A 132,215-nucleotide genomic window follows, 5' to 3' on the forward strand; every position below is an offset into this window, starting at 1 on the left:
TTTTCTATGAGAAAGAGTCCGAGGCACCTCAGGATAATTGCTGCTATCAATTCTCTGCATGCGCATTACTAGATCACGCGCAATCTTTCCAAAACTCATCCAATTCTGTATATGTAAAGGAAACAGGAAAAATACTTCTATGTTGATAAGAGAAATCAATATGTGATAGATTCTATAATGCAACAGCATAAAGCAATTACCAGCCCATGTACATCCAGAATAGTTGTTGTTGAATCAATATGTCGCTTGGCAGCAATAGAACATGCTGCAAACTTTTGCGCAAAAGCTTTCTCAAAACCTTGGACGTGATATTTTAAGAACCTATCGACAGTGGTGATGTTCATTAGTTTACTAGGTTCAACCTTCCCAAGTCTTTCAATGTACACAGGTCGGCCTCCTTTATCAACACCATGGTAACCATGAGGATAATATAGCTTAACTTCGTCAAACTCCTCATATATGAAATCCTGAATATAGAACATAATCATAAAAGCAACATAGATGTTAAGACTTTGATATCAGTAACATGCTGAAAGGAAAATACCATGAAGTTGTCAACGGAAGAGAATATGTAGCTGTTTCTGAAACACATACCAGAGTCTCTCTAACAGAAACAGAAATCTACAGAATATTTATACTTATGAAGATTGTGCTAAAACATGGCATATCAGAATACTTTCAAAGAGTTATCTAGATATAACATGCCAGATTTGGTGGTTTTGAGAGGATTAAAAAAGAACAAAGATATGTGGCCGATAAAATTGAAGTTGTTATAGGAAGTGAAGCACACAAAGAAGCTAAGTCACACAGAACATATAACTTAACTTAAGCAAAACTATAACTGTGGTATCCTCAATAAAGCAAATAAGTTTTGCCTATTGAAATGATGATCTTCAAGATGGTGACGAGTCAAGTCACTATTATCTGTCAATCTAGTCTGAGTTCTCATCTTAGAAAATTATGCTAGTTTTATCAAAACCAGGAAATAAAAGGAGGAATCAAAACAGTTCGACCACATGATGGAAAATCTACCTGAATTATAGTGTCTACAGCATTTTCTTTTCTCCAATTCAACATTTCTTCCCACATCTGTACTGTTTTATCAAGGTCAAACTTTCTTGCTTTTAAGAATCTGCAATACTATGCATTTCGTTATTGATTGCAAAAAGTTATTCAAAGAGGTTCATTAAAACAAAATAAATTCTTCATGAAGTTAGCATATACTCCTTTCGTAAAGTATAATGTTTGGAGTTCAAAATACTGAAAGAAAAAAGGCGGTACAAGACATATATCAACAGTCGCAGACCACACTCTTATAATGATGGAGAACAGAGTTAAATCAATTTCACAAATGCCAGAGAGGAAGAATAATATTAGTCAGATAACCACCTCAACATAGTATGGTAATCATCATAATGAGCCAGAAGCATGTCCCTTTCAACCAAAGCTTGACGAAATTCATTAACCACTCTCTCTTCCTCCTCTAGAAACTCTTCGTTACAGACAGCGGCAAACAGGCAATGCACCTTCCTCTGTTCACGTTTCTTCAACTCCCGCGTGGTCCTTGTTGCAGGGTTCATTGCCTTTTTCCTCAAAGATCTCATCCGCCGCCTCCTTCTCTCATCCTCAGACATGATCTCGTGACCAAATCTATCTCCCCTTCCATCTTCATGAACCAAAATTATTTCTAATGATCAGAAGATCAATAACCGGCAGCAATTCATATTAATTAAACATAATAAACGAATCAATGTATCTCATCCTCAGGCATGACCCCCCCCCCCCCCCCCCCCCCAAAAAAAAAAAAAAAAAAAAACTTCAACGAACCAAAACCATTTCTAAAGATTAAAGGATTAATATTTTAACATGAAATCTATGAAATCAAATGTATAATAAACCAGCATTTTTCCTTAACACAATCATATTTAAAGTTGCAAAAAAGAAAGTCGAATTTACCTGGCATTTCTTCTCCTAGTATTTCAGGATTTCAATCCTCAAACACTCTGCATCAATCGTCAGCTAGATTAAGTCGATTGCAGTAATAAGAGGTGAAAAAAAGGAAATTATCATTCCAATGCAGATCTCATTAATCCACGTGCTTAATAAATTCCGAAGCACGTATTCGATTGTTCCGCATGTGAAATCCTCGCAATTCAGATTCAAAATGTAGGGGATAAAAAAAGCAGTAGAAGAAGATTCTAATAAAATCTCAACAAAATCACTACAATTACTCAGCAAAACAAAACTCCGTAAATTAGGGGTAGTTAAAAAGGGGAAAAATCGTAGTCTAGTATACAAAACACGCAAATCACATTTTCAAATACATTGCATCAATTACCTTCCAAATCCAGCAGCATTCAAATCGCGACGATGATCGGCAATCGACGAAGCCTCCTCTCCGCCACGCCGACTTAAATAGACGCAGAAGCAGCTCACGTAGAGAGCGGGGAATCAGTTAAGGTTGCTTTCAGGTCAATCTCACTCCCTCTCTCTCTATAAAATGCGATTCCCGTGAAAGCCTCGAAATCAGTATACTATTTTGTGTGTGTGTGTATATATATATATATATGCGTGTGTGTAGATACAGTGTCCAAGTACATGTAAAGATTCTGGATTCTGTGTGTGTGAGAGAGAGAGAGAAAGAGAGAGAGAGAGAGAGAGAGAGAGTCGCTATCAATGAGTAGTTATAGTTTAACGAAGAAAGGCGGGTAGGGGAAAGCTCCGTCACGGCGCGTCTTAGACGCCGGCGCTTATTCGGAACGATGCGAAGAGTAAAACGACAAGACGGAGAATATAAAATTAACGTCGCCGTCAACTAGTTCGTACGTTAAGTTACAATCAATGGAATATGAGATTACAATTTTTTATTTCGATTTAGGAGCCACAAAAATATCTACACTCCAAATAATACAATAAATTATTCAACTCCAGATAGTGATCGAAATTCGAATTTTGTTCATTTCTACGAAAACCAAATCTATAAATATATATATGGGGAGTTTTGGGAATAATTACAAGAATGCTATTATTAATATAAAATAATTAACTATCCACTAATGACATTCATTGCCACGTACCTACTAACCTATTAATTTTGGGATTTATACTACAGAAACTATATTGAAACTTGAAAGTATAGTAGTACGATTTTTGATAAATCAATCACGGTCGGATTAATTAGAGAAACTAGAGCTTTGCACAACACACATGGAGCTCCAACACTCCGACTATAGCTTTGCCTTCTTCCACAGCCTATGTCTCAACTCCTCAGCCACGACATCAATGAACTCTTCATTGTTCACATACTGATCTCTAGACACGCTGCAACAACATGCCCGTGTCAAAGGCGACAAAACTCTTAATGGTTGATCATCAATCGTTGCTTTATGTGATTTTTTTTCTTTTTCTTCATGTATTATTGTGAAATGTCGAAAGTATAATTTTTTTCATGTAGTGCTCTATATGAATATTAGGTTGGTGACAGCTCTTATTCATTTGTCTTTCCTGGACGTGGTATGGTTGGTAGCAGGTACACGGGAAGTAGGCGATGCGGGATATACTATTAGGGTATGCAACCAGTTTTTTTTTTTTCCGGCTAAATGCATGCATATTGATATCGGTTGTATATTCCATGCTATTTTGCTGTATTTTTGTTGATGATTTTGATCGATTTGGCTAACTTCTAATATATATTTATACATTATTTATATTGACATGTGTTTGTGATTGATCTTTTATAGTATAGATCTAAAAGTAATTTAAATGATATGTGATTTGTGTGCAATTTTTAATTTATAAACTTATTTGATCATATGAATTTTTATTGGTACAATAAATTGCTATTGTATAAATTTGTGATTTTAGAACTTGAAATAATAATATTGTTTTTCATTCGGTATATGTGAATTCACAGCTTTTGAATTAATGCAAATCAAAAATCAATTGAACCTTGTATTGCACGGGGTGTGATACTAGTTATACTTAATACTATAAAGTAGTAATTATGTAAATATTATACACATGTATTAAAAAAAATAGACAAAATTGTAAATGGAATATGTTTTAATGCGCTATTTAGTAAAACAAGAGAGATAAAAAAAATATGGTGGAAATGTTTTAATGTCCAATTGATAAATAAAAGAGATGAAAAGAAAATGGGGTGGAAATGATGTTAGTAGATTGTGAAGTCCACATTTAAAATGATGTGTATGATATAATATTTGTTTTAAAACTTTTTATATTTAAAATTATTCTATTTTGGTGGACGCTTCAAAATAGTAAAATTAGATTATATATGTGGGCGGAGAGTATTTACAAGTATTTTATTTAAATATTTCTAATTTATTATATATAATTATTAGGAGTAATAAATTATTTCGTTTTTTATAAAGTTTTGGGCTTCTTCTAAAGCATCTTTTCATATTGAGCCATTTTTAAAAATTTAGGGCTTATATCCCTTTACCAATCAACATATTACTTTGGGGTAAGAGAATTACAAATTCACAACAATAATGGAAAGAATCAGCCTCTTCAATTAATGTATAGTAGTATAATAATGTTGATAAATTTGACTTATTTCTGAAATCTCACACAAACCCAAATTTTATTTGACCTTACAATAAACTTTGCTTCTGAAAATAGTTCTCAGTCACCACACATACATAGCAAGACTGGTGTATATTTTTTTCTAATAAGACGACATATTTCTAACATGGTTTCAACTTTCAAGCAATAATAATAATAATTCAATAGTAGTAGCATTAACAATAATAATCCTAATACCTAAGGGAGTTTTAAAGCATAAAGGTGAAGTTAAAGCTTTGAACCCTCAAAGTCCCTTTCCACATCTCCACTTTACTCCATCAATTTCATAAAAAAGAAAAATTCTACTTTTTCCAATTAAAAATAGCATTTTGGACACCAACATTGACTATTCATTAAAATATCATATTCTATTCAAATAGTTGAAACTTTAATATCAAATTTTCCAACAGTTAGAAATTTGCATTGCTGGATTCAGTTAATAGATTAACTATGATTTAGAATTTTAGGTGATTTCTTAATTATCAAAATAGTTCACACGAATTTTTCAACCAACTACGCTAAATTTATTCTCGCCTAAACCACATAAATTGTATCGCTTCAAGAATCAATGGCAATAATAAAGTCACATTAAGTAGTCTAATTTAATTATACCTTTTTACTACTACCATGAGGCGACAATATTGATTAGCCCAAATACTTGGAATACCCAAATTTAATTCCGTTATTCCAGGTAGTTCGAAAAAAATTCAATTTTCAACAATATAAAATTACAGACTATAGTAATTTAATATCGACGTAATATATTATCAAATCAAAGTAGTACTAGTACTACTATATTAACAAACACAATGAATCATTGAATCTCCGAATTGGTTGTTGCGAGGCTGATTTTCACAAGCAAAAAATCCCAATCTCACCAACTCCGCCGCTGAATCTACAGCTGCATTCCCTCACTAAATCCTCTTCGATCTATATATTACAAGCCGATTCGATTCCATTTTTTCTGATTAATTCCGATGTCTAAGGTTTTCACTTTAGCTGAGCTTTCTGAGCACACCACCAACAAGGACTGCTGGCTCCTGATTGGGGGAAAGGTGATTCATTCATTTTGTTTTACATCCAAAAGTTTGATTTTTTGTGTTCCGGATCTCGATTGGATTTTGGATTTTGGATTTTGCTTTTTTTATTGGTTTTGTCGATTTAAGGTATGAGATTGTTGAAGAAAATGAATCCAAGGATTTGTTAATGTTTGATTAGATCTTGATTTAATATTATTATTATTTCATAGAGTTTGATTTGATTCATTGATTTTGATTCCCTCTCTTTCTGTTTCATGCTGATTATTGCCTTAGAAATGATCTTTAGTGGTGTAATGTCAAATTGTTCAACTGTTTCAATGAATGTGATTGAAGGAGCTAAGTAGATCATCTTGATGGATATGTAGTTTTCTCAGGGGTAAAGAACTTTTCATAGAAGTAGAGATGCATTAGTACTCTTTTGATCTAAAATTTATCAGAATTTATGTTTGTCCCTATTGTCTATGTAGTATAACTGTAGACTAATTCTTTGATTTTTGAGTCAAGTATAGATATAGGCACATGTACCTTTTCTCTTTTATCATGTCAAAAAACAAAGTGGTTATGTTTTTGATTAAAGACTAGTACTTTATTTTGGCCTTCTCTTTTAACTCTTCTTGATTTTTTCAATGGGTATAACTAATAATATAGCCATATAGGCATAAGTAGCCTAAGTTAGTTATATGTTTTACACCAATCAAATATAAAACTCAAAAGATAAGTTTTAATCTTTGACGTAAGGTTTAAATAAGTTGGTATTAATTCCTCATGGTTGCATACTAAGAATGTGGTTTATCATATTCTTTAGACTTGTTATGTGAGGTAACATTTTTAGGCTGCGTTTGCGTATTTTAACTAAACAAATCTGTCAATCGAACTCAGACTGTGGATATGTTGTAAAATTAAAGCATGTTTGTGAACAGGTTTATGATGTGACGAAATTCTTGGATGATCATCCAGGAGGCGATGAAGTTTTGTTGCAGTCGACAGGTAACACAATCTTCCAACAATATCCAGCCAATATAACATTGTTGGCTCGACTACTTGTTGTAAAACAGTTCGTCCCTTGCAGGGAAGGATGCAACTGATGATTTTGAGGATGTTGGGCACAGCTCGACTGCAAGGGCCATGTTGGACGAGTACTATGTGGGCGACATTGATTCATCGACCATTCCCAGCAAGGCCTCTACCACATACGCGCCTCCCAAGCAGGCACGGTTGAATCAGGACAAATCGTCAGGTTTTCTCATCAAGCTCCTCCAGATCTTGGTTCCCCTCCTTATATTGGGCGTGGCTGTCGGTGTTCGTTTCTATACCAAATCGTCGACCTAAATTTAGGGTTTTTGGAAACCCAGTGATCGATTCTCAAGTTTATTCTATAGTTATGAGGACTTGTTTTTCATCTTTTGTGGTGTTTGAGGACTTGTTTTGTGTTTCATTTTCTTGTTCTAAGCTAAAGAACTTCACATTGTTCTCTTTCTTGCGTATCTTTCTATTACATTATTAGTTATTCATGAATTATTGCCCTTTGTCTTGAATTTGTCAAATTGAATTATCCAAGAATAGAACCCAAAGATACCACGCCATAGTTTGTCACAATTTGATCAAGTTTTTCTCTATAAGAAGAGCACTAAGGGGGCTTAAACACTCAAGAAGCAAGAATAACAATATTCTCAAACTGAGAGTGTCTGCTGAAGATCTTGCGGCTGGACGACCTGGTTGAGCTATTCTGGGACCTGATCCTGGCCGGGGAGATCATGAGAAGGCACTCAGGCACTGCCATTGCCCCAGCCCAATTTCTTCCTCATGCTACACCACACGTTTGACAAAGTCACGAAGGACAATATGCACCGGTTTCAACAATCACTAGATTGTCCGCTCCACCCTCGTGCAGAGCCATCTCCACGCATGAGAGGAGGGTGTTGGTTCGAGCAGGGCAGCGCAACGATCAGGAGAGATCTACCACGTACCGTCATTATCATCATCATAATCATCGAAGTAACCAGCACGAAGAAATATGCAGTAGGAAACCGACTGCTTATGATCACAATCACAACAGCAACAACAATACTTGTGACAAGGGAAGCTCATACAGGGAGATGTTCTACGAGTCATGGGAAGAGATAAGGAGACGACTAGAGCATGAGAGGGAGGGTTCGCCACTGGAGATCCAGAGGCCAATCCGCGAACTGGCGGTGGTGAGGAGAGCCTTGCCTTGCCTGAGAAAGGCAGGGAGTGACTGGAGAAAGCTTGACTTGAAGGTGAGTTTCTCGTCTCCGGTTATCATCCCTGGTAGCCAGAGAGGAACTCCAGTTCATGATAGAGAATATTTGAGCATTGTATAGCAGCATTTCTGTATGAATCTATGTTTTGTTTCAACAATTCATCATTGAGAAAAGAAGATACTCCATGTCAGGGATAATACTTGATGTGTGTGTGTGTGAGAGAGAGAGAGAGGGAGGTAGTATTCCTTCAGCTCTGTAGCCATGTATTTTGAAGGATATGATGAAATCAAACACAATAACAAGAAACTTTTAATCAACAATGACACAAGAAAACAAGAAAAAAAAAACATATATTGACAGAAATCCACATCAAAAGGCATGTTCATGTTGAAGCTAAGCATGGTGTGCTAGAAATGAGAGCATATCAAGGCCATACACAAAGTGACTCTATTCATACTCTATTTCAACCTTTTTTCCTACTGCAATCAAATCTTTCTGTTGGTTAAGCAAATCCCAACAGGCTATTTACATAGTGACCAAGAACGCGATAAAGAGGTGACGAAATGTTACAAAAACGAGAATATAGATTATGTATCCATTGTTCCTCATCAGCAGCAGTAAAGGATTCAGAAAATACTGGCTATGGTCTCTCTGTAAACTTAGACTCAGATATTTGAGAGTGCTTCGATGGGGAGCTCGGTCCCCGTGAAGGGGTACGGGCAAAGATATTCAGTTTAAAGATCTTCTTTGAAAAGGAACTCATGAGTTTTCTTGAACTGGACCTGTCGAGATTCCTCTTCATGTATACGTGATCTTTCTCCAAATCATTTAACCTCATACGCATCCTTGCCAGCTCAAGCTTCAAGTCCCTGTTCTCTCGTCTCAAAGAAGCATAGTTGTCCCGGGGAGACATTGCAGCACTTCGCGCTCCACTGTTGATCCGCCACGACTGGTGGATAGGCTTCGGATCCTCATCCGGATAGGAACAGAACAAGGAGTTCCGAAGTCTTAACTGCTCGTAGTAGAGCACTTGGACTATTGATTGGACTGGAAGGCGTTCGTTTTGTGCAGCGTGCACTCCAGCTTCCTGTGACAGTTTCTGAAAATCTATCAGTTTGCACAGCTTTCTCTTATCGGGTTCGGATAAAGCTTGATGAGCCTGCAAACATGAACTCCAAAGTTAGTTAAACCTCTCTCTCTGTATACACTCTTCTTTCCAACTAAAAGCTGAAGTTCACTGTGTTACTTACTTTGAGATAAATATCAATAGCTCGGTATAACCCATCGTGGACAGTTCGTGCGTGTGCTGGCAAAGTTTCTGCGATAGCTACAAACACATTGAGCTTGAGATTTGCATCGGGTGCTATCTCAGCCAGATAATTATCGACAAGTTTAGAGACCTTAAACAGCGCGGTCTGAGAGGGCGAAGATGGACTATCTGATTCAAAGACGGATTCCTCATCCATATCTTCATCGCTATCTTCCATCTGAGAAAAGTTAACCAGTATTCTGTGAACAGTTTCGACATCAAACAGCGTATCACCAGCATGTCGGAAAGAAGGGATCAAGAGATCGTCTAGAGTTGCTATGTCCAGCTGGGATCCTATCCTCCTCTCGAGATCAAGCCTACAAGAAACCGAGCAATCAAGCATCACAGCGCTCCGCAGCATACCAAACAGAAAAGTGATAGGAACAGAAAATTTCTCGACTGGGAGGAGGCTAACTATCGTCTCCACAACAAGTCTTTCGTGACTGCTTGCACCCGACACCGGATCAACTGCAGCCTGGTTGGGCTGATTCCATAAGCTGGACTTCTTGATTAACTCTTTCTCTGCATAGTTTACGAGTGAGGCCCCAATGCTTTCTGGCCTCACCCCGCGGCATTTTATGGCGGTTATGACTCTTTGATACAAGTCGACACGAAGCACTGAAATATCTTCAATCCACCAATCTCCTTCACACTTAGGCTGCTTGCTCATGTGAAGCCTCCCTGAGCTGCTGTACTCCAATCGTGAGAAACTCGAAGCAATCTGCTCGACACAAGCTTTGGAAGCTATTGCATCAATGCATCGGACGACAATTTGTAGCTCGTCCGCCAGTGGAAGCAAGTTTTCACACTGCTGAAGGACTACGACACACATTTCGAGGTTTTTGCACACAACACTATCAAGATATTCTGCAGCTCTCGAACCAAGGTTGTTCTTCGAGTACTCTTCGGTCATTTCTAGGTAATCAGAAACGCAGCACAGCTGAGCAACATTTGCGGCTGTGATCTCAAAGTTGATACCATAGCAAAATTTGGCTGCCAACTCAAATGACTCGGCACCTCCTGGTAGTCCATGAAGCTCGATTTTGGAGACATCTGCTTCCCGGTGCTCTGCAACCAACTTCCGCATTCGCCCACTTCGTGAAACGAGAGGGAACTGCAAAAGTATGACATTCATAGAACTCTTGTTACGCTGAATAGACTGTGTGTTTATGCCCGCCAATTTGGTAAAACAAGGTTTATCTTATGGCTATGCGTACAAATGTATGAGAATGCTCACAAATTTCACTATAGATATGCTAGAACAGATAGCAGAAGCATAATACTTCTTCATACATTTGGACTTAATAAAGTCGTTAACACGCCATAAACAAACATGAAGGTCCCTAGCTAAATACTCCCTCCGTTCCTTCATAGTTGAGTCATTTTTCCATTTCGGAAAGTTCCCTCATAGTTGAGTCATTTCCATATATAATAACTTTTTCCTCTTTCTTACTTTACTCTCCCTTACTTTATTCTCTCTACTTTATTCACTTTTTACTTTATTCTCTCTACCTTTTTCTCTTTCTTACTTTTTCTATCTATTTATTTAACACACTCAACATTCATTTTTTAAACTCCGTGTCAAAAAGTTCCGCCTCAACTATGAGGGAACGGAGGGAGTATATCATAGTATATCAAGAAGCATTAAGGAATTCTTGAAATCTCCTAGGCAATGAAGACTTTCATATCGAGATACAGATATATAGAAAAACCATATTACCCCCACAACTGCAGAAGGTTTACAGGAAGAGCCTGACCTTATGCAATGAAAATGCACCCCCATCTACTTCAATGATTATGTCACTTGGAACATCACGAAATACCCTACAAAACATGTAAGAATAGAAATTATAGAATTGTAAACCAAAAAAAAAAAGAAAAAGAGTAGTAAAACAAGCTCAAAACACAAATTCTCCAAACCCATATTGTAGAATATCGACAACTAATAGAGAAACAAGAAAACAAAGTATCAAACCAGTTACAGCATAACAAAATTAGTAAAACAAGCTCAAGACACAATTCTTCACACTGTACTAAAACCAATTCTCCAAGCCTAGTTTTTTCACAATGTAACAAAACTAGGCTTTCTTCTTATTAGTCAAATAACACACTTTTCAAATCCACGAATTGCAGCAAGAAAAGTACCAAACAAAAGCTGAAATTCACAATCATCCAAAAAAAACAACGTATAATGTCGAGTAATTACCTCAGAAATCAAACCATTTACAGCATGAAGAAATTTAATAAAATAAGCTTAAAACACAATTCTTCACATAGTAACAAAACCAATTCTCCAAGCATGGTTTTTTTCACATTGTAACTTCCAAAAACAAACAGTATAATAATATCAAGCACCTCCACATGAAGAAGAAATCAATTTTGAATTACAGCATAAACACACACACAGGGAATGAAGAAGCAACCATTCATTACAACGCTGACTGGCGCTCTTGGACATAGGCAGCTGGTGGTGGTGATGCTTGGCCATGGACAGAGGAACTGGAAGCTTGAGAGCAAGAGAGAGAGGTGTTCCTGCTGAAAGAGTTGGGTGAGGAATTTCATCAAACATTTTGTCTTCAAATCATAAGCTGTCCCTGAGGTGGTGGGGCATGTCCGTGAAAAAGACAGCTTTATCACGCCATACATTTTCTTAATCCCCGAAAACATGATTTACAAAGATTGTTGCCTAAATAAAGGAAATGCCACTGTGAGATTTTCTTGAAATTCAAGGAATAAAGCAATGGGAAAATAGAGACAAAAAAGAAAAAGCGGGAAAAAGGGTCGTTGTTTCTGTTGATACTTTCTTACCTTTTGTCCCCTTTTTATATTATAAGGATAATGATAATTGCATTTGTAACATATAGATTGATTTTAACATATTAGGAACACATAAGTTTCCTATATACTAGTAACTATTAGTAACACAAGCAAATCTTGGAAAGTGATACAAATATTTCGGCCACTTTGGTAGGAATGTTAATTGGGTCGATATACTCAAATTCGAGCTTATTTTTATTGGATGGTTGGACTGTTTGGTTCAGAGTCATTCATGTTATAATTTTTTCGAGTCATAAATTCTCAATCGTGACCCTATCTTTCGAGTTTTGTGCGAACATATCTCGTCAATTAGGCTTGACAAAATTTAGGAATTTTAACACTACATCTGTAACAAACAATTACAATTATAATTTAGTGATAATTCAATTCGATAACTCTTATGGAGATAAGACTACAGTGCTATACGTTTTCCAAATAATTATCATTTTCAAATTTTTAGATCTAAATATATTATTTTGACCGGTAGAGTGAAATACTAAAAAGTTAAATGACAATCATAACTCTCAAATATTGAATCATACTAATACATTTTCTTATGGATTTGTAACCAAAAAGAAAAAGAAAAGGAGCAAGCTCAAGTCGACAAGCGTGGAAGTTTGAATTTAGGAATAGTATAAAATCATTATTAATTAAGCCAACATCTACTTTATATAGCAAAGTCACGTTTTCAAAAAAGCAAGATTGAAATGTGCCAACATCCAATTATTACCAAAGTAAATAATGATAACATTTGACATGATACAATGATTTTCTTTTCCACCACCACCTCCACTTCCACTTGCACCAAATTATAAAACAAATTGTCGTTTTAGGTCAATTAATTGGTAGAAATCGTACATTGTCGTAGATATACATGATACAACCACTCAAACTAAAATTAAGATTTCAACATCGGTTGTTTATCGAATTATGATTTTTTTTAAGAAAAAAATTGATTATGTGAGATTTTCTCTACACCAAGTGTGTGAGTTAGATATATGAAGATGGATAGTAATGATTAGTTATAATTTAGAGTAATATGTTGATGATCAAGAAGGAGAAAAAATAGTAGTGATATGCTTGATTACTCAACCATGATGGCTCTAGCCTGGCTAATCTAGGGCATAGCATTCTCATTAGAAAAGATAAAAAAATAACAAAAGGCTAGGTGATGGACATGGCATCCAAAGGCAATGTGGGCATTTGAGAAATACTATGTACTTATCCTATTCAAATATATGGTTTCTTTAAAAAAGTTTGGTCTTAGAATTTCATATTTTGATCACGGATACATTATACTCTATTTTTTCTTGTTAATATTCTCGTATTAATTTAGTATCAAGTTAACATGTTGCCGTTGTTTAATGGGAAAATTTTCATGTGATTTCATTTTTTTATATTCTACCTCCGTCCCACTTAAGATGTTCATAATCTTTAGTGGCACGTAGTTTTAGGAACAATTATTTAGTGTAATATAGACCTATAGTAGAAAGAGGAAATGTAGTTGGATGTTATAATGAGAGAGAAAAGACATAAATTTGTTTCCAAATATGAAAAGTGAACATCCTAAGTGGGACAAACTAAAAAGAAAAGTTAGAACATATATTTTCCAATCACCTTATTCAAGTTATGAATTCTTTCAAATTATTAAGTATAATTCATATATTGAACATCTTTTTTTGGAGGGTGTATTCGATCGTAATTATTAATAATTGCTCATTTTTGTTTTTATGTTTTGTATCAACCCAAAATACCATTGAAAATATTTATATTAATTACCCAGGCCTCCAAAGCCCAGTCCATGGTTGATCTGACTGGGCTGGGCCGCCACATTTCGGCCATATTGTATTATATTCCTAATAAAAGATTTCACCAAACTTAGTATTTGAGCTAAGAACATGGAAATTATTGAATTTGCACACAGTTAGCCTAGAAGAAATGAAATTTATTGGAAAATATACAAAAAATATTGAAATCGAAAAAAAAACACTTAATTTTTATAGTTATTAAATAGGTTTATAAAATACAGCAACATGAGGCCTAATTAAACTTGTACATAGCTAATTATATAGGAACAAATGTAACTATGTAAGAGTTGGCGGCATGTTTATTGGCAGCAATTTTTTGCGTATTAGTTGGGGCATTTTTGGCTGTTTTTGAATTATTTTTTTAAAGATTAGGACATTAGGTAGTTTGACTTTGGAATAATATGTTTATTTGTTTAATTAATTTATTTGTTAAGGTATGAAAAAGGCACAATTGATATAATTAAATTTATAGTTGACTTGTTTTTATTGGATAATAACTAGGTGGTGCTGGTCTAGCCAATGAACCTCATTAATTGCCAACCTTATGTCTCACTATAGAACTCTTCTATAACTACTATGGAGTAATTATTTATCATAAATTCAAATATTGTTGTGAAAAATATGAAATTATCTAGATGGAGTAAAGGGATTTTTTGATTGCATGCAACGAATGTGAGACAATCTTGATTTTGAAGAATTACTATATGTAAAAGGAAAACAAGGAGTACTAATACTATTAACTTGTAATTAATATGTGAAAGTTTCTTGTCTTTTTCATATTATTGGAAATTTCTTAAGGGTCTATTTAATTTATAAATATCCCCTAAGCATTTGTTTATATTTTAAAATTTGCAATTGGATATATCTTTAACACAATTACTATTATATTTTCATGATTGTGATCAATTGAGATTTTTTATGCTAATTGAGAAATGAGATATATCTTTAACACAATTATTATTATATTTTCATGATTGTGATCAATTGAGATTTTTTATGCTAATTGAGAAATGAGATGCAATATCAGCCACTTATTTTTATTAAATGAGTGGTCCAGATTTTTCCACATGGAAAATATCTTTAGATTAATTAATTATGAAAGGGCGGAATGGTAATATCATAGTAAATTTTATTCAATAAATATATTTTTTAATTTTTAATTTTAATTTTTTTTTAAAATTTTTAAATTATTTTTATTTATTTTTTATTTATTTTTAATTTTTTAATTTTTATTTTTCAACTGCATATACAATTCATATCAACTACACACATATAATGTCAACTATCTGTACAATTCATGTCAACTACACAATATAATGTCAACTACATTTACAATTCATGTCAAATGGAGTAGTATTTATTGAATAAAGTTGTTGACATTTGATGTGTAGTTTACGTGAATTGTATATGTAGTTGAAAAAAAAATTTAAAAAATAAAAAATAATAAAAAAACGAATTTAAAAAGTTAAAAAATTTAAAAAAAATTAAATAAAAAATTTTAAAAAAATTTAAAAAATAAATAAAAAAATTAATAAAATTACAATTATGCCCCTCTGTTGACCTAAACTACATGCAATTGATATTTCACAAATATTTTGGATGAGTGGCTGAGATTGCATCTCAATTCTCAATTAGGTTATAAATCTCAACCTAACGAGACCCTATATTTTCAAATGACTAATTTTATAATAGTAGCAGTTGGCTAATTTTATTACGTTAGACTTTTGAATATACTACTAATTATTTTTCTATAATTATTTAGTAAATGAATTTTTGGAAAACTTTGACAACAAAAATCGGGTAACAGATTCCAACTGTAAATGGAGCCAGAAACGGCTGACGCCAAATCGCCGCTTCTGGAAGCGTGGCGGCGCGGCCGTCTAAGTCGCCGGAACTCTGTGAACTCGCTCCGCAACGATTTCATTTCCAGATTACCCGATAATGTCCTATCAGCAGTTGACCCTGAGTCTCCCTCCTCTTATTTTGATGTCTCCCGAGCTCAGGGTTTGAGCCAAGGTACATCTTCCATTCTAGTGGGTGCGCGAATGTTGAATGTTATCTCCTTATTTTTACCTTCAATTTTTTGTTTCTTATGCAATTTTGGTTTGATTTTGAAATTTTATTTTCGGGCTGGAATTTCAATAGAAAATTGGTGTTTTCTGATGATCAATTCATGATTAGGAGGTTTTATTTGTTTGTAAATTGATTCGATCATTCTGAATATTACTACTCCATATGTGAAGAAGGTTTTCGGCCTTTTTAGCTCATGTTTTGCTGAATATACATATTTGTGATTTGAATGTTAAAAAGGTTTGCTGAAAATAGATTCAAGTTTTTAGCAATTTGAATACAAATTTTAGCTTTCCTTTGCAAATTTTGCTCCTCTTTCGAGCTTATGACAAATTCATACTACAAAATATAGGACAGAAGGATTACTATGAAAGACAGTTTGCTACATTGAAATCATTCGAGGATGTCGATTCCGTGGTGTTATCAGAAGAAATAGATGAAGAAGATATACAAGAACAAGCACAACATGAGAGAGCTATGATGATCTCCAATTATGCTAATATTTTGCTGCTGGCCTTCAAGGTGAGAAAAGGCATTTTGAATGTTGCCTTTGATCCTACCTTTTTTCCATTTGAGAAGATATTATCGTTACTAATCACTTTGAGAAGACTTGATAAGAGTGATTGTTGGTTTCTGGTCTGAAAATGATCACCATTGTTGTAAAAGCTGTATGTTGTTTGGTTCACTGTCTTCCATTAATACCGTCTCATTTCATCCATCATGCTTGTATCAGATCTTCGCCACTATAAAGAGTGGATCGCTAGCCATTGCTGCTTCGACCTTGGATTCCTTACTAGATCTCATGGCTGGGGGCATACTTTGGTTTTCCCACCTTGCAATGAAAAATGTCAACATTTACAAGTACCCAATTGGAAAGCTGAGGGTCCAACCGGTCGGGATTATCATCTTCGCTGCTGTGATGGCTACTCTTGGTATGCGCTAGATTTTAAACTCATTTACGCCATCATGTCACAACGGCTTTACCTTGACTTTGTGTAGAAATAAGTTGTTTTTAATATGATCCTACTTGGTTCAAGGTCTTGGCTTCTTCGAAAATCACACTTTTTCGTTTAGGCTTTCAGGTTTTTGTTCAGGCTGTGGAACAGCTTGTCGAAGCAAATCCTTCTGAGAAAATGACCACAGATCAGTTGGTCTGGTTGTACTCAATTATGTTATCTGCTACTGCAGTAAAACTCGCTCTCTGGTTTTACTGCAGAAGCTCGGGCAACAAAATTGTGCGCGCTTATGCAGAGGTACATTACTCTACATTCATCATAAAACATCTTTCTTCATTACTTAGTGTTTGGCATTCTTGTTCTTGACAGGACCATTATTTCGACGTGGTAACAAATGTAGTAGGATTGGTATCGGCTGTCCTCGGTGATAAGTTCGTGTGGTGGATTGATCCAGCCGGTGCACTTGCACTGGCAATCTACACAATCACTAACTGGTCTGGAACTGTACTTGAGAATGCAGGTATGAATCCTGGCAGATTTTTTCAAGTGTTCAGAAGCTCGAACCTAAGCTGACTCGTCTTCTGATTCAGTGTCGCTGGTAGGCCAATCAGCACCACCCGATGTTCTGCAGAAGCTGACTTATCTTGTGATAAGGCACCCTCAGGTTAAGCGTGTTGACACGGTCCGTGCTTACACTTTTGGAGTTCTGTATTTTGTTGAGGTTAGTACTGACTAATAGTAGTAATAGATATTTGACGGTTTTGCCATTTTTGAAATAGTGAAAAAGCTTATGTTTGGGGTGTTACTGTTAGGTCGATATCGAGCTCCCTGGAGATCTGCCCCTCAAAGAAGCTCACGCCATCGGAGAAACTCTGCAGATGAAGCTCGAGAAACTTGTTGAAGTCGAAAGGGCATTCGTTCATCTTGATTATGAATGTGAGCACAAGCCAGAGCACTCTGTTCTCAGCCGGCTGCCCAACAGCGATCCCTAAGGTCTCTTAGAGAAAAAAAGGGCACACACATCATTCATTGCTGTAAAAAAAAATTGCAGGGTGTTTGTGGTCTCTAGCTTTGAAAGAGTTGGTTTTGTGAATTTGTTGATCATTTTGTAATACAATAAAATATCATATTGTATACACTGTGTGCCTGTAAATCGATTAAGTCTAGAGAACAATAAACGGAATATATTTGAAGTTTGAAGTATTTTAAATAACTGATATCTCGAATTTGGAGATTTTTCTATTATAATTTCAAGTTTCGAGTACTTTAAACTTACAAGACCAAAAATGGAAAAACAATCTCAAGAACCATAAATGGTGTCAAACTTACAAGACCAAAAACCAAAAATTAAAAAATAAATCACTTTTGTAACAATCAAAACAATAATCAATCACGAAAATGCATAGTCCATCACATGGATCATTAAATCAACGTCTAGCAAACAAAGGAAACCATTTTTCTTGCAAGGAAGAGTGGTGATAGATCATGATCATAAGCAACACTAGCACAAGGGACACTCCGAGGGGCGAACCCCCGACCCGATGGAGCGAGTCCCGCTCGGGCAAGTCAATCGAGAAGGGGAAATGGTCACGATCCTCGCCTAGCCAGTGGACGAGGAGGAGGAGAAGGACGGGGAAGACCATGAAACTTATCTTGATTTGGTCCATCAAGTCTAGGAAGATGTACTCATAGTTTATGTACCAATTGAAGATCATGAAAAAGAGGATTACGGTTAGGAAGAATACAAAGTGGAGAGGCAATGTGAAGTGTTGGATGTATTCTTGGAAGGGTGAGCTATAGTATCTAGCCATGTTGAAGGGAGTTAGGATGAGAGAGTTTGGCCACTTTCATGTGCTATTTATAGGGCCTTTGAGTCGAGACTACATTGGATCGTTTAAAAAGACTAGTCTCTATCTATTTATGGTAAGTTACTCTCTATGATGAGATGAGTCTTAGTTTTCGTTAATAATTTTTCAACTATAGTTATCTTTCTTATTTTATCAATTTTGTATTAAAACATGTGTACATTGCTAAGACTATTATTCATAGATGGAGTTTGTGCATAGTGAGTAAAGAGTTTGTGTTGAAGACATGGGTTAAATGGAATGGTTGGTTTCATTTTCTTGTGGAATTATTAAAATACAATACTTATTCAAAATATGATTACATTTCACAATAATATGTATGTTTCACTTAATGTATCATGAGCTAAGTACTAAGTTCTCTTTTGGGAGTTTTTGGGGAAAAAAATTCCTCAATTTTCTATAATAATAAAATGACAAAGAAAATATAGGTTTTAGAGGCAAATACCGAAATTAAAAAAAAAAAAAAAAAAAAAAAAAAAAAAAAAGATGCCAAAGTGGGAATTGGGAACAATATTATTCATAAAGGCTCTTTTGAATATGCTAAAGGCAGTATGGAATATTATCCAGAAAAAAAAAGAGAGAATATTAAAGAATTTATGTCATTTTCACCTTTGCCTAACCTTTATCAGTTTATCCCACTTAAATGTATTTTTTAAATCTATTTTTCTCTTTTAACGCGACTTATGGAATATACTTATTTATATGAAGATACATAATTTGATGATATGTGGGGACAATTTTACTAAAATAACTCTAATGTAAATGAAATTTTATTTTATAAAAATTTACCGGCGAGGATAGGGTTACATATTATAATAATATTATTATCATTATTATTATTATTATTATTATTATTATTATTATTATTATTATTATTATTATTATAACAATATAACACCAACAACAACAATAATTTGTCCTCAAAAAATTGAAGAAAAAAAATAAACTAACAACATTGTTAGAGAAAATTTAAAAGGTAATATTATGAATATGGATGTAGTTTATAGTATTTTTTGGGCTTTATATTTCTGTTATTGAAACGTTATTATGGACTTGTTACATATACTTAATAGTAGTAATATAATCTTGATATACTCACAAGTAGGGGTGGGTAAACGGTTCTCGGTTAATCGGTTAACTGAGAATCGAATCGGAATCGGTCGGTTATCGGTTAACCGATAACCGACATTTACGGTTATCGGTTCGGTACCTGTTATACATTTTTGCTCTAAGTCGGTTATCGGTTATAACTGGTAACCGTTGGTTATAACCGATAACCGAATTAAATTCAATTTTAATTTCAATTATAGTTTATTTAATACCAGAAGAAATTATAATTTACTTTCAAACTTTGTCACGATGGAAGAAATTGTAATTTATATTTAAATTTTGTTAAAGTCTCGTATTGCAATGTAAAAAAAGTTCATTTTAATTTGTGTCACTATCAATTATAGTATTATACTTATAAATTTATTTCTCAAAGTCAATAAAGTGCTTAAGCATTACTATGTTAAATATAGAATAACCCTTCACTTATTATTGGAGAAAAGTTTTTAAATTATAGATCATGTAAAGTTTAAGTCTTTTAAAGTGTCTAAACAATTTATGTATTACTCGTAAATAGGAGTATAATAATAATTAATAAAAGTAGATGAAAAGTTAAAAGTCAAAACCAAAAATAATTTTAATTTATATGTAGTATCTCATGTTACTGCCCTTTTCTCTTTACAGCGGGGGGTTTTGACTTATTATTGGGTAGTATGTTGCCAAATTTCATTAGCTTCTAAGTAGGATTTACTAATTTTTTTTTATTAGTTCATACTAAAATATACATTACTCATAATTACAATTTAATGCGGAAGGTTGCACCGAATGTACCTAAATGTAGCCCTTTTGGCAATACACATGCACATGTATAAATCAATTCGGTTAGTTCGGTTATAATCGACAACCGATCGGTTCTAATTGAGTCGGTTAATTAAGTAACTGAACCGAAGATCGGGTCGGTTCCGGTTAGTTTTTTGATGGAATTTTGGGGTCGGTTAACCGACTGAATACCCACCCCTGCTCAGAAGCTATTATGGGCTTTGCAATGTTATGTCAATATAGAACTAAAATTTATGGACTCGTGGCCAATATATTAAAGAAAATATATTATTGGGCCTGAATATTGGATATATAGAACAAAAAGGTTGGTCTTTTAAGGGGTTAGGGTGTAACGTAGTACTCCCTATTGGAGTAGCATAGTAGTATTATGTAATATATGGAATGTAATTTAATTATCAATTAGCTTAAGCACACAAAATTGACCAATAATGTTATTTAATAGTTTTCCCTATTTAAACAAACAAACTAAAAGCAATAGTTTATTTTTCAAACTAATTTAGAAATACTCAGCATGATTTCCCAAATTTATTGAGATAATGTTACATGCCCCTTCAAATAAATGTCTTCATAAAAACTTGATTATCTATTTTAATTTTGTAATAAGTATTATTTAAATTATAAAAATGTGTTAATTTCGGATCAGTCCTACAAGGTTGCAAATTTGAATGTAAAATCATGATATTTCAATTTTTTTCGTAGTTATCCTGTGAGTTCTAATTCTGTGATATTGATATTCACGTGATAGCTGAAATATTCTATATAGACAAAACTTCGGATGATTCGAAATGAACTATTGACCTAAATTTGCTAGCATAGGTGGCTGTAAAGTTATTTTTAAACACATAAATGACGTTAAAAAGCTGTATAAGCATTAAAGAATGTGATAGTGATTAATCTTTAATGCATTATGTGCAGTTGGGAGTTAGACCATACTACTATATGATTGGTTAATGTTGTAACATGTTATCATATGATTGTTTATGTCCAACTTTTAGGTCGAATTGATGGGTTGCTGATAAGGTTAAATACTAGTAATATATTATAGTGTTTGAGTTTGAGTGATTAACATTATAACATGTCTTGATTATAAGATAATGAAGCACAATTAAATTAATAGTATAGCAATTCATTATAATGAGAATGTCAAGAATTCTATACATTTAGAAGATGTGTTAGTTTGAGTTATTTTATTAGTAGGCTGATTTGAAATTGAACATGTGAAAGATACTAGGTCACGATTCCATCAATAAAAAATGTAGTGATACTAATATAATTTGAAGACATAATCTTTGAATAAGTTCCTAATTACTTTGAATTACATACATTTACATTGTTTTGTAATGGCTCGATCTTTCGATTTGCATGTATTTGTCTCTCCTAAGTTTTACATGGTCTTAGATATATTTGTATTTAATTAAGCATTATCTCCCCATTTCATATTACATTTTGGGGTGTGGAATATTTATGATGATAGGTGATAGGTCACAACAGGTCACGTTTGGTCCATTTATTTTCAATTTTGATGAATTTATTTCTAGGTGAAAATATTTAATGTTCTATACACACTACATATGTTTATCTATTACTAGTACAGTAGTACTCCACTACGTATTTTATGAGAATATATATTAAAATCTCATAAATTATGTAGCTTTACAAACCACAATATAATTTGTTTTTGCATTAGAAGTTGTGGTTGTGAGGTTAATCATTTGATTCATAACAAGTTTAACTAATTAATTACTCAAATTCTCAATCTGTAAGTTAAAAATATAGTAGATGTTAATTAAATTGTGCTTAGACAACTACTTTTGCAACCTTTCATTTAAAACTCCCTTTAATTTCTTCGTCTTTTTTTCGGGAGAACCATCTCGTGATTCTTGATCTAAGTCGCCACATGTGACACATAAATGAATTTCACAATTATTGATAGTTTGCTCTCTAATAATTGGCTGTATAGTATTTATAACTTCATGATGATGTATAGTTACATTATCATACAAAACGAACTCAAGTATTTTTGTAAATAATTACTACTATTAAATATACCATCGGTTTTTCATATATTGTTCACACACATATACACGATTATGTGTTTTGATGAGATAAATTTTTTAATAAAAAAAAAACGAATTGAATAAAAGAAGACCCTACACAACTCTAAACCAAGAAAATTAAATTTCCCAACTTCCCCCAACCCCACCTTTCATTCCCTATAGAAGCTGCAACAGGAAACTAGAAAAATCCTATATAAATAAACCTATCTATCTCTCTCAAAATCGTAGCAAAATGGATTCCAAAGATCTGTTTTTTGGATATCTCTCTATTTTCATAATTCTATTCAATTTTGCAGTGTGTGACGTAGCAAGTGATAGACAAAAATGTGAAAACCAACTAATAGGGCTAGCAACGTGCCTGCCCTACGTGGGTGGGGAGGCCAATGCCCCCGCCAGCGATTGTTGCACCGGCTTCAAGCAAGTCTTGAGAGATAGTCGCGAGTGCATCTGCTTGTTGATCAAGGATCGGGACGATCCAAGTCTTGGGCTCAAGATCAATGCCACTCGTGCCCTCTCCCTCCCCGACAAATGCAAGACTCCTGTCAACGAGTCCATCACGGACTGCCCGAGTAAGTTGCCCCCCTTTCTAGAAAAGTACAATCATGTGTGAATAGTAATTACTTTATAAGCATTCTTAAAACGGTAGGACTATGTTGTGTGGGCACTAGAGGTAAGTTTTGCACCCGATATATGCAGTATAGTAGTGTAGCATCTATGTATAGAAAGTGGTTAAATTCTATAAACGTATCAAAACGGCTAAATGAGACTGGTCACCACGTCATCCAAACTGCTTCACGACGTGGGACACCCTTAACTAACACGTAGTTCGTTCGATTGAGTGCAGCTATTCTTCATCTACCACCAAACTCACCGGATGCTAAGGTGTTTGATGATTTTGCAAAGAGTGCCAGCAAAAGCAACACCACCACAACTACTACCCCTACTTCTTCTGGTATGAAATTATTGCCAAAGATCATTAACTAATCTTTAAATTAAAATTAAATCAATACATATGTAACAACTCATGCACGTCGCATTTATTATTTGTCTCAAATCCCAAATAACTATTTAAGTTTTCGTTTTCTTACATGTTTTACTAATTTATTTCATTATTTTTCGAGATATAGCAAGCTCGTCGAGTGGGTCGTCTGCATCAACAACAACCGGTCCAAATAGCGATGGAGGAGAGGAGAAGATATGGTTTGCTGGACTACTCATAGCTATGGCTACAGTTCATGTTTTCGTTAATCAATAATGTTGAAACTGTATTCTTCTAATTTATCATTTGCAGACTTTTCTAGTATTTATTAATTTTGAGCATAATAATGTGACTCAATGTTGAGGTTAGTGTAGAGATGATCTAGGTTGTTTTTCTATTTGAGATTTAAATAATGGAAATAATTTTCAAATTACCATTCATAGTGTGCCTTTGTCAATCCCGCACTCGCACACACAATTGACAATACACACATGAATCAGAGTATCAAAACTCCACGACAATTAACAACTAACAAGAATGAAGAAAAATAGGTGAAAACTCCATTATAGCATAAAATATAGTGACCAATTTAGAGAGGGAGAATAATAACTCAATTTCCCTCTCTCACACACGCAAGACACAACACACGTGAATCAGTATCAAAACTCCATGACAAGAAAGAAGAAAACAAGGAGAAAACTGGGCAGGATAAAGAGAGTCAAGAACTCAATCCTTCTCTCTCACACACATAACACACATGAATAAGTGTCAAAACACCATGGGAAGAAAAGAAGAAAACAAGGTGAAAGGCAGTCAAAGGCATATTTACAATAAGCCAAGTCTACAAAGTGATATAGTAAATAAAGATGAGTTGGTAGGTTGCTCAAGAAACCTAGATACTAATCCTAGAATAATACAGCAGCATCAAAGGTCTTAGGACTGAAAGGTATCTGCAGAAATGTATATACAACCTAGAGAGCCTGAAAAAGAATGCCGGAAACCATCAATCCGACTTCAAAATACCCCGTCTAGCTACTGTACGATCCGTTGGTACGAGTATTAGAAGGGTAAACGAAAGTACCAGCAGTAGAGAATAATCCCAGATTGTATATGGCCACACCACAGCCAATGATGGAGAGGAAGGGTTCCTGTAGAAAACAATAAGTTTCAGAATACGAGTAAAGTGATATGATTCGCAGGTATAGTCACGAGTGCGTTTGTTGGAATTACCAGGTTTGAGAGCGTCGAATGTTGTTTAGTCCCAGGCGCTAGTCACAGCAGAGCCAAAGCCTCCACCATATCCGCCAGAATGGTTGTAACCATTGTTCATGTTGCTGCCGCCACCATACATGTCCATCCCACCTCTATTGTAGGAGGAATCTTTGCGGAAATCACGCCCGCCAAATCTTCCTCCGCCACCTTGCCCTCGGCGGTTCCTACCACCTCCAAAGCTAGACCGAGCAGCAAAGCGTGCCAGCCAAGCAGGAACCTCTTGATTTGCTTCTTGCATCAAATCAGCCAATGGTTTTGCCAATGAGGCATTGCCATCGTTGAAAAAAGCAGTGGCCAGTCCTGTTTTACCAGCACGCCCGGTGCGTCCAATACGGTGGACATAGTCGTCAATGTCATTAGGAAGATCGAAGTTGACGACATGTGCAACATGAGGGATGTCAAGGCCACGTGCTGCCACATCAGTTGCAACCAGAATTGGAGTTTTGCCACTTTTGAATGATCTTAAAGCATATTCTCGCTCCTGCGGCCAGAGACAAAATGCTTGCATTAATATCATAAAACTAGCATCAGAGGGCACATAATCGCTATTTTTAAGGATATTATGTACAAACTCAAATCAGCATATTCATTGGCACATGAAACACGTTAAAATTGGAAGAAAAATGAAGAACAGAGAAATAAATTGAAAATTAAACAAAATGAAACAGAAATACAAGAATATCTACAAATTCTTGGAAACCGGGGAGAAATCAAACTTTTAATAGACACGTGCTGTTTCTGATTTTGTCATAAGATGATGGATAAGTTGAGCCCTAGAAAAAAATAGACAAATTATAAGACCTGTTGTGTTCGGTCACCGTGAATGGAAGTGGCAGGAAAGCCATTAATGCAAAGCCAGTGTTCAAGCGAATCAGCTCCCTTCTTTGTCTCAACGAAAACCAATGTCAGTGCTTGCTACACACCACAAAGCAAATATCTGGATTAGCAAACTGTAAGGAATACAAATAGGCAAATAGCATGGAAGTTGGTCCAGGTTAGGAAATATGGACAATACACAAATTTGCAGACGGTACTAAAAGAATATCTCTTGTTCTGATACAAAAACAGCCACATTTTTGGCTTTTAAAATATAAATATATAGGAGTATTTATTATTTAATGATGCTTCACACAATGTGAACCATGCCAAAAACTCAGAGATCTTCAACACAACGAGTTTTTCATATTCGTCCTCTTTTACTGCTAAATTCACCAGCACTATTTATACATACATCACCATCCCACCCTCCACCCCCCAAAAAAAAGGTACAATGCACAAGTGAATTATAACCAGGTGTGGGAGCTTGGTAAGTGTGTGGGGAGGGGAAGTGAATTAAAGCACAACACAGGCAAAAATTATTACCTTGGCCTGAACGCCATTTGCTCTTTGTGCATGGAGAAGGTCCATCAGGTGACTTCTTTTGTCAGTCTCAAGCACATATTCAATTCTTTGGAGGATCAATTCAGTGCTAGAACCAACTCTTCCAACAGCCAGAAATATGTAATTTGAAAGAAAATCTGCAGCTAGTCTCTGCATGTTAAGAGATATTTCCATTATATCACATATATATAATAGGTGACAGCTTGTAACTTCAACAAAGTCGAAAAATATATTATTATGTCCATGTCAATTGTTAGAAAAGATATCTTCAATACTTCAACCTTTGAGGGACAAAAAACTCAACTAAAGTCCACCTTTTGGAGTATGGTGACAGTGCCATGGGTAAAGAAAACAGACCTGGATCTCCTTAGGAAATGTGGCGCTAAATAGCAATGTCTGTCTTACACCAGGTGGAGGCATGTCCATTTGTTGCACAATTCTCCTTATTTGAGGTTCAAAACCCATGTCCAACATTCTATCTGCTTCGTCAAGGGCTAAGTACCTAATGTTTTGTAACGAGACTCTAGCCCTTTCCAACAAATCAACTAAACGTCCAGGTGTTGCAACAAGTATGTCCACACCTCTTTCAAGTTCTCGAAGCTGTCATCAACAAGGCTTCATGATCAGACTAATCTATAGAAGCGGCGATGCAACCAATGACAAGGGCATGGCAAAAAAATATGGTACCTGTTGATTGATAGGTGCACCACCATAAGCAACAACAGCCTTGACGCCAGTTTGATATGAAAATTTCTTAGCTTCTTCATGAATCTGCACAGGAAAATCCACTATCAGATCTGTTTCAATGAAAGATACAAAGAATATCCAAATTCTATAAAACAAAACCTGCATAGAAAGCTCCCTTGTTGGAGAAAGAATGAGAGCAAGCGGAAATGCCATACGCGGCATACGTGGCTGTCTTTGAGCAGATTGGCCACTTTTCATGATTCCACTAATTATTGGGAAACAGAATGCTGCAGTCTTTCCTGAACCAGTTTGAGCGCAAGCCATCAAATCCCGCCCAGTGAGTGATATTGGTATGGCGTGCCGCTGCACAGGTGTAGGTTTCACATACTTGCACCTCTTAATATTCATATTTAAAGCATCACCCAAATCAATCTCGGCAAATGTATTCACAGGAGGTGGGACATCTTTCCCACTAGTCTCCACCGGAATATCCTCATAAGCATCAAAATTGATCCCTGAATTTTCCTGTACTGCATATTCTGGTTCTGGAACTCCATCATCTTGAAAAGGATTAGCCTCTCTTTCCCTGCCACGATCCCAACCACCATTTCTATTGTTCCAAGCACTACCACCTCCACCCCCACCACCGCGACTGAGACCACCACCTCCACCTCTATCATTTCTAGGACCATACGACTGAAATCCACCTACAGCTGCACCACCCTGTCCCTGGGATTCATTTCCCGCCAAAGTCCCAGCATAGGAAACTGCAGCTGAGGGGGCAGGATCAGTTGAGGCTGAAGGAGGCCTATTTCTAAGATGCGGAGGAACATAAGTACTTCTAGAAGCATGAGAAGTAACCCCTACACCACCACCGGTGGGAGCCTTCTCAACAGATTCAGACCATGTAGCAGGCATACTCAAAAGCACGCAAAATCACACAATTCCTCTCCCCTGTCAAAAAATACCTCCAACGCCACAACAGTTTTCCAGGCAGAGATATTTTTCAACGCTGCACTTGCAACAAAACAAAATCCAAAAAAGGAAAATCATCATCCTCAAACCCTGATATAATACCCCTAACAACAACAATATCTATCACAATTTCAAAACAAAATCCTTCCCCCCGCTCAAAGTATACCAGATCCATACAGTAAAATAAGCAAACAGCCCCAATTCTGAATCAAAATATATCCGTAAGCACAAGTATGGACCAAAATCCACAAAAACAATGAAAGCAAGCAAAATTATTAGCAGAAATGCAGAAACAGCTACACATGAACATAATTCCAAAACAACATTATTTCCTAAAAAAAATCACTAGCAAACTTCCCCCAATTCTCAAGCAAACTTCATCCTTAAGCACACGCATGGACCAAAATCCACAAACACCGACGAAATCGAGCAAAAATATCAGCAGAAATGTAGAAGCAGCTACGCATATACATAATTCCAAAACAGCATTATTTCCTAAAATTTCAACAGCAACGCGGTTATGGTGCATACGGAGAGTTAGATAAACGTAGAGGTGGGTGACATACGATATAATTAAAGGTAGATGATAAAGAAACCCTAATTTGGGGCAGAGGATGTGCGATCGGAGGCGCTGCTGGTGCGTAAAATATCTTGTGCGATGCTTGTTGAATTTCCGCTTTTTCTCTCTAAAAAAGGTCTATAGATATTCTCTCTATATTTCTGCAAACGTATTTATAGTCTTCGAGGTTTGCGTTGCTGCTGAATACGCGATAGGCGATACCACCATTATTTTTAGGGGCTCTATACGATTTCCCTTCACTTTCATTTCTTTTTCTTTTTCTTTTATTAACATCTTACTTCGATAGGCTTCAATATCATTTAGTAATAAATTGTTACTGGAATTATATTTTACAAACTAAGTAGTACTACTACATAAAAACAAAATATTCATTTGCTAATATGGAGTATTTATTTAAACTTACGACAAAAATATGAATTTGCACACTCTCACGGTACACGTATCTCCACACGCCCTCCTCCCCTTCTCCTCGTGTCCATGCTCACATTGTCTCCTCTCTTTCATCTACTGTTTTCGTCTTTTCTATCGTTGCCTCCTCTCCCTCTTTCACTGACAGTGCATTTCATTCATTTCTCAACCCTTTTAGTAAATCGTAAAAGTTCAGCGTGTAAGCATACATGAAAGACATTCTCTTCAAATTATAGACAAAATCAACAAATTGAGTCTGATTTTGATTCGTAGAATACATCAATAACAATCTTGTAATTATCATGAGTACTTAAAACATAAGTGTAAACTAAACATATATTATTAACATATATAAGCACTTAAATATCTTATTTTGTTATTTTATAATGATCAATATTACTACATGACTCATTTTACTTCAAACATACTCATATTCTACTAATACATTATACTCACAATTAATAATTATATATAAAAACATACTTATATTAATACTGCTTTTTCCCCGAGGGAAAAAGAAAAAAGAAAAAAGGTTCTTCTTAGATATTGATAAAGTTAATGCATTTTCAAGTAAATATATGAAATTATTTATATCATGTGGTGCAAAATTAAATGACTATAGTGCACAAATTTGAATGAGAATTAACAAAATGATTATCTATAATTGGATTGCATTAAATCCGTTGAAATTAATTAGATGAATTCAGTTAGAAAAAAAAATAGTACCCTTAAATAAGGCTAAAATAGTAAAATTAAGCAAAGTCGAATAAAATGGCTGACACTGAACTGATTTCAGCTAGTTGAGCTAACATCCTAATTTGGGGATGAACAACAGCGGCATGATGATGATGCCGGCGGGAGGCGGCGGCGGAGGCGGTAGAGGAGGCGGAGGCCGGTCGTGGCCATCGACGACGTCGGTGTCGTCTTCCGGTAAGAGAATTCAGAAGGAGATGTCGGAATTGAGCTCCGATCCTCCGCCTGACTGCTCCGCCGGCCCCAAGGGAGACAATCTCTACCATTGGGTCGCCACTCTCTTTGGTCCTCCCGGTATTGTGCACGCCGCATTGATAATTGTACCTTTACTTTCTTTACGAATGCACTTCTTTTTGGTAATTAGGTTTCTATTTCGCGCGCTTCAGATTCTGATTTTGTTGAATATGGAGTTATTTTATTAGCATAGGGCTATGATTCATCATGTGTTTCAGTTCAATTCTGAATCTGTTTAGTGGTGAAATTGATTTGATCCTAACATCATCAAGGAGCTTCATTTCCATGTGAATTTTGTGTGATTTTTTATTTTTATTTTGCAGGGACACCTTACGAAGGGGGAATATATTTCCTTGATATAACTTTCCCTAGTGATTACCCATTTAAGCCTCCCAAGGTAATATTGTGAAGTCAATGCTTCTCCAGCCTTCGATAGATGACAACTCCATTGTGTTCGCTGTTTAACTAGTTATAAGACTAATGGTTGAATTCTAAGTACACCTTTCCTGCATAATCGAATTTGAGGATCTTAAGAAGGAGAGATATCTTGAGTTTTTATTTAATTGTGATGCTTGTGGTGAGTGGACCTATGTATGATGTAGAGAGGCCGAGGAGGGTAGTAGTTTGTCTTGAAAGTTGAACATGCTGTCGTTGGTTGTTTCACCATCATGATATTTTCTCATAGTTGAATGCCATATAGCTCGAAGCCTCTGCATTTGTTAATTATATGTGGATTTGGGCTTGTAACATGTATTGCAGTATTAACTAGTTGTCGAACTCCCGTGCGTAGTCAAACTTGAGGATCTTAGAAGGGTATTTCTTGAGTTTTTTTTTATAACAGTGATGCTTGTTGTGAGATGGCCTTTAATATAGAGCAGACTGAGGAGAGTAGTAGTTTGTCTTGAAAGTTGAACATGCTGCAATCGGTTCTTTTGTTATCACAACCTCTTCTTATCTTTAAATGCCATATATCTGGAAGTCTCCAATCTGTTGATTATATGTGGATTTAGGCTTGTAACATGTTTTGCAGTATTAACTAGTTTCTGCATTGTCGAACTCTAAGTCATCCCTCGCTGCGTAGTTGAACTTGGGAATCTCGTGGACATATCTTGAGTTTTTTTACTGTGTTTCTTGTCTTGAGCAGACCTATGATTTATAGCAGACTGAGAGGAGTTAGTAGTTGTCTTGAAAGTCGACCATGCTGCAGTTGGTTGTTTTGTTATCACGATCTCTTCTTATGTTCAAATGCCATATAGCTCGAAGTCTCTTCCTCTACTGATTATCCCACGTTTTGCGTTGTTAACTAGTTTCTTTGGATTCTCACATAAAGATTGGCATAGTCCAACTATATGAAGGATAAGCTTGTATTATGAGCCTTTAGGTTGTTGACATTGGATTATATGAATATCATCTAAATGCTTCTACACTAGAAGCTTGGGTTGTGCTGCAGTGATTCTTTTCGAGTTGTTGTATTCCTGACTTCTGACTTCAGGCTTGCAGGTTGTTTTCAAAACCAGAATCTACCACTGCAATGTCGGTTCTACTGGGGATGTTAGTTTGGACATCTTGAAAGACGGGTGGAGCCCTGCTCTAACGATCTCAAAAGTGCTGGTTGCGCTCAGATCAATATTCACAAACCCCGATCCATGTGCGTTAGCTTTCTGCATTTCTCTTCTCTGTTGGAACTCAGTGGTTTCTCACTGGGGCAACTACGCTCGCGATTATGCATAGTTTGTAGATATGTCATGTAGCCGTATGAATCTTCATAAGCAAAAACGGTAGTGAGTGGTCATCCAGCTGCAAATTATTCATGACTCGATGATCTTACTGCTGCTATGCTATGTTGTTGCAGATAAACCACTTGTTCCTGGTGTCGCACGTCTATACTTAGCTGATAGGGTGAAGCATGACGAAGTGGCTGCAGAGTGGACTCTGCGGTTTGCAAGATAACGCGTTGTAACTCGAGAGAAACGAATCTAATGGAGCAGGTGCTCTCTGTGAAGGAAAAAAGGAGCCAAGTTGTTGGAAAGACTAGTTTGTGCAGCATGTTTAATTGATGGTCTCTCTATATTTGTGGTAATTATTGGATAAAACATTAGTGCTAAGAATATTCTTCTTGTGAATGTCTTTTAACTTCTGTTCCAGAGTAGGAGAGGCAGCTAGACAGAGACGAAGATGGAGCAACGAATTAATAACCTGGTTATTCGGTCGGTTTACCTAAACCAAACTGTCGGATTAATTGATAAAAATTTCAGTCCATTTATTAAACCGAAACCGAACTGATTTCAAAGTCGGTTATCAAAATAACAGACCTCGGTTATTTGATTATCCAAAATAAACTGAATTAAAATTTTTGAATTTAATTTCTATGTGCATGCCAATCTATCATATATCTATGATTATATAAAGTGAGAGTTGTCTTAAAAATAACAAGATTGTCACTAAGGGCTGTTTCGGCGGCGGGAACTGTTATAAAATACATGAAAACTTTGATTTTACTTTTACTAGTTTAGCCCCCGCACGATGCGCGAAACACGACTCTTACAACAATCAAATGAAATACAAAATTATGTGTCCTTTTCGTCTATGAAAAATTAACTCGGTTTGATTTAGTACAAGTTTTAAAAAAAAATTAATGAAAAGTTAATAAAAAAAATTGTAAGATGAGCCATACTTCTATATATTAGCCCCCGTGCAATGACTTTTACAATAATCAGATGAGTATATAATTATGTGCTCCCTTCGTCTACGAATAATAAACTCAATTTGAATTAACACAAGTTTTAAAAAACATTTTTATGGAAAATGAATAAAAAAAGATAATGAAAGATTAAGTCATACTTATATATTTAGTTTTATAATAAATTGTGAACGATATAAAATTAATGGAATATATGGTTCATTATCAAAAATAATAAAAAAAAGTAAAAGCAAATGAAACATCTATTAGTGGACATATAAAAATGACAAAATGAGACAATTATTGATGGACGAATGAAGTATTGTTAATAACTACTCCCTCTGTATAATTAAAAATGAAATGTTTTCTGGGTTGTCCCATTAAAAATGGAACGTTTCTTAAAACTGAAACATCTACTTTTTCATCTCTATTACTTTATTCTCTGCTTATCAACTCACAAGATAACATTACAGAAAATCCCATACAATAAAGCAAATATTTCATTTCTAATGAAACAGATGGAATATGAGTTTAATTATGGTAACAAGTATTGAATTAGTTTATATTACTTCAAATTCGCTACATAGGATATATATATTAAATTTAACTTTATTAATTAATATATAAAAGATATATAATTTTTTCTTAAATATTTGTCGATCATTGAAATTATGTCATTTGGTACATTGATTTGTTTATTGACCATTGATTTATGGAGTAGCATCTTATTACTCACAACAATCACACTCCTACACGTTTTTTAATTTAATGTGTATTATCTAATGTTATAATATTTTTTTTACTCAATAATAACCTATCATATCATGCATCTTCCATTAAAATTTTATTATACATGCTAAAAGATTTATACAATATACTCTATAAATTTTCATGAAAGTGGGCTGGAAAATAAAAATTCCCACTTCTTGGATGTAAAGATTAGAGAAAATGTCATTCCCATCATCTATGGTAAATAAATTTTAAAAAGAACAAAGAGAAATTATAATATAGTAGAAGAAAGATTAAATATAAAGAAAAGTAGTTTTTTTTTTTAATAGAACTATAGCAAATGTGATCTCAATTTGTAGAGGATGAAAAAATATGGATTTTGGTATAATTTTTACATATATTTAATTTAATATATAAAAGATATTTATATAATAAATGAAATATTTATTGACCAATGAGATTGTAACAAATGACATAATCTCATTGGTCAATAAATGAAATAGAGAGAGAGACTACTTGATGAAAATCATAGAGCTGCCACCGAACCTGAACTTGGTGACCATTCAAATGATGGAGCAGAGGAACAAGATGGCTCTGTCCAGGTTTGGTCTTCTTTGGCTAAAAACACACTGATTCAACTTTAATAGTTGTTGATGAATGAAAATCTACTTTTATTTAGAATGCTGAACAGCTAGGCGAAGACTCCACTTCTGATGGAACAAGGTCTTGACAATGGAAATCAGGTACGGAGTACTTTTTAGTGAATATGCTGTCAATACGAGTTTTGGTGGTTTACCTTTAGCCCTGTACTACTCGATAGCTTATATGTCATGTGCTGGTTCTCAGATTTCAAATACCCTAATGAATGAGTCATTACTCTACATGTTTGTAAGCAACATGGTAACCCTTGTTTTTCCAAGAGGAAAATGCAGCTGATGATACGGAGTCGCTATCAACGAAAGAGCTAGGCCGTCTAGTTGCATCCTGGTGGACAGGGGGAAAGACCAAGAAACATAATGAGGATATTGATACCTCTCAAAGTAAGGATCACCAATATCCTAATGAGACACCAAGTGAAGCCAATTACAAGGAAGATGTTGGTTACACCTCAGAGGAAGATGAACATAAGTATGATGCTGATGATGTTGATACTGAAGACCAAGTTGATGACTTTGATGGATCAGATCATTATGATTCCATTACTTCACAGATACCTGAGTCCGATGATGAATTTGACTTTTCAGGTAAATCAGTTTTCTTAAGATTCATCTTCACAACCTGCTGAAAATCTTACCAGTATATGATCCGAAATTCTTAGATATAACTGGCACAAGTGGCTCATCATGGCTAGACAAGATACAACAAAGAGTGAAGAGCATCTTTCAGGCTGTCAATATTTTCTAGTAAAAGACAACTTTTCCCTAGTTTCTGCACCATTGGATTCAAACAGAAGATATTCATCTGATTCCTGATTGACTTTTCAAAGGCTGCACAAGTGCGTAAAGAATATGATGAATCAAGTTCCAAATTATCAAAAATACAGTCAAGGATATCGAATCTGAAGCAGAAACTAAAACAAAATTTTGGTATACCTTTGAGTCTTTGACATGGAGAAAACCTTTCTCTATTGTCAACTTTATTGACTTTGGAGGTGCACTTGTTTAGAGTTTTAATATCTTCGCAATATAATTGCAGGTTCGGATAAGGAATTTCATTCATTCAATGGTCAATGTTTCAAGAGCAAGTAGAATAAGTAAGAACCTTTCTAGTTTCTTTCTCATGTTCTTGATTGAGTCATCGATGTCTACTTGAATAAAATGTTTTTGTGGAATGGATATACTCTTTCAGGTATGTTTACAAAGTTTGCCCATTTAGAAAAGCCATCCAGGAGGAGTGGCACAGTACAACTCGTTTAGGGTAAGCATTTTTCATGACGAAAGCACTTCATCTTCATATATGTTGGTTGAGATTTGTACTTGTCTGTTGTTCGTTGCTTCAATCTATAGTTGGTAGGAGTATTATTTTTCTTTGTAACAATGCTTAATAGTACTATTATTAATGTAATCATGTAGGAGCTGGGAGAAATTCAAGAAATTTTACTCAGTAATACAGTTTATGAATGGAGATAAAGTGTTGGAATGGCTCTGATATAAGCTTCGTATATCATAAATCTTAAGTATGAACATGTTGCATTGTTGTCAGCATGCATTCCACAACGACTTGATGAAATTTCGTAGTCAAACTGTCTCTTTAAAAGAAAGCCTTGGAACCTGCATATATATGTTTTCACTTTTTATTATCTTATAGCCAATTATTTCACATCAATGGAACTTTCATTTGTTTTTGGAGAGGGACAGTCAGCTTTTAAGAAGACCAATCTTTTCTACTGAAGAGAAGAAGACCAAGAAGATCACAAATGGAGATCTCAAGCCACTTGATGCAGCATCCGATTTACGTAATGAAGTAGCCTGTTCTGTCTAATAGGGAGAGCAAAACTAGCCCCGTTTCAAGATCTGGAGATCTTCATGCTCGATAATTTACTAATCTGGATAGGCTGCCTCTTCAGTCAGTGTAGCCAGGAGAATGTGGAAAACTATGGCAGGAAATGAAATGATGCCCATTTTTCCTAAATAATTGGGTGTTGTTTGATTCTAAATTATTTATTTCTTAATATTTGTATGAATATATAATTGGTTGTATGAATGAAAAGATTGTCAGAGCACAATATAATTGGATGTATTGTCAAATTTTAGTTTTAAAAATTTAATGGCATATTTTTCAAGATAAATGAAATATGAAAAATGTGACATGTTTTCTAGGATGCAGGGGCTATAAAATGGAAAAAAAGTGGCAAGAGCATGATTAACTTGATCAACTCGGAAAAGGAGCGAAAAATGGCCAAATATGAGGACAAATTGATCAGTTGGAGACAATCTGATCAAGAGAGCCTAGATAGGCAACCATGCTAAGTTGATCAAGTTGGATCAAGCAGATGGTGCAAGCTGATCAAGTGGGCGAAGAGAATTGACAATACCAGACGACCAACAAGTTGATCAAGTGAAGACACAAGCTGATCAAGCCAACACATGAGGACATATCTGCTGGGTCAGCCTAACTCACTACAAAGATAGAATGGTCAAAGCAGACGAGAAGTTACCTTAGGGTTGAAGATTGAAGCCGCTATATAAATAGAAGATTTCTACAATAGGAAAGCCGAGAACACCACCGTAGCTTAGGTAGAAAATTCTCTTAGCTTAGTTTAGCTTAGCTCTGTAGTCCCGACGGAGGAATTAACGACTCCGACGTCGGAATTACATTTCATTCCATGTTTTCAAGACTTTAGTGTAGATTTACATGGTGTTGGACGTTTCAACGGTGGAATTGATGCCTCCATCTTAAAAGCATCATTCACCTCCTCGCTTTGTAGTTAGATTTAATGGGTTCGGCGAAGGAATTGACGACTCCGGCGTTGGATCTCGCTTATTTCCAATTTAATGAAGTTTTGGTTATTTTATTTCCAGTTTACATTTAATTTCATGTCTTCAATGTTTTAATGTAAAATTACAGTGTGTTGGTCGTTGCGACGGTGGAATTGATGCCTCTATTTTAGCAGCTCCTTCACCACCTTGCTTTCTAGTTACATTTAAATGGTGCCGGTAGAGGAATTGACGACTCCGATGTTGGATCCTTGCTTTATTTATTGCTTTTGAGATACTGTAGTTAGATCTCGAGTTTCATCGGAGGAATTGACGACTCCGAAGTTGGATCTTGGTTTATTTCCAGTTTTCATGATGCTTTGGTTTAATTTTATGTTTTTAATGCTTTAGTGCATGTTTACAGTGTGTTGGTTGATTCGACGATGGAGTTGACGCCTCCATTTTAGAAGCTCCTTCATACCATGCTTTCTAGTTAGATTTAATGGCTCCGGCAGAGGAATTGACGACTCCGATGCTGGATCCTTGCTTTTTTTACCGCTTTGATTTACTTTTATGTTAATGATTTATTTACTCATGTTTCTTGGATGCTTTTGACAATTGGTAGTTTAGATGTTAAGATCCATTTAGCTTAGCTCTGTAGTCTCGGCGGAGGAATTGATAACTCCGACGCCGAGATTACATTTCATTTCATACTCCTTTAGTTTAGTTTAAGCTCCAATCTCTGTTCTCATGCTTTAAAGTTTAAGTTTCCCACTCTAGTGTTTCCATATTCCAATGCTCAAAGTGTGGTAGCTAACCAACCCCGTGTCGTAGAAACAATCTCGAGTAGGTCTATGGTCTTTGTGGTTCGACCCCTCTCTTGCCACTTATACTTAGTAATATTTGTTGCAAAAGTGAGAAACTATAAATCTTGTTGAAAGGAGGGACACGTGCACACGATACACGTGCAAAACCCCATCCCTTCAGTCCTTATGTGCACTTTTAATAAATTTAGGAAGCATATTTGTGTTAGATGTCCATGTATACCTGGTTGAATTTAAATTGTATATCTATATTTTCATCAATTTAAAATATTAATTATAATTTGAACGTAAGCAAAAAATTTATAACCAAAAAAATCATCCCTAATCAATCTCTATATAGTGTGCATTGAAAAAGTAATAAATCAGTATCCAAAGAAAATCGTAAGACTAAAAAAGAAAATACAATTAGAAAGTAATTAATAGCAAAACGTATACTAAGAGAGAGTATCAATCTACATAATTAACATAGACAAAATAAGAATATATACAAAGAGAACGTAGTCCATAGACTAAACAACATCATTTCTTGTTAGCAAAAGAGAACGTAATCCATAGACTAAACAACATCCTTTCTTGTTAGCAAAACATAGACTTAACAGAGAGTATAGCAAAACATCTAACAAGCAGCATCCTCTCTTGTTAGCAAAACATAGATTTAACAGAGAGTCTAGCAAAACATCTAACATAGCAGACTGAAAGTAGGTGTTTCTTCCTTAGTGCGTACAGAAGGAAATAACAGGTTCCCTAGGTCCAGCAAATCCACTAGATCACGCGGTCTAGGAACTCGTTGGTCGCAGAAAATCCCGGTCGTCGGACACACAGAGCACTTCTTTCAAAAACCCTCAACCACTTTACTAAACCTAGTATAGGGAAGTAGGGATCGATCCCACAGAGAAGGATGCGTAATACTCATGTTCAAGGATTTGGATTTGTTTTTGTTGTTGGCTGCTGCCACGCATTTTTTCTTGGGTTGAGGAAAACAAATTAAACTTGACTTGAGAATCTTAAAACTCCTAAGCTAATAGCTAGACCTAGGCGAAATAATAGGAGAACGTTGCGAGAAAATTAACTGCTCGATCACCAGATCTAAGAAAACTACTCCAATTACCTAGACCTAGGAAATAAACTGACTGTGGGGACCATGACTGAAAAAGCAGAGTACGGACGAAAAGCTGGCAGAATAACTAACTCTCGTACTAACTAACAGCGACATCATCTTCTACAACCAAATTGCGTAAAACTCATAAGAAAATCAACATGAACGAAATCAAAGCAGAGCAAACTAATTCTAAGTCAAATTTATGCATAATCAACGAAGAACTAAACAGATCTGCAGACGCTAGACGAAGTAAAACAGAAAACAAGAAGAAAACTCAAATCCATCTAACAACTTCCTTTTCTCACTTCGGATCCAACCTCAGACGCTAAATCCACTCCGAATCCAAGCGTCCAACACAAACTCCAACCAACAGAAACACTTCGTCACTTCAGATTCGAACAACAACCTCCAATCAGTCAATAAACCATAGATCTATCACCAAATTCCCATATCAAACGCCACAACATCAAAATAAAACAGAGATCGACATAATACTTGTAAAAATAAACTTCCAGCAGCGAGATCTACGTAAATCAACTCAAAATATCACAACTAAACACAAATCAACAAAGCGAAAAGATAACGAGTATCATCAACAGCCAAGTCGACTCCCAAAAGTGAAGTTCGACCGCAAAAGTGCAGAACAAACGAAATTAAAAGAGATTGTATCTTCGTCCACACGCGGACGGTGTTGCAACTGCGAAACTTCTAAAGAAAAGAACCCTTCGTACCCGACTACCCCAGATCTCCTATTCCCAAGTGTGTGTATGTGTGTGAGCTAAAAGAGTAAAAAAAAGTGATATCATGTGCGTTGCATGCTCTTCTATATATAGGCGTTGGAGTGGGGCCCAGCGAGGTATAGATAGACTTTGTTGCCCTCAGCTATTGACTCCCTCTGTCACGCCTTCTTTTCTTTTAAATCCTGCTCACTTCATTCATTTCTTTCGCTAGACCATCTCCTTCAGCATTTCCTCGATCTAGCGATTTTTCTTCATACACCTGGCTTAGGAAACGTGTTAGTCCCAGCAAATTATAACGCTTTTCACCATATAACCGATGCATGAAATTAGCCTTATCACAGACTAACCACCAGCTTCTTGTCCTTGTCCCCACCAGCTTTCTTGTCCTTGTCCCCACCATCCTTCTTGTACTTTTCCATTTCCATTCCAGTCAATAGCAGCTCAATCGTCAAATAGATTTTGAAAGTATTGAATGATTCCCCAATAATTTCACCATATGCCCTATTGAAGGAACGGAGCTCCACACGTGCCACAACCAATCTAGATCCTCTGTCAACAAGAGTGGAGATACATGCAAATGCAAACTTATGATTTACAAATTGAGATTTCAGGAGAGCAAACCGACGAGCTTCCGAGGGTTTAAAAAATCGGGCAATGGAGACCTTAAGGATTTCTTGGGCATTAGAAAAACTGATACAACCACACACATCAAAGACAACAGTAATGTATTGGAACAAGACATGAGATTCACCCATGTTTTTCAACGGTTTGCACCGCATTTTTTCAAGTTTTCTTCCATCATTGACTAAAAAGGAATAAGAAAGGACAAAGTCCACCAACATGGGCAGATTGAGTTTGACATGATGGTAAAACATTTGATAAAATAATGATTTCACAGTTTCTAATTAGAAACGAGGAAACCCTCCATAAGGGTAGTATAGACTGAAACATTGGGAAATAGTCCATTTGCACCCAAAGAATTGAATAAGGAAAATGTCTTATCCAATTCATTGTTGGCGACAAACCCACTCATTAGACCTACGTATGTGGTTGTGTTGAGTTTAATAGAATAAGAACCTAGCTTCATCCTATCCACAATCTGACAAGCATCAAACAAGTAGTCAACATCAACTAAGCTATGCATCATCGTGTTATAGAAAGCCAAGCCAATCGTACATGGTTTTTCAACAATCAACTTATGAAATAATGCAATGGCTTCGGCTATGGGACGATCAGAAACGACATTATCAAGGAGACAAGAATAAAAGACATGACCAACTATATTACCTTCGTATAAGGTCACTGAAAAAGACAAGGGGGACTGGAACAATGAGTTGATTTGGGGTAACGACGATTGAATGCTGCACCGATTGATCTTCTCCAAAAGATTTTCATTATGCCGAAATTCTATTATGAAATTTGCGTGGAGTTAGGTGAGGTCAGATATAAAACTATTAAGAAGACAAGAGTAATAGACATGATCAACTAAATAACCATATTACACTATCAAGAAGACAAGAGTAAGACATGATCAACTAAATAACCATACTTGATAGTTGTACCTAAATAGGCAAAAGCTAGTCTACTATCCTCCCTATTATCATAGGGACTAATTAATAAAATGAATTGGATAAAACACTTGGTTTATTCAATTTGTTTGGTGTAAATGAACTTTCACCGGATGTGTCAACTTTCACCGGATGTGTCAGCCTATACCCCGTTGATAGAGGGTCTACTTCGTTTTGATATGTTAAACACGGTCAAAATGTTGTTTAATCAAATGTCATCCTATCGTCTTAAACACAATCTAACCATGTTCAATGCTTTCATCCTTACTTTTACTTTTTCAATCAAAGGCAAGGATAAGAGAAACTTGACAAGGTGCTTTGTATATTGATAAAAAACTTAGATCCTTCGCATATCCTATTTGAATACATTTCAATTTCCACCAAATTGTATACTTGGGTGTATGAGTTTTCATGAGGCCAAGGATATTCTTAATTTGTCCACTGCCCGTTTTCTTAAACCTCCTTTAGGGGATCAGTTCTCTCTTCTCATCAAATCCGAATATGCAAAATTCAAATTGGCATACAAGTCTATCTCATGTCTTGCCGACAAAGATGCTCAATTGGCATATGCACGATTGCAGTCATTCCCTATCAACATGGTAGATGGTAAATTTGTTTGTGCACAATTGAATCCATTCTACGTCAAAATGGCAATCAAAATGTTGATGGCTGAAATGTACAAGGACAATTGAGGTGGGGTATTTACCCCTTCTCAAAATACACTAAACATCATCCTTGACTTTATCCTTGTTCATTTCGGCAATCAACATTTCAATTGTCTAACCTATCAAAACTAAGTAGACCCTCTATCAACGGGGTGTAGGCTGACACATACGATGAAAGTTTATTTAATCCCAACAAGTTGAATAAAGCAAGTGTTTTATCCAACTAGTGTTAACACATGTGCTATGCACAGGACATAAGATTTTTAAATAATGAAGATATATTAATTTAAAATAAATAATATAGAGTAAATAAGTATAAAAATATATTTACAGATAAGAACTAATTAAAAATAAGTATTTGCAATATTATAAACAACAACAAAAAATTATTTGTACAATTGTACTTCTCTCAACCCACTCTCAATGAAACATTTCATATTTTAGTAGATAATTATATATTTGATATGAGAAATAAAAGAAATAACAAAAGAGGAGATGTGTGGATGAAATAGAATAAGACATACAAATAAAGAAAAATGTAATACTACTATTTACAAAAGAATAAAAAAACCAAACCATTAAATAGTAGTATTCAAATAAAAAAATATATTATATAAAATTTAATAGTAAACAGTAGTAGTCAAATAAAAGTACACAACGACAATTAATGTTATGCAATATTTTTTCTTTGTTTGATAATGATATTAATTTAGTTTCACTTTGTATCATTATTTATTGGTGTTTCATAATTACTTGGTTTAGCCACATTTGAATTCAATATAAACATATTTCAAATTTTTGAGAAGTAAAAAGAATAGAAATATGTGTAAATCTAAAAAGAGAAATATGAGTAATCAAAGTTAACTCAATTCTAACTATATACCATGAATTTAATTACTTAGTAAAAAGACTTCAAAAATTTATTTTCCCATTAGAAGTAACACCAAGTGTATGATCTAACATCAAGAAACTAACACATAGTAAATCAAAGTCAACTCAATTCTAACTATATAGACTTAATTACTTATTGAAAAAAATAATTTAAAAAATATATATATTATACAAAGTCCAATAAATTAAATCTTCACTTTCTAGCCCATCTATTTAAAAGTGTTTTAAATCTTCTTCAAGAAGTTTGCATTTAATTGTATCGTATGGTGGTGGGAGGCCGCTGAGGTTTTCAGACGACGGTAGGTTGTTGTTCTTTGCTAGTGTGAATGATCAGCTAGGGGTGTTTGATCGCGACACCGGAGAGATGAAGCATCTTGGTGTCCCTTGTGCTTTCGATTCCAACAAGGAGATTGTGTTTCCGTTCTCTGTGGACTTTGCGTAATATATAGTATTAGCTTTGTTGAACTTAATGAATTTCAGATTGTGGAGTTTTAAAATTTGTTGTAATTCAGTAGTATTAGATTGTTGAACTCAACGAATTTCAGATTGTGGAGTTTTAAAGTTCGTTGCAATTTTATATTTTGCTTTTAGGTTTACTTCCATTTATTCTTGTTCTTTTTAGATATAATTACTACATGAAACTTGTTCGTTGAGATTCTTTAGATGATTTCATTTTTATTTGAGCATAAATATTGCACTGAATTTTATACTGCTAATAATAATAATCCTAACATGAAAGGATGAAAATAAAAAAGAAACTTAATACGTATGATGATTCTGCGAAAAATTGCACATTAATTATCGTGATTACATAACCCAAAGTTAAATAGTAAGGGATCATTCTCCCTCATGACTAGTTGGCAACGTCCATATATCCTACAAATTATATCTTGTCTACAAGATAATAATGAAATCTCAAATAAAATAAGCCTCAACTGTAAAATTAAACACCCTTCAACAGCCGATACAATAACGCAAATAATCTAATGTGGTATAGATTATCTAGTGATTTACAGTCTCATGACTCACCAATACATACCATATTTTTAGCAACAATAGTGTAATATTGCAAACAAAATACCAACTCAGTCAATCAATGGAGATATAGTTTTGTGTGGAAACTGTTTTTCTTTCTTATAACCATGTCTCAGATTAGGGAAGAGGACTAGAAGAAAAGAATCAATGAAATTGGTACACCAAATGATTGAAGCTTTCATTTCCCAGTGAGGTAAAGACAACCATGCATAAATCAAGCCCTTATCATCTACCGTATACCACACTGTATCGGTTTTATCCTGACATGCTTGTCACAAAGTGTTTTTACAAAACTTACAAGGCAGCCCATAGGTAAGTAGTGACCTTTCTTGCGAAAATGGTTCAGACGGGTACTCTCTTTCCACGGTAACGGTCAAAAAACTGCATTGGGAAAGAGTTGGCTCGTTAGACGTTATATGCTGTGAACAGGATGCGTACCAAAATAATCATTCCACACCAAGAGAGCAGAGCGCAGAGTATGTTGTAAAAAATGGTTGTTATCATGAGATGCCAACGAAAAGAAGAGGTTAACATTTCATCCACAAGCACAACTTCCTTATTTTCCGTATAGTATGGAAAAAACTTATCGAAAGCCATTAATATGATCTTTTCAAGAGTATGATTTTCCATTGAAGTCAAGCTCAGATTACTGAATCGGAAAAAACTTATCGAAAAAACTTCTTTATTTTACGTATAGTATGGTTATCGAAAAAACTTCCTTATTTTACGTATAGTATGGTTATCGAAAAAACTTCCTTATTTTGTACGTATAGTATGGAAAAAACTAAATCGTCCGTGCAGGACCCATCTCCTTTTGACACCAATTACTGAATGCAACTAATTGTGAAACATGAAAATTGTGATCCGATTGTTAAAGGTCAGTAAATGATGATAATTGCAAGTTATGTTTAGCCTTATAAACAGAGCAAAGTCTATAACAGGATATGAAGTAATAGAAGCACAGTAGCAGCAGTGGAATAATGGCTACCACTCTATAGTCAATTTTGGAATATGTCAAGGCTCTTTAAAGAAGGGATATGTGCAATATGATTTCGACAATCTAAAAACAGCCTTAAGTACTATGTAAATTTAAACAGATAATGAAATGAACTCCACTTATCTTACAAACTAACTTAACTATTAGAACCGCTGGACTATTGGAACTAAAGCAAAATACAGACAGGTATCTGTAAAGGCCACCAAAAATCTTAGAATATCTTTGCAATTAAAACAGAATTAACTCCTTAAATTAAACCTGGACATCATGAACCTGGACTTTATGCTATAACTCATTATGGAAGGATCAAAACTCGACAAAATATGGCACACTAACTCATACGAAAGCAAAGATGCCAAAAAAAACATTACCGATCTCACAAAAGGTTGTTGGAATAGCCATCCAATAATAGGCATCTTCTGCAGAAATACAGCTAGAGTCGGCCAGAAGCCACTGCAGCAAATAAAACTTAATAAACCTCTAGCACTAGGGTGGAAAATAAACAATACTAGTTTATAAGTAAAAGATTCATAAAGTATAAACAGCATTATACCTGAAGAGCACAACAAATCCATAAGCCTCGACTATCATGCCTATGATAGGCCATCCAATGATAACCAAGAAGAAGCCAACACCAAAAGAAATTGTTCCCTGCAATCAACATGAGAAGGTTAAAATGAAGATACAGCAAAGGGACTGCTAGTGCCTTCACCGTGGCCCCACCCTGCCGGGGATCATAACAAGAAAATATACCTTGAAATTAGAACGCTTCATAAAGAATTGGGCTGAAGACTTGAGCCCAATGGTTAATGTCACGCCTGCGAAGAAAAGGATCTGTTTCAGAAGAAAAAATGATATTAGGAAGATTATGGGTTAAAATACACAACTATAAGCTGGATGATAAACTGCCACTAGATCATACTTACATTTCCCATTGCAATCAGACCCTTATCAAAGAAGAAAATGATCCCGAGAAATGAAAAGAACACTCCAAAACCTGTCAAACCGAGTCCGATTTCTGTTTGATTGAACCAAAATAAGATCAGACATGCTCAACCGGTTAGAAATTTCTTTAACAAATGATGCTCTAAAAGCCAAACATCAATTCCTATAGCATAGTTGAATAATGAGGAACACCATAGAATCATTCTAGCTGATAATTGTCACGAGAGAATTCCAAAATGAGAAGGATCACACATTCATATATTCAGCCGAATTTATAAACACATACACATGCTAATTTGATTCCACCCACTCCACAATCAGAACCAAAAGAGTGTAAATTTGTGAGGAAAGAAGACGAGCGGCCAAACGTGGATTAAACTTACTTTTACGATCGTTCATCTCGAAGGACATCATCTTCGCCGATTCCGATTCAATCAAATATAAGCTGGATTTGTCAACAAAATCTCAACCGAAACCCTACACTGCTGCGAATTGGGGAAAATCAAACAATTACGACCTAATAATCACACCAAAACACATTACAAAATATAAATAAATCACATATCCGAGAACTTCTGCTCAAATTTGAGATTTATTCTTCAAACAAACTAATTCAAAAATAAATAAAAACAAAATTCAGTAACCGCCATAGATCCACTTAACCACCTCGATTCCGATCCCCTGATAAAATAGTAATATTAACACACGCAATAGAATCCTGCAGAGTTATATATATATACATGCGTAGTAGCAAAATGTGGATAAAATTAACCTGTAACGAGCTAAGTCGAAGAGAAGCAAACAAATGTGATTCGCGCGATGACGAAAATGGAATTGGAATGAAATGAAACTACTATGAACTCGGCGGGTTGACTCAGTGCATGATATTTATCGACTGATTGGGCTTTGGCCCAGCTTTATTTGGGCCTTTTCTTGTTGGTCTTTTCCTTGTTGGCCTTTTCATTGATTTTTACCCTTTGGGCTATTATATAGCTGAGAATAAAATAAAAATAGTTTAGTATATTTTTTTATCCACTAAATAAAGGATTATTGAACTGCCCAAAAATATATATTTGTGAGATTTCAAATTTTTAGTTAAACATTACTCCCCTATCTCTAAGTAGGAGTAATTTCAATTTTGTTGTTTGGGACGTCCACAATAATTAGTTTATGTTTATTTGTATATAATATTCATGACATGGAGTGTAAAATTATTTAAGCTTTTTCATTACACTACATTTATGAATTATCATACTAACACAGCTCATAAGGTCGGATTTTTGTGACATTTTTTCTTACAAGTACATTCAACCAATGTTGTGAAAATTCAACTACTATATCTGCCTTGTGACAACATTCTTGTTAAATCCCAAACTTAATTAACTTTTCTGACGTGTTATTGACTTTTTGGCACTGTCGGTCAATGGAAAACTCACCTAACTCTAAATGAAACTGTTAGTAATTCGTTTTGGATAAATTAAACCATATCTAAGAAAATGTTTTGAAAAGTCAAAAGCATGTTCTGAAGAAACACATTTCTAGCTGGAAAATATTTATGGGAACTTGTTTTTTAGCCCTGGGGAATGAGGGTGGTTATGGTATCATCTTATAATGATGTGAATTATTATATTATACTAATATCTAAAAAATCTGACGATTGAAAATTGGGAATAATTTGAGTCAAGATTAACGAAACCATTTAAAAAAAATATTAGTAAACCCACTAAGAAGTATACTACTAGTAATAGGGTGAATTATTATTATTATATGATGAGTTGATGACTAAAAGTGAGACAGGAATCTCCAATGGTCAAAGGAATGGGCGGCTTACTGGAGTTGTACCTCGGAGTACAGTCCGTCGGTGCATTAATGCGGCAGAAGTGGAAAATAGAAAGCGCGTTTGCGTTTTCTAAAGCGGGACGACACGTGGATAATTATTACTGGCCGGATAGATCTGTACGGCGCGTCGTACGCTTTAGAGAGTTGTGCGTGACAGTGTGTTCATACAAATCATTGTATTTATAATCTTTATTATGGGCATACTAGTAATGAAACCAAGGATTCAAGCTGCATGTGATTGTTGTGGATTTCAATTAATTACATGTGCTTTGTGGTTTCAAACATATATTTTGATTGTACCATGCAGTGATGTGATTGCTTTTGGAATTTGGATTCTTGATTTTAATTGGGAATACTTCGGAATTATATATGGTTGGTTATATATTATGGAGTATATTAATCACTCAATGAGCGTTAGTTTTTATATTTTTACATTTTTCAGCTACTTTTACATATAATTATAAAGTAGGAAAATTTAATTCATATAGGAAAAAAATTATGGGCAGTTCCTTATTCCATCATGTTTACTCTACTTCGTGATAATATTATCTCTTTCCTAACGCAATAGACTTAAATAAACTGACAATATATCAACGCAATCTCAGTTTAATTGTTTAAACTTATAAATTAAACAAGGGTTATATCTTTTAGAATAATAAATTAATTGTATGTATTCTTACTATCTGTTGGAGTGTCATCCATAGTTTAGCAAAATAAAATAAAATATAATATGGTAAAAATAATACTAATACTAGTTTAGGGTTTTATAAAGCTGGCAGCCACAAAAAAGTTGTTATATCATATTTTAATACACGAGTTTGCTTTTTTTAATTTTATCAGTATATACTGCCACCGCATAAAACCTTTTAAATTAATTGACAAATATATAAGAGCGACAATCTCTTTATGATGTCTCTGTGTTTTGCAATAAATTGTGGGTGATTTTAAAGTTTTAAAATGCAAAATATGCGACACTTAAATCGATTAAAAAGTATTAACCGACACCTTGGACTTGTATATAAATATTGAGTTTTTGTTTTTATTACCTCAGCAATCCACTTTATTCACCTTGACAAATGCATGGAAGTTTCACCTGGTCTCCGCATATATATACATTAATTTGTATATTCAATTCGTACTTAGATGTATTGAATCGAATTATATAAATAAATTTGTATATTCGTACTCAAATATATGTAATCTGCATATATTCAATATTATATTACATGCATTACTTGAGCATGCTATTTTTTGATATACTACATGTTACCATTATTTGTTTTCTCTACTCTATTTTGTTTGAGTCAAAATACCTTAAATTTAGTACTAACATGCATTACTGATCTATACGGTATAAAATCAAATTATCAATTTATTCTTATATTCACTCATTTGGTTACGAAGAAAATGAACATAAATCGCACATGATTCTCGTCGTTAACAATAAAACTGTTTATTTTTATTATTTTAAATGTCCCAAAGATTAATTTATTTTTACGCTATAACAATAATATACTTAGCAATTTATTCCATCACTCGCCAATTTCCTCATTTATATTTAATTATATTTTTTAATAAATAATAGTACTAGTACTATTTAGCTGTGACTCCTATTCCACTCACAATATTCTAATTATTTATTGTGAAGAGAGTATTTTGTATAATTATTTGTTTGAACAAGCAATGGTATATAATTGTTGAGCAACTGGTTAAGAACATCCACGCCAAATTTAATACTCCATGTCTCCATACAAATATGACAGTAATCACTATTATACTAAGTCAATGATATTGGTGCCCAAAATTCACTCAAAAAATATTAATTATACTTGTTTGAGATATTCTTGCAAGTTAAGCTACGATATTGTATTTTTTTTCAAGACTAGGGGAAAATGAAGAATATTCTACAGTCTACACAATCTTTTAATAGGAGTTGACTCAACCTCGAGCAAGAAGAAAACTCTGATTTCCATTTTACATAGAATTTATAAATGAAAATAATATGATAAGGGTAGAAAACTAGAATTACATGATAAAGGTAAATATATAGTAGTACTAATTTTTTTCTTAAAATGAAAAATTCTTACATGAATGAGTTTATGTACTCAATGACTCAAATTGAGTGGAGCAATTTTCAGAGCCACAAATTGTTTGTTGGTGGAAAAAATACAACGACTAGGTCAAAATAGAAAATAAATTATAAATACCATAAAAAAAATACTCTACCATACTCCATTACATTTACATTTACATTTCATATTAAAAATAAAATATGATAAAAATGAAATTAAGTCTTTCAAAGTCTATGCCACGTGCTCCTCCTCCCTACCCCACTCCACTCCACCCCACCCCACCACCCTCGTACAGCTCTGCTTCGTCTATATATAAACACACACACGAAGATCACAGCTACATCTAGCCTATAACAAATCAGATACAGGAGTATAAAAAAACCAGCTGAATTAGAGACCCTTTTGCTGTTTTTTTCATTCAAATTTCAAGAACTTGCTGTTTGGCATTGATTCAGGTATAAAGATTTCATCTTTTTCTTCTATGTAATTTTGTTCTTGCATTTACAGTTACCTAAGCTGAATCAGTGAGTTGAATTGTTGTTTAATTTTGGATTTTGTCTCTCTCATTTCTGCAAATGGGCTTTGTGGTAATCACCTGTCACTTGATTGTTGTGGTTGGATACATCTCTTTCAATTCAAATTTTGTGCGTGTGTGTGTGGTTAAATGTTGTGTATGATTTTGTGGGTGTTTAGATATAAGATTTTGGATTATGGTGGAGTCCCATTTTGTGTAAATCTTGGTTTGAATATGCAAATTTGCACCATATGATTTTCTTATATTCACCAACTCAACTAGTTATTGAAATGAAGGGATTGTTGGTTGTGTGTGTGTTATTCACAATTCTGTTTTTGTGCTTTGATGATTTTATTTTGATTTTGAACTCAAGAAAGGGTTATTTTTTTCTGAAATAATTGTTCATCAACAGGTCACAAAGAGCATTCTTCTTCAATCCATCATCCAAAATTGTATGGGGGTATCTTGTTCATGTCCACTTAGTTTCTTCTTTGATTTGGAGAATGGATTTGAATCAGTGCTTACAAATTCGTCCAAACTTGAGAGTGATGAGAGGAGCACACCGGTTCGATCTTCGAGCTTCAATGGGAAGCTCTCGAGAGAAGGATCTCTCAGGTTTCGAGCCAAGAAAACTCAAACCATGAGATTCATTGAGGCTCAAGTCGATGATCAAGAATCGGTTGCCTTGTTGTCTAGATCGGGGAACACCATGCCACAGCCAAATTCATTGATCCTGGATCCGAGCAGCCCCAAACACGAGGCTGCTATAAAGTTGCAGAAGGTCTACAAGAGCTTCCGGACAAGGCGAAAGCTTGCTGATTGTGCTGTTTTGATTGAGCAGAGCTGGTGGAAGGTGTTGGATTTTGCAGAGCTCAAGAGGAGCTCCATTTCGTTCTTTGACATTGAGAAGCACGAGACAGCAATCTCTCGTTGGTCAAGAGCAAGAACAAGGGCTGCCAAGGTAGATTTTGGTTGCTGCCATCACTTGCTTCTCTGTGAATCTGTTTTTCACCTAAAAAATGTGTTTGTCCTTGTTGGTTTCAGGTTGGAAAAGGTTTGTCACAGAATAGCAAAGCTCAGAAACTCGCGTTGCAGCACTGGCTCGAAGCTGTGAGTATGCTTGTTCGTTGTAATTACTATGGTTCGGTATGCAGTAGCAATGAGGAGAAGATACTTATTTCGATTTTTCTGTTTTCTAGATTGACCCACGACACCGTTATGGACACAATCTACATTTTTATTACTTGAATTGGCTGAATTCTCAAAGCAAAGAGCCCTTCTTCTACTGGTAATAATCTTAAATGTTTGATGACCTTATCGTATTGTGATGAAGCTAACGAAATAGCTGCAACCGTGCAGGCTGGATATAGGAGAGGGGAAGGAAGTTAACCTTTCGGAGAAGTGCCCTCGTTCTAAGCTTCAACACCAGTGCATCAAGTACCTTGGACCGGTGAGTTTAACATAACTTTAAGCTCGATTTTTATTAAAGAGTTCATAGAGGATTGCGTTTTGACTAGCCATTTGCTGTTGGTAGAGGGAGAGAGAGGCTTACGAAGTTGCAGTGGAAGACGGGAAGCTCTTGTACAAGAAAACAGGGGAGCTTCTTGACACCATAGATGAACCAAAGGGTTGCAAGTGGATATTTGTCCTTAGCACGTCCAGGACCTTATACGTATCACAAAAAAAGAAAGGCTCGTTTCAGCACTCTAGCTTCTTGGCCGGAGGAGCCACGCTGGCTGCTGGGAGGATCGTAGCTGACAAAGGCGTCCTAAAGGCATATCTTCATAATCCTCAATCTGCTAGAATTGCTTATTTCTTTCACATTGATTATTGAACACTTCCATTTTTGGATTTCAACAGGCGGTCTGGCCTCACAGTGGGCATTACCGGCCTACAGCCGAGAATTTTCAAGATTTCGTATCATTTCTCAAGGATAACTATGTGGATCTTGACAAAGTTGAGGTAGAAACAAAACAACCAGCCTTATTCTTTTATCAGTTTGAAGATTATTTATGTGATTTGAGAGGTTTTGTGCTTAACTTTTCTCTGCATTGTTTACAGTTCGATTCTGTTGATGACGAGGATAAAGAATCAGTCGGGAAGCACATGAGAAACATCTCCTCCGGAGACGACTTGACTGAAAGAGAGCAGCTGGATATGAAAGAACACATTGTCGAATACAAGGTTAACTCGTCCGAGCTACATGCGCCACGTAGCTCTAGCAACCTCACTCTCCAGATACCGAGTAGAGATTTCTTATTAGAAAGGCTAAACATTGAAGTGAAAACAGCTGAATCCCCAACCAGAAGCTTCATCCTAGCAGAAGAGCCTCCTGCTCCAAAATCAGGCAACGGTGTGGTACAGATCAACATCTCCGAGGAAAAAGAAGAAGACACGAAAGAGGAGACAATCATGGAGGAATCCATACTCCAACGAATTAACTCACACAAGGGAACAATGTCCTACCAATTGGGGAAGCAACTGTCTTGCAAGTGGAGCACGGGAGCTGGACCTCGGATTGGCTGCTTGAGAGACTATCCACAGGGGCTCCAGACTCACGCGTTGGAGCAAGTGAATCTATCTCCACGAAGCAGACGCCGCCTGAGAATCAACTTCCCTTCTCGTGCATCAACGCCATCCGGGAGCAACCTTTCTCGCGCGAGCAGCTGCAGCATTGGATGCAGTTCTATCCTATAAAGGCACTAGTTTTTTTTAGCAACTAGTGAAGCAGGTTCAATTCTTTCATTCAATTCATTCCTAGTACTATTCTACTTAGGAATATTTTCAGTTATTCATTGATGATGTTTCGAACAGGAACATATTTTTTTTCGTTCTTTCCATCCCAAAAAATGAGGTGGACACTGTAAAATCTTGTGGAGTTTTGTATAAATCACAATTCCCTTGAAATTCAATACGAAAATTTTACATTTATTTATCCCTTTTTCTTTGTTGTTCTTGTTAATGGTTGATGGTGTGTTGAAAAATATGACTTGGTTCATAGCTGTTAAAAGTGCAAATCAAGATTCAAACAAAATATTTTGTTTGATGATTGAGAGAATATTTTGTATAATTCATGCAATAATTCTATAAATGTTGAACAGCTTACAAACATCTACACCAAATTACTTAAGAGAGTAATCTCTTGAAGAAATAATTATACAGAGTAAAATCTTATGGTAGTAATAATGGTAAATGAAATTCTTATGTTTATGCTACGCGTTCCTCCATCCCACCCGTACAGCTGTGCTTCTCATATATACACACACACATGCAATTCGTAGGATTGGTGTTTTTGGTTTATAGTTCAAGAACTTTCTGTTTGGCATTGATTCAGGTATGAAGATTTCACCTTTTTTTTCTTTTTTCCTTGTAATTTCAGCTTCTCCGTTATTCTTACAAACTAAAAACTGCTCGTTTTCTTGAAACATACTCTTCTTTGTAATTTGGCTCTTGCATTTACAGTTACTTCAGCTGAATCAATGAGTTGAATTGGTGCTTAGTTTTGGATTTTGTTTGGTTAATACTATGATTCTATGGGTGTTTAGATATTGTTTATGGTGGACTATCAATTTGTGTTTTCTAGAGAGTGATAAGCCCGGTCCGGTCGGGTATCTGAGGTTTAGAGCCAAGAAAAGTGAAACCATGAGATTGATTGAGGCTCAAGGTGATGACCAAGAATCGGCTGCTATAAAGTTGCAGAAGGTCTACAAGAGCTTCCGGACCAGGCGAACGCTTGCTGATTGTGCTGTTCTGATTGAGCATTGAGCAGAGGTGGTGGAATTTGTTGGATTCTGCAGAGCTCAATAGGAGCTCCATTTCGTTCTTCGACATTGAGAAGCACGAGACATCAATCTCTCGTTGGTCAAGAGCAAGAACAAGGGCTGCCAAGGTAGATTCATTTTGGTTGCTTAATTGTCTGTTTTTCACCTAAAAAAGTTATGTGTTTCAGGTTGGAAAAGGCTTATCACAGAACAGCAAAGCTCAGATACTCGCCTTGCAGCACTGGCTCGAAGCTGTGAGTATGATTAGTAGCAATGAGGATTGGAGAAGATACTGATTTCGATTTTCTTAATTTGTTTGCTAGATCGATCCACGACACCGTTATGGACACAATCTACATTTCTATTACATGGAATGGCTGAATCTTCAAAGCAAAGAGCCCTTCTTCTACTGGTAATTCATCAATAGTGTCTGCAGCTAGAATCTGAAATATTTGATGACCTTTTTCGAAATGGTTGCAGGCTAGATATAGGAGAGGGGAAGGAAGTTAATCTTACGGAGAAGTGCCCTCGTTCTAAGCTTCAACAGCAGTGCATCAAGTACCTTGGACCGGTGCATTTAACGTACCTTAAAGCTCGATTTTTGTTAATAAGGATTCCATATTGACTAGTGATTTGTTGTTTGTAGAGGGAGATGGAGGCTTATGAAGTTGAAGTGGAGGATGGGAAGCTCTTGTACAAGAAAACTGGGGAGCTTCTTGACACCATAGACGAACCAAAGGGTTGCAAGTGGATATTTGTCCTTAGCACGTCCAGGACCTTATACGTCTCGCAGAAAAAGAAAGGCTCGTTTCAGCACTCTAGCTTCTTGGCCGGAGGAGCCACGCTGGCTGCTGGGAGGATCGTCGCTGATAAAGGCGTCTTAAAGGTATATCTTCACAATCCTCAGTGGTTATTTTCTTCCACATTGATCATCATTTTTGGATTTCAACAGGCGGTCTGGCCTCACAGTGGGCATTACCGGCCTACAGCCGAGCATTTTCAAGATTTCGTATTGTTTCTCAAGGATGGGAATGTGGATCTTGACAAAGTTGAGGTAGAAACAACCATCTGTGTTATTCCTTTTCAAGATTAGGTTGTGTTATTTCAAGAGTCTTATAATTGCATTGTCTATAGTTTGAATCTGTCGATGACGAGGACAAAGACTCGGTCGAGAAGCATATGAGAAACATCTCCTCCGTAGACGACTTGACTGAAGGAGATCAACTGAGGATGGAAGAACACAAGGTTAGCTCGGTTAAACATTGAAGTGAAAAGAGCAGCATTGGATGCAGTTCTAGCCTCTCAAGGCAAGGTAATCACTCACACTTTGTTGAGCACTAGTGAAGCAGCTTCTATTCTTTCATTTAATTCATTCTTTATTGTGAACAGAAACGACGATTCTACTTAGGTATCACATTCAGTTATTCATTCCTAATGTTTCAAACAAGAACACATTTTTGTCTTTTTTCCATTTTTGTGGGGTTAATATCCATTTTTTATCCTTTTTTTCATTTGTTGTTATTGTTAATGGTTGAATATGACTTGCTTCATAGCTGCTGAAAGTTGAAATACTAACATTCAAGATTCAAATATCTGACTTAATTGGTTGCGATGTTTGGACATTCACAGTAGGAGACGTTAAAACCGCCTATCGGTAGGCGGTTTTATCATCCCTATCACACTAAATTATTTGCCATAAATTTTTCGCCGATGAAAAAAGTAATAAAACTTGAATAAAGTTTGTAATATTATTTGCGAAGTTAAAAATTTGTGGGAAAAATCTAACTTTTCAAAAGTTCGATGATATTGGGAACCAGTTATGGGCCGAAAAATGGGTCTCACATGAAGGCCCGGCCCAAACAAAACACAGCCGACACAATAGTGATGAAACTGACTGGACTTCAGCTGGGACCCACAGTGTTCATGATCTTGAAGCTTAATTTTCTTTCATATTTGCCACAAATCTCACTCTAAATTCGTAACTAATTACATCTCTTGGATTGCTGTTTCTTCAAGTTTAAGACAAACACTCACTCACCTAAAAACTTGCGTTAGCAGCGAAGGGCTCTTTTCAATCCCATTTGTTTTCTCCAAATTCACACCTCCAGATCCAATCTTGCTTCCATTTCTGTTCATAGAAATCGAGGGTCCGTCTTAGATAATTGGTAATCACTCCTCCATCTGCAATTTTGTTCGAGTTCAAGATCCGAGCTTTTCTTGTTCGTGGTAGTTTCATTTTATGCTTCTAGTAAAGGCTCAAGATCCTATTTTTTGGCTTTAGATTATTATATAGATTTGTTTAGTCTGTATGAAGTGGATTTGAGTGGAATTTGGGGATTTGTTGCCTTGCTTAGATTATTAGATGAAAGAAGTGAATCAAACAGATCCCATTGGGCAGAACGTGATAAAGCTGATAAGCAATGTGTGTTTCTCAGTGTTTGTGTTCTCAGTGTTGATTTTCAGTGTGATTGCAATCACATACCAACCCCCTGACCCATGGGAGTCATCTAGGGCTCTCACTAAGGTCTTCACCGATGTCGAAAACGCCACATTTCAGACGGACTCATCGGTCCTCAGGACCGGTGAGGACGTTGCCTATGCACCCGCGGTGAGCCCTGTGGGGTCTATAACCGAGGCCACCATTGAGAAATCTGAGGAGGCACTCGGGAAGAACGTGACTCTGAAGCCCGGTTGTGAGGATGTTGATTCGTCTGTTGTGAATTGCTCGGACCCGAGGGTCTTGATCGCGATCCAGAGGTTTAACTTGAGGACTTTCAAGGGGATTGTGTTCTTGGAGTACCAAGCCCCGGTGAATGGGACGAGGCCGGATGAGTGTGACGTGTCGTGGAGGTTTAGGAACCGGAAGGAGAAGTCTTGGAGGCGGTATAGGGATTTTCGTAGGTATAGGATTGGTTTTAAGGATGATTGTAGTGTTAAGGTGGTGAGGGCCGGGCGATGGCACTCTGGAGTCAATGCTCGACGTTTTAGGAGTAGGGGGAATGGGACGAGGAGTGGTCAGAGGGCGAGGGGTGCTCCTCCGGCCGTTAGGGATGATGAGATCAATGACACGATCGCGACATTGGGGACGGATTCTGCTTTTAGGGGAGGGAAGTACTTGTATTACTCGAGGGGAGGAGATCACTGCAAGGGGATGAATCAGTATCTTTGGAGCTTTCTATGTGCACTAGGCGAAGCGCAGTTCTTGAACCGGACGTTGGTGATGGATTTGAGCATATGCTTGGCGTCTACTTACACGAGGAGTGGCAGGGACGAGGAAGGGAAGGATTTTAGGTTCTACTTCGACTTTGAGCATTTGAAAGAGTCGGCTTCCATTGTGGAGGAGCGCGAGTTTCGTAGGGATTGGAGGAGATGGGAGAGGGGGCATAAGGCGAATGTCCCGGTTAGGAAGGTTGAGAGCTATAAGGTGACACCGATGGAGCTGAGTAAGGATAAAAGCTCGATTATCTGGCGAGAGTTTGCTGGTGGTCCGGAGGAGAAGGGCAACTACTGGTATCGCGTGTGTGAGGGTGAGGCCGGGAAGTACATCAACAGGCCGTGGCAGGCGCTGTGGAAATCGAAGCGGCTGATGAACATCGTCTCCGCAATCAGTGGGAGCATGGACTGGGATTACGATGCTGTGCACGTTGTTCGGGGACAGAAGGCGCAGGACAAGAAGCGGTGGCCCCACTTGGACGCGGACACGTCGCCCGAGGCCATAGTGGCGAAGCTGCAAGGGGAGGTGGCGCCGTGGAGGAACTTGTACGTTGCGACGAACGAGGGGTTCTACAACTACTTCGACAAGCTGAGGTCGCACTACAAGGTGCACTTGCTGGATGACTACGGGTACCTGTGGGGGAACACGAGCGAGTGGTGGAACGAGACGACTCAGCTCAACGGGGGACGCCCCGTTGAGTTCGACGGGTATATGAGAGTGGAGGTGGACACTGAGGTGCTCTATAGAGCCAAGAAGAAGGTGGAGACCTTTTATGACTTGACTAAGGATTGCAAGGATGGGATCAATACATGCTAAACAGAAATACAACTATTCATTTGTGTTTCTTTTTCTTTGCTTGTTTTATGGCATCTTACTAGCTCTATAGTAGTAGTAGTACAATTCTTGTCAGGATCGAATGTTAATTGTGATTGAATTTATTGTGATATTATGTTGAATTTATGGATGACATTGTTTATTGTTGAATGTCGAACATTGCATATATTCGGATCTCATCAATATCTACTATGCTCGGTAGCACATATTAAATCGCAAATAGAAATGGTCAATATCTTGCCAGAACAAATGCACATAAGCCCATTTCGCTTTGTTTTATTTTGATATAATGCTCTGACCTTTCATTTATTAAAAATATCATTAATTTTACCTATGCAAAGAGATGAAGTAATATAACATACTACTAATAGCTCTTACATAAATCATATGAAAGGACAAGTCTTAGGCAAAAAGTATAAATTGCAATTATTGCAATATTAAGTAAAATTTATGTACAACTTCCATTATTTTTATTCTCAAACCATCTTTACAATCATATCCCACATTCAATAATCAATATCAATAGTAGTATAAAAATGATCCAAAATAGAAGCAATTATTCCCCATTCAATAATTAAAATAGCAACAAAATAATACTCCTACTATTTTTCTTATTAGTAGTATTATTTATTTGGATTCCACCTAATTAACAGCAAATCATAATTCAAAGCCCACTTTAGTCTTAAGAAACCCCAGCATCATCATTATCACACCCCTTATTTTCCCTCCAGTTCACTCGGCTTCGGAAACTTGTACTCCACGCTTCGCGTAGTTGTACATTCCCTCCCTCGTTCCGTCTGTGTAGATATATACAGATAGATTTATAGATTCACCTCCAGTGCGTGGTCTCTGTGTGTGAGATAGAGAGTGAAGCTCTAGAGAGAGACAGAGAAAGAGAGAGGTTATCTTGTCGACATAGCAGAGCGCCATCTTTGCGAGGGAGATATCGCGAGGGAATTGAAAGAGCGAAAGCAAACCCTAATTGCTGAATCGACGCGATGGATGCGGAGGCGACTCAGCTCCAGCAGGCGCAGCTGATGGCGGTTCTGGGGCCGGACCCGGCGCCATTTGAAACCCTAATCTCGCATTTGATGTCATCGGCCAACGAGCAGCGGTCGCAAGCTGAGTCGATCTTCAATTTGCTGAAGCAGAACGATCCTAACTCGCTCGCGCTCAAGCTCGCTCACCTGCTCTCGTCCTCCGTCCACCTCGAGTCGCGGGCCATGGCGGCAATCCTCCTCCGGAAGCAGTTGACTCGGGATGAATCATTCATCTGGCCGCACCTCACCGAGTCCACTCGCTCCGCGGTGAAGAACATCCTCCTTTCAGCTATCCAGAATGAGGAGTCGAAATCGATCATTAAGAAGCTGTGCGACACCGTTTCCGAGCTCGCTTCATCGCTTATCCCCGACAATCAGTGGCCAGAGATTTTGCCCTTTATGTTCCAATGTGTGACTGCTACGTCGCCCAAATTGCAGGAATCCGCGTTCCTGATGTTCTCTCAATTGGCTCAATTTATCGGGGAAACGCTGATTCCGTATATCACTGATTTGCACACGGTGTTTCTGAATGTGCTCAATAGTTCCCCCAATCCGGATGTGAAGATTGCTGCTTTGAGCGCGGTTATCAATTTTATCCAGTGCTTATCTAGCTCAAATGATCGGGATAGGTTCCAGGATTTACTTCCTGCGATGATGAGGACGTTGACTGAGGCTCTGAACTCGGGGCAGGAAGCCACCGCGCAGGAGGCTTTGGAGCTGCTGATTGAATTGGCTGGAACGGAGCCGCGGTTCCTGCGCAGGCAGATTGTCGATGTGGTTGGGTCGATGCTGCAGATAGCAGAGGCAGAGAGCTTGGAGGAAGGGACGCGACATTTGGCTATTGAATTTGTGATTACGCTTGCGGAAGCACGAGAGAGAGCACCTGGGATGATGCGGAAGCTGCCCCAGTTCATTAGCAGGACGTTTTCTATCTTGATGAAGATGCTTACGGATGTGGAGGATGATCCGGCGTGGCACAGTGCAGAGACTAAGGATGAGGACGCAGGCGAGACAAGTAATTACAGCGTTGGGCAGGAGTGTTTGGATAGGCTGGCAATCTCACTTGGTGGGAACACTATTGTTCCTGTGGCGTCTGAGCAGTTGCCGGCTTACCTATCTGCTCCCGAGTGGCAAAAGCATCATGCTGCTCTCATTGCCCTTGCACAGATTGCTGAGGGTTGTTCCAAGGTATAAATATGGTGAACATTTCATATATGTGGGCACTTTTGTGTCACTCGAACTCACTGATGTCTGTTTTATGTTAATATCCTTGCAACACTTCTTACTTAGGACTTAGGACTAGGAGTGTAGGTAGTAATTATTGTTAGCTCGGAGAGTTGCTTTTTTCTTGCTTTTGAACCATTTAAGTGTTCTCTGGGACCTGGGTTGTTCGGTCTTTGGCTATTGACTGTTATGCTCAAAAATGTATTGGGTGCTATATAACTAATGTAGTATTTGACTTATAGCAGTTTAGGGTATTTTTTATGCTTCCATCACGGATTATGGCAGGAAAGCAATGCATGCTCATATTTTAGTTTTTGCATTTTTAGTGGGACTTGATCTGGTTGACTGTCTTGTTCATTGATGGTGCATGGTGATAGTTGCTCATCTTTGCCTTTTTATCTGTTGATTAACATTTTAATTGGTACAATTTGGAAAAATGTTTGCTGTATTTGTTAATTACTGGCTTGACTAGGGCTTTAATTTTGCTGGCCTAGTTTTGTAACTTCTTTGGTTGACAGATTTCCCTGTGTTATCTATTTCTATAGGTAATGATTAAGAATCTTGAGCAAGTGGTGAACATGGTCCTGAATTCTTTCCAACATCCCCATCCTCGTGTGAGATGGGCCGCCATAAATGCAATTGGCCAGTTGTCAACTGATTTGGGTCCAGACTTGCAAGTTCAGTACCATCAGCGAGTGTTGCCAGCATTAGCTGCATCTATGGACGATATCCAAAGTCCCCGAGTACAGGCACATGCAGCCTCAGCTGTTCTCAACTTCAGTGAAAACTGCACTCCAGAAATTTTGACACCTTACTTGGATGGGATAGTGCACAAGCTTCTTGTGTTGCTACAGGTGCAAATAGCTGAGGAAAAGATATGCTAAACAAATTACATAATTTATTGCTGTCCAAGTGCATATGTGATAATCTAAACCAGTTATGTTCTATAAATTGCAGAATTCAAAACAAATGGTGCAGGAGGGTGCCTTAACTGCATTGGCTTCAGTTGCAGATTCATCACAGGTATGGCAGTCTTGTATTGATTTCAGTAAGTTAGTAATGGTTTATGGTTTCTCTACTTGAATGCTTAATCACTTGATGTTCTGGCAGGAACTTTTCAAGAAATACTATGAAGCAGTTATGCCTTACCTGAAAACTATATTGGTCAATGCAACGGACAAGTCTAACCGCATGCTTCGTGCCAAAGCCATGGAGTGCATCAGCTTGGTTGGGATGGCTGTTGGAAAGGACATATTCAAGGAGGATGCTAAGCAGGTGAAGAACCAGTGACATAGTTCTGGCATTTTTATTTTTGGATGGTTCCTTACTTCTGTTCTTTCTTCCTAATTCCTATGCACTATAATCTATGTTATAATGACTTGGAAACTCAATTGCCACTTTCATATCAATAACCCTCAGTTTTCTATTTCAAGGTAATGGATGTTCTTATGTCATTGCAAGGCTCACAATTGGAGACAGATGATCCCACTACTAGTTACATGTTACAAGTATGCCACGTTCCCCCGAATGCGAATGACCTTGAATGTTTTTGTATGCTTCTTTATATTTTCTGTAACTATTACCTTCTTTTCTGCTGTAGGCATGGGCCAGACTTTGCAAGTGCTTGGGACAGGATTTCTTACCTTACATGAGCGTAGTCATGCCTCCTTTGCTTCAATCTGCCCAGCTAAAGCCTGATGTGACCATCACATCTGCTGATTCCGACAATGAAATTGATGAATCTGATGATGAAAGGTTTCCTTCGTTCATACATTCCTTGTTTCTGCAATGGCCATTCTTTTCTTTTTTTTGTCCTTTAATTTTGTACTGATATGGATGTTTAGTGACACTTTAAGTTTAAAAGTGAACACCCAATCCAGCCACTTTGATGTATTTGATCATACTCTGTTCTATTTCTTGCTGATACTCTATACTAATGGGTCAACATTCTAAACTCACCCTGCATAGATTTGTCATTTTTGCTTAGCACCAATTTCTTAATCAACCCTTTTACTATATTCCAGCATGGAGACCATCACCCTCGGCGACAAAAGAATAGGAATTAAAACAAGTGTCCTCGAAGAGAAGGCCACTGCTTGTAACATGCTGTGTTGCTACGCTGATGAGTTAAAGGAAGGTTTCTACCCATGGATTGATCAGGTTGGTGAATGTACATTGGATTTGGCTTTGTATATGATAGTTGGAACTGTTTCAGATTGTCACACTTCATCATATTTGGTTTAGGTTGCGCCAATTTTGGTTCCCCTTTTGAAATTTTATTTCCACGAAGAAGTCAGGAAAGCTGCTGTTTCAGGTAATATAGGCTTGCTTAATTTTGTGATTCTTGCTGTATACAAATGCTCTGCATGTTCAAGAATGTTTGATATTCATTTCTAGCAATGCCGGAGTTATTGCGATCTGCAAAATTGGCTGTGGAGAAGGGTATCGCTCAGGGCCGTAACGAGCAATATGTTAAGCAGTTGTCTGACTACATTATTCCTGCCTTAGTAGAAGCTCTACATAAGGTGCCGACTTGCCTCCTTGTGTGAAGAAACTAATTTTGGTTGCAATGCTTGATAGATGTGATGTTACATAAGGCTATTTTATATCATGCAGGAACCTGATACAGAGATATGTGCAAATATGCTGGACGCGCTGAATGAATGTGTCCAGGTGGGTACTTATAACCAATTAAATATACTGTTGAAATTGCTGGAACATAAATAATTATTGGGCCAACATAACTAGTTGGCTCATATTTGATGTTTAACTGTTTCTGTCCCTTATTGTATGCTTGCTAAAAGCTCTAATATAGATGCATGACAAAAATAATCCATCTTCTATGTTTGTTACACAATTACAAAGGAGACTGTGAGTGAGCAAGTTTATTGTATCTAGGTTTCACATCTTCAGTGGGTTTCTGTCTATGCTGTGAACTTCTGGTTTTTTTCTTTGGGCTGAGGCCTGAACTCCTCAAAGTGATTAGTTGCCAGAGAGTAGTTAGTATCTTTTCCTTCTGTTTATTTACTTTAATGTGTATATCTTTCATCAGCTGTAGCAGTATATTTTCCGCTTAAGCATTTTCATGTCATGTTTAAATTGGCTACTAGATTTTCTGCTTCGGCACACATATTTAGAAGCCTCACTGCAGTTTGGGGCTCTGATTTAGACGAGATATTTGGAAACCTGTTCACTCGTTATTGACTGTAGCTGATTTATCTTACCTTATTGATTTCATTTGGTATAAGCTTTACGCTTGAATGGCTATGTCAATTGTTTACTCATGCTCTGAATTTTCATTTACTTATGTAGTATACCACCAGCAAATGTATTTTATTGTTCTACACAACCATTTGACATTTGACTATGCCTTCTCCTCCTCTCAGGTTGCTGGACTGCTTTTAGATGAGGGTCAGGTTAGAAGCATCGTTGAAGAGATAAAACAGGTGCTTACAGCTAGCTCAAGTAGAAAAAGAGAGAGGTCGGAGAGAGCCAAGGCTGAAGACTTTGATGCTGAGGAAGGAGAATTGCTAAAAGAGGAAAACGAGCAAGAAGAAGAAGTGTTTGACCAAGTTAGTCATTTTCTGCTCTCCGCTTAGCTCTTCCCTAGTTGTTAAATGTTAATACTCCTAACTGAACGTTTATATTTTTTTGTTTGGTGGTTCAGGTTGGAGAAATTTTGGGAACCCTGATTAAAACATTTAAGGCCTCCTTCTTGCCTTTCTTCGAAGAATTGTCCTCATATTTGATGCCGATGTGGGTACGTCTCATTTTTTACATGTGTCGCCGTGACCTCCTTTTCTATGTATATGGCTTACTCTTGTTGAAGAGGATCTTAAGGAATTGAGGAAGATAATTTTAACAGTACTAGTAGTCCATCTCCATCTATTTTATGTGTGTGTTTCCTTTTTTTCTAAGTTTGCCTTGCCCCCTTTCATGGCAGGGTAAGGATAAGACAGCTGAAGAGAGAAGAATTGCCATTTGCATATTTGATGATGTGGCTGAACAGTGCCGTGAAGCAGCTCTCAAGTATGTACTGATGCCATAGATTTTGGATTTGGTTGAAGCTGTTTAATTTCTTATGTATTTCTGTTTATTTGGATCAGGTATTATGATACATATCTTCCTTTCCTGTTAGAAGCATGTAATGATGAAAATGCAGATGTTCGCCAGGTTTGCTTACATCTTAAATAGTCAAATTTATAACGATGTCAATTATGTAACATGTGCATCTCTGAGTTGCCTCACTGTTATTCTCAGGCTGCTGTATATGGGCTTGGTGTGTGTGCCGAGTTTGGTGGTTCTGTGTTCAAACCTCTTGTTGGAGGTAAGATGTACTTGCGCACGTGCTTATAGAATACACATATTCTTCTTGACATATTATGCTGAATTCGGCTATTACTTTGTTCAGAGGCTCTTTCAAGGCTAAATGTTGTTATTCGGCATCCCAATGCTTCACAGCCGGAAAATGTGATGGCATATGATAATGCTGTCTCGGCTCTGGGAAAGATATGCCAATTCCATCGTGACAGCATTGATTCAGCTCAGGTATTTGCTCAGTTGGTTATTTGTTTCATGAATTATAAAGATTAGATATAGAGATCCTATCTTGACTATGAAGTGCTCAGTTGGTTCTGCTATGTGTAGTGTTTTCAGGATATTTGATTAAGGCCCCACTTCTAATGGTTGGTTGTATTACAGGTAATTCCTGCCTGGCTGAATTGCTTGCCAATTAAAAATGATCTCATCGAAGCAAAAGTTGTTCACGACCAGCTTTGTTCAATGGTCGAGAGGTGAGCAGCTTACATTATTCTGCCCCAACTTCTTCTTCAATTAAACATTTGACAATCTTGTCTCGCTGTGACAGATCTGATGCGGAAGTTTTGGGTCCCAACAACCAGTATCTTCCTAAAATTGTTTCTGTATTTGCTGAGGTTAGTTTCGTACAATCTAAATCTTTACCACTTTGCTATTTTCAGTATTGAGACATTCTTTCGATTACAGGTTATCTGTGAAGGCAAAGATCTCGCCACAGAGCAAACAGCTAATCGAATGATTAATTTGTTGAGACAACTACAGCATACACTGCCTCCATCGACCCTTGCCTCAACATGGTCGTCCTTACAGCCTCAGCAACAGCTTGCACTGCAGTCTATTCTGCCATCATAGTGGTCATAGCTGAGAAAGGGCAGCAGCTCCTCCTCTTCTCCTCTGTATTTATCTCATTCGTATATTGTTCCTCGATTCTTTCAGATGAGAGATGCCGCAGCATTCATCTGCAAATGGTTTGTGCGCCAACCTGTTTGATGGGTTGGCTGAGCTTGGATGCGTTTTGCTAGCAAATGTAGACTTATCTTGTATAATGTGTAAAAAGCAGTTGTCTATCGTGAAAGGAAAAAAATGAGCTTTCCTTCTCTCTGCAGTGAAGGTTGGTTGGGGATGATGGAGGTCCTCCGACCAAAGAGGTCCGTTGTGGTTTTGTTTGGTTCGATCGTGCAGTTGGGGTTTTGTCGGAGAGGCAAAATCTGTCGCAGTTTTGGTCCCATCATGTTGTTTTTAAAGTCATACAAGGATTTGGTTATACATATGGCTATTTGCTCTGTTATTTGGTTATACATGGCCATTTGCTTTATTGGTATTTTTTGTAATTTTGTTGGTGATTTATAGTTTTTGGATTTCGATCGTGGTATATGTCCAGTGGATTTTGATCTGTCAAACTATTTATACAAGTCTCCCATTTTGTAATCTGTTCAACACAATGATACAATTGACTTTTGTTCATCTAGCATTCGACAATTTGACCGTCATAATCTATGTCCAAATTCTAATAGTACTACTAAGCTTGTACTTTCATTCACTCATAATCCTTAAACTTATCAAATCTCGATCATTTTCCATCAACATTCATTACAAGATAAAGCCTGTCATGCTTAGGACTAATGACAAAACATCTTCATTGAAAAATCAGGCAACCAACCACACAAGACAAGTAAATGGGACAATCCAACACCTTGTATAAGACCAACATACTTCTCTTTCTCCTCAACAATCCTAAGACATGGACAACAACCATGGAGCCTCCAAGTCACGAGGTCGTCACACCACCAGAAGCAAGTTCGTGGGCGTGAGACAGAGGCCCTCGGGCAAATGGGTCGCAGAGATCAAGAACACAAGTCAAAAGATCAGGATGTGGCTGGGGACATTTGACACGGCTGAAGAGGCTGCTCGAGCCTATGATGAGGCGGCCTGCCTCCTTCGTGGCTCAAATGCGAGGACCAACTTCTTCAACAGCATTCCCTGCAACCCTGCGCTCTCTTTGAAAATAAGAAACCTTTTCAACCAGAAGAAAGGCCTAACCAACAATCAAAAAACACACACTGTTTCTTCTACTAGTAGTACTAATCCTACTTGTAGTGACAACAACATTAGTGTCTTGAACCCACCATACTTCGAGGATGCGAACAAGCCACGTTCGAGCTGCTTCGTGGGAGGAAATGAAGCGCCTCGTTGCAGCTACTTGGATCAAGCTTCTGCATATGTGATGGATCATCATCAACAAGAAGGTTTCTATTTCCAAAAGGGAGAGAATGAGGGGCAGTTTTCGGATTTCGAACTGATGAATGAGTGCAGTGATCCTTCCTGGGATTTTCCAACTCTGTGCCAAATATTCTGTTAAAGATCAAATCTTTCAAGAATTCCTTTTAGATCAGTAGTTTGTAGTTCCTTCTCGGAAAGCCCATTTTATTTACTTGCATGAACTTATTAATTTGGCCTTTTCTTGATAAGCACAAGATAGCCGTTCTTACATGACTTAGTTATGTTAATAACAAAACAAGACTGGTAAGCAAAAGAAACACACATCCTTCTTCTTGAAGTTAGTATTTATTTTTGTATTTACTATTCATGACTATAATGGACTATTCATGTGGAGTAGGAAACACAACAAAAAAGGGAAACAAGGTGACAAATGTATTGTTTCACTTATTGTGGACAATATCTCCTTTTTTAGCCTTTTTGTAGGCAATGAGTTTTCTGTTTGATTTTGTTTCAATATTCAATGCTTGTTAAATGTATTCGATGATAGCGTAGTTATACATGTGCTAGCAATGTTAGATTGATCCAAATTCACTTATTTTGAAAAAGAATAACATAACACTACCTAAAAACACAAGATTTCATGTTAATTGCATATAATCCCAAATGTGTATCATCTCCTATATAGTTGGAATAATTATTGAGAGAAATGAGATGGAGGAAGAGAGTGGAATTACACTAGAGAAAAGCAGAAAGAAGAACATGTAATGGGTGTAGCCACGTCATCTCCATAGCTTTCCCTTTCTACAATAAAAAGACCAAACATTTGAATCAAATTCTCTTTATACAAACTACTAACCTCAAACAACTTCTTCACCTCTCATTTCTCCCTGTTTCTGTACAAATTATTCAGTTCATTCCTACAAAAAAAAAGATTGTATTTTTACTCTTATTTGCTTTCTTTTTCCCTTCTGCTCACCCCCTTCATTAACTACAGGTATAATCAATTCATTGCTTAATTAATTTCAGAAAGTGAAGAAAAGGTGCAGCCCAGTTCATTTATTGCCATGATTTTGCTCAATTTTACTTTTTTTTTAAAAATCTGTGCTTGATTGTTGTCTGGTATGCTGCTTGCATTAAATAGGGTTTGTTTGTGTTTTGTTTCCATTTGTATAACATATTCTGTATGAATCATCATCAAATTAGCTGTTTTCTTTGTGTTATCTTCTATTTGTCTTGGTTTAAATGATGCTGTTGATTCTCAAGCCATGAACCTTTTCTGTAAAAATTATTGAATGATAGAAAAATCAAGTATTGTATGAACAGGGATTGTGGGATTTAGTTAAATTTTGAGTTTCTTCCAAATTTGTATTGTTTTTGGTCAAATTGTGAAACCGACAAACCATAAATGGAATAGAAAAAGGAGAAGTAGAGTGCAGAATAAAGATATATTTTTGTTCAATTTATATTATTTTCTGAACCTAGAATAGTAGTAGGAATGTTCAAGGTTTCCCTTTTCATTCTTCTTTTGTGGTTCAATAATTCAATAATAAGAAAAAATGGCAAACTTTGATAGAAGCACTATATTCTTATTCATAATTGGTATTCTGCCTTTTCTGATGCTTAAAACTGTTCGAGTTTCATGACTTATAGCTGTTTCTGTTTCTTTGTGCTTTTTCCCATGCCTGTGATTCAGGAGCGTAGGTGTTGCGGAAAGATTTATATTTTTACTCGTACTCTGATTGCATCCGGGGTCACTATTCGGAGAAATGGATGGCGGGGAGGGCAGAACACTATCGACTCAAGATATACAACTGGTGAGCTTTTGGAATTGAATTAGTTTGAACGGTTGGTTTGCATATTTGATGAATAGGAAGAAATAATGTAAGTGTGCTATTCATGAATGCTGTGATGTAGTTTTAGCAATTCCGTTCAGCTTTGATGTCAACGAGCCTCTGGATTCGTCTGATGGATTGTATGTTTCTCATCTCAGGTTCAAAATCGTATTGAACAGTGTCTTCAGCATTACATGAATAAAAAAGAGGTCGTTAATGCTCTCAGTGTTCAGGGCAACATCGAGCCTTGTGTGACTGAATTAGGTGGAGTATGATTATCTGCTTCTGTCTCGTCTTTGATTATTACTGCACAATCTTTAGCACCTATCAGTGTATTTTATAATTCTCCGAACTCCACGAATATATTGTAGGGAGATGATTGTGAAACGATCAGCAATAGTGATCTCGTATTGGAAAGATGCATCAATTTGTGTATTTCTTATAAAATACTAGTAGTACTATATTAGTTATCCCTACTTGTTGCAGTAGTGACTTGATGGGGCTCGAAAAACTTATATTTTTGTATCGGCATCTTGGTTGAATCACTGTGCTCGAATGTCCATCCGGTTAATCCTGCTTGCTGCTTGTTTCCAGTTTGGCAGAGGCTTGAAGATAAAAATCAAGAATTTTTCAAGGCTTATTATCTCAAGTTGTTGGTGAAGGAACAAATATTGGAATTCAACCGTTTGCTTTCCGAACAGGCGGATCTGATGCGTAGAGCCCCTTTAAACCGAATCACTCCTTACCTTCCATCTAACGGATCACACGTCTCACCAAGTAAGACATGATATTTCATTGTGTTCGTTCAACTACTTTTACTTTCGTTTTTCTCTGATATCCAATATTTCTATCTTGCAGCACAGCATATCTCGAATACCCAAAATACCCAACTCGTGAAAACAGAGAACACGCAGCAGGCGAATACGTCCAACAATTGTGGATCAGCAATCCAACCATGCATGCAAGGAGCTATCAATGGGCCTGTTCATACTAGAAAGATCGACGTTTCTCCAAACCTGCTCCTTTCTCAGAACTCAGAGCTGTCTCAGATGATAAACGGGAAATGTGTGAAGACAGAAGCCGGTTATGCTGGTAGCTCGCCTTTCGCTTTTAGTCCACCTAGCAATTATCTGGATCCACGTCCTCGGATTGGTGATGCGTCCGTGTCATCTTTCAGTAGCGTAGATTCTAACGCACAGCATCTCAACAACACTCTCATGGATGGAGACACTTCCGCCTTTGGATTTTTCGCGCATAGTTTCCCCGAGCTGGAAGCTGATTTCACAACTGGTTCTGGTCTGATTTCTCCCTCTCCACACACAAACACACACATACACAAATAAAAACATCAAAATCTTGACTTCTGGGATATAATCGAATTGTGTGAACTTCGTATGTCTGTATCAGAATTACTGGAGAGTTACTGTGGGCCTCCCTTCGTACCAACCGACACTAACGACTTTGTGCATCCTCACGGTGCGTGCATCACTGAACTCTAGAGGTGTGCACCGTTTCATAACTAATATACTTACCGACTGGTCTACTCTCTTTCTCCAGGGGGAGTCGAGAATCTGGAACCTGGATCGAAAAATATGAGATTTCAGTGCTTTGGTGGCGATTGACTCGATGTTCCAAGTGTAATTATTTGCCTCAATTTCGTATCGCATCGCTGCCAACTAGTTGTATGATAGTTTGTGCTGAATTATGTGTCTGGTGCTGCAGTTTTGCTTGATAGGAACAAAATGAATCATCTCAACACAACTACTTCAATTCTGGAGTAAGATTTAGAGACTTGTTTAACATTTTGGGTGGTTTAGTTGTATGGTTGTTGTTAGGTTTCATCTATATTTATGTATAGTGATGCTAAAGTTGTATAAATAGGCCATTGTTTGTTTGTGTACATTGTATTTGTATAAATGTTTTGTTTTCCATTTTTGTGCACACTTTTTTCAGTCAAGAAAAGAGGTCCTTTGGCACAAGTTTCTTGACCTTATCAAAAAGAACACTATTACTACGGTTCAATCAACATCGAAAAAGTGGCGACGTCGAGTTTGAATCCCCTCGAATCCATCTCTTCCAACATCGGAATTGCATTGTCCATCTTGTTCCACTTGAGAAGACCTTGTACAAAAACATTGTACGTCACAGAATCCGGCAAACAATCATCGCTTACCATTTGCATCATCAAATCCTTAGACTCGTCGCTCTGCCCTTGTTTGCATAGCGCACCAATCAGAGTAGCGTACGCTATAACATCAGGATGCAAACCTTTAGATGGAAGCTCGTCAAACATATCCTTTGCTTGTAAAACTTGATCATCTTTGCATAATCCATCGATGAGGATATTATATGTTACTATATCCGGAACTACGCGTCTCTCTTCCATGGTTTGCAATATGGAAAATGCTTCGCCAACACGATGAGCTCTACACAAACCATCCAACAAGTATCACAAATGTTTACATCAAGAGACACTTGTAGTGATTCCATCACTTTGAACAGATCCAAGCCTGCTTTGCATCGGCCTTCACAAAATAAGGCCCGGAGCAATATTCTATAAGAAACCAACCCCTTGGCACGAATCATGTCAAAAACACGTGAAACTTCATCGCATCGCCCTATTCTGAAATATCCATTCATCAAAGTATTTAGGCTCGACGCCGGATCTAGCTGCCAATAGAAAAATATTTTCAGCTTGTGCTATGTTTCTTAGCATACAATAACCATTCATGAATGCAGTGTATGCGACAATGTTGGGTTGGATATGCATTTGTTTCATAATCGCCAAAATATGCTCTGCTTCTTCCATCCTTCCCTCTTTGCACAAAGCAGCCACAAATATGTTGCATATATTCACTCTCTCTTTGTTGTGAGTGATAGTATTTCAAACATTTTGGTGAATAATATGGGCTACTCTTATTTTATTGGAGCCTAGTATATTAAGTTTGATGAATTCCGATATTTGTTTTACGAGGTCAATAAGAGTATGTTGTAATCAAATTGGTTTTCTTTGAAAATATTGACTAATTTAAGCAACTAAAGTCATACTAACTCGCAAAATGATAATGTGGAAATAAATGAGTAGTTTAAAAAAGTGTATGGCTATTTTGTTAATGCATTTCAAAAGGCAAAAAAGGAACGGATCAATTAAATGTAAGAAATTAAACCAGTTTTCATTCTCGAATAGGATAAAGTAATTTTCTCGATAAAATAAAGTAGAACTATGCATCAACAATTACAATTGTTAGGAACATTAACAAATATACACATCACACATTTTCATTTTTATGATACTAGTACTAGTATTTTATCAAGTATTCTAAAATAAATATAAAATTTTAATTTTTTTTAAATTTTAGTTAATTAAAAAAATATAATTATTATGTGAATTAGATTGAATTGAAAGGAAGGATATTATTTTAATTAAAAAACACAAAATTATAGGAGAAGCAGTATTGAGAATATTGAATGGAAAGGGAACCATAAAAACCCTTAGCAATTAGCATAGTCTCTCACTTCACACCACTTCACCTCACTGCACTCTTTCTCTCTCTAGTCATCTTCTTTTTTGGTTGAGAGAGAAAGAAAAATGGCCGCCGAGAAGCCCAAGACAGCTGGGGTTTGGCCTACGGTGAAGCCCTTTGTTAATGGCGGTGCATCTGGAATGCTCGCTACCTGCGTTATTCAGCCTATCGATATGATCAAGGTATCCAATTTTGTGTTTCATACTTGCATACTTACTCTATCTACTAAATTGCAGCTCTTAGCTAAAAGATATTGTTTGATTTTGTGGGATCTCGTGTATTGTTCATAGATGATTGCTGGGTTTTGGGATGGTGATACGTCTTATGGGTTTCTTTTTTTGAATCTAAAAATTGAATCTTGTTAAGGATTGGTGATCTTTCTCTTTTCCCGCTGTCATGGGTTATAGATCTCTTGTTTTTCATGGGGGTATGGGTTTAGAGAATGTGTTGATTTTTTTGTGATGAGTAAGTGTTTCCTGGTTGGAATGTGAATTCTTGATGGACTTTGTTAGATCTAATGATCAATCTATGTTTCTGAGGATATGGGAATCGCTGATTTGGGATGACATTGAATGCCCTAACTTGTGTTTTGTATCAGCTGAAGGATCATCTTATTAGGTAAGATGGGTTTCCTTTATTAATCTTGTTAAGGATTGGTGTCTTTGTGGATTGCTGCTGCCATGCGTTATGAACCTCTTGATGTTTATGGGGTTAGAGAATGTGTTGTTTTTCACTTTTTTGTTATGAGCAAGTGTGATATGGTTGGAAGGTGAATTCTTGATTTGCTTTGTTAGATCTAATGATCAATTTGTGTTTGTGAGAATCTGGGAATCCCTGCTTTGGGATGATGTTGTATGCCTTTAATTTGTGTTTTGTATCAGCTGAAGTGTATTGAATGTTGATCTTTGTGCTCTTCATTTTTCAGGTGAGAATACAGCTAGGCCAGGGATCAGCTGGTGAGGTGACTAGAAATATGCTTAAAAACGACGGTATCGGTGCCTTTTACAAGGTTTGTTTGTATTGAGTTTGTATATATATCTTTTTATAGTCTTTGTAATCTGAAGGTGGTTTTCGGCATATGGGATTGTGCTATAAACATTTGGCCTTTGGTTGATTTGTGAAAGAAGTAGAGAACTTTTTTTAAAAAAAATAGTGCCATTGCCTGTCTTATCTTCACTCATCGGAATCATTTTTCTCGCATTATACCGCTCGCGATCAAGCCATGGATTTGATTGGAACTGTCTTTTGCAGTTTCCAAGTATGGCGTCTTTTTTATTTTAGATTTGTTTACAAGTGATGGTTGAATGGTGTGGTACCTTTTACAAGGTTTGTTTGGCTACAGTTTGTTATGCTATCTTTGTTCGTGTTCTTTGTAGTCTGGAGGTGGTTTTCAGCATATGGGATTGTTCTTAACATTTGGCCTTTGGTTGATTTGGTTTATAGTAAATCGTGAAAGAAACTTTTCTGCCATTGCCTGTCTTATCTCTACTCATTGGAATCATTTATTTTGCATTATACTGCTTCCGATCAAGCCATGGAATTGTTTGAAACTGTCTTTTGCACTTTCCAAGTATGGGCTTCTTTTGATTTTAGATTTGTTTATAAGTGGTGGTTGAATGATTTTCATAAGCAATAAGTCTCCAAATGATGTTGGAGAATGTTTGGGACATTATTATTACTCCACAGATCAGTATGGCCTGAGTATTATGGCTCGTTGATTTTGGTTGAATCATTTTGCCTTCGCCACCTCTGTTTTGATCGCGGATATCTTTAAGCCCTTCTCCTTTAAATTCTGATTTTCTTAATACGAGCAGTTATGTCAAAATACTGCAACGTTAAAAGTACATCTGTATTAGCCACAATGGTTATAGATTTAAGATAGAACGCACTTCTTCTGATCCACGAGAATTTAGCCGTTATCGGACGTATTTGGTTTGCTACTGGACTCCTTTAGTTAATTTTATTTGTTTCTGCAGGGTTTGTCCGCTGGGCTTCTTAGACAAGCAACATACACAACTGCTCGTCTTGGGTCATTTAGGTAAGTATTTGCTTTCGACCTTGTTGATCAATGGAATCATGACCATGTTGATTAGGAAACTATTGGCTCTTTCACATCTTGTTATGTTTACGTTCCTTATGTATGGTTACTTTTTCACCAAATGAACCATTTAACAATACCCGATGTCCCTTTACCTATAACTGCACAATAGCATTTGCTTACTCGAACTTGTATTTTGTGTCGTAGGATTTTGACAAACAAAGCAATAGAGGCTAATGATGGGAAGCCGTTGCCCCTTTACCAGAAGGCTCTATGCGGACTGACCGCAGGAGCAATTGGAGCATGTTTTGGCAGCCCTGCTGATTTGGCTCTCATTCGTATGCAAGCTGATGCAACACTACCTGTCGCGCAACGAAGGAATTACACTAATGCATTCCATGCCCTTTACCGTATTGTTGCTGATGAAGGAGTTCTAGCACTGTGGAAAGGTGCCGGTCCAACTGTGGTGAGGGCTATGGCACTCAACATGGGTATGCTTGCTTCGTACGACCAAAGTGTGGAGTTCTGCAAGGACAATCTTGGTCTTGGTGAAGCTGCTACAGTTGTTGGTAGGATACTCTTTTTTGCTGATACACCTCGTTTTTTCCTTCGCTTCTGAATCTTGCCAAGAGTCTGAAGCTTTTCCATGATCTTTCTTCAGGGGCTAGTTCCGTATCAGGTTTCTTCGCTGCAGCCTGCAGTTTGCCCTTCGACTATGTCAAAACCCAAATTCAGAAAATGCAGCCCGATGCTCAAGGGAAGTATCCTTACACGGGCTCTCTCGATTGTGCCATGAAGACGTTGAAGGCAGGCGGACCCTTCAAATTTTACACTGGATTTCCAGTATATTGTGTCAGGATTGCTCCTCATGTCATGGTATAATCTCCTCTCTCTCTCACACACACATATCATTAGTTCTATAATACCCCTCAATCGATTATCAGAATAACGAATAAGTGATGTCACGTTCTAGTATAATTATAATTAACAGATGCTAGTACTTTTAATATACTTAGGACTATAAATTTTTAACTCATATAATTGAGTTTATGACAAAGGCGAACGTAACAAAGCAAGTTGTCAAAAGTATCAAACTATATACATATACAGAAATATACGCAGCAGTATAAGCTGAAATTACATACACAAATAGACAAAACTCTAATCGAACAACGAATAGTTGTTTTATGTCTAGGCCTCCGTTTGGAGTGTTACAAGTTGGTTTTTGATGCTGCAGATGACATGGATATTCTTGAACCAAATCCAGAAAATCGAGAAGAAGGCTGGGCTGTAAGTCAAGGTGGAGAAGCTGGTTTTTGAGCTATGAATTCAGAATAATGTTTGGCCATTTTGGAATATTATTTTTGAGATTAACAGACAATCAGATTTTTGTACTGACCTGGATTTGGTTGAGATTAGGATATGATTGCCAGCTGCTGGGAATTTTACATTTCACTTCATTTGGAATTTTGGGATGGTTTTATTCACTAAATAATCAATACATATTCTCAGCTGCAGAAATGCTTTCGATTTATAGTACTGTACTATGTAACTCTTTCTTATGCTTTCTTCAACTATTTACCATCATTTCCATATCAATTTCTTCATGGCATGGCATGGCAGGTTTCTTAAACTATGAGATCGTTCGCTGTCCCGTCATTGGTTAACGACATTGCTTTTATCTTTCAGTCATGAGATCGTCATTTGTTTGTTTCCCGGTTATTGGTTGCTGATTTTGTTTGTATCTCTCAGTCATGAGATTGTCATTTCTGTGTTTTTTCTGTCATTGGTTGATGTTATTTTTTGAATCTTAGTCACGAGATCATGTAAAAACATCAAATTTTGATTGTTATGTATAGTTAATATGTTATGTTTAGAGAGAAAAAGTGATTGCATACGTTAACGAAGAAATAAAAAAGTAATTAACGTGATGTTGCAAGTGTTATGTTATGAGAGGAAAGATTAATAAAAAAAAGTAATTGAGTAACGCTAAAAAAGATGTTCCCTCAAAAAGTAATTAGATATACTTTATTTCTTACAAAAATAGAAACATTGAAGATTTACAGCCATTATATATAGGCTGGCCTCTAAATTTTACTCCTTTTAGGACTAGTTAAAATTTTACAGGATATCTTATTTTTCACATTCAATTACTTTGAGCATAAAAATATTTGCATCCAATAATCTAATGGATCAAAATTTATTAGTTGATTTCAAATATATCAAAGTCTAGCTAGCTTGGATCAATTTCAAGTCGAATGATATTCCGACTCCGTGCACATGTTTTAATGTCTCTAATATATCATGAATTTGTTAATTAATCACAAGAAGATAAATGAAATTAATCGATAAACTAGTAAAAAAAATAACTTTATAAAAAAGGAGGAATAAGAGAAGAGAGATTGGTGAATCCTTAGATTTTGGGGGCTCATCATTTCCAGCTTAATTTCTAAGGTTTTCTTTTCTTTTTTTTTCCAATCTCTTATTTTGGGGGAATTCGGGAACTTGTTGATGTTGTCCATGGATATTTCGATGGGAAAATGCGTATTAATGTTGATGGTGTGTGTGATGGCGGAATCAGCAGCCTCCTTGCGTTTGGATTCTTCCTCCTCCTCTATTTGTCAGCTGGATTCCGTACCATTTCTTCACGATCTCAATTCTCAGTGCCCGTTTACCGACCCCTTCACTTCTTCACCGATTCAGGTAATTTTTTTGGTTGATTGATTGATTGAATGATTTTGTGCTGTATGCTTAGATATTGGATATTTGTTTTCGTTTTATTGTAGTATTTGGTGAAATCGAGCTTACAAAGATTCGGAGTTTTCTGTAATTGGTTGATGTTCATGGATAGTTTTTGAGCTTGTTGATTATCATATGATTACCTTACAATTAGGGTTCATGTTTGTTGTGGAATTTAGGTTTTTGTTTGAGGACCTTTTTGGTGCTCTGATTTCTCTACCTGCTGTCACAAAACTTTACTTTTAGGTGTGATTATAGAGCATGGTTACCTGAATTGCTAATTATGCATCTCCTTGTAGATGATAAGTGGAATTCTCTTAGCTTTGATTTGATGATTTGTGCTAAATCAACTATCAAGGGAACATATTGGTAATATGTGTTGGACTATTGGTGTTTGTTCAATATCCTGTTATTGTAATCTGGCATTCTAGGATACAGCGTGATAAAAGGGAACTATGGATTGTGTTTGAAGCTTAAATGGCTTATTAATTCGCCTATCATTCGGATCAGCTGTTGCATAGATCACTTGGTCCAGGGTCTCAAGCTGCCACTTGAACATCACAAATAGAACGACCTAAGAAACCTCAAACACATATCCTCTAAGATTGTATATTCCGTTTAGTGTATGTATATTGCATGTTGATTCAAAAGTATGTTAATTTCAGTGATATTGAATGACATCTGTGGATTGATCTGTGTGTGAGTAGCAATGTGCGAAGTGCTTCAAGTAAACTTTTCCATTTCTATTCCTTTTTATGTGCCAACTTCTAGAAGATTATGTTGGTTTATTTTATTCATCATTAATTGATAACCACATATTTGTGAAGGTGAATGGAGAAGCACTTGATAAAGCTATCGCCTCCATTAGGAAGAATGAATATATGGTCGTTTTGTTTTATGCCCCCTGGTGTCCTTTCTCAAGAATCTTCAAGCCTAGGTTTTCTATACTCAGTTCCATGTATCCTCAGATCAAACATGTGATGATCGAACAATCTTCGGCCATGCCTAGGTGGGTATTTCTATTGATCTAATCTATGTTCATTTCATGTACATTTCGTCCACTGGAACCCCAAATAACGGGTTTCTTATAAATCAGTGCTTGGCACTCGTACCATCCAACTACATCTTGGGGTAGAGAGTACTTTAATTGAGCTTGCTCCTTTAAGATAATATAGGGACCGGTGACATTAGACATAATTAAGCTATTGTTGTCTTGTGGACTTGTGGTATGCATTGTTGGCAGTTTTAATGAGCATAGACAATCTTGTAGGCACCTCTGGCCACTGGGAGGTTTATAACCTCTATTCTTTAATTAAATGTCAGCTTTTATCAAAATCTAACCTATATTTGTGTGCAGTGTTTTCTCTAGATATGGCATTCATAGTGTGCCGTCACTGCTGATAGTGAATCAGACAACACGGATTAGGCATCATGGTAGCAAAGATGTCCAGTCACTCGTGAGTTTCTACAAAATAACCACAGGTATTGCATATCCAAAATCATCATCTCTTGTATGTATTCAGATTTTTGTGATAGTACTCTCAGTGGGAAACACATTCTTTTTCAGTTTCTTGAATATATTTATTTATTTCAGGTCTAGATCAAGTAGTAGATATAGCTGAAGAAACACATCGCCATGAGGAAGCCTTTCAGGTTTGGGATGGAGCATCTCTGAAAGAAACCTTGTTGAGCGAACCTTACCTCCTACTTTCCCTAGTATTTGTTCTCTCGAGAGCATTTCTGTATTTCTTTCCAGAATTTGTGTCCGATCTGTCAGCACTATGGGTTGCCTGCATTCCTCATCTGAATCTGGGGATTTTGGGGGAGTCGAGGCAGCTTCTTAGTCATGCTCTCCAACTTATTGATGTGAGGAGAATTTTGAGCAAGCTGAAGATTTGTAAAACCAGGAACTTCCATGAAAGGGCAAGAAATGCTCGGGTCTGGGCGTCATCCCTCGCGTCTGTATCCTTGGGCGAGACATCTTCTTCATCAAGAGTATTAACGTCGAGAGACTAGGTGAGCTCAATCATCTCAGACTGCCTGTGTTGTATCCGGCTGCAAGAAGTAAGTGATAATCAGCAGTCTCCCCCTAACCCCCCAAAACATGAAGGGAAAAAGAAAAAGAAAACTTCCAGAGCTTGTTTGTGTGTCTCCTCCTTTCTTTCCTTCCTTTTTTCTTCTTTTTTGCCCTTTTTTGTTTATGCTTAATATATGTAGTGGCTATATACCCTTTTGTATCATGTAAATTTTGCGAAAATATATTCCTCCATTGTATATCATCATGTAGTTATTTGAGAAAGATGATCTCTCTCTCCCAACCAAATATATGTGCTTGTTGTGCAGTAGTTACTATATAAGCAAAGTGAGTGAAATGCATAATCGAAGCCAAGAACTTTGGACATGGTCAATATTTTTTTATCATACTTCCGAGCCCAATTATAGAAAATCAAATGAAATTAAATCTATATATTTTAAAATAACCATAAAATTTGGAAGAGAGAATATGTTGACCCTATAATAAATGCTAATCACTTCTCAATAAACTAGTAATGGAGTTTTTCGAGTCGGATGGGGTCAGACAACCTCGTACTCCGCCTGAATATGTTATTGGTGTTAGACCATCACGACTATGAGGAGGTCAATCTCGTATTTAATCTGAATCTGCCATTGGATTTGCACTACCGTGAATGTTTTTCCTCTACCACTGGACACATTATATGGAGACGAGGAACCATTATTGATCCTTAAAAGAAAAGTTGAGAATAGAATTATAATAAATTTAAGAAGTTGAACAAATATGGGCTTTATACATGCATATAATAAACATGTTTGATTTGGGGCCGAGGCCCATTTCCATTATATAATCTTCTATTCTTCTTATACCCTCGCCCTAAACCCTAATTCATTTCAGCGCACTCTCAAAATTCTATTATAAATCTTTTCTGTTGAATCCTTTGCGTTCACAATCGGTGCAGTTTGAAAGCTATCCGCCATCATCATGGTATAATTCATTCATACTTTGTTTTCGGCTTCTCAATTTTGAGTTTTATGGTTGCTCAACTCGGTGTGTGTGTTTCTGTGTAGACTGCTGAAGCTGTGAATCCGAAAGCATATCCGTTGGCGGATAGCCAGCTCTCCATGACAATTCTCGATTTGGTTCAGCAAGCTGCCAATTACAAGCAGCTCAAAAAGGGTGCTAACGAAGGTAGGCTGGTTTTATACGTTTTTGTTGTTGTTTGTTACTTTTTTTGGGGATTTGGTGTTGCTTCAATGCTGAGTTGTTTTGCAGCAACAAAGACTCTCAACAGAGGGATTTCTGAGTTTGTTGTGATGGCTGCTGATACTGAGCCCCTTGAGATTCTTCTTCATCTTCCACTTCTCGCCGAAGATAAGGTATCTAGTTGTGTTGGCTTAGTAAAATGTAATTGTTCCATTATTCTGTGGAAAGATGAGATGCATTGAGTTTACTGAAGTGCAGAGCCTTTGATATATGTGTAGTTATAAAGATTAATTTTGATTTTCTTGTTTGGTTACTTTATTCTTATCTTTACACTTTTGACTTATTGGTTGATTTATACTTTTGTAGCATCATTGTTTTGGCTTGCTGGCTATATCTATGAGTTGAATCATCTGAATGTAGTAGGATATTTGTTTGCTCGTATGTTGAGCTATGCATTAAGAAGTACGCCACAATCAAAGCTTCAAAATAATTTGGAAATGTTTATCCAGTTTATGGCCAAAACAGTTTAAATTATGTGCCGAACATAATTGTAATGCGTCTGAGATTCTTTTTATTTTGCATTATGCTAGCTCTATAGTTGCTAATGATGATATTGTATCCAAAGGATGATGTATAACTGATAGTTTTGAGTGCACTTTCTTGATGTAGTTGATCATAGTAGTTTTTGGTGAATGTCTAAACACACTAATGTGCACTATATGATTGCAGAATGTGCCGTATGTGTTTGTTCCATCCAAGCAAGCTCTTGGTCGGGCGTGTGGAGTCACCAGACCAGTGATTGCCTGTTCTGTGACAAGCAACGAGGGAAGTCAGTTGAAATCTCAAATCCAGCAACTGAAGGTGATTTGTGAATACTTTTATACGAACATTTGTTGTTATTTGACAAGATATTAATTCATGTATGATTGGTTTGTGAAACAGGACGCCATCGAGAAGCTCCTGATCTGATTGTGTAAAGCCTTTTTCCAGCATGATGGGCCTCTGGAGCAACTCTGAGGCTTTGACTGAGTGAGTTCGGGATCGTCTCACTGCCGTTTTGCTTATCTCTTGGACCTGTCTGTAACCTTATTTATACTTAGTTATGTACCATTGGCACATGAGACTGATCAGAGCTTTTTTTAGTTTACTTGTTATGAGGATTGCCTTTTGATACTGAGTGAAAATTTTGCTTTGTGGATTTCTGCTATTCCTTATCTCTTTCTCTCTTTCCTTTTCAAAATTGAGAACTGGAATAAAAAACAGTTGTTTTATGGGACATGTGGTGGTTGGAATAAGATACGATTCGATTGTGTTGTTGTTTGTTACCTTGTGTCATAATCATGCTAGATAATTGCAGGTGGGCTGTCATTTGGTTTGGAACATGGTTTTTATTTACACTAAATTTAGTTGGTATTTTTTAATCCAGAAAAGCTGCCCAATTAATGAATCTCTTTTTATCACTTCACATCAATCCATTGAGTAGTTATTATAGTTTTAATTGTATCAAATGTCACTTCTATTTCTTTTTTAGTTTGTAACATGACTTTTATATGAGAGCGCCACCAACACAACGAGCATGTATGCAGCAACAGTCATTTTCATGGCCTCCATTTGAATGTATTTAGAAAAATGTGGTATATAAAAATGCACACACACAAAGGTATATGTGTGTGTCTGTGTTTAGGGGTTGTGAGGAGGAGTTTGGTGTTGGGATGAAGCTAATTGTGGGGGTTTATATACAGCTCATAAAATGGCCAGCTATGTTCATTCACATCATAAATATATTTTTTAGAATAAATAATTCTATATGTGGCATTTGTAACAAATAATAATATTTCCTCACTTATAGCTTTATTCGTTAGTCTTTTAAGAAATTTGAAAGATGAATATGCAGATCTTTAGCAATGACGTTCCAATATGTCTTTATTTGTGTGTTTATATTTATAATAATGAATAGAGACAAAATGCTATTTTTTTAAAAAGTATTAATATTCCAATTGATGAATATAATTAGGCCAAAAATGGAAGATACTAACAGCTGTTTCCACTTATTAATGCTAAAAAAACACATAACTTAAAGCTGGCGTTATACCATTGTTTTGTTCTTTTCTATTTTGCATTTTCGACTAATTTAAATTTCACTATTATTAAACAAGTAGTACTATTAGACTACATGCTTTTGCTTGTGCACCTAATCCTAGTGGCTAATGCCGCTGTTTTAATTGTCATCTTCTGTTTGAATCCGAGTAAAAATTTAGTGGTCGGTCCTCACCAAGGTGTCAATCTTATTTGGTATGCCCTACTAATAGAGATTTGACAAGTGGAAAATACATATAGTCATATTTCCAACTAGATATATAAACAATAGAAACATTAAATTATATGGAAAGTTTCATTATTGTCAAGTCAATTTATACGTAAATATACAAAAATGGTAACTTTATATTAGCACATTATTTGTTTTATTTTATTATGAAACCATGGTGATATTTCATGTATTAACTATTATCAATTAACTTTGATAAGATTAAATTTTTTAATTGGGGATCACTATTACTTTTATTATAGTAGATTCACTTTTTTATAATTTTAAATGTTATTTATGGAATTTTTGTTTATGGAATTTTTTGATTGTATATTGAAAAGGATAAAAATGTACTAGTATAAATTTTTAGATCATCTTATTATTATTTAACTATTTTTATAATTTAACATAGCATTTGTATATAATATTCATACAATCAATGTGCAAGGAAAATATTAAACAAAAACTACATTATATAATTAGTCATATAATTAATTTAATTTATACACTTCATAATAATAAGATGATCTAGAAAACTACATTATATAATTAGTCATATAATTAATTTAATTTATACCCTTCATAATAATAAGATGATCTAAAAAACTAATATTAGTACAATAAGATGATCTAAAAAACTAATATTAGTACATTTTATCCTTTTCAATATACCATCAAAAAGTTCCATAAACAAAAATTCCATAAATAACATTTAAATTTAAAATTATAAAAAACTAAAACTATATAATAAAAGTGATAGTGATCCCCAATTAAAAATTTTAATCTTATCAAAGTTAATTGATAATAGTTAATACATGAAATATCACCATGGTTTCATATTAAAATAAAACAAATAATTTTCTGATATAAAGTTACCATTTTTGTATACCATTTTTGTATATTTACATATTAATTGACTTGACAATAATTGTGATGATGATTAATTATTTAAATAAATAGAATAAAGAATATCTCTTTTTTCATATGTAGTGGAGTATTTATTATATACGGAATTTGAAGAAACTTCTATATAATTTAATGTTTCCATTGTTTATATATCTAGTTGGAAACATGACTATATGTATTTTCTACTTGTTAAATCTCTATTAGTAGGCATACCAAATAGGATTGACACCTTGGTGAGGATTGACCATTAAATTTTACTTGTTTGAATCCACATTGATTAATTTATTTATTTTTAAATGTTTTTCCTTTTTAGTATAATGTCAGTAACATTCATTTTCACTTACTTCTTTCATCGTTTAAAATACAGTAATTTATTTATAATTTTGATATGTTTACAAAAATTAGTTTTCCTTAATCTATCAACCTATTTATCATTTCTACGCATGATTCACAATTTTCTCCACTCAAGAATACATGTTTAATACTTCCTTTATTCCACTGAAAATGAATCAATTTTTTTTATTTGTCCCAACTAAAATAACACATTATTAAAACTATATATATATTTATCTTTGTTTATTCTCCCTCATTTACTCTACTTTCTCCACTGAACACATAAAATAAACCTGTATAAAATGAGAGTAATAATTACTAGTAATACTTACTTTTATTTCTCTTTGTTCTATATTCAAAGTTACATACTTCCTATATCGATTCCCCGTATTATTTTACACGAGTTTAGTAAATTTATTCAGGCCCAAATAATATGGGCCTTTGTTTAGAATCCAACACAGAAAAGCGTGACCCATATCTGCTAAAAGTGACGTGGCAATTTGGAGGGAAAGCTCATCCTACCGTCCATTTAATGCCCAAAATGAAAATTGCAAAATTCAAACATTTTTTTTCTTGCAACAAAAGCCCCACAAATAAAAAATACTCCATAACCTAGTAGTAATCTAGTAATTAATCTTTTAAAATAAACACACAGAAACAGTAAAATAATGAATTAAAACAGAATTTAGTCATGATAAACTCAAAATTAATTGTAGCTAGGCATAATTGACCTTTTTCTTTATTTCTTCTGTAATTCAATTTTTCGCCTTTTGTTGAGGCTCTGCTCTCTTTGAACACAAACTCCCCTCATTCATTCAGTCCCTCCGTCTCTCTCTAGACTTGTATACGCTGCTGAAACAGATATACTATATTGCACTGTTTTTTCCTGCATGGGAATGAGATTTTGGTGATTGTATTTGTACCATTGTTAGATTTGGGGAAAAATTGCTACTTTTGAACAATCTTTGAATAGCTGCCGGCAGATCTTGAGGTGGGTTTGACTTTTGCAGCCACATTTTGTTTGATTATGCGCACTTCTTGTGTTTTTAAGTCAAGATCTCAATTCAACTTTTTTTTTTTTGCAGCATTTGGATATGGATAAGCTGCAGTGGGGGAAGAGGAAGAGGATGAGGTGTGTGAAAGTTAAGGACTCGCCTTTGAGCGGAAAATCAGACAGCGGCGGCGCTGTGGTGAAGAAGAAAATCACTTCTAGAGTTGTGGATAATAATTGCAGTAAAGATGGGAGTGTTCTTCCATCCCCACATCGTTCAACCAGGTAAAAATTCAATCTTTACATTTTTTTTGAGGTTTTTTCTTTGAGTTTGTGATTTTTTGTTCTAGGCCCTTTGATAATTGTTTTGTTATTGATGCTGTGATATTGTGGGATGAATTGGTCATTGAGAATTTATGGATTTGGGCTGTGGTTCTTGAATCTTTCTTTCTATCAAGTAGAATTGCTTAGGTGTTGATGGTCTAGTTGAAATAAGAAGTATCTAGCCTTTTTCTACATAGTTTTGTGAAAGTGGAGTGATCATTTTTTTCATACTTGGTGAATCTGTTTAAAGGGACTTAGGTGTGAGTCGATCTATAGCAAATGAGACCCGAAAAGCTTTGGCATCCCTTTCGCCCGAGAAGGAAGACAGATACTACACAACGAGGGGGTCTGGTGGATTTGATGATGCTACCAAGGCATTGTTTGTGGATCCAAAGGAGGAAAACAGGAAAGTCGTTTGGCCAAAGCTGCTGATTGCACTGTCGAGTAAAGAGAAGGAGGAAGATTTTATGGCGATGAAGGGTTGCAAACCGCCTCAAAGGCCCAAGAAAAGGGCCAAGTTGATCCAAAGAACCATTTTAGTGAGTCTTTGTCTTTACTTCCTTCCATGCTTGATAGCGGCATTTCTTGAAATTATAACATCGTCCCATTGTTTTTCTTGTAGTTGGTGAGCCCGGGAGCGTGGTTAACTGACTTGTGCCAGGAGAGGTATGAAGTGAGAGAGAAGAAGACTTCTAAGAAGGTATTTGAAACCGTTTTGTATGCGTGCTTAATTTTCTAAGTCATTTTTTAAAGTACTCCATGATGAATTGGGATTTGATTTATTGCAGAAACCAAGAGGTTTGAAAGCTATGGGAACTGTGGAGAGTGATTCAGAGTAAGGTTATTTTTGGCTTAATTTTTTTGAGAATGCCGACAGATCAAAAGCCAGATGATATAGATGAATGTAAGGTTTTGGTAGGGAAGAAGATGAAAAAGGCTTCACCACATTTTGTGTAACGCCTACACGCTTTGTTGTGGCGATTGTATCTCTACTTGTACTGCTCACACGAGCAAGACGACAACATCTTATTTTTGGTATAAATTTTACACTTTATTGCTCATTAATCGTATTTGTGGCATATGGCGTAGTTGGTGAAGTGATGATCTCATAGATTTTCTAACATCTAACCCATTATAAATAAAAAGGGCTGGAATGTGGGGAAGGTTTGTAGATTTGATGAGTAATTAGCATTGTTGTAAGATTTATTCTTTCAACAAATTTGGAAAATGGTGAGACCTGCAGCTAATGTAAAGTCTCTTCCTTTGGTTTCATTCACACAAGCTAAGTTTGAAGCTTAGTTCGTGCACGGGCACGTAAAGAAGAAAAACATTTTTAGTTATGAGATCGTTATTCTATCAACTAGTTCGTTGAGCAAAGTAGACTGAAGAAGAAGATCGTTATTCTATCAACTACTGTATAAATTATCATTGTATACAAAGATTATATTTTGGTAAACTTAGATAAATTTACTCCTAACATTATCTTTTCATATAGGAGTAGATTGTTATTGAATTTAGATTAGGCCCAATTTCAGTTTAAATAATACTACTTGTAGTAAAGTACTTATAGTATTTTGGTACAGAAACATGTTAGCTTCTGGATTCTTCTATGTATTTATAGCAGCCTATCTTCCAAAGGCCCATTTCTCATATTGGGTTAGGCTCACTTATTATGATTTATTTGCAGTGATTTTGTAACTTTGTAACGTACTATATAATTAAAATTTGAAGGGAAACATAACTATAAAAGAAATATCCATATATAAGGGAAACTATATGATATTAAAGAAATATCCATATATAAGGGAAACTATATGATATTGTCCCAAGTCCTTTCCAAAAATGTAACTTACCTATATTTCTCAACTAAACAGTGTAACATAAATGTCTCGACTCGCATTTCTCAATCTCTAAAAAAAAAACAATGTGTTCGATAATATTACACACATAGATGTTGTAATTTGTAGGAAGACAATAAAAAATAAAAGGGTTTCAATAAAGTTGAGGCTTTGTTGATATAGACATATAATGCATAAGAGAGGGTGTAAGTTTAATGGTCAGTTGGTAGAGTGACGATCTCATGACTGAAATATAGAGTAGTATATCTTTATTTAAACCAAATAATATTACAAACAAACATATGATTTTAAAAGGCGCATTTTCACAATAATACACACTCAATGATAAAATGTCATCTTTGCTCAAATACATAGTATATAAGATTCATCCTTCACCACTCAAATTAAAAAAGAAAAGTGTTACACACCCACTCTCATGACCTAAGCCAAGGACTATATACAAAAACTTATGTTAACAAGTTTTATTTCACCAATATTACTTTCATACTATATGATAGCATATGAAAGTGAAATGCACTCTTTACAGAAAGACAATGCACCAAGAATCCCAAAACTCACAAAAGTAGTGTACATTTTTTCTTATCAAATCCCTCACATGGAGATCTCGTCCACACTACCTTAAATGCCCTTTTAAAAATTATCAAATTCATAGTGGGTTCTGCAAAAATTTGATAAATTCAAAAATTTGAGACCCCACCGACATTTAGTCCCAATGTGACATGTCCAACCCCAAAAATAAAAAAAGTGAAAACAAGGCAATATAAATATATAATAGTACAAGTATGGCCTATCAAGAATCCCATCACACTGATCACAGCCTCTCAAGATCAACGTGTGACATGTTTGGTAAGAAAAGGACTGCTTTTCCCTCTCTTCACTTCACATGGGAATTTGTCATTGCTTAATGGTTTCTCAAGAAATGTTGTTTTCATGGCAAGAAAGAAAGCTCCATTCAACTGATTAATGGACAACATTTTCATGAAAAGAAAAAGGGTCAAAAATTCCCTGCTACATAGGTTACATTTACTGAGCAAACCTAACAAAACTAGAAAAATAAGTTGTTACATAGATTTTGATTATACAGATTGTGACTGATTCTCAGTCAAATTTGTTCAAGGGCAGTTGGGGTTCCTGCCTGGGCCTCCATAGTAGAAGTAATGGCCCCAATCCTCATTGTTGCCTGTCTGAACATCATAGCAGTTGGATTGCTCAGTGAAGGTGCCTAGTTCTTTGGGGGATTTAAGGTTGTTGGTGCTGTCCACAACATGTATGTTCCTGAAGTAGCTTGCTTTGCCAAACCCTTCTTCTGGGAAGCGCCCGCTGCCCATTTGGGTCGCGGTGTGCTGCCCGTCTGGCTCAGAGTTCACCACCTCCCCGCCCCACTCGATCATGGAAGCACTGTCTGCTAGGTAGGAGAACAAGAAGGACGGCCAGTATCCTAGCACGTAGTCATTCCCAAACTGCATCCACCAGTGTCCCTCTTTCGGATCCTGTAGTAGAAATCAAGAACATCAAGCCTCATTGCAAGAATGAGTCTTTGTATAATGCAACTTGGTAAATCTGGATTAAAGAAACTTGCATGATTCTAAGCATCTTTTAGTGCTCATGCTTTTTCATAAAGTAGGTGTTATTATATTATACAAAGGTCACAACTTTATAGAAGAGAGATAATTATGATTAAATTATGTCAGTGGGCATCACATAAGTAAGCAAAGGCAGCAGTGTTGGAGTGAATTTGAATTCTGCCTTCCAAACAAGACCAATGTCCTTCTTTCGGATCCTAGAACGTCGTAGAAATCAAGAATATCAAGTATCATTGCAATAATCTTTGCATAATGCAGCTTAGTAAATCCAGGTTAATGAAACTTGCAAGATTCTAAGCATCTTTTAGTGACCATGCTTTTTAAAAAGAGGGTGTTTATAAAAGTGAGATGATTGTGATTAAACTATGGAGTGAATTTGGATTCTACCTTCCAAACAAGAATGCTAATATCATACTGTGAATTCCTGAATGCTGAAACTGGAGAGATGCTGGCCCCCATTGCTATCTCGCTGTTGACTTGAATGAAGCCTGAGCATAGAAGGTTGTAGCAGCCCGTTGCTTGATATGCATCGCTCTGCATTTAAAAACTCAACCTTTACATAACAATTGTGCTATAATCATTCTTGATATACAGAGAGAAATGTGCGAGCTTACTGTCCAGTAAGTGAAAAGCCTCGTGTTGTTGTCACCGTAGAGATCAGGGCTGACCTGAAACACCAACGTGTAAATCAGTTAAAACCACCATGTACTAACATGTTATGATTCTATGTGATTCTTGCAAGTTTTTCGAACCTGCCAACCAGCTTCAATGCTGTTGAGATCTTCACCAAAAGAACCTCCCAACACCCAAATCTGAGACAAGCTGAACTCATTAGGCTGCTGAATCTTAGGCTCCCACACATTGATCGTTGCCTTTGCACCGTAATACTTGTCTCCTTCAACATACGCTATCGCGTGCTGGTCACAAAATTTAAACACAGCGGATTACTCTCCAAAACGAGAACCAGCCCATTAAAATGCAACACATGACTTCACAAAAAGAGAAGTGAATCCATCAAAAAACAACACACAAGATATCAAGATTGAATCTTTATAAGTTCTTCCCAGCTACCTGATGACCGCTTTGGTTGATGAGGTCAGGATCAGCAGACCTCGGCTTGGGAATGCTTCTGTGCTTTTTCTTTCCATATCTCTTAACAGAGCTTGCCCTCAACACATCCTCTTCCTTTGTTCTTCTAATCGGGATCGAGCCCTCGGAGCATTTTCCATTCATATGAAACAGCTGAGTCATACGATTGCTCTTCTCTTTAGGACCTTTGGACACCTTGTTGTCATCAAAGAGCCCTTCTGGATGGTAACTAGGCCTTGTCTGAAAGAAAAAACAAAGAATCATGTACACTGTTTTAGTACTACCAAGAGTATGTACTAGGAGTAGTATTTTGCAGCAGAACCTGAATTTTGTGGTCTTTGAGAAAGGGATGATCAAATGCTGGCTGTTGAGAGATGGGGACACAGTCAATGATATCACCATCTGGGCTCTGTTCAATCACAATATCTTCAGCAAATGGCAATCACAACAATAATATAATATCGAGTATTACAAAAAGAAATACTAGAATCTCATATTAAGCTAAAGTAGCCTGAGAGAGAGAGAGAGAGGAGATAACAGAAAAGATTGAACGACATAAACTCATTAATGGCACAAACCAGTGAAGGCCCATCAACATTTATCAACTGGTGATGAATTTGAGATGGAAAACAAAAATTATCATTCTGAAAAGTTATCAAGATGGAATACTGCTGTAAAACTCATTAAGTAATTCTACATACACACTGAAGAAGAAGAAAAACTGAAGTTCCATTTTCTGCCAGCAAAAAGATTAAGTAAAAATAAAGTTGATTCACAGTTACCTTAATGGTCTTAATGGGAGATTTATTCAGCCTTTTCAAATGCTTCTCAACCTGAAGCTTCTGCCTCGAGACAGAAGGCCTCGCGGCGCAAGATAGCGAGATCAGGACAGCTAAGCACACCAAGAACAACGCCATTCTCCGATGCCCATTCCTATAATGCGCACCCTCCATCTCAGCTATCGACCAACCCACCAAAACCCAGATGGAAAAGCTCAAAAAGACTCAATCTTTTCGCAAGGGTCAGCCAAAGATTCGATGTCACCGGCCCTCCATCACTGTTACAAACAGAAAAAAAAGGAAAGAAAGTGGAGAAATGTAGCTTCTGCTTATCCTACGCACCCCCCCTTTCGCCCTCAACTTTCTCTGCTGAGAGCAACCCTTCCTCTTCTCCCCCTCTCCCCCCAAGTCTCTCTCACTTTATGTTTTCTCCCTTTCTCTCTCTCCTCTTCAATGGAGTTCTTCGAAAAATCCAATTCAACTGCAGAGATGTCTGTGTTTTTATTCGAGATTTTTATAAGGGATTAATTTTCTTTTTCATTTTGGCCTTTTTTATCCTCTGAATTTCCATTTTTGCCCCTTGAATTTGAAATTTGGTAGTGTTTATTTTACTAATTACACTCATTTTTTATTTCTAATTTACCACGCACGTAGATATTAATTAAAAGTAATTTAGAAGATTTAAATGATGCGTATTTAAGTAATTCACTTAACTGTTTATATATTATTTATGTAGAGTTTATTGATTAGATTTTGAAAAAAAAAAGTGATTAAACTTCATTGATTTGTGGCATTTAATGAAAATTTTATTTAATAATTTTTGCCCAATTTTGATTTTATTGTATAAAGATTACCATTCTCATTTTGCTTTAAAGAGATAAGATCAAGCTACTAAGCTAGGTTGTTGGCCTTTGCTTGGAAGATAAATAATGAGTAACATGAAGTAGGTTATGATTCCATTAATATATATTGGTGCCTTAAAATTATTAAATGAATTATAGAGTTAACTTAACCTTAGGGCAATGATTAAATACAAGATTCAAGAAATTAACTATGACTTTCTTATCGTAGTCTCAATATAAATATACATATAACTGTAGTAAAATAAATTATTTTTTATATTTAATTCACATTCAACAGTATTGTGATTTTGACCCATCAATAATGCAATTCCTCATCAATGTATTTCATATTCACGTGATATGTTCTTATTCACTTGTTCGTATACACAACACGTGGGTTCTATTTCATAATTTTATTACTCCATTTCATGACAATATTTTCTGTAAATAAAATAAATATTTACAAAAAATACCAACCCTTTTGTTCCTGACTTTCATACAAAATAAATTGACGTAACGCTTCTGGGACCGAATACATAAATAAAACAATAAAATTTATATTTATATTAAATAAATAAAACAAAAAATAGATTTTTACTGTGCTACTTTTTTTATTTGTAAATTTTAAGTAGAGTAAATTTTGTGCTGGACAGCTGAGAGACAAGGGTCAACATTAATGTGTTATTACTCTAGTAAATAGTAATCCTAATATTTGGTCACAGCTACATTTTCCAAAATATATATTATGATTAAATTACTATGGAGAATTAATTCGGCATTTAATCTCAACTTAGTCATAAACTTGGACAATTCCCTTGTCAAACGTAGCTAGTCTAGATTTGCTATAAATTTGATATAATAAGGAATATGTGAATTTTATGTATATTCAATTACTAAATGTTACTGTAAATGATATTTTTTGGACAATACTAGTACTTATTAATTAATTTTGACATAATAGAGAGTTTGAATAAGAGGTAAAACCGGGCCCGAACGTCAGCTTTTGGGCCTAGCCCGCCCACCCGTGAGCCCGTACTGTACTCACTGGACCCTACCGCAGAGTTCAATCAGAATCCTATGGACCTATTCCAAATCTAATTCAATTTTGTTATTATTGCTAGTATTTAATTTGTTTATATTTGATACAAATTTTATGGTCATAGAAATTTCTTTAAGTAGTATGTAGTCGTACTTTGAAATGAAAAAAATAGGATTATTTTAATCTATTGTATTCAATATTTAATAAAAAATCAATAAAATTTCTCTATAATCTACTTTTAGTAGTTCAGTAGTGATGCGATGTCAGGGAAGTATGAAGACATTTTGCCTAGAATTTATCACATACATAATTTTGTTTGTATAATTTGCAAATAATTCCAAAAAATAATCCGCATGGCTTTCTTAAAATAATCAAAATACAAGTTTATTGGATTCCTAATCCTAGTATCTGATACAGACAAATCACAATTCTTGAAAACTCCCCTCTTTCTTGTTTCATGTCACTCTAAATCGTGATTTAATAATAATTATAAATATAAATAGGGATACTTCAAAACATCGATATTCTAAATCTCCAATACTGATAAAAATGTTGGATTTTCGAACGCAATTAATGAGATGTTTGGATTTTTAACCACACAGTATATCGACACTGACTATTATCGTTTTATTATTTTTATTTTTATATAAAAAAAAAGTAAAAAATAACGAGTCACAGTAGGCACTTGATTATATTTGGTCCATTTTTTAATTGGTCCCAAATTTTGTATCTTTCGAATAATAGTTCACTTTAATACAAATTGACAAATTTCAGGAACGTGATACAAAAAATTATGTAACAATCAAAATCACATCATATTTTGTGATAGCAACTGTGCAGGGGCTGTTTTCTTACAACTGCGGCTTATTAAACGAAAATCAATAATAATTCTTTATTTATTCACGGTAATAATTCATACTGTCAACCTATTAATTACTGTGTGTTTATTTAGAATGAGGAATATAATGAGCAATGATAACACAGACTGTATATTTTAGTGAAAATTGGAAAGTTAGGTTCCACTTTTTATTAGACTAATATTCTCCGTGATTTTCTTCTCCATGATTGATGCCATGCAAAAAAGAAAAATTATTATAAATATTAGTATCAAATTTCATCCCTTTAACCACCACTTTTCTCCATGATTGTGGCCTTTTTTCTTTTGAAAATGCAAGCGAATCAAATCATTAAAATTTAACCACTTTTCCAAATTCTTTCCAATCAATGATGGTGGCTCGCTCTATATTATTTAGTAGAATTAACAGATTATATAGTAAAGTGGAAATTGATTATCATTTATTTGTTAGGTAATTTTAAAAAGGACGTGGGTCCCAAGATTTATATTTAGAGAAATTTTATCTAGTCCAAAAGTAGTTATGGCTTTAGCACTGAAAGATGTCTCAAATTTTATTTATTTAGATATAAAGATTACTATATACAAATACATGGAGGGCAAAAGGCAGAAAGACATAAAAAAGCTAAAAAACTTTATAGTTTTAACACGCAAAATTAGCAATTCTTTCTAAAACATTAATGAATGAAAAAGTAGTTATGGCTCCAACACTAAAGATGTCTTAAAATTTCTTTTATTTGAGATATAAAAATTATATATTTCAAACAAATACATGAAGAGCAAAAGACATCAAAAAGCTAAAAACTTTATATTTTTAACACACTTGAAAAATAGCTAAAACATTAATGAATGAAAAATATATATATTGACAATATTGGAAATGGTGTGGAGCAATATGCTCGTTTTAAAGGCATTTGGCTACCTCTTCATGAGGTGCCAAAAATAATAGTGCATTGTGGGATATGCGCTCCACAATGCTCGACTTCATTTCGATGACTAAGGACATCCGACAGTGTAGACACCTTATTCTTCAATGCAAGGCGAAGAATGCCCGTTGTTCAATTTTTATGCTCCCCTCGTACCACCCTCGGCTCCGGCTTGCTTTGACTCGAGCCGGTGGCCAGAGGTCCACGTGTGAATGTGTCTCAGGCCAGTTGACCTTGGTAGATTTGCAAGTTCATTTTATGTTTTCTTTCACAAGTCCTGAAATTTTCCATGGAATATTATAAACAAATAGTTATTTTATAATGTAAATTTCCATCCATCATAACTACATACAACACAACATCAAACAAACTTATACTTGGAAACATAAATTTGATGATACGGACTCTACCACACAAGTTGAAGCTGGCTTTCTCCCAACACAGTAGACTAATGGGGAAGTTTGTTTTCTGCCTTAGCATCTGTCGTTCCCAGCTCGTTCAAGACACACACGCTTGTGAAGCGCGATCAAGCATGATATGTTTACATGGCAAGTTTAGGAAATCAAAATAAACAAGTCCTTGTGTTAACATGATGGGGCTAGAATGTACCTGGCCTGCTGCAGCCATAAACCAAAGGATGCGAGCATAGCCCATCCGCTGATGTTAGAAGTAGCAACGATGGGATGGAACAAACAAACAAGAGAGGCGAAGAGAGACTATACCATACCAGATAGAAAGAGCATGACATAACTGATCTCTGCATTTCCCATGTTTCCAACCAGAGGAGTGAGTTATAAGTAACAGAATTCAAGACCACCAATGCAAAAACGAAGCAACGAGAATATATTGAAATATGTCGGAAATTCTAGAAAAGCATGACATAATTGATCCAACCATATCATCAACACCAGAAGCAGATGATACAGCATAAACTCTCATCTTGAATTCCTCAAATCAAAAATCAATTTCCTGAAACTAGTGTGAAAAGAATTATCAAACCAAACATGTCTGCTATGAACATCAATCTACTCTTTACAAGAGCACTACCTCAAACCTCCCATCATCAAAACAGTGGTGGCATCGTGTGTGAATTCTCTTCCATTCTTAACAATGGATTCTATATTGTTCCTTTTGAGAAGAACATTGTAAAACAACCATTGTTTACCATAGATGTGAACAAATGCTTAGCCTCCTCTGTCTGCCCTTCTTTCCAAGTTGAAACTTTTTTATCTTAGTCATTTACAGGAGCATTTCGTCGAACAGATGAAAGGCAATACTAAACAGTGAGTGAAGCAATGACAGAAATGAAGAATTGGAGTTACTTTGTTGTTGGATGAAAAATACTATTGATTTAAATCTAAATTCCCTTCATACTCACAAAATAATTAGCTGAAAGCTTCAAAAAGTCCACTCTCAATCTATTAGTTTTTGAGTTCACTAGTTAGATTCATGATAAAATTTCCCCAAAAAGGGGGAAAAAACGAAATTAAAAAAAAAGGGGGGAAAAGTGCAAAACACAACCAATTTACAAGATGTGTAATCTAGTGTAGTCTAGTCTAATCTAATCAGAATTGGAAGAAGAGTTGTAACCGGCAGTGTTTTGGTTGTTGCAGTAAAGGCAGTAGTGATAGTCGTGATTTCCGGAAGAAGAGGGTCCGGCGGCGTCGGCGTCATCGTAATCGGAATCATCGTCGCTGGTGTAGGAAGCCTCGTAGTGGTGGCGGTGGGGGTAGGGAGAGACGCAGAGGTAGGTCCAGACGTAGAGAGCCCAGCGCCCGAGCTGCTGCAGAGGGAAACACACCACCAAATCGACCATCTCATCGCTGCTAATCCGCTCCGGCAAACACGCCAGCTGCTGCCACACCTCCGCCGATCTGGTCGCCGTTGAAATTAACAACACGCTGTTGAAAGGCATCTCTCTCAACTCTCTCTCTACATGTGTCTAGATTTGAGGTGATCTTTCTGCTGAAGATCATTTCTTATGACTTGTTTGTTTGGACTTTGGAAAATGAACATCAATCCAATCATGGAGTTTGATGGTGGCCAATTATTCAATTAATAATTGGGCCTCCAAACATTAGTTGCCCATTCATTATAATTATGTGTATAATCATGAATATTATAAGAAGAAGATGCATGTAACCACAAACATTCCAACCTCATATAAATATAATATATACTCCCTCTGTCCCTAAGTCACTTATTTTTTGCAATCGTTTTACAAAAATCTTAATAAATAGTTAAAATAGAGAAAATTAAGTAAGAGAAAGAATAATGTAAATAAGACTCTTCCCTACAGTATTCTCTCTTACTTAATTTTTTCTTTATTCTAACTATTTATTAAATTTTTTGTAACATGAGTGTAAAAAAAAATGACTCAAGTAAAATGGAAAAAAAAATGACTCAAGTAAAATGGAACGAAGAAAGTATGGTAATGGAAATAAATGAGAAAGGTCGTTTACCAAGCCCAATTCTAGGCTTGTGCTTGTTGCTTTGGGCCAAGTATTACTTGTCGAATAAGTGACATCATTAAGGAAAAAAGTTGAAAAAATCATATAATTATTTCTTCTTTATACTAATATACTCTTCCCACATTCCATTTTAACTGGAACATTTTTATTCTAATATGAAATTTTATATAATGTTATTTTATGAATTAAATGAAAAGAATAAAGTATGAGAGAAAAATAAAATAAAAAAGTAATGTTTCTATTTTGAAAAATATACTACTCCAAAAGAAAGATAGTACTCCTAGTAAAATGTTTTGGCCCAAATCCACAATCCAAAGTTTTGCTGCCTTTGCCTGATAAATATCAAGGCCTCACAGACATAGATAAGTGCTATCGCCAAAGGTAAAACTATCTCTTTCTTCCCTGTCATTATGTTTGTACGCTCACATATCATGGTATTCTGACCAAAATGTTTTCCTTCATGTCAGCATGCCATGTATGATGTAGTTACAAAGTACTATCTCGGAATAATGCCATGTTTCCCTTATTATTCTTTTACGTGCTGTCATCTCTTATTTGTATAGCCTACAGTGTAACAAGCTGCTAATAGTTGCTGCTGAGTTCTTGCTTATGGATACTCCCTTCTGGTTTCTTTTCTTGTAGGTATGTCGATATGATTGTCAATCCTGATGTATTTAGGGTTCAGTAATTAAAATTATATTACTAGGGTCAATAATTGATCTGTAATTCTTTATTTGGATGTAGTCAAATGCAAACGCTATGTATTGTACAAACTCTCAATTGTGATCTGAATAATTAGAATGTGATCTGTCTAGATGACAAAATAACATCAGCATAAAATGTCAACACAATAGGGTTGACGCTGTGTTCACAATGTGTTGACATCTGAATCTTAAAATTTTAGAATGTGTTGATATTGTAATGAAACTGAGTTGATGAGTTTAGAGTTTGTACAATATAGTCCATCCGTCCCTGAAAATTTATCACATATTTCCTTTTTCATCCGTCCCTAAAAATTTGTCACCTTTCACTTTTACCAGGAGTGGACCTCATATTCCACTAACTTATTCTCACTCACATTTTATTATAAAACTAATATATAAAAATAGGACTCACATGCCACCAACTTTTTCAACTCACTTTCTATTACATTTCTTAAAACCCGTGCCGGGTCAAATGGTGACAAATTATGGGAGACGAAGGGATTGATAACTCCAATTCTTTTTCAGTGTCTAACTTTGTTTTGTAGGTTAATGAGATACACTCAAAGATTTGTATACATATATAATATTTATAGCAAAATGCAAATTGTTGAGGGGCAAGAGCCCCTTCATGAATCTCTCTCAGTGTGATGTAATGAAAACATGTGCGATGTGAGGCTGTGGCATGGTGATAACTCCAATTCTTTTTCAGTGTCTAACTTTGTTTTGTAGGTTAATGAGATACACTCAATTTTCGAAGGTGACTGACTGGCTTGGAGAAACCTTGCTCCACCACGAGCTCAACTCCTTCTGTTCATCCTTCAACGAGACTTAACACCAAAAAAAAGAGATGCATACAATGAGAATCTTGACAAAAAAAATTTAACAGCGCCCTATCCGAGTATGGGATGCCTCCTGCTTATGGAATGGTATGCTTCTTTTGAATTTTCCCTTATAGTGTTGCCTAAATGATGATAGTAGAATGTTGAGGTATCATGTGTTTTTCAAAGAATCAGCATTGACATGCGTGCTGGCGAACTTTGTCAACATACGCGATGTTATCGCGTATGGATATGAGCTTTTTCTTTTAGAACTCTGTTTAATGAATCAGAGGCAACTGATTAGATGATGAATAGAGATCTTATAGATTTCAGGCCATTCATACAAACAAGTCCCAATTTTAATTCTCCGTTCAAAACATACCATTTATTGGTAGTGCAATCTGATTATTGAAAGATGGCAGTATACATTATATTTTTTGCGAGCTTGCAAAATTTAACATATACAAAATATTTACAATAGACATATATATAGACTACATATGTATTTGTTCTAAAATTTTCATTCTATTTTTTCATTTTCTAGAATTCTCTACTTTTTTTCTCTTATACTATATTTTATTTATTCCTAGATATTTCTATTATAAATTATATTCAATTTTTAATTAAAAAATCAGACTTATTGTTTATTTCATACAATGAATATACTAAAATAACAAGACGATGAAGCACAACTAGATTGATATCATCCAATAGGTTAGTATTTCAAGTTATCACCAAAATAAATAGGGAATCATTATTGATCTTTTTTTCAATAAATAAAATAAAAAATTGTAGATTAAGTAGGTGTCCAAATATTGGATAGTATAAATAGTGTTAGTGGATAGTGGGCTCCGCATCATTAGTAGTGTATTGTAATTGTATAAGTTGTAAATAAAATGATGTGTAGGGGTAATGTGTTGTTACACTATTCCTAAAATAGACAGTTCATATTTTTCAAGGACGGACTAATAGTACTTTTCAGGAACGGAAGGAGTATATATTTATTTTATATTAAAATGTGAGTGAAATAAGTTGGTGAAATGTAGGGCCAACTTACAATTTATAGTAAAAATAAAATAAGACTTTGAATGAAGAATAAATGAAAATTACAAAATATGACTCTAAATGGGGAAGGAGGAGTAGTATTAATGTTTGAATATACAAAATGATACTATAAGGGGTAATTTAAACTTTCTCAAAGTGTTATGAGTGTTGTAGTCCAAGGTAAAGACAGAGGGGCACATGAAGAAAGGAGCCTTGGCCCCCTTCCAAAATTAAATCTTTTTTTTCATTTTAATTCATGTTTAATTAGCTTCAACAATCAAGTGGCTCTCAACCACATTTCATGCTTCTCATCCCCACCACTTCCTCCATTTCCTCATGCCTCATCATTTCACCAAAACTGCAATTCTTGAAATCATATCCAACCTTCACAATATTCACAACAAAATAATTCTACTCACAAGAAAAAGAAAAAGGTTCCCACGTAAGGCATGATTGCCTAGATCCATGCTAGTGTTTATTGCTTCCCACTCTCTCTCTAGGGAGGAGGAAACAGTGTGGGACAGTAAAAAAAAATCACTTTTCATAAAGGAAAAAGAAGATTTTTACTACATCTGATATGAAAGGAAAAAAGGGACCAACTTGGTTTGGCATCTCAAGTGAGTAACAGATTAAGCACAAATTTGAGGCAAATTAGAAGCATTTGATTCCTAATCATTAAGGATGAAGAAAAAGGGTGTCTGGTTATCTCCAAAAGCATATCTTGGCTTTGGTTGAGTGACAAAAGGACAAACCTTTTTGTTTATTTATAACTGATTGAACAAATAGTTGGACAAAACAGCATGAAACATCATCTCTTTATAAAATAGAATAGATACCATACATATGTATAATATTAAGAAAAAAAGTTTGTACTAAAGTTGGTAGAGCTTATTTTAAGGCCAACTTTTCAAATCCAAAACTTAGTTGAGCTCTTGTGGAACCAACAAAAGGAGTGAAAATAAGGCACTTAAGTTGCAGGAGAAAAACTCATTGATTTGAGATGATCAGATGCTTTTGCTGTGGAAAAAGAATGTCATGTGATGGTTGGTAAGGATATGCTTCTACTAAATTTTGGATTCTTGTGCAGTTAAAAAAGCAGCATGTAACTGTAATGGAGTGTTTGGAAGTTAGGTGTCTTACATTACATATTGGTGTATTATCTCTTTCATAGCTGCCTAATAAGCATTCCATTCCTCCTCCCTTTGGAATTGTCACATGAATCATAATTCATGCATCTGTTTGATTTTCTGTTAAGTGTTTGCTGCTGTTTCTTGAAAAAATCAGTGGTTCTGGAATCGTAGACTATAGTAGATGAAAGAAGCAAGATGAGACGGAGATGAAGGAATCCGTTTTCATGAGGGTATTGTTCTGCAAGATCCGGTGTCCGTTGATGTGCTTCTGCAAGCCCTCAGGTACTCATGTTTATACTTCGAAGGCGTTGAAGCTGGAAAGCGCTCCACACATCGTTCCTCCAGCAGTAAATGCTAAGCCATTGGATGAGGGTGTCAAAGAAGAAGAACGTGCTGATGTGGAGCATGGAGATGGCACTGTGACGAAAAGCTGCGTGCGGAAGGTCTTTCCTCGCCCCAGCTCCACCAGAGAGATTAGGAAGAAAAAAGTGCAGTGGATGGACCAGTTGGGGAAGGAACTTGCTGAGATCAGGGAATTTGAATCTAGGTGGTTCTCATTTTTATTGCTGTCTGTATCAAGTTTTGATGATTCAATTGTTACACATTATGGGAATATTATACTTAACTCACTATTTGATGTGTTAATTTCATAAGTATTGATGAATTTGCTTCTTGATTTCAACCTTTTCCTCTCAGTGACTCTGGAGATACTGATAATGAAGAAGAAAGCAGCCGTTGTCTCTGTGTCATTCTATGAGACTGCTTGCTGAGAGGGTGGTTCAGAAGCAGAGGTGATCCAGAAGATCATTTTGGCTACATTTTCACCTCAGTCGTCTGCTAATTTCTGCTTCTAATCCAACCAAGAATTCTACCTTTCTGCTCTCAACATTGTGTAAGTAATCATCCATCATCAATCCTTTGTAACAAAGATTCAAACTCAGACCAATTTTATTACTTTGATGCTTGTATGCAATTTGCATCATTGTAAGTAAGCATCCATCATCAATTCTTTTACAAAGATGAAACAATTCAAACTCAAACAATTTGATCATTGTTACATTCAGTTTTAATGCTTGTATGAAATTTGCATCATTATAAACTCTGGGTAAAATAGACTTATACCTTCAGAGAAACAAACAACTGTAAAATATACTATGAAAAAACGTTGATGAATCTCTCGACTGAGCTAGTCCTATACATAGCATCCAACGACAGTCTGCTGGTTTTAGCCGCGTTCCCTAACAATCTCTGTCATTTCTTGTTGAATCCGAACAGAGATTTGATGGCGTTGATGGCATTCTCGTTGATGAAAGACTCATCATATTTCTTCAGAAGAGGATCGAATTCCTCTGATTTCCTGATGTTCTCAAGGTCAGGATCTTCCCGAATTCTCTGTCAAAAGTGGTCATAGTGAGAAAAGGATTTAAATTTATATAATGGTGGGATATTAGATTCTGACAACACATCAACCTTAAAATCTTCAAATCCTGCATCCAAGGCATCCTTAAGAGCAGATAGTCCAGCTTGTATCTGCAACAAGAATTCACATACTCGAGTTCAATCCAATCTAGAGTAGACTAATCAGCAGGAAGTGGGATTGAAAACCAACAAGAAGGCACCATAGCTGCATCACTACCTGATCAAGCTTTGCATAGCAGCAAGCAACGTTGTAGCTAGCTACTGAAGCCTCATTAGGTTCTGGTTTTGACCCTAATACGGACTCAAACTTCTCCAACGCCTCTTCATACTTTCCGCTCCTGCAGATTTGGGCAGAAAAAACACAACATGAGTGGTTATTAATCAATGAGGATTGAGGATGAAGTCATTGAAGTTCCTCACTTGTAAAGCTTGAGTCCTTCGCGTAGCTCTCTCTCTCTCCGCTCCTTCTGCTCTTTCTTTCTCAAGAAGTTCTGCATCTGCATTCATTGAAGTTGGTGTTGTTGCACATTAGTACAACACAAATCAAGATTGTTGGTGGGGAAAGAAATGGGATAGATAATCAATCCTACTAACTTGTATTTCCCTAACTCTGCTGCTTACAACACCAGAATTCCTCTCAAATCTCAGAATTTCCTTTTCTGTCAGCTCACCTGTGTAATCCGTGTTTCCTGAAAATAACATTTTAGTGTGAAAAAACAGCACTTCTGATTGAACCCCAATTTCACACACACATATCTCATCTCACCATATCTCTTCTGCATTTTCATAAGCAGTGGACCTATTCTTTGCCTGATAGTGTACATTGTTCTTCCATATTCAGCAGCAGGCCATATTTCCTCCCCAAAAACCGCACTGCAATGATATAGATTTTCCATTCAATTTCATCAATAAAATCAAACAGCATGAATTATTCAAAGCAAAATACCTGGTGGCGAGAACTCGATCGCCGACGGTGAACTTGCCGGACTTATCGGCGGATCCGCCGGGTGCAATGGCGTCGATGTAGGTACCTCCGTCTCTGCCCTTGGCGAATTTAAGGCCGTAGGGCTGCACCACCTCCACCTCATACTCCTCGTACTGCTCCTCTTCGTCTTGATCGTTGGAAGTCTCGGAGTCGGTCTTGGATGCTCTGATGGATGGTTTCAGGGTTAGCGAGTCGGAATTGGATGATGCGATGAGAAATGAGGTGGTTTTGGTGTGATTGAGCTTAAGCAGGCAGCTCAGAGATGTGGCGGTTTGTTTGGGGTGTCTGGTGGGGAGAGATGGGGAAGAAGAACAGAGAGAAGTGTAGCTGCTTGACGCCATGGACTCTGCGTGTGTTTGTGATTTGTGAAAGACACAGATTGCAAAGAGAGAGGAGGAAGGCAACAAACACACTAGTGGTTGTAGAAAGCCGTTGATTTCAGTTATCTTCTCTGGAGCCACGTGGCATCTCCTGGATTTTCCATACCTTTTTCTTCTTCTTTTTTGTGCAACTATCTAACAAATATTCGTTTCATTATCATACAATCTTTCCCTTATAGTACTAAATCTTATGATTTTAATACTCTAATTCTCCATCTTTCTCAAGTGAAATGATCACAATTTCAAATTATTACGCCCCAAGTCTCAATTAACTTGTACACAGCGAGTAATTCTGATGAATCATCAATAATCATTCAACATTTACCACAAAGTAAAATGGACATAAATTTATTGAAACATTGAATTATTAGGTACTGTTACATTCCACGCCGAATCCACCGCAAACATGGTGGAAAAAATAGTCTCATCACTCCTATATAAATGGCTTCACTAAAATTCTGCAAAACTCCCCATACTAAAAACTAATCCGCCACCACACTGGAGCTTCGACTCAACGATTCGCTTAGTAACCATACCCTGAGTTGTCCATCGGGGTTCCTACAGGGACTGGCTCCGGCTCCTTGATCTCCACCACCACACAGTCCGACATCAAGAACGTCTTCGCAACTGAAGAAGCGTGCTCTAGGCAACACCTCACCACCTGGGCTCGAAAAAAACCCAACCAGAAATTAGAGAAATGACAAGCCTTGATGAGAGAGAGTGGTATTTGCGCGAAACACCTACCTTGGTCGGGTCGATAATTCCAGCAGCCATGAGATCTTCGTACTGTCCAGTTGCAGCATTGTATCCGTATTTAGGGTTATCACTTGACAACACCTAGACATATACATACACTTGATTTTAGAGGAATGGCTTCTTTTCAAAACTAAGTTTATGTAAATGGCAATTATCCACGCACCTTTTCACTAACAACGCTTCCATTAACACCGGCATTCTTGGCTATCAATTTCAATGGATAGCTCAAAGCTCTTTTGACAATGTCAGCTCCAACCTGCAATCAGATACCTTGGTTGGTTAGATAAAAGATTTCCAATTTGAAACAATAGACATGCATGAGAATGAATATAGAGGAATGGCTGAGACTTTCATTATCATCCAGAACCAATACTGAGGATGGATCTTAGGTAGGTATGTACCTTCTCCTCCTCATTTTCAAGAGTTTCCTTGATAGCATCAACTTTAGATGCAAGCCTCAACAGCGTGCATCCGCCTCCAACGACAATTCCTTCCTCAACAGCAGCCTGCAGCAGGTAAGAATTTCGTTAAAACTTTCTCCAGAAACTGTAGAATACGACCCTTTAGACATCTACAAATTGTAGCTGACCTTAGTGGCATTGAGAGCATCTTCTACTCTGAGCTTTTTCTCCTTCAGCTCGGTTTCAGTTTGCGCTCCGACCTTCAGACAGAAGTTATTATGATTTAGAAAATAATGTGAATAGTAACATACACAAGGATAAGAAACTGAACATGAATTACCTGAATCACGGCAACCCCTCCTGATAGCTTTGCGATTCTTTCATTTAGCTTTTCCTTCTCATAGTCTTGATCGGCTGCCTGCTCATAAGTAATGCATCATTCAAGAGCTTCAGAAAATACACAAATCCGGATATGTTGATGCAAAAATGAGGTGAAGGTTACACACCTCAATGAGGTTTTTAATTTGAGAGACACGCTTGTTTATAGCGTCCTGAGTACTACCATCTCCAACTATTGTAGTTGAATCCTTTGACAACACCACCTTGGCAGCATGTCCCAAAACTTCCTTGTCGGCCTTGTCTAAGGTTAGACCAACTTCCTCCCGGATCACAGTTCCTGTATATTGAAGTAAATTTCCTCTTAGTAACAGATATATGTGAGGTAAAATGAGAAAGCCGTGCTAAGCAGCTCATTTCCAGCATACAGCAAAGGAAGTTAACTAATTTTACCTCCGGTCAAAGTAGCAATGTCATCAAGATACTGACTTTTTCTTTCTCCGAATCCAGGAGCTTTAAGTGCGGCAACTTTGAGTGCCCCTCTCAGCTTGTTAACAACAAGACAACTACCTGAAAACAAGATGAATCCAAATAATATTAACACTTTTATGCATGAAATCATCTACAGCTAGGGCTGACATACCTTGACACCTTCGGCAATAAGCCCTTGTGCAAGAACAACAGAGGTTGTCGTCCCATCCCCAGCCAGGTCGTTTGTCTTGGCAGCTGCTTGTCTTACCAATTTAGCTCCTATGTTCTCAACTGGATCTTCCAACTCAACCTATATTGTAATCAAACAAAGTTGCAGATAAAGTACAATTTATCAGCGAATGCAGCTACACAAACACTGATTACTCAATAAAGCATGAAATTATAAACAATTCAAGATGTTGACTGATTGGTATACCTCTCGGGCCACTGTAACTCCATCATTGACAATTTTTGGGGCACCATACTTGCTTTCAAGAACAACATTCCTTCCCTTGGGTCCAAGTGTGACACCAACTAGGTCTGCAAGTTTGTTAACACCGACCTAAAACCAATCAAATCAACCTTCAGTAATCACACTAGGAGATAATCAACTTATTCGCATAAACCAAAGGTTCCAAATAGGCACCTGAAGCCTCTTGATGGCTGAGCCATCCTTGTTGAAGTACAAGTCCTTAGCAGCAGCTGTTATTTGAGAAGGACGGGTTTTGCGGAGGACCACATTCTTTCTCCTCCCAAGCGAACTAGCGGAGATGGAAGCAAGAGACGACAACCTGCTAGATGAGACGGTAATTTTATCATCAAGCACCCTGCCGGGGGCAGCCAATGAACCCACTGAGGACAGGCCAGCGAAAGTCGACGCCATTTACTTCTCACCTGAATCAGTAACAAAGAGTTGAATCAGTGAATTGGAGCATCACATAGGCTAACCAATTTTTACAAATTCTAGGCAGAGCTCAAAACCTATATCATCTTTCATGCTTACAAGTTTCAATAACAAACAGCTAACTACAATGTGATTTCCAGTTTTCTTTATATTAAAGAATTAAATACAACCACAATAACAACAAAAAAACAACCTTCAAATGACGCTCATCCAATAAATTATGGGTTTCACCAAAAGTGTGTCGCTAATCAAAAGACCCACAACAAACAACCTTTAAAACACTCATCAATGAAATTCTGGGTTTCACAAAAATTGCATCATTAATCAAAAGACCGAGCTACGGAATTCGAAACTATATCAATCAATGCAATAACGGATAGGTCTCGAGCTCAAAATCAACAAGGAGAGGCGCAATCAACAGCAAACATAGCAAGACATAGAAATGAATTAAGCAGAAAAACGAAAATGGAGAGAGATAGAGAGAGAAGCAGCTGACTGAAAATTGAAGTCGTTGGAAGCGAGGTTGAAATGGCAGCGGATGAGAAGAAGAGGGTTTATCTGATTAGGTTTTTAGTTAGAGTAGAGTGTGTGTGGAGTAGATGGAAATCAAGGGGTAGATGAAGTTTCCACCTTAATATCAAAGAGTGGCGGGGCTCGTGTGTGGAAGGCCTTTTTTTAAAAAAAAATCATGTATTTTTTTTTTAAATCTTTGTACTTTTTTTTGAATGAAATGAATTAATTTTCCCGTATATGTGTAATAAATTTAATCCGTAATTTTAATTTCGTAAATATAGTATATTTTGAATTATTTTTATTGCGGCTGGCCTATGGCTGACCTAAATCTGATGTGGCAGGTGGATTTTTAGTGCTGCTGACGTGGTAGGGAGAGAGAGTGGCTGACCTATTTGCATTGGAGATGCTCTTACATTGATTTTCCAATTTTCCGACGTTTTAGTTTTGCTTCCTTTTCTAATTTGCAAAATGGCTGAAAAAATTTAATCATACAATGATATTGAAACATATACTATACCTGTACAAATTATAATGAAACAAAAAAGCAGAAACTCATATCACAACAACCAAAAAGGAAGAAGATTTATCAATCTGTATATATGAAACTCTTGATTTTCTACAAACTAGTATAGATTATAACTAACAAACATGAACAAAAACGAGAAGAATTAAAGTGTTCAGTTTTGGTTTTTGACTAGCCAGCATTTGAGTTGGGACTAGTATATATAGTGAAAGAGAGGTTGTGAGGTGCAGCATTAGCCTCAATCTGCAGAGGCTCCAACGAGTCCACGATGTCTCGCATGAGCGGCCGTGCCTTTGGGTTGCGGTTAAGGCAGTGGTAGGCTAGCATGGCTGCTTTCTGCACACCCTTTACCGGATAGTCTCCTCCTAGCCTCCCATCCACGATGTCGAGCACCTTCTTCTTCTCCTTGAGCAACGGGGCAGCCCATTCCGTCAGATTCTGCTCCCGTGCTGGCCTTGACCGGTCCAGAGACTTCCTCCCCGTCACAAGCTCAAGCAGCACCACTCCAAAGCTGTACACGTCGCTCCTAGGAGTCAGGTGGCCTAATGCACCAAAGAGTTATGAGACCATGGCATTGTGTGTGTGTATTGAAAATGGTTATGACATGGCTACCTGTCATTATGTACTCGGGTGCAGCGTATCCATAGGTTCCCATTATGCGCGTGGAGACATGAGTCTTGTCCCCCTCTGGCCCGTCTTTGGCAAGGCCGAAATCAGAGAGCTTCGCGTTGTATTCCTGTGAATAAGTTGGATTTCTTGATTGTATCATTATATGGCTATGATGAAGACAGATTTAGAGCAAACTCACCTCATCCAACAAGATGTTGGAAGTCTTGAAATCGCGGTAGATGACCGGCTTCTCTGCTTCGTGCAGAAAAGCCAGCCCCTTTGCTGCACCAAAAGCTATCTTCATTCTAGTAGACCAAGAGAGAGGCAGCAGAACTCCTACAACAACATTATCATTGGTGTCAAAGCAACACTACAATGTGTGTGTGTGTGTGTTTGCATCAAGAAGACGGATGTGGAGTTTACTCGAAAAGAGAAGGTTTTCAACGCTGCCACGAGGCATGTACTCGTATATCAGAACCCGGTGTTCGTTCTCACAGCAATAGCCAATCAACTTGACAAGATTTGGATGAGAGAGCTGCCCCAAGAAGATCACCTCAGCCTAAGCACACACCATCTAATCAGAACTAACTTATCGTGCAAAATGGGTGAGAAATTTTCATCAAGATAATGAATAATTTACCAGCCATTCCCTATGACCTTGTGAACTGTTGTCTCCATCATGAACCTTGACAGCAACTGTGATTGGCTGAAGGCCTTGTATGTCTTCAGAAATGTAGCCTTTGTACACACTCCCAAATCCTCCCCCTCCCAACATGTAATCTTGTCTGAAATTCGAAGTGATGCTCTTGAGCTCGTTGAACGTGAACACAGTCAGTGGCTTTGATGAAGTGCAACGGCGTAGATCTTCTACTTCTTCTGGATTTGATGGTAGTTTTCTCTCATCCTTTGTTACCTTTTCTGAGGGGCCTTGATCAGGGGATTCTGCAAGTGCAACCACTTCAATTGTTACATGTTTTGTCATGGTTATAACTATGCTTTCTTGATAATTTCCAGTTCAACTGATATATAGTACTACTAGGACAAAATAATTCTTCTATTTTTCACTATTATATCAAGAACAAGATGCTATATAACTTTACAATCTTTCTGCATAATATGATCTCAGACAGAATAAATATTTGAATATTCATTCAAGTTATATTAATATCAGAATCACCTTCTGAATATCAAATATGGCTGGAAAACAATCAAGAATACATTTTATCTAAGAAAACAGAGAAAATAGGAAAACTCACCAGATTTTGAGTTGGAAGAGACCCTGTAAATTTTCCACCCACACCAACAGTTCCCCATCAAGATCAAACCCACAAAAAAAATTCAAAAAAACAAAATCCCACTTTTCAAACACTGATCAGAGAGCCACCTATAAAAAGAAAGATTACTTTTTTCCAAGAAAAGGGTAGAAGCAGCAAAAGGGAAGAAAAAAGAAGAAGAGGGATGGTATGAAAAGACTTATAAGAGTGGTGATAGTTGATGGCAAATGGCAATGATGATTCCTTATTGTTGCACTTTTTTTCAAGAGTTATTGATCAGTAGCAAGTTAGTGCGTTTTTTACAATTCAATTCCCACCATTCCTTTCCTTATCTCTCTCTATTCTTTAGCATGCGCATGACATCTTCCATTACATTTTTCATATATCTGTAATTATACTATTCACTATCCAGACTCCCTTCCTCCTCCAACAACTTTTCCAATACTTAAATAGATAAATGATTTTTGAAGATGCTAAAATTATTGTTTATCTGTGTGTTGTCCCTTACTGTTAGTTGCCTTATGTAGCCACCTTACCTACTTATTTTAGAAAGATTTTGTATGGTAGTGGGGATAACTTTAGGTTCAAGATATAAATGTCACATTCAACATGAAACAAACTTGCAAAGATAAGGAGATAAAAAATAGTAATACTACTCACTTTTTAAAAGTTTTTATTAAAAATTTAGTTGAGAATCTTGCATATATGTGTGATTGAAGAAATGTTTACAAACTCCTGCTTCACTTCAGTTTAAACAGGCAACTGACAGTATGTTAGAGTAATGGTACATCTGATTATTAAAATCATTGGTTAAGAATGGTAACTACTTAAAGATACAACTACTTTTGCTCAATCAAGATTCAAGAATGTGATTAACTCTAATTAATCTTGGAAATTAATAGTTGCAACTAAACTGTGAAAATTCTCATATTGGATATGTAACAAAAGGGCCAAAAACTTCACAGCAAAGAAACCTTCCAAGAATAGAAAGCGTGTTTTAACTGTCGGCGCGTTCTAGGTTGGGAAAAATGTCAACAAATATAATAGATGCCTCTTGAATCTTGATGAAGTGGCTGTAGGCTGTATGGTTGTATATGATCTGACCATTGACTAATCCCAAAAAGATGGCTGCAAATTTGGATGTTTAGTGGAAGCTGAAGCTGAGCTCACTCACATGGAAATTTATAACAAAGAAGTACTTTATCAGTGTGAACTGCAGGAGATTGTTTGCTGATTTTTCTATGTAATGAACAAGTCAACTGAAAACACGCAGCAGTGTCTACCTCCGCGAAACAAGTCCTCCCCTCTTTCCTCAGATTGGTAATATTTGGGAAGCTCAGCAGAGGAACGGGGGGGGGGGGGGGGGATACAGTTATCCCGGTTTCCTGGTTGTAAGGAAACAATCTGTCTATTTTGGAAACCTTAAGATTTCAGACTGATTTATGATTAATATCATTAACATTTACTTAAATAATGATGTGTTAATTAAGCTCAATGATATATTATTGAGAGCTATGAGGGTAGGCACCTCAGAAAGCAGGTTCTCAATGCTTACTTGCAACCTTACTAATGTGAATTTTGCATCTTGGAAGGTAAAGATTAGCGTAGCGTAAAAGAACATCATAATCTTGCAAGTATATGCGCTTGATTCACGCATCTTTTGTTGGGAAAGATGTAGCTAATTAGGCAATGATTTACAGCAGTAGACCAGAATTAGAAGATGAATGGTGCATAGGATTCTTGCATTTTGTCATCTCCTGTTGGAATCTTATGAGGGATCAAAACTGAGATGTCGTGTGGAAAATGAAAGCCGGTGGATCATACAAAATGCTTGAGACCTTATGAACACTCATGATATTCTACTTGATAGATGTATTTATTCAGGCAGAATCCTCATGAGTGCAGTCTATTGTCTTTTTATCATTTTTTAACCATTAAAATATTTGATCCACTAATAAAGTTCTTCATTCAAAATCTCAGAAATGCCTCCAAATATAATGTTGATTAGGGCTGCTTTCTGATGTTACTATATAGCTAGGGTGATGATGCCTTTGCATTGCATGCTTTCACCTGTGGGATTATTGCCTAAGCCGCCTATATCATTTTGACTAAACAATACTTATTTTCATATAATTTGGATTCAATAACTGATAATTGTTGAGAACTATAAATGATGAAGGTCACATGAACTCAACTTTGGTGTAGCTAGCTAGTATACATACGTACACCTAAAATGAGAAAATGCCAGTTTCCTTCGACTGCACGCTCCATGTCTTCCTTCGGCTCCCTATATATATATGGCAAAGATCCCATGTTTTTTCTTGTCAAACTGAGGCAATGGCTACTGGTTTTCAGTGTTTTTGGAGTCTTTCTCTAACACTTTCGCTTTATTTCATTCATTCAACATCTTCTTCTCATGTAACTTCCATTTGTAAAACTCTCTTGGTTTCACTTCAACTGATAACCACACTCATTTTACGCGTGTATTTTTGCCTTAATCAGGTCTACATTGTCTACTTAGGGCATGCCAACTATACCGATCCTCTCCTTACATACGAGCATCATGTCCGCCACCTTACCAGCGTGTTCCATAGGTCGACAAACTGATTATCATTTATATGTAGGGCTTAATTAACTTAACATGCTTGATCACAAACTTTTTTTGGTTTTGGGGTTTGATTTTATAGTAAGGAGGAAGCAAAGGAGGCATTGGTGTATAGCTACAAGCATTCCTTGTCTGGATTTGCTGCAACACTCAATGCAAGCCAAGCAGCCATCTTGACAAGTAAACAATCAACACTAGCTAGATTCTTGCATTGTGATGGCCATATTTGTGGTTTGATTTTTGCCAAAAATGGTGTTGCAGATACGAGAGGCGTGATATCTGTTTTTAAGAGTAGGATGATGAAGCTGTGCACCACAAGAAGCTGGGATTTCATGGGACTTACCCTTGACTATAGTGGAGGAACTCCATTGCAGCTTTGCCATGGAGAGGATGTCATTGTTGGTGTCTTTGACTCAGGTGACAAACACACTTTCTTTCCCTTATTATGCATGACATGATCACCATATATAGTAGGCAGTTTTGGGCATGGCATGTATATGCACGAAATCAATGGATTAGTGTCGAGTTTCATCACACGATGATAATTTCGATAGTTTGTGTGTAATTAATTAACTGATTTAATTCTTATTTTTCTAGTTATTGGTGATTTGAATATTAATCTTTGAACTTTGAGGTTTAGAATTTGTATGGCTCTATCGTGTCACAATGTCAAATTGTTAGCCGAGTTTATTTGAAGAACATATTATGTTCGAGTTTGAGCTTACAGTGACACGATAAAGAGCCGACCAGTGGTCCAGTATGATTTTAAGGCCATATTACCAATCACATTCACATGCTGCAAAATAAAATGTTAGTAAAAAAACAACAGCGGAGATTCATGATTAATGAAATCACATTGTTATAGGATTTGCAACGGTATTTAGATAAGAATGACGACTATTAGCATAAAATAAATTTAAAAATACTAGTCACTTTTTTGGGTGAATGCACTAAACATGATATGAAATGTACTATCCATATAATTCAAGTCTTTAAATTTAATGTTTGAACGGGCTATTATTAAAGGCGTGTGGCCGGAGTCGGCGAGCTTTCACGAGGAGCCCGGCACGCCTCCGGTGCCAAAGCGGTGGAAAGGCACGTGCTCGCGCGGCGACAACTTGGACCCGAAGAAGCACTGCAACCGGAAACTCATCGGAGCAAAATACTTCAAATCCGGGTTCGAGAGATCCTACGGCAAGATGGACAAAACCGAATACATATCCGCCCGAGACGTCCTCGGCCACGGCACGCACACGGCCTCCACCGCCGCCGGGTCGAGGGCGTGCACCGCGGGGCTGGGCGGGGGCGTGGCCCGCGGGGGCGCCCCGAGGGCGAGGGTGGCGGTGTACAAGGTGTGCTGGAGCTTAGGGGGCTCGGGGGCGTGCGCGGAGGCGGACGTGCTGGCGGCGTTCGACGAGGCGCTGCGCGACGGGGTGGACGTCATATCGGCGTCGATAGGGCGGAGGGCGCCGGCGAGGCTGGGGTCGGCGGCCGGGCTGGGCTCGTTCCACGCGGTGCAGATGGGGGTCAGCGTGGTTTTCGCGGCCGGGAATGCGGGGCCCGATTTGTCCACGGTGGATAATGTGTTTCCGTGGAGCATCTCCGTCGCGGCTTCCACGATTGATCGGAGTTTCCCCACGGAGATTTTGGTGGATGACGACGGCGCCTCCTTTGTGGTAAATTATGTTGCTTTTCTTGAATTTGGAATCATTTGATAGTAGTAATTAGGGACTTTGCAATGCAGGGTGAAGCTTTGATAGAGAAAGGTGTGAGAGGAGCCCTAGCCAGGACTAGAGATTTTTTTTACAATGGGTACCATTTTTATATGAATATTTAACATGAAAGTTTTTTTTACGTATGCATGCATGATATGAACAATTCATCATTTATTTAATTGTTGGACGTATATATAAATAAAACCAACTAAAAACTTTGTTTATGCAGGATTTGTGATATGGATAATCGGAACCTGACGGGTCGGTCGGCATCGGGATTGATACTCCTCTGCTTCTCGAGCGATGGATCGGAGACGTTGAGCGTGAAGGCGGAGTACGCAGCATCTCTAATAAATGCAACGGCGCTCATCTTTGTGCAGCCAATGACTAGGCCTGTTGCTGCTCTAAGCATAATCCCCGTTGTGCGTATTGACTTAATTCAGGGCACAAATTTGGGAAAACTAAATTAGTAAGTAGCACTTATATTAAATTATAATCCGTACTACTATTGAAATTAAATAAAGTGATGAGTTTGTAATATATAATTGATGTGAAGTGGTACCAAGCTGCACATCCGGCCGAGTGAAACGGCTTTAAAAAGGTCGTCCGCGCCCGTGGTCGCGGCTTTTTCCTCCAGAGGGCCTAGCTCGATTTCGCCCGACTTTCTCAAGGTGCTAATTAAGCGCTACATCATTCTCATCACTTGATCTCATCCCTAATTGTTACTCCTATATAGTTAATTTTTGGTTGTATGATGTTAATTTAGCCAGACATTAGTGCCCCGGGAGTGAACATATTGGCATCGTGGTCGCCCAAGGCTCCTCCGACCATATTTCCGGGCGATAACCGGACGACTAAATGGAATATGTTGTCCGGAACGTCCATGTCTTGCCCCCATGTGTCGGGCGTAGTTGCACTCGTCAAGTCTGCCCATCCGCTATGGTCTCCGGCTGCAATTAGATCGGCCCTATTGACCACGGCCCACAACACGGACATATATGGTGATGGCATAGCAGTTGAAGCATCGGAGAAATCGGCCGACCCGTTTGACATCGGATCGGGACACATTGATCCACTCAAGGCTTTGGATCCGGGTCTTATTTACGACACCACCACACAAGACTATGTTAATTTCCTATGCAACATGGGCTTTTCTGAGGCCCAACTACAAGCCATGGTCATATGCCCACAAGTCCGGTGCCCAGACCAGCCCGAGCCCAATTGGAACATAAACTACCCGTCCATCTCCGTGTCCGACCTCAGGTGCGTCACCACAGTTAAGAGAACTCTAAAAAACGTTGGGCATTTGAAAACGGCCGTGTACTATGTTAGTGTGGTGAAGCCTCATGGCGTCGAGGTAGTGGTTTGGCCCAGGGTATTGCTGTTTTCGCCTTTTAAACAGGAAATAACGTATCGTGTCACCATGAGTCCCCTCAAGATATCGCATGGTAGATATGATTTCGGGTCGATTACGTGGTCCGATGGGTTCCATCATGTTAGGAGCCCTTTGGTTGTGCAGGTTAACACTAATGAGCTTCCAACCACATCAGTTATTTGATGTCTAAAGTTCCATACTACTCTCTCTATATGTAATAAGGCTAGATAAATGTGAATCGACGATATGATGCCACTTCTTTTACTTAATACTACATTATATTTTGATTATTTTCTTTATGGAATGTGTCTTTCATCTCGTAATCATATAATTGAATTTGATATCAAATTAAGTGTAAGGAAGTTTGATTTGATGACTATATACGATTGAGTCTTATTCGATTAAATACATAAAATTCAATGCTTAATCTCAGAACAATGATAAATAAGACTAGTTTAACTCTTCTTACAAGAAAAGGCCGAGGAGCAAGAACGGCTTCAGAAAGAAAATTAGGAAAGAAATGAAGGCCAAACTAGGCCAGGGAATATTCCATAAGATTTCATATTTATTGAGTATCCTATTCGGAAAATGTATCAAAGGAAGAGTTAGGCCAGGGGAAAAGACCGAGCAACATAACTCAAAGTAATTAAATTATATACTATGAGGAAGATGAGCATAGGTATGATGCTGACAACTTTGATGGATCAGAATCAGATGATTATGAATTATGATTCCAGTTCGGGTGTGATGATGAATTACACTTTTGAGGTGAATTAAATTTTTTTCCTTAGATATAACTACAACAAAGAGTGAAGAGCCAATATTTTCCAGAAGTAAAAGACAACTTCCCTAATTCTGCATCATTGGATTCAAACACAAGATGTTTATCTGATTCCTAATTGACCCAAAATATGATGAATCAAGTTCCAAATTATCAAAAAATATATTGGAATATACTTTATTTAATTTTTTCAGATACCTTGCATTTTTAGGCACCCCCAACAAACAAAGACCAACCCATGGGAGGTTGATTTTGCTGCTATTTTGTTCTCTCTCGTCTCAATTAGAAGAAGATATATAAAGGGTGTAGACTAGTTAGTAACTCGGAAATGAAGCACAAATATCATATGAGTATTTTGTTGAGATCATAGGTTTGGGTCTTAGATTATTGAATAAGAAGAGAAAGTTATTTAACTTATTATTATGCTTGTAGTACTATTCAGACAAGACCCCATGTCACATGCAAAAGTGACATTCTTGTCTGTCTAATACAGTATCTTACTACAATGTTACACATACCTATGACTTTGATTCGACCTTAGTTTGACCAATACATGTTTTGTATATATATATCGGTCACACTCACACACATTTCAACGGGGAAGAAAAGAGAGAAGGGCAATGCAGGCCATTGTATTGGGGGGATCTATGCAAATGGTTTTGCCGACGTTGTTTCCACTTTCTTCAAGCATGAATTCTGTGGGAATAGAAAAGAAAAATAGGGGCATGAGTTTCAAAATTTAATTCCATATTCCTCTTTCTAACAATGAGCCTTGCCTCTTGTGCAAGTCACCACCTATTTAATACTCATTTTATATGCAAATATTCATCCTATTTTGACATTGTCTTTTTTTTTAATATGTAATATGTTTATTTTATAATAAAATATAATTAAAATAAGTTAGTAAAATATATGACCAACTTATTAAGTTAAACACTACTACTATAATAAAACATAAATAAATGAAATATGACAAATCGAAATAAAATTATGTGATACACATTTGGGGACAAATGAAAGATTTCATCGGTCCACAATCAGTATTTATATTTTTCTATTTTAAAAAATTAGTTAATTATTTATTTTTTCTCTTTCGTATATTACTAATTCTATATTGAAATTTGTGAAATGTGCTGCCAATAATCTTGATAATTATACTTATTGAATTATAAAAGGAAGAATAATTTAACACATTTGTGTTGGTATTCATGTTGATAATTTGGTGGTATTAATTTGGGAAAGTATGTTTTTATAAAAGGAATAATAATTGAAGTAATTAGCCCTAACTTGTTCAAAAAGTAGGCCTCTCCGCTCCCTCCTTTAATTGCATATAAATAGAGTTAGCCTCCTTCCCCCAGTCTTCACACTAAATTCTTTCCGCTCACAAAATACAGAGACAGAGAGAGAGAGATGACTAACTACTTCGGCGGAGATGGTGGTGAGACGCGGCCGAAGACGAAGATCGTGTGCACGCTAGGCCCTGCTTCTCGCTCCATCCCCATGGTGGAGAAGCTTCTCCGAGCTGGCATGAACGTCGCTCGCTTCAATTTCTCTCACGGATCTCACGAATACCACCAGGAAACCCTCGATAATCTCCGCAAGGCCATGGAGAACACCGGCATTCTCTGCGCCGTCATGCTCGACACCAAGGTTCAATTCGATTTACCTTTTGTTTTGCTTTCGATTCGATTTTACAAATTCATTGCTCATCATCGATTTAGGGCCCGGAAATCCGAACGGGGTTTCTGAAAGATGAGAAGGCCGTGCAACTGAAGCAGGGGGAGGAGATCACGATCTCTACGGACTACAGCCTCAAGGGCGATGCAAAGACGATATGCATGAGTTACAAGAAGCTCGCGGAGGATGTGAAGCCCGGGATGGTCATACTCTGTGCTGATGGAACCATCTCTTTCACTGTCTTGGAGTGCGACACCAAGCAGGGGCTGGTGCGTTGCCGTTGTGAGAATACTGCTGTGCTCGGTGAGAGGAAGAATGTGAATCTTCCCGGGGTTGTGGTGGACCTCCCTACTTTGACTGAAAAGGACAAGGAAGATATCATCAACTGGGGGGTTCCTAATAAGATTGACATGATTGCTCTGTCTTTTGTTCGTAAGGGTTCTGACTTGGTTGAGGTTCGCAAGCTGTTGGGACACCATGCCAAGACCATCCTTCTCATGTCTAAGGTCATCTCTTGTTTCTCTTTTTCTTGCTTTACTTTGCTTCACATTTCTAACATTCCATATTTTTCACAAAAATTTTGGGTGTTTCAATTGCTCCATCTGTCCACTATCAATGCTGTTGGTATGATTTTTAATGCAAAATTGGTCAAGTGGGAGATTAATAGAGAGAAAAGGTGATTTGAGTATTGTTCGTGAAATTTTTTAATTACGAGACAAAATGTGATTGTAGTGATGTTAGTTTAGGATGAAGCCTATTTCATTGGCTAATTTTTCTAGTATTGCTAGGGAAGAATGTGATTTCTAGTTTTCTTCACCAAAATTATTGTCATGTGATGAATTTAGTGAGCAGTGTTTTTTTGTCTTTCTGGTTTTTAAGAATGGAAGTTCTTTACTTTGTGGAAGCAACAGCTACCACTGTCTTTATGTTTCCCATTAAGAATGTATTCTGAATTATTAGGTTGAAAATCAAGAAGGGGTGGCGAATTTTGATGAAATTCTAGCCAACTCAGATGCATTCATGGTTGCTCGTGGTGATCTTGGAATGGAGATCCCAATTGAGAAGATATTCTTAGCTCAGAAGGTGATGGTGTACAAGTGCAACATCCAAGGAAAGCCGGTCGTCACTGCAACGCAGATGCTCGAGTCCATGATCAAGTCTCCAAGGCCAACCCGAGCAGAAGCCACGGACGTCGCCAATGCTGTTCTAGATGGAACAGACTGCGTCATGCTCAGTGGCGAAACAGCAGCAGGAGCTTACCCGGAGCTGGCAGTCCGCACCATGGCCAAGATCTGCATAGAGGCAGAAAGCACAATCGACTACGCTGATGCTTTTAAACGGATCATGACAAACGCCCCGGTGCCCATGAGTCCCTTGGAGAGCCTTGCATCGTGTGCTGTTCGAGCTGCCAACTCGGCCAAAGCAGCTCTCATTCTGGTCCTAACTCGAGGGGGGAGGACTGCGAAGCTGGTGGCCAAGTACAGACCAGGGATGCCTATTCTGTCTGTGGTGGTTCCGGAGATCAAGACTGACTCTTTTGATTGGTCGTGCAGCGATGAATCTCCGGCCAGGCACAGTCTGATATTCAGGGGTCTGGTTCCGGTTCTGTGCGCGGGATCTGCAAGGGCTTCGGATGAGGAGTCGACAGAGGAAGCCCTTGAGTTTGCCCTCCAGCATGCGAAGACGAAGGGGCTGTGCAAGGAGGGCGATGCGGTGGTTGTGCTCCACCGGATTGGATCGTCGTCCGTCATCAAGATTGTCACGGTGAAGTGACGACTTGATGATGGTGAGTTGAAGACATTTTGATCGCTCGGTTTTGGGGTTCGGGTAGAGCGATATGGAACATTGGTGATTATAGTTTTTGCTGGAACATGGTTTGGATTACTAGTAGTACTACATTTTTCCTTTCTTTTTGAGCATTCTACAATTTTTGTTATTGTCCAACTAAATTAATTTATCTTATGAACATTTTCTTTTAGTTTAGTATATGCCTTCCAAAATTTGGTTTGATCATAGACTTACAAAAATTTATTAGATATGTATGAAATAAATTAATTAAACATAGTAAAAATGAATTTAATGGACTTATATAAAGAATGGAGTACTATAATAATGGGTTCAATTGAGCCAATTATCATCAAGATCAAGCTTAATTCATTTTTGTAATTATTCAAAATATACATCTAAATATAAATATTCATTAGTTATTGAAAAATATGTACAACTTTGGCTAAAAAATACTCCTATTTTAAAAGTTGATTATTAAAATGAAAAATGTAGCAATTATTAAAGAAGGAGAAGAAAAAAATCGAATCATCGTGTGAGGAATTAGGGGAAAGATGGGAGAAGAAGATGCAGCACCGCCACCGCCGACGGAGCAGCAGCAGGATTGGCTGACTTACATATCGGAAGACCTCCCTCGCACCGTTCAGGAGTCAGCCGACTCCGCCATTAGCTCCGCCCGCTCTCTTCAGCAATCCTCCTCCACTCATCTCCGCTCTCTTCAGGTAACCAACAGCGGATCCTCCTCTCTCTCTCTGCAACCAAATGACCGACATGCGCTTTGCAGGAATTTGTTCCCCAAATCGGAACTCGGTATCGGTATTATGAGGAAGCTTTCTTCACCAAAGTTAAAGGTTTCATACCTAGAAATCGAAATTCAATTTATTGCTCAATTAATTTTAATTCAAATTATTAGGTTTATTCTGATATGATCTGAGGAATATTGTTTGTCATGTTAATTCCTACAGATGAATTAGTCAGTTTAAGAGAACATCCTGCACTCACCGCTGGTGTTGTTGTTACTTCTTGCCTCCTCCTTATGCGAGGTTCCCATTGTTATACTTATTCCACACTTGCTTTTCTGCAATCTGCATTACATTATCAACTATTCTTGGTATTTATTACTATTGTTTAAGATTGGGCTAATGCACTCTTTAACAAATTGATTAGATTTATCACAATGTTTCTACTTTCCTCAGTGTTCATGCCATAGGCACATAGTCATGTATACTGTCTGTTAGCTTGTTCAAGTTGATTTTTCTTTTTCTAATTTTAAAATTGTCAAAATGAACTCACACATTATTACACCATTTATGTTGTTACACTGTTGGAAAAGATATCATAATCTCACGAGGAAGGGAATGTAGGATGGATGATGGGAGGTGATGGGTTTCGTGCATGACTTAGCCACATCTAATCAATTGCAGAATGTTTGGTTTGGTAAATTTGTTTTAAGAAGAAATGCTGCCTTGCTATCTTCTCTGGATATTTCTCTCACTTTATTACCCTTGATTCTCTATTTAAAACTGATATTTTTTTTTGCTTGTGGTCTGTAGGACCTAGAAGATTTTTGATTCGTAAAACACTGGGTCGACTTCAGAGTGAGGAGGTGCACCAATATCTTAATTATTTTTTTATCATATGTATGCAGATAAAATGGAACTAATATCACTTTGTTCTGATTGCATGTGCAAAGCATTTTTGTTGCGTCACCTTGTGAAATGGGCTGAACACGCCTTATGATGTGATTGTATGCAGGCACAATTTGTTAGAGCTGAAAATAATGTGAAAGAGTTGAGTCTATCTGTTGACTTAATGAAGAAGGAGAGTCAAAAGCTGCTTGAGCGCTCTGTCCTTGCTGAAAGAGACATGAAACGTGGCCTTTCTGATCTCAAGTAGTACATTAACTAGAATGATTTTATGCATACACAAATGAACTTTTCTCATCCTGCCCATCTGATGTTCAAATTGATATGCAGGGATGCTGGAACTCAGATTCAAGGAATTGCTAGATCAGTTTATAAGGCAGAAACAGAAGCTGCGGGTAAAACCTATTCTTCTTATTGGCTCTTGTTGCTTTTCATAATCCCACTATAATTCTCTCTGTAGTATGCCAGCCTGGAAATCGAGGAGAATAAGAGCTGACTTCCTTCCCCATCATTAATTCCAATTTGTTATGATACATTTCAAAAGCGTGGTGGATAGAACTTGAAACTGATACAAAAACAATAATAAAACAAAGGTGATGACTCATAGACCTAGAGTATCACTAGATTGATGAAACCCGAGAAGCCCATCTTTGAAATCTATAAGTTTGTGTTGAGAAAAATCCACGTATCCCCATAGATTGGATTGTGCTTACATTATTCATTGCATAGGATTGTGATCAAAGAAAAATCATTTTGTTGCTTGTTTAACCTTGTTTGATCACTTCTCTCTATTTAATTTATAAATCATTGTACATGGACCTTGAATGCTCTTTTTTTTTTTATTTCTTTGTTATCCTATGTATATTGCTCAGATTTGATGGACCTGTTGCGAGAAATCCCTGGAAGGGAGGCTTTGAAGCTACGAGCAGACGTAAGTATCCTAACAAGTTATTACTTAATACAATTGTCTTGTTGAGGAATGAAAAAAAAAACCCTATTTATGTGTTGGTGTATTGTATCTGAACCAGGTTGCTTCAATGGCATCACATCTGAGGCAGCAAAGATCAGCAATTGATAAAAAGATAGGAAAGATTTCTGAATTAGGAGTTCCTGTGTAGAACAATATTAAATGCCAAGACAGCTTGTCTCTGTTTACGAGATACTATTTTGCTTGGATTGCATTTGGCACTAACTGTTTTGGGATGATTTGCGCAACTCTTCTTTCTGAACGAGGATTGTCCAAATAAGCAAAAATACTATTTCTACATAAAACCCCATTAAGGGTATATCAATTAGTCTGTTGTACTATCTATGTATACATGGCTTATGTTGAGTAGAACAACACCTACAACTATTCTCTACTATGTCTATATACTTCTCCACATATTTTACTGTTCTACATGAAGTTTGATAGATGATGTAGGAAAAGAATTATCTGATGTGCCACCCATATCATTTTAACTCCCAGTCCCAGACTTGGAATTGCTGGATAATCTGTGGTGTAGCACCAGTTTCAGTATTTGATGGAATAGCATTAACCTTAGTCTGTAGCTCTGTGTTTGATCCAAACATTGGCAAAGAAAGTTGAGATTTAAAATAGATCGAAGAGGATAGAGATGCAGAACCACTCCCAGAATTATTACTACTACTACTACTACTACTACTATTATTTAACTGTTCCATCGAGGATAGATTCTGTTTCTGGGAAAAGAATACATAGGAAATGCAACCTAATTTAAGGATACTTGGTATGCATCCTCGTCTTTTTCTTCTTTCTTCTGCTCATGCGTCTGATCAAGTTGAATTATTTCAATATAAACACATTACTCAAGCATATATTAATAAGCTTTCACAGTTTATATGCATTAGGAGTTGAGAATGTACCTGTGAAATACCATTGAGTTGAGCAAAGCTTTACGGAATGATTTTTGGTTCAGAAGAAAACCATTTGACACCAAGATGCTTCAACATTCCAATGCTACGATCAAACGCCACTAGCTCATCATTCAAGCTTGCAAAATACAATAGCTTACCGTCCGGCGAGGACCATAACAACTGCCTAATACCACGAGTATGGAATGCAGATTCTCTTGTCCAAGTTCCATCTCTCAGACTCCAAAGTTGGAACTTCCAAGGCACATCATCTTTATCATCCCACCACTCAACAACACTTAACATCCCCTTATACTTTATAATTTTAAAATCGGACTGAATAAGTTGAGGAAAGGGTAAAGTGGACATAGTTTCAGTAGAGAGGTCAAACGAACAGAAAACAGGGCCATGGCCTCCTTTTTTAAATGCTTTACAATAAAAAACGCCATCCAGGCAAGCACAATCTATTAAGGGAAAATAGTCAAACTCGGTGCAATTTATTCTCCCCCAAGAATTAGTTCTAAGGGAATACAAGTCAAAGTAATATAACTCGCCGGCATTATCTTCCAACCAAAATTGTTTAAGATGCATCACTTTGACATCATCAAATTTATGGTCAGACCACATTCCATATGCCGTTATAAACCACCTAAGTAGATCAGGGGGTTCTGCAAGGGGCATAGGCAGGATCTTATACTCACTCGTTGTTGGGTTCCAGAGAGGCATGACCCGTAAAATTATGTAAATGAAGTAGACCATTACAAGTAGCCCCAGATAAAGAATAGTTTTCCTTTAGAAAAGAAGGAAGACATATGTGATAGTTGGGTGAGATGGTGCCATCCTCTTTTAAGGGAATATGCATCAATAACACGATCATGATAATAAACAACGGTCTCAGGCTTGGTCTTAGGGTAGATGTCAAGTTGTAAGCATGATGATGTAGGAGTACATTTTATCTCAAAGCAAGATGAGGTGGCCAATGGTAAGCTGCACATTTTAAGAGGAGAAAACTTACAAATATATGACAATTGATGATTAGGAATGGGGTGATTAATGATGAACTCGTTTACATTAAAATTTTAAAATTTGTTTGTGAATTCATCAGTAAAGAATACTGTGAGTAATAGTATTGAGAAATACCTGGGGGTTTCGCCAATTCACGTTGAATATCCCAAGGTTTCAAGTGACGGGGATCAATCTCTTCTAAGTTTCTAACAAATTTCCCACAGTTAGACAAATGCAAACAAGTGAGAATGGAGTATATTATTATTATTTTAAATAGAAGCTGCGGACGAATCGAGCTTCGGCGGCTGAAGCGTAATTAATGGTAGATCGAGAAAGGCAGTGCATGGCGGAGGCAGCCAAGCGGGAACGCATGATTTCTGTCAAGATAGAAGAGGAATCAAAATGCACTCTATCTCTGCAGCTAATACATACTACTGTAGTAACTTATTTTACCGCAGTGAAGAAGAAGAAGAGGCATAGAGAAAAAGGCGGCGGTTATGATCACACTCAATTCAAACCTATTTTATTGTACCACATTAATTTACTTCAATCATTAATTACTAAATTTAAATTTTAAAATATATTCTTCCATATAAATTAATACTCCTACAAAATTGATTAAGTAGTAGAGCCGGCTTTGGAATATGCGCTACGCAAAGCATTTCTGTTGCAGCACTTTGGAAATGAGCTGAACACATGCAAAATAATGTGAAAGAGTTGAGTCTATCTGATGGCATTTCTCATCTCAAGTAGTACATTAACTATGTGAACTTCTCTCATCCTGATGTTCAAATTGATATGCTGGAACTCAGATTCAAGGAATTTGTAGATCAGTTTATAAGGCAGCTGCGGGTAAAGCCTATTCTTCTTATTCAAATCCCACTATAATTCTCTCTATAGTATAAGACCCGACTTTCCTTTCTCATCATTAAATTTCATATTTGTTACGTATGATACATTTCAAAACTTGAGACTAATACAAAAACAGTAATAAAACAAAGGTGATGAAAGTCGAGAAGCCCAGTTGAGCAAATCAACTTATCCCCATAGATATAGATTGGATTGTGCTTGCATAGGATTGTGATCAAAGTAAAACCAATCTTTTGCTTGTTTCATCGCATCTCTCTATTTAATTTATAGTAAATCATTTTACATGGACCTTCAATGCTCATCTTTTTTTATTTCTTTGTTGTCCTATATTTACTGCTCAGTCAGATTTGATGGACCTGTTGCGAGAAATACCTGGAAGGGAGGCTTTGAAGCTACGGACAGACGTAAGTTCATGAAACCCTAACTAGTTATTAATAAACCAATTGTGTTGTTGAGAAATGATCATTCGTATTCATGTGTTGGTGACTTGGTGTATTGTGTCTGAACCAGGTTGCCTCAATGGCATATCACATCTGCGGCAGCAATTGATAAGAAGATAGTAAAGATTTCTGAATTAGGAGTTCCTTTGTAAAACAGCATTGAGTGCCAAGTCCAGCTTGTCAATTTCAAAATGATGGAGATTTTGCGATTCTGTTTCATGATGAGATATCTCCTTTAGATTGAATTTGGCAGTAACTGTTCTGGGATGATTTGTGTAACTATTTCTTTCTGTATCGGGGGTTGTCCAAACAAGCAAGAATACTATTTCTACAGAAAACCTCATTGATGGGTATATCAATTAGTATACCTGGAATGGATGATTTAAGAGCTTACAAAATGTATAGTATCTTATTTCCAAGGAAGTCTGCAAAAAAGGGATAGTGTAATGAGAGTTGTTACACCATTCTATCACATTTACTGATACAAACTATTTCCTCATCTTTGTGAAAAGTTCCGAGGGAGGTCTTCCCGTTCCCGAATCTCAGCTGCCAAAGCCACCACTACCAGCCTGATTGCTGAAAGCTCCAAATCCACCACCTTTACGTTTTGAACAACACAATCAGTTATACTTATAGCCATGCCTATTCACTGAATATTCTGCAATAAGATTTTATATAGCAACCTATTCGAATAATAACTCCCGCGGAGAAATCATCTTTTTTTTTTTTATAAACATCATTAAATATAGCAAAATAACAAAAGTTTGAACTACATAGCATTTACCTGAACCTGTCAACATAAACCCGCCTCCAGCATTAGCACTACCAGCAGCCGCAGTAAATCCTCCACCTGTGGCTGCGGCAAACCTTCACCACCACCTGTGGCTGGTGCAGCAAAACCTCCACCACCTCCTGAAGCAGCCGCTGCAGATCTACCCCTAAAATCAACACCAGTGTTGCCAAAGCCAGCAGTGCCTCCAGGTAGACCAGTCCCAAGCTGCCTAGACTGTCCAAAAGAGCCTAGACCTTGTTGGCCAGCTCCTACGTTTGCAAGTTGCCCGAATCCAGCTGCAGGTGAACCTTGACCAGAAACTCCAGAACTAAATCCTCCAGAACAGTTAGCAGTTGTCGGCTGCAGAGTTTATGGTGGTTTGAAGCCGAAAGACGTAAGCCGCTGTGACACACCCTCCTTGGCTTCAGAACAGAAATGAGATGCAGGAAATAATTTTGCTGAACTTGGTTTTGCCACGGAGGAGGGTACTGGATAACTGTTACTCAAAGGTGATGATGGATCCAAAACCATTTGCAGTGGGCTAGAAGCTAACGGACCATCATTAGGACTACTTGGCCTTTCCAAACTTTTACTGAACACACTCTTCTCTGGTTGATTAGGGGAAAAGCTAAAAGCAGAAAAGAAAGTTGCTGGAAATTTAGTATCTGATGTCTCAGCACCAGATTAGTGTTCTTCTGATCCTTGGTTGTTGCCTTTAAGTTTTCTAAATTCCCAGTCGAGCCAAAGGGTGAAGCCAGAGACTGCTCAGGCATTGATGTTAACGGCCGGAAGCTTGTGGCAGGCTGCTGGGGAAATTTAGACTGGCTTGTAACAAAAGGGAATTTTGCCCCAGGAGGGCTACTCTTTGTTTTGTAATCTTCTAGCCATGCAGAAGGATCCTTGTTGATGATCCTTGAATACATTTTTGAAATAGACTGGTTTCTGAGTTTATTTTTATCAAAACCAAGAGACCTAATCAAATACTATTTCCGTTGAACCTTCATCATACCTTTGCTTTTGTGATGGTTTGGAAAAGCTCCGGAGGTATTCGAAAGTTCTGAATGAGAAACCTCAGATTTCTTCTGAGGACTGAGATATTGTGTATTTATGTTTAGCAATGGCCGATTCGGACTTCCCTTCTCATAATCTTCTTTTAGCACCATGTTTACTGTTGACTTTGGAGGGTCAAAACTCACCCAGCTCTGCATTTAGTTGTGAAAGAAATGCATCATGAATTAGTTATGGAATAATAACATTCCCAAAGTGAGAAGACAAAACAAAATTAATATAGACTTCTAAACAAATAGCCACAGTGCGTAGTAACCAATAATACACATTTTAAAAGTAAACTGAAAATGGCACACTGGAATAGTAATTAGCAAGAAATATTACACGAACAAGAGAGTCTCAGTGCCTCCTCGCAGTTTGTGGTTCACTGCCCTTGGGATAGCCAGATTGGTTCCTTCTAGACTGTTCTTTTGAATCAATAAAGCGTGAACAGTGGGTATCCAAAATGAAAGTAATGGACAGATTCTGCTTCTGGGAAAAGAATAAACAACCCATATTGGAAATGCAACCTAATTGAATGATACTTCTTATGCGTCCTCATCTTTTTCTTCTTTCTTCTGCTCATGCGTCTGATCAAGTTGAATTATCTCAATATAAGCACATTACTCATACATATATTAATAAGCTTTCACAGTTTATATGCATAAGGAATTGGGAATGTACCTCCTCAACATGTGAAATTCCATTGAGTTGACCAAAGTTTTCAACAAACGGAATGGTTTTTGGTTTAGACGAAAACCATTTGACACCAAGATGCTTCAACATTCCAATGCTACGATCAAACACCACTAGCTCATCATTCAAGCTTGCAAAATACAATAGCTTACCGTCCGGCGAGGACCATAACATCCGCCTAATACCACGAGTATGGAAAGCAGATTCTCTTGTCCAAGATCCATCTCTCATACTCCAGAGTTGGAACTTCCAAGGCACATCATCTTTATCATCCAACCACTCAACAACACTTAACAGCCCCTTATACTTTATAATTTTAAAATTGGACTTACTAAGTTCAGGAAAGGGTAAAGTGGACATGGTTTCAGTAGAAAGGTCAAATGAACAGAAGACAGGGCCACAGACTCCTCTTTTATATGCTTTACAATAAAAAATGCCATCCAGGCAAGCACAATATCTTAAGGGAAAAAAGTCATACTCGGTGTAATTTATTCTCCTCCAGGAATTAGTTTTAAGTGAATACAAGTCAAAGTAATATAACTCGCCAGCATTATCTTCCAACCAAAATTGTTTAAGATGCATCACTTTGACATCTTCAAATTTATGGTCAGACCACATTCCATATGCTGTTATAAACCACCTAAGTAGATCAGGGGGTTCTGTAAGGGGCTTAGGCAGGATCTTATACTCACTCGTAGTTGGGTTCCAAAGAGCATGACCCGACTTAAAACTATGAAAATGAAGTAGACCATTACAAGTAGGCCCACTTAAAGTATAGTTTTCCTTTAGAAAAGAAGGAAGACATATGTGATAGTTGGGTGAGATGGTGCCATCCTCTTTAAGGGAATATGATCATGATAATAAACAACGGTCTCAGGCTTAGGGTAGATGTCTGCCTTGGAAAGTTGTAAGCATGATGATGTACATTTTATCTCTTACACGCTCAAAGCAAGATCAGGTGGCCAATGGAAAGCTGCACAACAAAAATGGACAATTGACTCTAACAAGAAGAGTTTATATTTTAATTTTAAAATTTGTTTCTGAATTCCATCAGTTAAGAATAGTGAACATAATAATCAATCATATGGATATGGAGTGAGTAATTCAGTTTAATAGTATTCAGATGCTTTGCAAATACCTGGGGGTTTAGCCAATTCACGATCAATATCCCAAGGTTTCAACTGTCGAGGATCAATCTTTTCTAAGTTTCTAACAAAAATCCCACAGTTAGACAAATGCAAACAAGTCAGAATGGAGTATATTATTAATAGAACCTGCGGACGAATCGAGCTTCGGGCGCTGAAACGTAAATGGAAGATCGAACACCTCTGCGGAGAGAAAGGCAGCACATGGCGGAGCTCTGCAGACAGCATATGGCGGAGCTAGCCAAGCGGGAAGTCATGCTTTTCTGTCAAGATAGATTAGGATTCAGCTGATAACCAAATCAGATTTGAGAAAAACAAGGAATCAGAAAATATACTCTATCTCTGCAGCTAATCTAAAGAAAAATAAGTAACTTATTTCAGAGAAGGGAGAGAAATACCGCAGTGAAGAAGAAGATGACGCGTCGAGAAGAAGAAGAAATTTCGTGAAGGAGGAGAGCGAGGCCTTGGCGGCGGCTCTGATCTGATTTTTGGGAGGGAAGTACGTAACTTATACAAAATGTTTTACACTATTTGTTTCATATTTGTACAAAAATTTTCAAGTTTACATAAGTTATACAAAATGTTTCACTCATGTCCAATTAAGTACATTTCGTTATATGTGTTTGAACGACGTTAACTTTTCACTTATGGGACGTATAAACCATAAAACAATGATGAAACTTTTTGTACTACCATGAAACAATTATGAAACATTTTATATTTCACATAGTGACACACCATTCCTGCATACACACACACCATTCCCATACACACACTATGCACTCTCTCTCTCTCTCGCAAAGGAGGTGACGGAGCACGACTCCACTTCCTCTCCGGCGACACCCACCTCCGGCCTGCCTTTCGCGGTTGCCTCCCTGTAATCCTCTGTAACCCCCTTCTTCGGCAACGCCCTCCTTCGGCCTGCCTTGCGCGGAGCACAACTCCACCTCCTCTCGCGGTCATCGGCAAGATCTCATGATTAGCACCCTCGTATTCTCTTGCTCTTGTTCCACCTCTTACCGCTTCGTCTTCAATTTCGGTATGAGGTAATAGGGTTCCAAATAGCCCATCATCTCAGCTGGCGACGTCAATCACCGACACGCCTTTAGGCGAGGTCAAAATCGCCTAACTTAGTGTCAGATTTTGATAGAGAGTTAAGATCAGTTTGTTCATGGCGCTATCATGCTCGTCAACCGTTAAAATTATTGGAACTGAAAATCGGAATTTCAATCGTGAATTGAGGATTACATTCGATCAATCCAACATTTATTCTGTACTTTCAATTGCATTGACGTATGCAATGGACTTTATAGCAAAAACAAAGAGGATTACTTTAATTCGAGTCATCATCGTTAGGAATGATGCTAAGTGTAAAGCTGAAGTTAGTTTTAAGATAATCGAAGATGGCGCACTTTAAACTGAAATTAGTTCATTTGAACTCACTTTTTATATAGTGAACTGAACTATATTGTTAAACGGAGTTATAAATAAGTACTATGTGAACACAATATACTTCACTATAAAGCAAATAAAGTTCACTGTAAGCACAATATACTTCACTATAGAGCCAATAATGTTCACTATAAACACGATAAAGCCAATACAATTTACTATAAACACAATATACATCACTATAAAGCCAATACAATCCGCTGTATACACAATATACTTCACAATATATATAAGTTCATTTTTAGCATGTTTTTAGTTAACTTCTTACTTATTTAGTTCACTATGTACATGTTTCAGTTCACTGTAAGTAAGTTTTATTTTCTACAAACTTAGTTTTTGACCAAATACGGTTCACTATGAACCAAAACGTTGCACTTTAAGACAAGATTGATTCACTTTCATATCATTGTAGTTCACCCGGAAAGTTACAAACGAAGCATATTTCTGTTTCACTACAAATGCGAATTAGTTCACTTCATATACATTTTAGTTCACTACTTTAGTTATTTATTTTATATCAACAATTATTTAATTTATTGTGATCTATATTTTGTTAGATACATTTAACAAGTATTCATTTGTGAACTAAATATGTAGTAAAAATCATCTTAAAATGAACTGAACAAGGTTTATTTTATAGTGGACAAAATGACAAATATATATACTATACCAATTTCTACAAATGTATATAAATTTGCTAGAAGTTTGCAATAATTTTTCCATATCGACGTCGATGTATTTCCTACAATATTCGTAATGATTTGATGTTGTAGTGACTCATGATTTGTCTTCAATAACATTAATGCTCTGGAATACATGAATGCTCTACAATACTTTGCATGGACCTTCAAGTTTATCCATTGATATCATCTTCGTCTTCATAGACGCCCAAGTTTCATTCATCATCTTTACCTCTACTTTCGTCGCTCTATATTTTTCTCTTCGTCTTTCTTTAAGTAAATCAGTAGCTTTCGAAAGATTCTCATATTATCCTATCATTTAAAGAAAGTAAAATATGATTAACAATATCATTAAATATAAAGTCAATACAGTATAAACACAATATACTTCACTGTAAAATCAATACATCGAACTATAAACACTATTTACTTCACTATGAAACCAATATACTTCAATATAAACATAATATACTTCACATATAAACAACCTTAATACATTCTCATCGCACAATCAATACACATCACTTTCACATACCAATAGTACCTTTTTTATAATCAGATAGTAAATATTAACAAAAATGAAGTGAAAAAATCAAGACTCAAAAGTCATCTAATGAACTAAACCAAATCAACCAAATGCAACACAATTGACTGTAAACACAATATACTCCAATATATAGTCAATATAATTCATTGTTAACACAATATACTTCACCATGAAGTAAATATAAATTTACTGTAAGCATAATGTACTATATGATACACATCACTATAAATTCAATATGCTTCATTATAAATAAAATATACTTCACTCTGAGCATAATAAACTTCACTGCATAATATACATTTCTAAGCATAATAAACTTCGCTATACTTCACAATAAGGATCATATACTTCACTTGCATAATAAACTCCTCTGCATACTGATAAGTCGTATTCTAAACCTTGGTTACTGGTCAGTATGTCGTGAAATACATGTATTATCTGCAAAACAATTGCTTAAGTGTGCAGGATTGAAGGATCCAAGTCAGTAGGTGACGATTCGTGTGACGCAAGTGAAAAGGGCACTAGAAGGGTGCGATACTGACCAGAATGCATGCCAGAGAAAAGGCTCGAGATGGAGAAGGAGGATAGCTGGGATGATTATTTTACAAGGGTAAAAAGGTCAAAATGCGGGAGAAGTCTACCCTAAAAGCAAGGGCAAGCCTCCCTATAAAAGAAGCCATTTGGAGAGAGAGAAAGAGTTCGGTTCGAAGTTTGACAATCACACTTAGTAGAATTCTCTCTAGAAGATCCACCCTTCAGCATTATCTTACCTCTCGTTCCTCGCCACAGCCATGGTCACTTGACGTCCAAGAGTCTGCCGGAGAAGTCATCAGTTCGCCTTTCCAGCCAGTTATCGCAGTAGTATAGTAGTATCATCGCCCGGAGTGGCACAAACAATCTTAATCGCTTTCTTAGTTAAAGTTTACTTGTTTTCATCGCTAGTTATTCTGCAAACACTTATCGTTGGTGCTCTTTTGAAGTACTTTGTTAAATTCCAGCTTTTACGTTATGAAGTTTCTATTTCGCATGTCACTTTGGTTTGAGTTTGCTTCATTCTGCCTAGGGAAGTTAGATTTAGTTATTGCTTTCAATTTCTAAGTGTTTTATCATCGGAAGTTGTTGATTCGAAGTGTAGCTATGTTTTGTGAAGTTCTCGTGCATGAGTTTCTTTTCTGCGTAGTGATTACCTCCTTGCATGTCAGTCAGTAGAAGTAAAAGTTGCAGTTACCGTTTAATTTAAGTTTAAGCATTTTAATCGATGGATCTTGAGTTTGAATTCATGAATCTGAAGTTTAGTTATGGTGTCTGTGTTCATATGATTTTTGTCAATACTTGGTGAGGAAGAAAACGTCAAAATCAACTTTATTTGGTCTACTTTTGCTTTTAAGTTACTTTTTACTTTTGTTCCCTACTTTTCAGAGGTACTATCCAGACCTGTCAGAGAGCCCCAGTCATCAGATACACTTTGTTACATAATTTTCCTCTTTTAGTAACTGTCTACTTTCCATATGTCTCTGATACGCCTTGTCCCCTATTTTCACGAACACTCCCACATGTCTGTTATTTTCCCGTCTACTAGTCAGTAGAGTACTACCTTATTTCATGTCTAGGTAAAATCTCAACCCAAGCGTGGTAGCTAACCAAACACCCAGGAAAGTCACCACAGTTATCTAAACGT

At 36.7% G+C, this 132,215-nt stretch overlaps 27 protein-coding genes, 2 long non-coding RNA genes and 1 pseudogene across 45 annotated transcripts in view; 18 read left to right on the forward strand and 12 right to left on the reverse strand.

Moving 5' to 3' along the window:
* Window positions 1-2,766, reverse strand: part of LOC125211803 (phosphatidylinositol/phosphatidylcholine transfer protein SFH9-like) — a 5,729-nt gene extending 2,963 nt beyond the window's left edge. Inside the window, exons 1-6 of the mRNA XM_048111738.1 lie at window positions 2,339-2,766; window positions 1,957-2,003; window positions 1,390-1,666; window positions 1,033-1,132; window positions 201-467; window positions 28-105 (exon numbers count right to left, since the gene is read on the reverse strand). Of these exons, the coding sequence (XP_047967695.1) occupies window positions 28-105; window positions 201-467; window positions 1,033-1,132; window positions 1,390-1,666; window positions 1,957-1,963 (729 nt within the window). The 5' untranslated portion in view covers window positions 1,964-2,003; window positions 2,339-2,766. The remainder of the gene's footprint in view (window positions 1-27; window positions 106-200; window positions 468-1,032; window positions 1,133-1,389; window positions 1,667-1,956; window positions 2,004-2,338) is intronic.
* Window positions 2,767-5,389: 2,623 nt separating this feature from the next.
* LOC125213562 (cytochrome b5-like) lies at window positions 5,390-7,139 on the forward strand. Its single transcript, XM_048114178.1, has 3 exons — window positions 5,390-5,639; window positions 6,545-6,611; window positions 6,694-7,139. Exons 1-3 carry the CDS (start codon window positions 5,562-5,564, stop codon window positions 6,951-6,953), a joined length of 405 nt encoding a protein of 134 aa, XP_047970135.1. The 5' UTR covers window positions 5,390-5,561; the 3' UTR covers window positions 6,954-7,139.
* A 1,042-nt stretch (window positions 7,140-8,181) lies between these two features.
* Window positions 8,182-11,932, reverse strand: LOC125213561 (BTB/POZ domain-containing protein At5g48800). 3 transcript variants are annotated; one of them, XM_048114177.1, is made up of 5 exons: window positions 11,579-11,932; window positions 10,913-10,979; window positions 9,247-10,269; window positions 9,097-9,173; window positions 8,827-9,005 (listed from the first exon to the last, which is right to left on the reverse strand). In XM_048114177.1, exons 1-5 carry the CDS (start codon window positions 11,722-11,724, stop codon window positions 8,957-8,959), a joined length of 1,362 nt encoding a protein of 453 aa, XP_047970134.1. In that variant the 5' UTR covers window positions 11,725-11,932; the 3' UTR covers window positions 8,827-8,956. The 3 variants fall into 3 exon arrangements, with proteins under 3 accessions (XP_047970132.1, XP_047970133.1, XP_047970134.1); XM_048114175.1 differs by having other exon boundaries at window positions 8,182-9,005; window positions 9,097-10,269; window positions 11,579-11,931; XM_048114176.1 differs by having other exon boundaries at window positions 8,182-9,005; window positions 9,097-10,269; window positions 10,876-10,979; window positions 11,579-11,712.
* A 3,635-nt stretch (window positions 11,933-15,567) lies between these two features.
* On the forward strand, window positions 15,568-18,019 carry LOC125217025 (metal tolerance protein 4-like). Its single transcript, XM_048118846.1, has 7 exons — window positions 15,568-15,796; window positions 16,203-16,372; window positions 16,584-16,782; window positions 16,925-17,103; window positions 17,176-17,326; window positions 17,397-17,527; window positions 17,619-18,019. Exons 1-7 carry the CDS (start codon window positions 15,601-15,603, stop codon window positions 17,796-17,798), a joined length of 1,206 nt encoding a protein of 401 aa, XP_047974803.1. The 5' UTR covers window positions 15,568-15,600; the 3' UTR covers window positions 17,799-18,019.
* A 4,800-nt stretch (window positions 18,020-22,819) lies between these two features.
* LOC125212284 (non-specific lipid transfer protein GPI-anchored 6-like) lies at window positions 22,820-24,030 on the forward strand. 2 transcript variants are annotated; one of them, XM_048112401.1, is made up of 3 exons: window positions 22,820-23,184; window positions 23,460-23,567; window positions 23,737-24,030. In XM_048112401.1, the coding sequence occupies exons 1-3, from the start codon at window positions 22,848-22,850 to the stop codon at window positions 23,868-23,870; spliced, it is 579 nt and encodes a 192-aa protein (XP_047968358.1). In that variant the 5' UTR covers window positions 22,820-22,847; the 3' UTR covers window positions 23,871-24,030. The 2 variants fall into 2 exon arrangements, with proteins under 2 accessions (XP_047968358.1, XP_047968359.1); XM_048112402.1 differs by having other exon boundaries at window positions 22,825-23,184; window positions 23,743-24,030.
* A 367-nt stretch (window positions 24,031-24,397) lies between these two features.
* On the reverse strand, window positions 24,398-28,684 carry LOC125212283 (DEAD-box ATP-dependent RNA helicase 37-like). Its single transcript, XM_048112400.1, has 8 exons — window positions 28,475-28,684; window positions 27,093-27,945; window positions 26,934-27,017; window positions 26,604-26,846; window positions 26,229-26,396; window positions 25,668-25,781; window positions 24,825-25,347; window positions 24,398-24,742 (listed from the first exon to the last, which is right to left on the reverse strand). The coding sequence occupies exons 2-7, from the start codon at window positions 27,849-27,851 to the stop codon at window positions 24,850-24,852; spliced, it is 1,866 nt and encodes a 621-aa protein (XP_047968357.1). The 5' UTR covers window positions 27,852-27,945; window positions 28,475-28,684; the 3' UTR covers window positions 24,398-24,742; window positions 24,825-24,849.
* Window positions 28,685-29,679: 995 nt separating this feature from the next.
* LOC125211774 (constitutive photomorphogenesis protein 10) lies at window positions 29,680-32,006 on the forward strand. Its single transcript, XM_048111692.1, has 4 exons — window positions 29,680-29,943; window positions 30,207-30,280; window positions 31,384-31,531; window positions 31,736-32,006. Exons 1-4 carry the CDS (start codon window positions 29,721-29,723, stop codon window positions 31,831-31,833), a joined length of 543 nt encoding a protein of 180 aa, XP_047967649.1. The 5' UTR covers window positions 29,680-29,720; the 3' UTR covers window positions 31,834-32,006.
* Window positions 32,007-43,683: 11,677 nt separating this feature from the next.
* On the reverse strand, window positions 43,684-46,347 carry LOC125211340 (vesicle transport protein GOT1-like). 5 transcript variants are annotated; one of them, XM_048111073.1, is made up of 8 exons: window positions 46,245-46,317; window positions 46,139-46,153; window positions 45,856-45,954; window positions 45,454-45,545; window positions 45,281-45,361; window positions 45,081-45,178; window positions 44,899-44,980; window positions 43,684-43,911 (listed from the first exon to the last, which is right to left on the reverse strand). In XM_048111073.1, exons 3-8 carry the CDS (start codon window positions 45,884-45,886, stop codon window positions 43,873-43,875), a joined length of 423 nt encoding a protein of 140 aa, XP_047967030.1. In that variant the 5' UTR covers window positions 45,887-45,954; window positions 46,139-46,153; window positions 46,245-46,317; the 3' UTR covers window positions 43,684-43,872. The 5 variants fall into 5 exon arrangements, with proteins under 5 accessions (XP_047967030.1, XP_047967032.1, XP_047967029.1 ...); XM_048111075.1 differs by having other exon boundaries at window positions 45,856-45,957; window positions 46,245-46,316; XM_048111072.1 differs by lacking the exon at window positions 46,139-46,153 and having other exon boundaries at window positions 46,245-46,347.
* A 3,388-nt stretch (window positions 46,348-49,735) lies between these two features.
* LOC125211813 (IQ domain-containing protein IQM2-like) lies at window positions 49,736-52,822 on the forward strand. The gene is made up of 8 exons (XM_048111750.1): window positions 49,736-49,838; window positions 50,310-50,858; window positions 50,942-51,007; window positions 51,097-51,185; window positions 51,257-51,347; window positions 51,432-51,671; window positions 51,758-51,859; window positions 51,959-52,822. The coding sequence occupies exons 2-8, from the start codon at window positions 50,352-50,354 to the stop codon at window positions 52,592-52,594; spliced, it is 1,731 nt and encodes a 576-aa protein (XP_047967707.1). The 5' UTR covers window positions 49,736-49,838; window positions 50,310-50,351; the 3' UTR covers window positions 52,595-52,822.
* A 681-nt stretch (window positions 52,823-53,503) lies between these two features.
* On the forward strand, window positions 53,504-55,134 carry LOC125211814 (IQ domain-containing protein IQM2-like). The gene is given in 8 exon segments (XM_048111751.1): window positions 53,504-53,650; window positions 53,652-53,786; window positions 53,847-53,912; window positions 53,982-54,070; window positions 54,139-54,229; window positions 54,305-54,544; window positions 54,611-54,712; window positions 54,793-55,134. Coding segments are annotated over 8 exon segments (966 nt in total). The 5' UTR covers window positions 53,504-53,539; the 3' UTR covers window positions 54,925-55,134.
* Window positions 55,135-55,615: 481 nt separating this feature from the next.
* On the forward strand, window positions 55,616-57,856 carry LOC125215379. The gene has a single exon (XM_048116782.1). The coding sequence runs from the start codon at window positions 56,021-56,023 to the stop codon at window positions 57,686-57,688; it is 1,668 nt and encodes a 555-aa protein (XP_047972739.1). The 5' UTR covers window positions 55,616-56,020; the 3' UTR covers window positions 57,689-57,856.
* A 588-nt stretch (window positions 57,857-58,444) lies between these two features.
* LOC125212855 (importin-5-like) lies at window positions 58,445-65,751 on the forward strand. Its single transcript, XM_048113132.1, has 19 exons — window positions 58,445-59,934; window positions 60,516-60,824; window positions 60,928-60,993; window positions 61,081-61,245; window positions 61,404-61,478; window positions 61,571-61,725; window positions 61,995-62,130; window positions 62,215-62,284; window positions 62,368-62,495; window positions 62,587-62,643; window positions 63,357-63,542; window positions 63,638-63,730; window positions 63,914-63,999; window positions 64,077-64,143; window positions 64,231-64,297; window positions 64,382-64,518; window positions 64,672-64,763; window positions 64,838-64,904; window positions 64,975-65,751. The coding sequence occupies exons 1-19, from the start codon at window positions 58,705-58,707 to the stop codon at window positions 65,137-65,139; spliced, it is 3,351 nt and encodes a 1,116-aa protein (XP_047969089.1). The 5' UTR covers window positions 58,445-58,704; the 3' UTR covers window positions 65,140-65,751.
* A 74-nt stretch (window positions 65,752-65,825) lies between these two features.
* Window positions 65,826-66,759, forward strand: LOC125212856 (ethylene-responsive transcription factor RAP2-11-like). The gene has a single exon (XM_048113133.1). The coding sequence runs from the start codon at window positions 66,029-66,031 to the stop codon at window positions 66,644-66,646; it is 618 nt and encodes a 205-aa protein (XP_047969090.1). The 5' UTR covers window positions 65,826-66,028; the 3' UTR covers window positions 66,647-66,759.
* Window positions 66,760-67,253: 494 nt separating this feature from the next.
* On the forward strand, window positions 67,254-70,270 carry LOC125211974. 2 transcript variants are annotated; one of them, XM_048111950.1, is made up of 8 exons: window positions 67,254-67,547; window positions 68,201-68,321; window positions 68,498-68,603; window positions 68,934-69,116; window positions 69,198-69,635; window positions 69,747-69,815; window positions 69,897-69,976; window positions 70,062-70,270. In XM_048111950.1, exons 2-7 carry the CDS (start codon window positions 68,274-68,276, stop codon window positions 69,959-69,961), a joined length of 909 nt encoding a protein of 302 aa, XP_047967907.1. In that variant the 5' UTR covers window positions 67,254-67,547; window positions 68,201-68,273; the 3' UTR covers window positions 69,962-69,976; window positions 70,062-70,270. The 2 variants fall into 2 exon arrangements, with proteins under 2 accessions (XP_047967907.1, XP_047967906.1); XM_048111949.1 differs by having other exon boundaries at window positions 67,254-67,501.
* Window positions 70,271-70,292: 22 nt separating this feature from the next.
* LOC125209798 lies at window positions 70,293-71,516 on the reverse strand (annotated as a pseudogene).
* Window positions 71,517-71,841: 325 nt separating this feature from the next.
* On the forward strand, window positions 71,842-75,435 carry LOC125215290 (mitochondrial dicarboxylate/tricarboxylate transporter DTC). Its single transcript, XM_048116665.1, has 6 exons — window positions 71,842-72,045; window positions 72,789-72,872; window positions 73,840-73,901; window positions 74,109-74,470; window positions 74,563-74,777; window positions 75,139-75,435. The coding sequence occupies exons 1-6, from the start codon at window positions 71,929-71,931 to the stop codon at window positions 75,193-75,195; spliced, it is 897 nt and encodes a 298-aa protein (XP_047972622.1). The 5' UTR covers window positions 71,842-71,928; the 3' UTR covers window positions 75,196-75,435.
* Window positions 75,436-76,293: 858 nt separating this feature from the next.
* Window positions 76,294-78,919, forward strand: LOC125214181 (5'-adenylylsulfate reductase-like 5). Its single transcript, XM_048115085.1, has 4 exons — window positions 76,294-76,604; window positions 77,468-77,649; window positions 77,998-78,122; window positions 78,235-78,919. The coding sequence occupies exons 1-4, from the start codon at window positions 76,413-76,415 to the stop codon at window positions 78,654-78,656; spliced, it is 921 nt and encodes a 306-aa protein (XP_047971042.1). The 5' UTR covers window positions 76,294-76,412; the 3' UTR covers window positions 78,657-78,919.
* A 569-nt stretch (window positions 78,920-79,488) lies between these two features.
* Window positions 79,489-81,060, forward strand: LOC125214182 (NHP2-like protein 1). Its single transcript, XM_048115087.1, has 5 exons — window positions 79,489-79,641; window positions 79,725-79,845; window positions 79,930-80,033; window positions 80,590-80,721; window positions 80,803-81,060. The coding sequence occupies exons 1-5, from the start codon at window positions 79,639-79,641 to the stop codon at window positions 80,827-80,829; spliced, it is 387 nt and encodes a 128-aa protein (XP_047971044.1). The 5' UTR covers window positions 79,489-79,638; the 3' UTR covers window positions 80,830-81,060.
* A 3,083-nt stretch (window positions 81,061-84,143) lies between these two features.
* On the forward strand, window positions 84,144-85,780 carry LOC125215916. Its single transcript, XM_048117496.1, has 5 exons — window positions 84,144-84,395; window positions 84,490-84,680; window positions 84,970-85,258; window positions 85,342-85,419; window positions 85,508-85,780. The coding sequence occupies exons 2-5, from the start codon at window positions 84,499-84,501 to the stop codon at window positions 85,556-85,558; spliced, it is 600 nt and encodes a 199-aa protein (XP_047973453.1). The 5' UTR covers window positions 84,144-84,395; window positions 84,490-84,498; the 3' UTR covers window positions 85,559-85,780.
* Window positions 85,781-87,535: 1,755 nt separating this feature from the next.
* Window positions 87,536-90,480, reverse strand: LOC125212525. Its single transcript, XM_048112722.1, has 7 exons — window positions 90,033-90,480; window positions 89,573-89,659; window positions 89,233-89,490; window positions 88,914-89,078; window positions 88,776-88,829; window positions 88,549-88,695; window positions 87,536-88,068 (listed from the first exon to the last, which is right to left on the reverse strand). The coding sequence occupies exons 1-7, from the start codon at window positions 90,201-90,203 to the stop codon at window positions 87,691-87,693; spliced, it is 1,260 nt and encodes a 419-aa protein (XP_047968679.1). The 5' UTR covers window positions 90,204-90,480; the 3' UTR covers window positions 87,536-87,690.
* A 3,000-nt stretch (window positions 90,481-93,480) lies between these two features.
* Window positions 93,481-95,707, reverse strand: LOC125212526. 4 transcript variants are annotated; one of them, XM_048112724.1, is made up of 5 exons: window positions 95,280-95,705; window positions 94,417-94,446; window positions 94,299-94,306; window positions 94,100-94,201; window positions 93,481-93,966 (listed from the first exon to the last, which is right to left on the reverse strand). In XM_048112724.1, the coding sequence occupies exons 1-4, from the start codon at window positions 95,602-95,604 to the stop codon at window positions 94,163-94,165; spliced, it is 402 nt and encodes a 133-aa protein (XP_047968681.1). In that variant the 5' UTR covers window positions 95,605-95,705; the 3' UTR covers window positions 93,481-93,966; window positions 94,100-94,162. The 4 variants fall into 4 exon arrangements, with proteins under 4 accessions (XP_047968681.1, XP_047968683.1, XP_047968682.1 ...); XM_048112726.1 differs by having other exon boundaries at window positions 94,095-94,201; XM_048112725.1 differs by having other exon boundaries at window positions 94,067-94,201.
* A 3,848-nt stretch (window positions 95,708-99,555) lies between these two features.
* Window positions 99,556-100,926, forward strand: LOC125210946. Of its 3 annotated transcripts, none has more exons than XM_048110597.1 (3): window positions 99,556-99,773; window positions 100,028-100,403; window positions 100,553-100,926. In XM_048110597.1, the coding sequence occupies exons 2-3, from the start codon at window positions 100,063-100,065 to the stop codon at window positions 100,611-100,613; spliced, it is 402 nt and encodes a 133-aa protein (XP_047966554.1). In that variant the 5' UTR covers window positions 99,556-99,773; window positions 100,028-100,062; the 3' UTR covers window positions 100,614-100,926. The 3 variants fall into 3 exon arrangements, with proteins under 3 accessions (XP_047966554.1, XP_047966552.1, XP_047966553.1); XM_048110595.1 differs by having other exon boundaries at window positions 99,558-99,773; window positions 100,011-100,403; XM_048110596.1 differs by lacking the exon at window positions 99,556-99,773 and having other exon boundaries at window positions 99,811-100,403.
* LOC125210943 (protein MET1, chloroplastic) lies at window positions 100,885-102,655 on the reverse strand. The gene is made up of 7 exons (XM_048110592.1): window positions 102,222-102,655; window positions 102,042-102,148; window positions 101,870-101,964; window positions 101,696-101,772; window positions 101,493-101,613; window positions 101,327-101,386; window positions 100,885-101,248 (listed from the first exon to the last, which is right to left on the reverse strand). The coding sequence occupies exons 1-7, from the start codon at window positions 102,599-102,601 to the stop codon at window positions 101,108-101,110; spliced, it is 981 nt and encodes a 326-aa protein (XP_047966549.1). The 5' UTR covers window positions 102,602-102,655; the 3' UTR covers window positions 100,885-101,107.
* Window positions 102,656-102,960: 305 nt separating this feature from the next.
* On the reverse strand, window positions 102,961-106,113 carry LOC125209800 (chaperonin 60 subunit beta 3, chloroplastic-like). Its single transcript, XM_048109380.1, has 12 exons — window positions 106,005-106,113; window positions 105,251-105,498; window positions 105,041-105,166; window positions 104,770-104,914; window positions 104,587-104,703; window positions 104,304-104,473; window positions 104,138-104,215; window positions 103,986-104,057; window positions 103,798-103,902; window positions 103,560-103,652; window positions 103,385-103,477; window positions 102,961-103,301 (listed from the first exon to the last, which is right to left on the reverse strand). Exons 2-12 carry the CDS (start codon window positions 105,485-105,487, stop codon window positions 103,164-103,166), a joined length of 1,374 nt encoding a protein of 457 aa, XP_047965337.1. The 5' UTR covers window positions 105,488-105,498; window positions 106,005-106,113; the 3' UTR covers window positions 102,961-103,163.
* A 465-nt stretch (window positions 106,114-106,578) lies between these two features.
* Window positions 106,579-108,802, reverse strand: LOC125210942 (probable serine/threonine-protein kinase PBL16). Its single transcript, XM_048110591.1, has 6 exons — window positions 108,410-108,802; window positions 107,794-108,095; window positions 107,577-107,712; window positions 107,353-107,489; window positions 107,157-107,280; window positions 106,579-107,086 (listed from the first exon to the last, which is right to left on the reverse strand). Exons 1-6 carry the CDS (start codon window positions 108,465-108,467, stop codon window positions 106,716-106,718), a joined length of 1,128 nt encoding a protein of 375 aa, XP_047966548.1. The 5' UTR covers window positions 108,468-108,802; the 3' UTR covers window positions 106,579-106,715.
* A 1,962-nt stretch (window positions 108,803-110,764) lies between these two features.
* LOC125209801 (subtilisin-like protease SBT3.18) lies at window positions 110,765-114,412 on the forward strand. The gene is made up of 9 exons (XM_048109381.1): window positions 110,765-110,845; window positions 110,930-111,021; window positions 111,115-111,212; window positions 111,294-111,449; window positions 112,059-112,708; window positions 112,777-112,844; window positions 112,977-113,216; window positions 113,304-113,418; window positions 113,514-114,412. Exons 1-9 carry the CDS (start codon window positions 110,765-110,767, stop codon window positions 114,303-114,305), a joined length of 2,292 nt encoding a protein of 763 aa, XP_047965338.1. The 3' UTR covers window positions 114,306-114,412.
* A 1,872-nt stretch (window positions 114,413-116,284) lies between these two features.
* On the forward strand, window positions 116,285-118,489 carry LOC125210941 (pyruvate kinase, cytosolic isozyme-like). The gene is made up of 3 exons (XM_048110590.1): window positions 116,285-116,553; window positions 116,625-117,086; window positions 117,541-118,489. Exons 1-3 carry the CDS (start codon window positions 116,314-116,316, stop codon window positions 118,351-118,353), a joined length of 1,515 nt encoding a protein of 504 aa, XP_047966547.1. The 5' UTR covers window positions 116,285-116,313; the 3' UTR covers window positions 118,354-118,489.
* A 377-nt stretch (window positions 118,490-118,866) lies between these two features.
* LOC125210944 (RGS1-HXK1-interacting protein 1) lies at window positions 118,867-121,410 on the forward strand. Of its 2 annotated transcripts, XM_048110593.1 has the most exons (8): window positions 118,868-119,087; window positions 119,150-119,216; window positions 119,331-119,408; window positions 119,919-119,971; window positions 120,121-120,257; window positions 120,342-120,406; window positions 120,884-120,942; window positions 121,040-121,410. In XM_048110593.1, the coding sequence occupies exons 1-8, from the start codon at window positions 118,920-118,922 to the stop codon at window positions 121,127-121,129; spliced, it is 717 nt and encodes a 238-aa protein (XP_047966550.1). In that variant the 5' UTR covers window positions 118,868-118,919; the 3' UTR covers window positions 121,130-121,410. The 2 variants fall into 2 exon arrangements, with proteins under 2 accessions (XP_047966551.1, XP_047966550.1); XM_048110594.1 differs by lacking the exon at window positions 119,331-119,408 and having other exon boundaries at window positions 118,867-119,087.
* A 3,174-nt stretch (window positions 121,411-124,584) lies between these two features.
* Window positions 124,585-125,366, reverse strand: LOC125210947. Its single transcript, XR_007174434.1, has 2 exons — window positions 124,983-125,366; window positions 124,585-124,796 (listed from the first exon to the last, which is right to left on the reverse strand). It is a non-coding gene; the product is annotated as an uncharacterized LOC125210947 (long non-coding RNA).
* Window positions 125,367-125,370: 4 nt separating this feature from the next.
* On the reverse strand, window positions 125,371-128,330 carry LOC125210948. Of its 3 annotated transcripts, none has more exons than XR_007174436.1 (7): window positions 128,257-128,330; window positions 127,988-128,121; window positions 127,852-127,922; window positions 126,866-127,686; window positions 126,702-126,794; window positions 126,363-126,607; window positions 125,371-126,172 (listed from the first exon to the last, which is right to left on the reverse strand). It is a non-coding gene; the product is annotated as an uncharacterized LOC125210948 (long non-coding RNA). The 3 variants fall into 3 exon arrangements; XR_007174437.1 differs by having other exon boundaries at window positions 125,371-125,882; window positions 125,980-126,172; window positions 126,702-127,686; XR_007174435.1 differs by having other exon boundaries at window positions 126,702-127,686.
* Between the last annotated feature and the right edge of the window lie 3,885 nt (window positions 128,331-132,215).

The sequence above is a fragment of the Salvia hispanica genome, chromosome 3 (genome assembly GCF_023119035.1).
Source record: "Salvia hispanica cultivar TCC Black 2014 chromosome 3, UniMelb_Shisp_WGS_1.0, whole genome shotgun sequence".
Taxonomy (NCBI): Eukaryota; Viridiplantae; Streptophyta; class Magnoliopsida; order Lamiales; family Lamiaceae; genus Salvia; species Salvia hispanica.

Excerpts from the sequence above, each read along its gene's own strand:
- LOC125212525 (XM_048112722.1), bottom strand. The coding sequence starts at position 90,203 with ATGGAGGGTGCGCATTATAGGAATGGGCATCGGAGAATGGCGTTGTTC. Across the intron at positions 88,830-88,913 it reads GCATTGAAGCTGGTTGGCAG|GTCAGCCCTGATCTCTACGG; the intron begins GTTCGAAAAACT and ends TTGGTGTTTCAG. Across the intron at positions 88,696-88,775 it reads GGCTTTTCACTTACTGGACA|AGCGATGCATATCAAGCAAC; the intron begins GTAAGCTCGCAC and ends TTTTAAATGCAG.
- LOC125211813 (XM_048111750.1), top strand. The coding sequence starts at position 50,352 with ATGGGGGTATCTTGTTCATGTCCACTTAGTTTCTTCTTTGATTTGGAG. Across the intron at positions 50,859-50,941 it reads CAAGAACAAGGGCTGCCAAG|GTTGGAAAAGGTTTGTCACA; the intron begins GTAGATTTTGGT and ends TGTTGGTTTCAG. Across the intron at positions 51,860-51,958 it reads TGGATCTTGACAAAGTTGAG|TTCGATTCTGTTGATGACGA; the intron begins GTAGAAACAAAA and ends CATTGTTTACAG.
- LOC125210944 (XM_048110593.1), top strand. The coding sequence starts at position 118,920 with ATGGGAGAAGAAGATGCAGCACCGCCACCGCCGACGGAGCAGCAGCAG. Across the intron at positions 120,407-120,883 it reads GGCAGAAACAGAAGCTGCGG|ATTTGATGGACCTGTTGCGA; the intron begins GTAAAACCTATT and ends TATATTGCTCAG. Across the intron at positions 120,943-121,039 it reads CTTTGAAGCTACGAGCAGAC|GTTGCTTCAATGGCATCACA; the intron begins GTAAGTATCCTA and ends TATCTGAACCAG.
- LOC125210943 (XM_048110592.1), bottom strand. The coding sequence starts at position 102,601 with ATGGCGTCAAGCAGCTACACTTCTCTCTGTTCTTCTTCCCCATCTCTC. Across the intron at positions 101,965-102,041 it reads GAAAATGCAGAAGAGATATG|GAAACACGGATTACACAGGT; the intron begins GTGAGATGAGAT and ends TGTTATTTTCAG. Across the intron at positions 101,249-101,326 it reads CAGGATTTGAAGATTTTAAG|AGAATTCGGGAAGATCCTGA; the intron begins GTTGATGTGTTG and ends CACTTTTGACAG.
- LOC125212856 (XM_048113133.1), top strand. The coding sequence starts at position 66,029 with ATGGACAACAACCATGGAGCCTCCAAGTCACGAGGTCGTCACACCACC.
- LOC125214181 (XM_048115085.1), top strand. The coding sequence starts at position 76,413 with ATGTTGTCCATGGATATTTCGATGGGAAAATGCGTATTAATGTTGATG. Across the intron at positions 76,605-77,467 it reads TCACTTCTTCACCGATTCAG|GTGAATGGAGAAGCACTTGA; the intron begins GTAATTTTTTTG and ends ATATTTGTGAAG. Across the intron at positions 78,123-78,234 it reads TTTCTACAAAATAACCACAG|GTCTAGATCAAGTAGTAGAT; the intron begins GTATTGCATATC and ends TATTTATTTCAG.
- LOC125214182 (XM_048115087.1), top strand. Across the intron at positions 79,846-79,929 it reads CAAAAAGGGTGCTAACGAAG|CAACAAAGACTCTCAACAGA; the intron begins GTAGGCTGGTTT and ends GTTGTTTTGCAG. Across the intron at positions 80,722-80,802 it reads CTCAAATCCAGCAACTGAAG|GACGCCATCGAGAAGCTCCT; the intron begins GTGATTTGTGAA and ends TTTGTGAAACAG.
- LOC125211774 (XM_048111692.1), top strand. The coding sequence starts at position 29,721 with ATGAACAACAGCGGCATGATGATGATGCCGGCGGGAGGCGGCGGCGGA. Across the intron at positions 29,944-30,206 it reads CACTCTCTTTGGTCCTCCCG|GGACACCTTACGAAGGGGGA; the intron begins GTATTGTGCACG and ends TTTATTTTGCAG. Across the intron at positions 30,281-31,383 it reads ACCCATTTAAGCCTCCCAAG|GTTGTTTTCAAAACCAGAAT; the intron begins GTAATATTGTGA and ends TCAGGCTTGCAG.
- LOC125212284 (XM_048112401.1), top strand. The coding sequence starts at position 22,848 with ATGGATTCCAAAGATCTGTTTTTTGGATATCTCTCTATTTTCATAATT. Across the intron at positions 23,185-23,459 it reads GTCCATCACGGACTGCCCGA|CTATTCTTCATCTACCACCA; the intron begins GTAAGTTGCCCC and ends GATTGAGTGCAG. Across the intron at positions 23,568-23,736 it reads TACTACCCCTACTTCTTCTG|ATATAGCAAGCTCGTCGAGT; the intron begins GTATGAAATTAT and ends TTATTTTTCGAG.
- LOC125212526 (XM_048112723.1), bottom strand. The coding sequence starts at position 95,604 with ATGCCTTTCAACAGCGTGTTGTTAATTTCAACGGCGACCAGATCGGCG. Across the intron at positions 94,447-95,279 it reads CAACAACCAAAACACTGCCG|AGATCAGTTATGTCATGCTC; the intron begins GTTACAACTCTT and ends TGGGAAATGCAG. Across the intron at positions 94,307-94,416 it reads TGTCATGCTCTTTCTATCTG|CAGGCCAGGTACATTCTAGC; the intron begins GTATGGTATAGT and ends TTATGGCTGCAG.
- LOC125215916 (XM_048117496.1), top strand. The coding sequence starts at position 84,499 with ATGGATAAGCTGCAGTGGGGGAAGAGGAAGAGGATGAGGTGTGTGAAA. Across the intron at positions 84,681-84,969 it reads TCCCCACATCGTTCAACCAG|GGACTTAGGTGTGAGTCGAT; the intron begins GTAAAAATTCAA and ends ATCTGTTTAAAG. Across the intron at positions 85,420-85,507 it reads AGAAGAAGACTTCTAAGAAG|AAACCAAGAGGTTTGAAAGC; the intron begins GTATTTGAAACC and ends GATTTATTGCAG.
- LOC125213562 (XM_048114178.1), top strand. The coding sequence starts at position 5,562 with ATGTCTAAGGTTTTCACTTTAGCTGAGCTTTCTGAGCACACCACCAAC. Across the intron at positions 5,640-6,544 it reads GGCTCCTGATTGGGGGAAAG|GTTTATGATGTGACGAAATT; the intron begins GTGATTCATTCA and ends GTTTGTGAACAG. Across the intron at positions 6,612-6,693 it reads AGTTTTGTTGCAGTCGACAG|GGAAGGATGCAACTGATGAT; the intron begins GTAACACAATCT and ends CGTCCCTTGCAG.
- LOC125209800 (XM_048109380.1), bottom strand. The coding sequence starts at position 105,487 with ATGGCGTCGACTTTCGCTGGCCTGTCCTCAGTGGGTTCATTGGCTGCC. Across the intron at positions 104,704-104,769 it reads CGAAGGTGTCAAGGTATGTC|GTAGTTGTCTTGTTGTTAAC; the intron begins AGCCCTAGCTGT and ends TCTTGTTTTCAG. Across the intron at positions 103,478-103,559 it reads GAAGCGTTGTTAGTGAAAAG|GTGTTGTCAAGTGATAACCC; the intron begins GTGCGTGGATAA and ends GTATATGTCTAG.
- LOC125209801 (XM_048109381.1), top strand. The coding sequence starts at position 110,765 with ATGGCTACTGGTTTTCAGTGTTTTTGGAGTCTTTCTCTAACACTTTCG. Across the intron at positions 111,022-111,114 it reads CTTACCAGCGTGTTCCATAG|TAAGGAGGAAGCAAAGGAGG; the intron begins GTCGACAAACTG and ends TTGATTTTATAG. Across the intron at positions 111,213-111,293 it reads CCAAGCAGCCATCTTGACAA|ATACGAGAGGCGTGATATCT; the intron begins GTAAACAATCAA and ends ATGGTGTTGCAG.
- LOC125212855 (XM_048113132.1), top strand. The coding sequence starts at position 58,705 with ATGGATGCGGAGGCGACTCAGCTCCAGCAGGCGCAGCTGATGGCGGTT. Across the intron at positions 61,726-61,994 it reads GATGAATCTGATGATGAAAG|CATGGAGACCATCACCCTCG; the intron begins GTTTCCTTCGTT and ends ACTATATTCCAG. Across the intron at positions 62,496-62,586 it reads TAGTAGAAGCTCTACATAAG|GAACCTGATACAGAGATATG; the intron begins GTGCCGACTTGC and ends TATATCATGCAG.
- LOC125211340 (XM_048111072.1), bottom strand. The coding sequence starts at position 45,886 with ATGATGTCCTTCGAGATGAACGATCGTAAAA. Across the intron at positions 45,362-45,453 it reads GTCTGATTGCAATGGGAAAT|ATCCTTTTCTTCGCAGGCGT; the intron begins GTAAGTATGATC and ends CTTCTGAAACAG. Across the intron at positions 44,981-45,080 it reads GGATTTGTTGTGCTCTTCAG|TGGCTTCTGGCCGACTCTAG; the intron begins GTATAATGCTGT and ends TATTTGCTGCAG.
- LOC125217025 (XM_048118846.1), top strand. The coding sequence starts at position 15,601 with ATGGAGCCAGAAACGGCTGACGCCAAATCGCCGCTTCTGGAAGCGTGG. Across the intron at positions 15,797-16,202 it reads AGCTCAGGGTTTGAGCCAAG|GACAGAAGGATTACTATGAA; the intron begins GTACATCTTCCA and ends TACAAAATATAG. Across the intron at positions 16,783-16,924 it reads TGCTGTGATGGCTACTCTTG|GCTTTCAGGTTTTTGTTCAG; the intron begins GTATGCGCTAGA and ends TTTTTCGTTTAG.
- LOC125212283 (XM_048112400.1), bottom strand. The coding sequence starts at position 27,851 with ATGCCTGCTACATGGTCTGAATCTGTTGAGAAGGCTCCCACCGGTGGT. Across the intron at positions 27,018-27,092 it reads CAAGGGAGCTTTCTATGCAG|ATTCATGAAGAAGCTAAGAA; the intron begins GTTTTGTTTTAT and ends TTTCCTGTGCAG. Across the intron at positions 25,348-25,667 it reads ACGGTGACCGAACACAACAG|GAGCGAGAATATGCTTTAAG; the intron begins GTCTTATAATTT and ends CTCTGGCCGCAG.
- LOC125215379 (XM_048116782.1), top strand. The coding sequence starts at position 56,021 with ATGAAAGAAGTGAATCAAACAGATCCCATTGGGCAGAACGTGATAAAG.
- LOC125215290 (XM_048116665.1), top strand. The coding sequence starts at position 71,929 with ATGGCCGCCGAGAAGCCCAAGACAGCTGGGGTTTGGCCTACGGTGAAG. Across the intron at positions 72,046-72,788 it reads AGCCTATCGATATGATCAAG|GTGAGAATACAGCTAGGCCA; the intron begins GTATCCAATTTT and ends TTCATTTTTCAG. Across the intron at positions 74,471-74,562 it reads TGAAGCTGCTACAGTTGTTG|GGGCTAGTTCCGTATCAGGT; the intron begins GTAGGATACTCT and ends ATCTTTCTTCAG.
- LOC125210941 (XM_048110590.1), top strand. The coding sequence starts at position 116,314 with ATGACTAACTACTTCGGCGGAGATGGTGGTGAGACGCGGCCGAAGACG. Across the intron at positions 116,554-116,624 it reads CCGTCATGCTCGACACCAAG|GGCCCGGAAATCCGAACGGG; the intron begins GTTCAATTCGAT and ends TCATCGATTTAG. Across the intron at positions 117,087-117,540 it reads CCATCCTTCTCATGTCTAAG|GTTGAAAATCAAGAAGGGGT; the intron begins GTCATCTCTTGT and ends CTGAATTATTAG.
- LOC125211974 (XM_048111950.1), top strand. The coding sequence starts at position 68,274 with ATGGATGGCGGGGAGGGCAGAACACTATCGACTCAAGATATACAACTG. Across the intron at positions 69,117-69,197 it reads CGGATCACACGTCTCACCAA|CACAGCATATCTCGAATACC; the intron begins GTAAGACATGAT and ends TCTATCTTGCAG. Across the intron at positions 69,816-69,896 it reads CGACTTTGTGCATCCTCACG|GGGGAGTCGAGAATCTGGAA; the intron begins GTGCGTGCATCA and ends CTCTTTCTCCAG.
- LOC125213561 (XM_048114175.1), bottom strand. The coding sequence starts at position 11,724 with ATGTTTGATGAAATTCCTCACCCAACTCTTTCAGCAGGAACACCTCTC. Across the intron at positions 10,980-11,578 it reads AGTCAGCGTTGTAATGAATG|GGTATTTCGTGATGTTCCAA; the intron begins GTTGCTTCTTCA and ends CATGTTTTGTAG. Across the intron at positions 9,006-9,096 it reads CTATTGATATTTATCTCAAA|GCTCATCAAGCTTTATCCGA; the intron begins GTAAGTAACACA and ends TCATGTTTGCAG.
- LOC125210946 (XM_048110597.1), top strand. The coding sequence starts at position 100,063 with ATGAAGGAATCCGTTTTCATGAGGGTATTGTTCTGCAAGATCCGGTGT. Across the intron at positions 100,404-100,552 it reads ATCAGGGAATTTGAATCTAG|TGACTCTGGAGATACTGATA; the intron begins GTGGTTCTCATT and ends TTTTCCTCTCAG.
- LOC125210942 (XM_048110591.1), bottom strand. The coding sequence starts at position 108,467 with ATGGGGAACTGTTGGTGTGGGTGGAAAATTTACAGGGTCTCTTCCAAC. Across the intron at positions 108,096-108,409 it reads CTCTTCCAACTCAAAATCTG|AATCCCCTGATCAAGGCCCC; the intron begins GTGAGTTTTCCT and ends TTGCACTTGCAG. Across the intron at positions 107,490-107,576 it reads TGAAAACCTTCTCTTTTCGA|GAGTTCTGCTGCCTCTCTCT; the intron begins GTAAACTCCACA and ends ATGTTGTTGTAG.